General features: G+C 39.5%; 3 protein-coding genes across 4 annotated transcripts; 1 reads left to right on the top strand and 2 right to left on the bottom strand.

The window, feature by feature from the left end:
* Positions 1 to 21,931: 21,931 nt before the first annotated feature.
* Positions 21,932 to 103,301, bottom strand: LOC139689645 (pre-mRNA-splicing factor ATP-dependent RNA helicase PRP16-like). Its single transcript, XM_071586825.1, has 22 exons — positions 103,086 to 103,301; positions 102,876 to 102,999; positions 101,802 to 102,025; positions 93,808 to 94,030; positions 90,057 to 90,200; positions 77,672 to 77,790; positions 69,230 to 69,444; positions 67,083 to 67,271; positions 66,788 to 66,946; positions 64,470 to 64,628; positions 64,007 to 64,249; positions 53,495 to 53,641; positions 51,299 to 51,509; positions 50,280 to 50,498; positions 47,607 to 47,766; positions 40,988 to 41,138; positions 36,658 to 36,829; positions 34,020 to 34,161; positions 29,071 to 29,231; positions 23,085 to 23,239; positions 22,224 to 22,441; positions 21,932 to 22,132 (listed from the first exon to the last, which is right to left on the bottom strand). The coding sequence occupies exons 1-22, from the start codon at positions 103,234 to 103,236 to the stop codon at positions 22,051 to 22,053; spliced, it is 3,768 nt and encodes a 1,255-aa protein (XP_071442926.1). The 5' UTR covers positions 103,237 to 103,301; the 3' UTR covers positions 21,932 to 22,050.
* Positions 103,302 to 104,153: 852 nt separating this feature from the next.
* Positions 104,154 to 104,957, bottom strand: LOC139689644 (apoptosis inducing factor BLCAP-like). The gene has a single exon (XM_071586823.1). The coding sequence runs from the start codon at positions 104,878 to 104,880 to the stop codon at positions 104,638 to 104,640; it is 243 nt and encodes an 80-aa protein (XP_071442924.1). The 5' UTR covers positions 104,881 to 104,957; the 3' UTR covers positions 104,154 to 104,637.
* A 13,416-nt stretch (positions 104,958 to 118,373) lies between these two features.
* LOC139689641 (uncharacterized) lies at positions 118,374 to 141,811 on the top strand. 2 transcript variants are annotated; one of them, XM_071586820.1, is made up of 5 exons: positions 118,374 to 118,487; positions 118,973 to 119,746; positions 122,904 to 124,670; positions 138,162 to 138,248; positions 138,860 to 141,811. In XM_071586820.1, exons 2-5 carry the CDS (start codon positions 119,060 to 119,062, stop codon positions 140,564 to 140,566), a joined length of 4,248 nt encoding a protein of 1,415 aa, XP_071442921.1. In that variant the 5' UTR covers positions 118,374 to 118,487; positions 118,973 to 119,059; the 3' UTR covers positions 140,567 to 141,811. The 2 variants fall into 2 exon arrangements, with proteins under 2 accessions (XP_071442921.1, XP_071442922.1); XM_071586821.1 differs by lacking the exon at positions 138,162 to 138,248.
* The last annotated feature ends 979 nt before the right edge of the window (positions 141,812 to 142,790 follow it).

Here is a 142,790-nt window from a genome sequence, read left to right as displayed (position 1 = left end):
GACGTAGACTGGAGGCTTTTGAAATGTGGGTGTGGAGAAAAATGGAGAAGGTGAAATGGACAGAGAAGAAAACAAATGAGGAAGTACTTGGTATGGTGGGCGAAGAGAGGGGTTTGTTGGGAGAAATCCTATGGAGGCAGGAAAAGTGGATGAAGGGGGTATTGACCGACAGTGGGATGTTGAAGACTGTAACAGAGGGGAAAATGTTAGGCAAATGAGGAAAGGGAAGGAACAGGATAGGGATGTTGGACGGGATGAAGGGAGGAAGAAAGTACTCTGAGATGAAGAGGGGTCTAATGTAGAGTAGGATACTGGATTTTGTATTTTGTTAGGAAGCACAAAATATTTATCTAGTAGCTGTGTCCATCCAAAACCTACATTAACCGATAGATTACCTAATAATAAATAATTATATATATATATATATATATAATATATAAATGTATACCTGTGTATATATATATATATATTTATATATATATATATATATATATATTTATATATATATATATATATATATATTTATATACATATATATATATATATACGGGTACCAGATCATCCTGGGAAGCCATAACCGGCGGCACAGGGAAAGGAACTGGCACTCCTACGCTGATGTGTGAGTTTCACACGCTGTGTGAGGCTTAGTACTGGGTGAACTCTACCATCACCTACTGAACCGATATATATAAGTATATATATATATATATATATATACTTATATATATACTTATATATATACTTATATATATACATACATATATACATTCACATATGTACGTATATATATACACATACATACAGGGTCGCACCCAAAAGTGGCAGGACTGATTTTCTCTGGCAAGAACGGAGCGGTGGAGGGGGGTCTGCCTGGCAGGGTAAGGTGGTAGGAGCTCTTAGCAACAGACCGACACCAACCTCAGTCGCCTGCGGGCTGTCGTTGAGTGAGGACCACGTTTTTAGCGAAGCAAGTTTTTTGTCCGCGTCGAAAAGCAAAATGAATCTGAATTTAGAGCAACGTTATTCCGTGAAGTTTGGTGCGAAACTCGGGAAGACCGCAACTGAGACCCTCGATATGATCAAGCAGGCTTATGGGGACACTGCCTTAAGCCGTTCCACAGTATTTGAGTGGTACATGTTGTCTAAAGAGGGTAGGGAGCTCGTTGAAGACGACCATCGCTCCGGACGGCCGTCGACGGCAAGAACCGACACGAATGGGGACAGAGTGAGGACACTGCTCAACACAGACCGACGCTTAACCAGTGAAGAAATTGCAGACCAGTTGGGTCTGTCTGCATCCAACGTCCAACGCATTATTTCACAGGATTTGTCCATGCGCAAGGTGTGCGCCAAGATGGCGCCGAAAATTCTGAGTGTCGACCGACAGCTCCTGGCCAAATACGGCGTTGCCACGTTGCCGCACCCGCCCTATTCTCCCCATCTGGCACCACCGGACGTTTTCTTCTTCCCCCTGATGAAAAGACAGCTCAAGGGACGACGTTTTGACTCGATAAAGGCCGTTCAAGAGGCTTCGACGAGGGTCATCAACGGCATCCCCAAAGAAAATTTCCAGCGGGCGTACGGGGAATGGGAGCAACGTTATACTAAGTGTGTAGCAGCTCAAGGAGCATACTTTGAAGATTATTAAGTCGATGTAAGTATATCGTCAATAAAATTCCCTGTAAAAAAATCAGTCCTACCACTTTTGGGTGCGACCCTGTACATACGAGGTTGACCCGAAAAGTATCCGACCTGCTTTTTTTATTGTGAGTGTGTGGTGCACTAAAATTTGCTCCAAAAGGTGAGACGATCAACAAAGAATAATACGTTGAAGTTCTGAGAAGATTGCGTGATGCCGTGAGAAGAAAACGACCGCGTCTCTGGTCAAGCGGTGAATGGCTTCTTCATCACGATAACTCGCCAGCGTATTCATCGAACCTTGAGCAACAATTTTCGGCGAAATAAGATTGTACAGCTTCGCAAGCCCCCGTACAGTCCCGAAATAGCTCCCTGCGACTTTTGGATGAAAATGGCGCTCCAAGGAAGGCCGTTCGACGACATCGAGACGATTCAGAGTAATGCGAGGCGGGAGCTGATGGCCATTCCAAAATCTAATGATTAAAAAAATATAAACTCACAATGTTGATTGTTTGGTCACATGCTCTCCGACTCACTATTGCTTCAAATTGATCTGATAAACTAGCACAATGGGTCATCTCGCAGCTGACCACTTCCACCCCCAGCTGAAACCCTCCCCACGCTGACCTTCAACCTTTCCTTGGCATATTAGCCCGCCACTCACGCTCCCTCTTCACCATCCCGATTCTACCTTTCTCTGCTGCCCTTACCTCTCCCGTTAGCTTCGCGTTAGATTCACAGTTTAAATGGACCGCCTTTCCCTCCTGTCTATTCCTGTATTCTGCAAAATCTCCAGTAACTTTGCCAACTCTGCACAGTCGTGCGCCTTCTTTATATGCACACGAAAACATGCCCATTATATTCCAGGCTTCTTTCTAGATATGCTCTCACCGAATCGAAAGTCGAATCACAATTCCCTCTTCACTCTCTGAAGCCCTTACTGATCTTCACATATCTAGTTGTTGGCTACATTTTGTACCTTTCTAGTGATGATTCTTAGGTCTACCTTTCTTGCCTGCGAAATTGAACTTATCGCCCTACAGTCCTCGTATAGTACTCGGAATAAGAATTGACCCGAGGAAATCTTACGCCCATATTCCTTACCCATAAATATTGCGTCTGATCCTTTCTGGAAGGATTTATCCGACACGGTGGATTCAGCTAATACTCACAACTCCTTTTTTAACGAATGGTTTTGGAGCCAAGAAAATAAAGCAAAAGATATCGTTGGTCAGTGATCAGTTAAGAAACGACAGAGCACCTCATTGGGGAAACAGCACAAAACTGCTCACGGCCTGGACAAGCTCCCATTACCCCGGTAGACTCGTATTTCGTGAAACAATAAGGAAGATGAGAAAAAAACAAGTGAGTGAGACCAGGAAACACGAGGTCTCCTCAACACGTTTCTGAGCTTTGCTATGGCGCACCTCCCGTGGGTTAATTTTCAAACCGCTTGGGGGCGTTGTGCCCGCGTAAACTTTTCGAATAACCGCCTTCAACAACATTGTTGATATAATGTTTTTTTGATTAGTTACGGCCATTTATGTGAAGGGGTGCTCGTGGAGTGCGGCGAAAATTCGGATCCGCGGAAATGATATCTAAGAAGGAGGTTGCTACGAAATCCTGCAAATCCTTCATGGAAACTTTATTGAGTTGATTACCAAGGCTGATGGTGAGGGTGCTATGGAACGCACCGCGTGATATGAGGGGTTTACCCGGTTCAAAAAGGGGCGGCAATCAGTGGAAGACGACGAGTACTACGGAAGACAATCAACGTCGACTGATGACCCCCACCATCGAGGGAGTGGACAAGTGGTTGTTCGTGCAAATCGACGTTTGGCCATCAGGCAAACTTGCAGAAGAGTGTGGCATCTCGGTTGGTTCGTGCTCGGAAATCCTGACTGAAAAATTGAGGATGCATCGAGTTGCCGCCAAATTCGAGCCTCGCCTAATCCGAGTGTTCGATCTAGCTGGAGAAGATGAAACCTTTTTATCCAGGATGATAAGAGATTAGGGATGAGTCATGGGTGTATGTGACATCAAAACAAAAGTGCAATCTTCACAAATGATTGGTGAAACATCCCCACCCCTCCCCCCGCCCCAAAAAAGCTCGATCGAATGACAAGGCGGCGATGCTAACTGCCGTTTTCCACGCAAATGGGGTTGCGCATCACGAATATCTACCTAAAAGCCAGACAATCAACTCGGAGTACTACATAATGTTATGCAACGCCTAAGAGAGAGAATCAGGCGAAAACGGCCCGAACTTAAAGAGGAGCGGCGAGTGATTATTTCACCACGACAACGCGTCGGCTCATTCGTCTCTCGGAACTCGTTGAGTTTTCATCCAAGAGGATGAAAAAAACCCGCTGTCCTTCCCCACCCTACTCCTGGCCCCCCTCCACATCCGGCCCCATGCGACATTTTACTGTTCCCATAGCTAAAATCCCCGCTCAAAGGAAAAAAGATTCACTACCGTACCAAAGACAGAGAAAAATTCGACGGCGGAGCTTACGAGAATTCTAGAGAAGGCATTCCAGAACTGTATCAAAAAGGGGAAACTCCGTTGGGATAAGTGCATATGTTGGGGAGGAGACTCCTTTGAACGGGACTCTGACCAATAATGTGTTATTGAAGATTTTTGTAATTAATAAATTTAGGGAACCATTATTTACTTATTAATTTCAAAAGAACAGACCTCGTATATCGAGGGAAGTTCTTTAACTGGGCGGTACCGCAACCACTCCGTATCTACCAATTCTATTCAATGTACCTTTAAATTACGTTTTCTTGCCTAGTGATTAGAAAAAAGCGAACAGTGCGCTCATTTCTAAGAAGAGTCAAGACGATAGCTGAGAATTGAGGGTCGGTAAGCATTACAACAGTCGTTTGCAAAATAATGGGAAAAAGATCTCAGACTAGATTCGGGAATGGTGGACTTGGCGTTGTCCACTCAAAAACCAGCTTGGATTTGGAACTCGTACGAAAGAAAATGTTTAGGATCATGTCAGAACATCGGTGACGCCATAGTTGAGGGAATGGAAGCAGATGCGTTGGCCTATTGATAACTCTCCACTGATTGTTCGCGATAGATTGTTGTGCAAATCTAGATTTAAATTGTTTTAGAAAGCAGTGACCACTGGACTTGGCGTTAAGTACGACCGTTAGCAAACGTATTTGCGTCAATTGCTGCCTTCCTCTGCAAACTATCCATATTTTCGCACTGCATCTTCCACCACGTCTCTTTCACCTCGATTGCTTCCGCCTAAGTTTATTATTCAACTCTTTGTACCTCCTCCTACCTAACTCCGTGTTTACATTCCTCCATTTTTTTTCTCATCTCATTTTTTTTCTCTAGTCAATCTTCCATCATCATATTGCCCATAATCATTGTCCTTTTCCTGTTTACCATTCCTATAGTCTTGCTCGCGGCTTTCGGATTCCCTTATTCATATGTTCCATATTTACTCCGAAGTACCCAGCTCCTTTGTCTCAGACATGAATTTATCCACAGCCAGCCGATATTCCTTTCCTGTCAATCCTATTTATTCTTCCTAGTTCTATTTCCTAAATCTTCCTCCCCGATTCACCTTTTTGAATCGGACGCTACACTTCATAGCTACTAAATTATTGTCCGAGTCCGCATCCACCCCCGGGGGATCTAAGGGAATAACCGCGCTGTTTCTTAAGGTGCCTCGCCAAAAATAGTCGTACTGATATCTTTCTGAATCCCCGGGCATTTTCCATTCATACCTACGCCTGTGGCGGCAGTCTAAACAAAGTGTTCGTTGTGATTAACCCCAATTTCTTTCAGAATTATGTGTTTGATTTTGAGGGTCAACGGGCGGAAAGTGGTGATCAGGTAAAGGTGTTTTGGCACGAGGAGTATACTGGGCAGAGGGTTTGAGGATTTTATCTCAGAGTAGGATTTCCACATTTTCTGAGAGGATGATGCATGTGGTCCATGTATTTCTGCTGGGAAGGGTTGTTGGTGCAGAGTCGCAGGCCACGGACCGACCGACAGTGGAAGGGTACGGAGCGTTTGGTGCTTGACTCGGTGGCAGCTGTAGAAGGGAAGGCATTCTTGGTTGTTGGTGGGTTTAATGTGGGCTGAAGTGATAAATACAATGTTTCGGAAGTGAATGTCGACACATAAAAAGGTCATATTCGAAGTGAAAGATACCGAGGAGGAGTTGAGAGAGGAAATGAATGAGGATAAAGTCATCAATAGGACCAAAGGAGGAAGACTTCGCCAATGCATCAGCGGACCCAGAAGAGTGGTCCGAGGGTTGAGTGAAGAGGCGCTGGAATTTGCCTAAGAAAACATAAGCAGCAGCATACGAATATCCACTGCGGTGCCTTTTGTTTGTAAATAGAATTAATTGTCGAAATCAACCGAAGACATTCTCTGTGAGGAGGAGTTGAGTCAGTTCAATGAGAAAATCCGTGGATGGAGCGTGGCTCATGGGGGAGAGGTGACATTTGACGGGTTCTAGGCCTTCTTTGAGGGGGATGGAGGTGTAGAGAGAGGTGACATCTGTTGGGGCCATGAGAATTTTAGCGTCTTGAGGGATTGGGATGGAGTGTAAATGGTGGAGGAAGTGGTTGCGAACCTTTGATACAGCAAGAGGGGTGGGAAGCGACCGCGGGTTGACGGTACTGGTCTATTAATGCGGATATTCGTTGAGAGGGTAAGTTTATGCAGGAGACCGATGGGCCGTCCGGGGTTATCTGTTTTCCGTAAATTGGTTAGAGAATATAAGGGGGAAGTCCATCCATCCCGCCCGCGAACGCTGGGAGGCCTCCGCCGCGATCGTCATTTATTTTATTTTATTTTAAAACATTGTTCACATACAGCAGTAGCGCCTTTTTACAGTGAAACATATAACAAACATGAAAGAGGACAAAAGACAATAACAGCATAACAATAACAACGAGAACCAAGTATGGACCGGGGAAAATTTTAATTTACTGAAAGTTGGGCTAAAGCTTGGGTGGTGAAGTTGTTGCATGATAAGTTAAAGGGGTCGACAGTGTGAGGGAGTGAATTTAGAAGGGAGGAGAGGCGAAATAGTAAAGGTCAGCGCTTGGTGAGAAATATTCTAGGAATAGGAGCAGATATGAAGTAGGGAGTGGGTGCGGGTGGATCGGGTTGGTATCCTGAAGTTGAAGAAAGATAGCAGTTCAGGGCAATCAATAGCCGAGTTTAGGGTGTTGTAGAGGAGTTTTAAATCAGCTTTAAGTCTGCAGCTTTGGGGACTAGAAATGGATAGGGAAGACAGGACAGCATTTGAGGACATATTGCGGTAATGTGGGACTCGGTGTTTGACTATTTTGGCAAAGAAGTGAGAGATGCAATCGAGGGATTTAAGATTAGTTGGGGATGAGGTGGACCAAATGGGGGAGCAATATGATATGATGGGAAGGACAATTATTGAGAAGTATGAATGGAGTGCAATTGGATCTTTAATTTTTGTGAAGCGGTAAAGAAGGCCAAGTAGGGACAATGCTTTATTTTTTAAAGTCTGTATGTGGTCAGAGTAATTTAGTTTCTGGTCAGTTAAAACGCCAAGGTCTTTAATGGTTGTTACTCGATTTAAGGGAGTTGAATTAATTGAGTAGTTAAACATCAAGGGGTTTTTTCAGAGCAAGAGTCATGATGTTGCATTTTCCAGGGTTTAAGTTAAGCCTCCAGGTATCACACCATAGGGAAATTTTATGTAAGGCAAGTTGAAGGTGAATAAGGTCAGAAATGTTATTAATTTGCTTGTAGATCTTGCAATTATCAGCGTAGAGAATTGCATGGACCTGGGAGGAAAGGAGTTGGGAAGGAAGATCATAAACGAATAAATTTAAAGGATATGGCCCAAGGACACTGCCCTGGGGAACCCCAGACGTGACAGGAGACCAAGAGGAAGAAGCATCCGAGAGTATCACACGCTGGGTTCTGTGGGTGAGAAAGGTAGAGAGGAGGCTAAGGAACATACCATGAATGCCGAACTGTTGGCTGAGTTTATGAAGGAGGAGTTGATGATGCAGGGCGTCGAAAGCCTTGGAGAAGTCAAGGTAGATTGCATCGAGTTGACTTGATTTGTCTATTGCCATGACGGCGTGGTGCTGAAAGACAGCGAGATTTGTCAGGCATGATCTGCCTGGGAGGAAACCATGCTGCTGAGAAGATAAAAAGGGAGAGGTGAAATAATAAATCCTGTTGAGAATAATGCGTTCACAAACGGAAGACAGGATTGGAAGCGATGAGATAGGGCGATAGAGCAATGAGATATGCCGGCAGCATCGCCATCTCTTTTATGACGATGCTGCCGGAGCGAAATTCAGATATCACCGAAAAAGGCATCGCCACCCCCCCTCCCCCCCGCAACCGCCCCTCCGATGCGCCCGCCATGTCCTCAGCATTAACAACGGCCGCCCGCCATGCGACAGCGGTTTCTCCAACGCATTTCATCAGAATGATCGGTGTCCACTCAATCGAGAGGGTGAGGTGACAACGTGCCAGCGAAGGTCTCCCGAGCGCTGAATACAAGCTTTTTCTGTATTTTGCATTTTTAGTACCCTCCGAGCCACCGCTAAGGTGCGTGGCAGGGGGTGAACACGCACCAGACTACTTTTCATGTTAAGTATCTTTCCCCACTTCCGCGGTCGGACAATGTTATTCCGATCGTCCGAGGAAAAAATGACGTCTTAAATATATCCGTTCAACACTTGGTCTCTAATTTCAATTGGCAAGATGTCTCCTACAGTATTACGATTGGGTTCATCAAACATATTCAACACCAATGTTACAGAGACGTCCTTCCAATTTATGCAAGAGATTTAATCTGTACTTTAACCTTCGCTCCGTGATTCCCAGCCTAGCTGCTCTAGTATTAATAATAAGCTCGCGAAATTTCGGAGTGTAACAGAAAACTTCGGCAGCTTAACTGGCTAACACTCGGCCGGAGATCGAGAGATCCGGGTTCGAATCTCGGCCAAGGCGAATCATTTTTACACTCTGAAATTTTTGCATTGCTTAACAACGTTTTACAAATCTAGCTCCCCTATGCTGCACGCAATCCAACTTCATGAGGATCCCATATACTAGCAGCATATTCTAAATGTATTTATTTTATTTATAGACTTAATTGGGCGAGGTTGAGACTCATAGTCCCAACTTCCACACAACCCTTACATTAAAGACATTACATTGAAGACAATTACATGCAACCAAGCCCAAGATGGAGGTCAATTCCAACTTGGCGGGAATCGAACCCGCTACCTCTGGGTTGGCAGGCGAGGACGTTACCCCGCCGGGGCCGAAATGAGGCTTAGACAGCGACAACATAACTTACATATCTCGTAAACGTCCCTCGCATTTGGAGCCGATGCGAGCGATCTACTTCATTGCACCCAAATTCTCGGTCACCAATTGCCACATTTTTTCCTCGGCGCGAAGTATAGTGACGCCCTAATCAAGGACAAGGTCGTTCCCGTTTTAGCTCATGCTAATGGCCTGACTGCGCCGACGCAGCCCTCAACCCATCCAAAAACTATAATGTGCGACTATAATTAGCAGAGAAGTGAACGACGACGTTTTTAAGTGTGCCAAAGAGGAAGAACAACTGACTCGAAAAGTGTTCCCTCTCGTCACGGTAAACACTTTCACTTTCAAAGTCCATACGACCTCAATGCTGCGAACCAGAAGAACCATTCTCATAAATATTATCAGTTGAGGGCAATGAGGACGCTCGAAGAAATCACGCGTCCGATGACGCATTCCAAAGATGTCGCGCACACAACGGGAATGGACAGTCGACTGTTTCCCATCACAACATTCTCCGCATTAAAAGAAAACGAAATCCATCGATGCCAATGATATTACGACGGAAACAATAATAACGGCAAAATCTCACATGTACGAGATAAGATAACGATAAGGGGCTCGAATATGGACAAGCAACACCGATAGAACATCCAATATTTACGTGCAAAACGTTTTTGTGCATCATAGCAATATTCATATTAAAACACAGACACGGAGTATTTTGATGAACGACGCGTTCCAGAGTGCCAAGGCACCACAAATCAGTGGAAGTGTACTAAATTACATCCAAACAATACCCCGTAAGCCGCCTCCAGGACGTGTGGCGGGGGGTATTAGATCGCAAGCCATGCATGCACAATCTCAATCACGTAACCTCTAAACACACACACATTTATAGTCTGACCATGCACTCGAAAAATTATAATCACACGGAAGAAATTGCTAACATACAACAATATTAAATAAAAGGATACGTACATTCAAATCATGCGGTAGAAATGTTTAAAACGGTGAGTCTACGTAATAACTGAAAAGAACGCAGAAAGAAACGCAGGATATAAAAAATATACATGCATAAACTACCAGTTCTAATTATCTCCTACGGGATTGCTGCCATAACTATTATGATTTCTAATGGTTCGAGGGAAAAACGCTACATTTTAAATCCATCCGTTCTACATCTACCTTCGTGATTCTACGTTGGGATATGATATACGATAGTAAGTGGGGGCCTGTCATATGTCTTTAACATCCGCAGAAGTAATCTACCACGAATTTATGCATTAAAGGCAGCCTGTATTGAAGCCTATGGCCAACTAGTGGCTCCCACCTTAATTCTTCCAATAGTGTTGTGGCGATACTGCTACCTTGTTCCTAACAACTTTTCACAAACCTAGCTGCTGCTGTACGTTGCACTCGTTCTAGTTCCAAAATTAAGCCCACTACATGAGGATCCCACCGTACACTTGCAGCACACTCACGATAGAGCCCAACTAACGTGAAATGGCACCACTCCCCGACCCACTCGATGGAATTCCCAAATATCCTTTTTATGAACTCTTTATTTCCTATTCCGCAAATTTCACGAATGTGTTTTCCCCAGGACATATCCTCAGTTATCGTAACACCCAAGTGTTCTATCGATTCCAAGTGTGCAATGTTGGTTCCCTGGATTGTGTGTTTTAGGGTGAAATACACATCCTCCCAAAATTTATACAAACACATTTATTCAAATTCCAAAGAAACTGCGGGAGATGCCGCAACAGTAACTTTTAACGGAGTCATCCGCTAATGTGCATTTCAATGCAACTATTTCAGAGCGTAAAAATCATTCGCCTTGACTGGGACTCGAACCCAGATCCCTCAATATCCGGTCGAGTGCTTTAACGCCTCGGTAGCTTAAGTGGCTAAAGCACTCGACCGGATATTGAGGGATCTGGGTTCGAGTCCCAGTCAAGGCGAATGATTTTTACGCTCTGAAATAGTTGCATTGACATTTATTCAAATTTAATTCTAGCTCCCATATCTCGCACCACTTTTGAATTACATTTAGGTCATAAGATAATGATTCCCTCAAAAAGATGAAGTTCACTGGAAACCTGGGATCCAATGTCATTGGTGTATAAAAGGAACAATAGCGGACCGATAACATTTCCTTGTGGGACACTCGATGTAACATTGCTCACGGTGTCGGATGAAACTCCGCCTACTACGCCCTTTGCTCGCGGCCTGTTTAAAATTGATGAATCCAGTCTATCACACAAGTATCGATCCAGTAGCTTCCTAACTTCTCGAGCAACTTCCTACGAGGGACTTTGTCGAATGCCTTTGTAAAATATAGAAATAAAGCATCGGCCTGAATATTAATTTCACCCGAGATCAAAATATCATGAACGAAAAGTGCCAGTTGGGCCTCGCAATATCTACTCTTCCCAGAACCAAGTTGATTTTTTGCACAATCTTATGGCGAGAGGTAATGTTTTGGGAAAGATTAACCAAGGAATCAATCGAGATCTGGCTGGAAGAGAAGATTTTTAATGGAGACGCGGGTTACTCCCTAGTAGCATGTGGCAACCCACACTGAGGAAGACCAAGGCGGCAAGAAAAAGGCGGGAATCCACCGAGCAATCAGAGGGTATACCATCAGTATATAAACCGGCCATTACAGTCTCGACATCATCAGCCCTAAGGATGGAATAAGACTCGTTTTTCGAAATAATGGCGTCATCGAGGGAGGAACTGAATCCTATTTGCTCTGTCCCTTCTGTACATTCCAAAGCCTTTAGGAAAAATCTTGTCCGTAATGTCTTGCGATAACGAGCTCTCGATTCCTATAATTACTTCGGCTTCGGTACTTCTAAAGATATGGTCAAATTCGGCTATTTTGTTATTTTAAACTTCGGCAGTTGATTGTCACAACGGAGATAGCTATATTCTTGAACAATTCATTGCAATTTTCCTTTCTGATGCTACTTATTCAAGGAGTTATATTTGCTTAAACCTTAAACCAGGCCTTCTACCCTGTGCCTTCCCTGAATGGGAGTGGCGCGAAAGATATGATTTATATGTAATAACTTACTTTCCTTGCAGTTACGGACAAACAAACAGAATTATGGGTTTTCAATGGCAGATATTCGTCGCAGTTATTGACAATATAACTCTTGAGTAATACGCATACTCTCACTTCCCAGGCGGCATCCATCATGTTTCCAGCTAATATAAGATTTATGCCGGCAAATGCTACACCGGCGGCGGACATCATTTTGACCAATAAATGACATATATTGATGTAAAATGACATCGGGCAATAATTATGGCTCAACGTGGGATGAATACGAGAAGTTAAAGGCCATTTCTGAAAATATATACGAGGGTCATCCGGAAAGTAGTACCCGTTCGTGAAATAAAGACACAAAAGTAAATATTAACAAACATAAAAAATTTTATTTGAAAGAGGATACTTTAAACTACTTCTCAACATAATCTCCAAGCAAATTAAGGCATTTGTCATAACGTGTGACAAGTTTCTGTATTCCTGCTGCATAGTCCTTCGCCGCCAGCTCATTGAGATACGCGAGGGACCCATCTTGCACAAATTTTTGCATAATGCAGATGGTGTTTAACAATTTCATGAACAATTGTTCGAGAAACATTGGGAAAATGCTCACAGATGTCATCAATTGTGACGCGCCGATCGTTCCTCACGAATTCGTCAACTGAGCTCACCAGTTGGTCTGTAATGACAGACGGTCTCCCCGAACGCTCACCGTCGTGTGTGTTCCCCCTCCCCATGTTGAAGTTGCGACACCACCGCCGAACAGACGACTCGTCCATTACATTGTCTCCATACACCTCCTTTAATTGGCGATGAATATCACATGGGCGAACGTTTCTTGCATTGAGGAATTTAATCACTGCCCTCACTTCACAACTGGCGGCGTTCTCAATTTTTTTAAACATTGTAAACAATCACAGAAACAACACAGGCAATGCTAGCGTCACGCAACTTGGCTCAGAGAAGGCAGACAAGCCACTGAAGCTATCTGACCTCGTCCAGCGGCTACTCGCGTCGTCAGCACTTCATGCGGCACGAACGGGTACTACTTTCCGGATGACCCTCGTACAATAGTCGCAATCCCAGGGTATTATGTGCTATTATTAGTATTAAGCTGTCTACCATTACGGTAAGTTTTGGATGGAAAGATTAAGCACCAACATTTTTTTAGTGTCCCCAAAGAAACTAACCTGACGCCAGGTACCCAGCAATGAACCCTTCTTCAATTTCACGTAAGTCCTTTCTCATACCATTCCGTCCAACATGCTTCCTACCCCTTCTCCGCTTGCCTAAAGTGCTCCCCTATTTTAGTCTTTAACACCCCATTCTCCACCACTATGCTCAGCATCTACCCTTCCTGCCTCCTGCGTATTTTCCTCAAGAATCCTCCGTCCTTGACATCCTTCATCAAACGTGCTCTTCCAAAACGCCCTCGCACAACTTTTCCGGGATCTCGAGTGAAGTTGGATTCTGAAATTAAGTAGTTAATTCACCAGAAAATTTTGCATTAACTGATCCCATTAAGGAATGTTTTGAAAACGTTCAAATGTAAAGAATTAAGAAATTATTGGAATTAATCAAGGCATTTAGCAACAAAAGAATTTCTGGAAGTCTTCCCTTCACGTATTTGTAAATTGTGAGTCACAGCGGAAGGACACCCGATCGACTTCAGCTTCTGCTGTATATAAATACCAATATAAGATGTTTATATAGATGTGTAACGAAAGTAAATATTAACATTATAAAATCACGAATGACACACAAAGTACAGGCACGCGACAAACTGTGATACTAAATATTTACTTACGAAAGGATTAAAATAGCGAACGCCGTCATTGCAATGTTGAGATGCTATTTGCCACAGCAGGTGCCCTTGTAGAAAACAAATGTATCAGATTTTTTCACCAACAGCAGTGAGTGACCCATAGCAGTTTTATAACCTTACTCCCTCTCAATGAAAACATTTCATTATTTCATACGAAAGGAAACTTATTGATATTTCAATTTTCAAAGGGCTACCTATTAGTGGCGAGTTAGGGTATCAAGTAAGGTGATTTTATTTCACACCTTGTGTTTTATGAAGCGAAACCAACTAAATTTAGTCAGTTACCATGTAATTCAACCAAGAAAGCCTAGCACCCTAGAGCGCCTGGCACACACATGAAATCCGAAAGCGATTGTGAAGGCCGCGTCCAAAACATAAGACAGACGCTTGGCGCATAATTGGAATTCAAAATCTGATAATCAGAGACGGTGGGATAACAATATATCTCTGTGGATAAAAATTAAATAGCTAGATTTTTATCAAATTCATTTCAACTTGGTAAAATTACTAGCAATTGTGAAATATTTGCTGACACCTTAATAAAGTAAAAATCCTACTGTCGGTGTTCAAAGCAGTTACATAATAGTATTTCAAAAGCTATCTATGAAGACTATCGTTGCCCTGAGGTAAAATCAGAATTAACTTAATGCCATATTGATAATATCGAATAGCTACAGTGAAAATGAATCGTCAAATCTATCAGTCAAAACTCAAGCAACTATGGCCCACACGTTTCAAAGAATCCTCTGTATTCCTTAATAATAAAAATTCAATTTCAATCAAGTGAGGAGATAGATTCAACAGCACGGCATAAAAGCATAGGGTTCTACGCATATTTTTTTCAATTTAAACTACCTTATCACACTGAAGTCAACAGTATTACTCATAAACAAATTATAATCATAAAATGAAAATTGCATATAATGCATTAAATTGTACGATTCTCATCATACAACGGTTGGAGATTAGTTTTTACTAAATTATAACAAATTCAAATGCACGACAAATCTACAGGATGAAAAATCCACATCTCTATTGATTACATGATAGAACATTGACCTTGGTTGAATGACAGTCCTTGGTGACTCCAAGAATCCTTCGAAAGTTGACACCGAAATCGAGGCAGAGAAAAACAGGCTCGCGAGCGATATATTATCGTCAATAAGGACGGTTCATCCAGAGACATTTTTCTCCAACATACAATCAAACCAAACGTATAAAGGGTACTATTTCATGACAATTTCCATTGGCATTGAATTGAAAACTTGGATAACATGTAACTAAATAATTTTCAAAATTTGTACGGCACCTATATGGATCAAGGTAAATATGACGCATTTATTCCGCGTAGATTATAATTACTGCTGTCAGCAACTAAGAGTTGAATTTTGAAAACCGTCAACTTTCTGTTCCCTGCATTAAATCTTTAAATACAAAGTCTCAATGGAAAAATAAATTGAATTAAATACAATATGAAAATAACGTGGGGTTGCTGAATGACTGATTCTATGGTATTCTCATGCATTGCGTATCGGAATCTTATTTACCAACAAATAAGCCTAGTGCACCAGATATCATACTCATCTCATGGATTATAAAATAGACACACAACAAGCCAACGAAGAAGTATGGTTAGACTACGAAGCTGCAATTGTGGTCAATAATTAATTGTCGAACATCTATAAGTAGTCAGTACTTACCATTTAAAGACCATATGTGGGAAGGTAAGGAGTGCGCAGCATAAACACGGCCAAGACTGATACTTGCAGCAAGAGGACTGTCCAAGACATTATCTTCAGGTGAGCTACTGTCCGTTTCTGGAGACTCAGATATGTCATATGCTCCAACATCACTCGAGTTAGGTATTCCTATGGCCTCATGGCTTGAGTGGCTGTCAGGTACACTTGACAGTGATCTTGCCCGCTGACGATCACTGGAAACAGTCCCTGGAATTGCACGAAGAATACGGAAACCTTCAGTAGTACTTCCTACGACTTCGGAACTACTACTCGTAGAGAAGGTCCTAGTTCGCGGACTGGCTCCCTCACCATTCGCGGTGCTCGCCTTAGCACCCATTGCACGAAATAAATTTGAAACGAGGAAACTTCCCAGTCAATTTCTAAACCTTTCCTTTCCCTTGATATTTGTGTAAACACGCAAAAGAAAACATTATTTAACTTCACAATAAATGACTGTTCTGAGTGAAGGCGGCCATATTGCGAATGACAAGCGGAGCGACCTCTACTAAACAGCTGACAGTGGTCCCGCGGAAAAAACGCACTAAGTTTGAATAACAAAATGACGGGTCCGTGCTTTTATTTCAGTATTAACTTTTTCACTGAAAGTCAAATAGCTACAAGATTTGAAAAAAACTATCCTGTTTCTTTTTTAGTGTAATTGCGGTAAACTGCACGAAAAGTATCGTCAGAGTACTATGTGCGTTGGAGTCAGAAGAAGGGACAATATCGGCACAACATCCAGTTGTCGTTCAATGCTGCTTAGGAAGCCAGAGGAGAGTTAAACAGGGAAACGAGAGTCACCCAAATAACAAGCCTTACATAAAAAGCAAATGCATGAATGGAACAAAATTGCACCAACATTTTTCGAACTTTATTTCATTACTCTTTACGCTAACTCTGGTGATATGAGAGAGCAATTACAACTGGCAATTTTGGCATAGAGCTGAAACATTTGCATATCCCATCTGTCAAAGAAAGAGAACATTGATTGGTATTGAAATTGCATTCTGTACTATTTCTCTCCATTTCTAAGGTATACACCGCGTACGCTGACAATTGTCGACAACGGTTCAATAGGTTTTCCAACCAGAGCGGAACTGCTGTAAACAATGTCAATGTTCGCGGAAAAGACTCGATAAATGAGGAGATACTCTACTGATAACGCCTAGAAACCTAAGAACCAACATTCTGGACTCTATAAATGTGTAGTCTTTATAGTAATTTCCTAATAAATGACGTGCAACCCCATTGTACTATGTGTGCTCAAAAAGTAACAGGGATTTTGTGATTTCGCATGGTGTACAATCAGTTCTTGCCACAAAGTCAAACGATCAATTAAGAGTACTAAATACAAGTTGAACGCCGTTTGCGAAAAGCAATACGAAAAAGCGCCCGATTTTTGTAGCGAATCAATCCATGACTTTTGCACCACCACAATAATGCCTCTTCGCTTTACTTCCCTGCTTGTTCGCGAATTTTTGGCCAAAAACAGCGCCGTGGTGATTGATCATATGATAAATCTATATCCGATATACATGGCCCCATAGTGTGACTTTTTCTGTAGCCAAAAATAAAGAGAGCCTTAAATGGCCGTCGTTTTACTAATACAGATTAAATTAAAAACGCATTACTGAGAGAGCTAGAAGCTATCCCAAAGATCGAGTTACATAAGTGTTTCGAGGATTGGAAAAGTGGTGCGTTCCAAAGGTAATGTAATAATTATGAAATAATATATCGTACAGATTTGCGCAAACACTTAAAATTCTTCAAAGTACTGTCCTTGAGCCTCAACACATTTTTCCCAGCGACTCTGCCATGATGGATACGCGCCCTGGAAGACATCTTCGGGGACCTGTCACAAGATCTTCCTCACGGATGATTGAATCTCTTCTGTAGATGAAACATTTTTAAGGTGCGTAGTCATGATGGAGTTGCCAGGTAGCGGAGATGTCTTTTCTCGTCCTGATGACCCTTTTTTGGAGTCTTTCCAGCACATCCATGAAGTAGGCAGCGTTAACTCTTTGTCCTCGAGGGACAAACTCTTTATGGACCACTCATTTACTGTCGAAAAAGGCAATGAACATTGTTTTCACTATTGCTTTACTCATTTTTGCCTTTTTGGGCTTGGTGGACTGGTCGGTGTGCCATTAAAGGCTTTGGCATTTTGTTTCTGGGTCGTATTCAAAACCCAAATTTCATCGACAGTGATGACGTTGTCCAAATAATCAGGTTCATATTCAATGCGTTTCAAAAGTTCACTTGAAATTTCCGCTCAGTTTGTGTTTTGTGATACGGTCAGCGCGCAGAGGTTTACAATAACTGACGCCCTGCTCTCTTCCACAACTTGGAGATCATTTAGACCGGTTTCGCGGTAAACCTTAGCGTCCCCCCTCCGCACCTACTCCAAGTGGTTCGATTTCACTCCGACCAATAGGAGAGGCGCGGAAATTCAGTTGCATTACTTTTGGAACGCACCCTGCAAGTTTGACTTCGAAGGGAATAACATTACATGATGGATTCATTACATGGCGATTTAGAATGGAAAGTGTCCCTTTTCACCTTTAACCATAGGGCGCTCAATCCAAGCCATTAATCTGTCCAACAATGCATTCCATACAGATTTACAACTTTTTTTCCAATATTCAGATTTTTTTACCGCAGTGCACTCAATGAAGACATACCTTTTCCATAAAACATTTCACAGAGATTTACAGCCAACTTCTCTTCAATATTAAGACTAATATTTTTTAAGTATTTTCAATGTAATTATGATATCAATAATCATATGTTTGACACTATTTATCATCACCATGAATGACTAAAATACACCGGTAACATTTACACCTGCTTTTGATGGTAATTTATTAGGAATCTTAACTGCACAAGATTATATGGCTGTATCTTCGCCAATTTGTAGCTACTGCCTCAAAATTCTCATCTACTGATGCTTATCACGAGTCATTACATACATCATCAGGTGTAAATTTTATGTAATTTTTTTACCAATATTGTGATAGACGATCGAAACTATTTCAAAGCATAGCACCCAAGGCAGACTATTATTGAAGAGAATAAAGCAGGATGTTAAAGGATGGCATTATGAGTGTCATCCTTCCCGTCAGTCATGAAAGTAGCAGTAGAATTAATTTAAGGTGCTTAATAATAAGCTACATCCAAGTTCCATCATCACTCAATCCACATTATTAAAAGTAATGTATAAAAATAACTCATTCTACTACCACTGTAATCAACCTGAAAGTTGGTCTGAAATGCAAGGGTAGGGCCCAACTCATACCATATGGCATGTGACACACAGTCGGGTATGGATGATAGTTTCTCATTCCATGTGCCACCTGTGGTCTCTCAATAAAACCTGTTTCCCAAAATATCACACAGTTTGTTTAAAGCCGAAGGTATTCAGAGGCACCACTAGGAATTGGACCAGGGCCCTTCCGTCAGTAGCCTAGCACTCTAATTAAACTCATATTGCACAATAATATCTTTGAGATCTGCTTGCCATAATTTGCTCGGCACTAAAAAAGACATTCTATGCCAAAAAAATTCTGCTATAACTTATAATTTTGATAAAAACAGATTTGCTTCAAGGAATAACACAATCTTCATTTAAGTGACCACCACCGAGTACAAGGCGTATTTGCTCACTGAGCAGGTAATCATACCCTTCATCTAGGTTTTCCTCCACGGTAAATATTGTTTCCACTTTAGGAGACCAATTGACAATACAGCAAAAACTATGAAGATTCAGACTGTGCCTCTCAGAAATTCCTGGACTCAAAAGCAGAAGAGAACTGCCAAGAACCAATTTGAGATCTTCCCCAGCCAGAACAGCCATGGTTGCCCTCATACTTCTTCCCAAAAAAATCTCTCCCTCATGACCTAATTCAATTCCCTCCCATAGTCCCATATCATGGAAGAGACTGCTGATATTGCATTCCATGCCTTCTCTATTCCATTAACCCCTTGCGCTAAAATGATGAGTCTAGCTCGTCACCAACTTCCGATGCCAAATCACCCAATGACAAGTGTAGCTCGTCATCAGATATTCATGATTTTAGCATTATTTAGAGGAACAATATAATTATTTTGAAAGTTTAAATATGTTAAAACATCACTAATTTACATAAAGAACTCATATTTCATGAAATATGATGCATTGGAAGTAATAAAATGATTTTCTACGAGTAGCGATAGCTGTTTTCTTGATGTTTCTTTGGGAAGAGGGTTCGTAAGCAGATTTTAAATCGCACTTGCTCAGGATCTATTTCCTTGGTCGCCATGATATGTAGAAATGAATCAATTGAGTTCTCTTCCATACATGTTACGAATTCAAAGGATAAATTCTATTGTAACACAAAAATTTAAAAATAGTTTTTCATCAGTATACTTTTGGCAACACTATTGGTGAAACTAAGCTACAATTTGGAATCTTTGACAAACTGTTAGTTTAGCCATCCATCCGTAGTATTATTTTCTTTCATTTTCGTATTCACATAAAAGTATCAAGTTTCTACTACAGAGTTGCAAGTTTCGACTAGCAAGTTTCTACTACAGTTTGTACAGAGTTGGCCTTCTCGAAAAGGGTGTCACTATTACACGATGAGTCATCTTCTCAGCATTTCTTGTGGTGTCTACACAGTTCCTTCACAATAACCTTAGTTTGAATGCGATCATTCATGTGGTCAGACAGAGTTTGTCACAGGTTGTCGTTTCGGTTTTTGTCCACGTTTTTTTATATATATAGTGTGGTGTGAACTACCCTTCAATGAATAAAAGAATTATAAATAGTGTACGTGAAAGTGACGATGAGAGCATTGAAAAGAAGAGTTGGAGAGATGGTAGTGAAGATATTGTTTCAAAACCAGCTTGTGTGATTGATTATAATTGAGGAATGGGAGGAGTGGACAAACAAGACGATGGGCTGGCATGCTTCCCGTTGATGAGAAAGTTCATGAAAGGATATAAAAAAATGTTCTTTTATATTTTTGATAATGCACTGTTTAATTCTTACACTTTATACTCGAAAGTAAAAAAAAAAGAAGAAAAGAATAACTAGTTTTCTTTTGGATGTTGCCGAGTTGTTATTGGCAAAGGTCACTCTGCCAAATTACAATGTTCCTGGATGACCTTCACATGGTGACATACCAGTCCGATACAAGCTAAAAATTGGGCTCATTTCCCTAAACATATCCCATCAACAGCAAAGAAACAACATCCAACAAAAAGATGCCGTGCATACTTCAAAAATAATGTCGGAAGTGAGACAATTTGGAAGTGCCAGGTACCTCCACATTTGCCAGAGTGTTTTGAGAAGTATCATACTTTCTCTCATTATTAATTATATATATGCATATAATATTATGTATTCAAATCTATTATATAATTATGTTGTCTTACTTTAAATATAAATATTTCCCAATTTTTAACCTAATGTATAGATATTTCAATGACATATATGTAATTTTCTTTTTTGTTAAATTTAAGATTATTATTATTAGTTGTAGTTAAAAAAAATGTCTTCATGAAAAAAAATCATTTAACTAGATACTTTACAATATGACATAATAATAACTTTTCATTTCACTATTCTACGTTGATTATCAACTACAAAAATTTCATTTCATTACCTACCATACCTTTTTTTAAAAACCACAGAAAAAATAAATATAGGATAGGGGCATGATATTCAGAAAATAAATTGAAGTGGAAGGAGTGCACCTGCTGGACCCAGATCTTTACAAATTCGACTGCCGGAGGGGACAAAGTGCTAGTATAGAGAAACTTATTTTGCATCAAAACACCTTGCAAGGAATCCTCCTTCATATCAAATAGCAGTATCTGTCAAACTTAAAATTAGCCATAATTATTGATCAAAACCATGGATTTTAAGAGAAATAAATGATTTCAAGTGCATAAATATCATATTTTGCCATCTTATTGGGTTGGGACTTACAGCATGAAAAAAATCATACGTTATACCCTTTATGAAAGCAATTAAGTTGATAAAAATAAACATAAAGATATAATAAATATTGCATAAAAATTTCCTCTTTCATGCAGTGCCTAAGTTATATTTGAAAAAGTTAAATTATTGATTAGATATTATAATTTTGATTAATGTGTGTGCAAGAGTCAATACAACAGCCATCGGCACTTTTAGCTAGCCCTAGGAGCAAAAGCCTTATTATTGGCTGGCAGAGCTGAGAGGGCTAATTTAGCTCTTCTACCAAAATATTAATCAAGATATTGTTTACTTTCTTCTATTATATGTCAGTAAGGTTGATATTTTAACTAATGAAATTGAATTCTAACTTAATAGGCATTAATTGAAAAAAAAATTACCAATGAAATAAAAATACTTTATTTTTAAATAGTTGACGAAATATGACATGATTAATACAATTTGGTTTTGCCCAGTCAGGAAATGTACAAAAAATGCTGGATTTACACTCAAAATTCATAGTCCCAGACGGGCCGGTGTCCGCCGAGGTGTAGTCGATGCTTCAGGATCTCGCATTCCTGGAGTAACTATTTCAACCCTGAGATGAAACAAGAAAATGTTATCAACTGAATAAGACTACAGCATCATCACTTAGATTGAATTCCACACATAATATCCAGTCAACTAACCTTCGAATACTCGCTTGCCCGAGTCTTTCCTTCTCCTCTCTTCGAGATTGCAGCTCTTGCTGGGCCACCTTCATTTGACTCTCCATTTCCTGCAAATGCTCCAAGGCTTGGCGTCTTTTGTCCCTTCCAGATCTCCCAGTTTCTTTCACAGAGAAAAACATTGGCCCCAGCTCAGCCAACCAATGTCCATCGACAGCTGTCACACATTGCATGTATTCCTGTAATTGAAACAATACCATCAATAGAGAATATTCAGCATTGATTAATAAAATTAAAATCATTCACACAAACAAAGGTTACCTTTAAATACAAAAATGATTAGTTATGAATACAATAAAAGATGAAGCAGGTATACATTTATGTGTAAATATTATAGATCCAGACATTTATGATTGGAATCTACAAAATCATTGTACACACAAAATGTCATAAGAATGAATATGAGAGGAAGGGCATGAAATAACGTCAGCCCCATTTGCTAAAAAGAATTACTTTAACAGGTTACATTGATTTTAAGTCATGAATATTTCTCAAAAAACTCAATAAATAAAGGAAATTATTAATTATGGGAGTCCCAACCCATAAATTCAAGGCTTACTTCAATCATAAAAAAATAAGTTATAAATCAGTAACTGGGATGCAACATCCTAGTTACCACATGCCACATTCTAATTATACAAAATGGAACAGAAGACAAACTAAAGTCACAGCTAATACATATAATTTGTCTATTCAATGCATTGTAATTCTTCATTAATATTACACAAATTCTTGCAGCACATGCTTTCTCAAAAAAAATGCAACGACTATGCTCAAATAAATTTGTTTTTCAAATGTTCCAAAATGAAAGTGATGAATTACCTTAGCAGTCATGATGAGCTCATGGTAAACAACATAATCAGGAGTGAATCCCATTCCAAATAATGCAGACGTAGGGTGCAAATGGCAAGGCATTCCGGTTCTACAATTAACATATTCGCCAATGCCTTTTAAACGGGCTGCTTGATGGAAGTAAGCTGTGGAGATAAATTTAAGGCCATGTATTACAATGCAATCATTTGCCACACAACTCTGGTGGCCTGTTCACCCTAGGGGTCCTAAATAAACCCTGGCTGGTAATCAGGCTCCCCGAGGGATGAACCACCAATACTCATGCCCTTGCGCTGCCTTGGCTGGCTGACATATAGCATCAAACAGGAAAACAATTAATCAAAATCATATCAAAGGAAATCACTCACCCGTTAGCTGAAATTTTATTTCGATTCCATGACAGACGCTCCAATTTCACGGAGTTTTGTGATTTTACAAGGATTATTAGAAAAATAATGACAATTGGAATTACACAACCTTTGAAATTGTAAACTCATCTCAAAAGTAAGTTTACATTTCTGTTATCATCTAGGGAAAGAATTGAGCATCACAAAACAAATATAAATTACCCACCATCGACTTATTAAATTATAAACTAATAAAACTGTACTCATAATAAGAAATCTCAGTCTCCTGCCCCACATCATTCAATGTCTGCCATCAACGTCTCAAGGTAATGGCTGAAAATAAAATGTAATCCAAAAAATTCCTGACAAAGAAAATGAGCAGTCCACTAGTTCAAAGAAGTATTCATAGTGAAGGAAATGAAATTAATCAAATTGTAGATGCGATGGAAACAGAGGATTATCATTTTTATATTGTTAAAAACTAACAAGATATAATATTATGAAGACCATTAAAAATTACGGTGCACTGACAGCACTTTATCTTTTGGGTCCCTTTGCGATTTCCATGGAAATAAAAATAACCAGTGAAAAACGTACAACCCATTAAAACAAACTACATTAAATACTAATACACACTAATGCTCACATTACTATTGCAAAGAGTTTGTTGATTCTTTAAACCCAAATACTAAAAATGCTATTCAACACGAGAGCGCATCACCCCTCAGTTACAACACAGTAATTTATAACACTGGCCATATGTATGATACACCTGGATGTGAAATTATTGTTAAAATGCCATCCTGACTGACAGCTAATCCCCCAATTCAAATGCCAACATTTGCAAGAGAGGAATGAGTGGGGGTTCTAAGAACTACTTCTGCGGGCAAGTTCAGAAGAAAAAAATATGTCTAGACAACAAAACAGATTCTGCTCAATTATATGCACAGGTAGGTACGAGGGCAAGGTGAAAAGTTCTCGGCCTGGCACAGATATGGCGTTCCAATCAATTCATCATCATTCCTGCCTGGGTGCCCGTGTCATTAGTTCGTACGACAACTTCCACCTTGTTCTCTCGAGTAGTTTGTTTACACCTATTGTTGCAGTGGATGTCTTTCGTGTTTTCCGCTTAAATGGAAAAACTTGAATATGGTGCGGTCAGGAAATGCTTCGTTTTGGATGGATCAACCCCATGAGGAAATTCATCCCAAGTTGACAAAAGTGCACAGGGATTCTGCTTCTTCAATCAAATCAACTGTTAGAAGGTGGGCAGCTGACTTTGAATGTGGTTGCATTTCCCTCGACGATGACCCACGTGTCAAGGATGGCCAAAAACCACAACCACACTGGAGACCATCGAAACGGTGCACAAGAGCGCGATGGACGAGAGGCAAGTGAAGGTGATTGAAATAGCCGAGGCCGTGGGGATGTCGATCACAAGAAACATTGCAAACATCTTGCACAAATAAATAGGGAAGCTATACCCAAGGTGAGTACTGCATTTGCTGGATGCCGATCACAAGCAAATGCGCAAATGATTTTCGCCGCAATGTTAGGACGATTCAAGAGGGAACTGATCGATTTAATGCGGCGATTTTTCATCATGGATGGGACCACCACTACGCACCACAAATGAACCATCGGTCGAAGGAGTGGGTGGAAGCCGGTGGTTCGGCACCAAAGAAAGCCAATCGTAACTGCCGCAAAGGTTATGGCCAGTGTGTTTTAGGAAGCCAAAGAGATCCTGTTCATTGATTACCTTGAAACAGGGAGAAAAATTAGAGCGGAATCCAAGGGTTGCTATCTATATTTTCATCCTAATAATTAAAAGACAGTAATTTATTGTTGAATATGGCTTTATTGTTTTGCGAAGTATTCTCCATGATAATCAATACTTTTTTGCATGAGCTCGGGCCAATTTTCGTAACACTTTTTCCACTCCAATTTAGGTACCTCCAAAACGTGGTTTTTTGATTCATCAATGGCTTCTTCATGCACCAAACAAAGTTGGCAATACTATTTTTTCTTGATATACAGGAATAAAAAGAAGTCACTTGGTGCTAAATCAGGGCCGTATGGAGGATGACCCATCAATTCGGTGTTTCTGCCAGTCAAATAAGCACTTGCTTCAGCCAGCAGATCTGTGAGAGCTTGCATTGTCATGATGAAGAATGATCCTTCGTTGCCGCTTCTTTTTCTGTACTTCAAGAAGCACTTCTGGCCAACAAATGCTCGTGTACCATTCAGAATTCACGGTTCTACGTTGCTCTAACGGTACGATTTCCGCATGTCCAGTTATTCCGAAGAAACGGGCGATCATTTGCTTCGATGTGCTTTGTGCAAGAATCACTTTTGACAGATTTGGCTCGTCTTGGAAGCCCCGTACAGTGGATTTCGGCTTTGTTTTGGGCTCATACGCATATATCCAATATTCGTCACCCCTGTAGACGTTATACACAACTTTTGATGCACCCCGATTGAATTTGTTGAGCATTTCTTTGCAGCAATTGACACGAGCATTTTTTGAGCTGTCAAATTATGCGAGATCCATCGCGAATAAATATTTTTCACAGCTAAATGTTCAAGCATTATCTTATTGATGCTCGTCATACTAATCCCCAAGAATGCAATCCTCAATCTCACGATAAGTCACATGACGATCTTCCTTCACTAGTTCTGGCTCAGAGTCATTTTTGGACGACCTTCAGGACTTTCGTTGCTGAGCGAACGGCAGCCAGGATGGAATTTTTTACACCAGCGTTTCACAGTCGCATTGGATGGGGCTTCATCGCCAAAAGTGGAAGTAAGTTGATTGATGCACTCCTGTCTTGATAATCTACGTCGAAAGTCATAAAAAATCTCTGCACCAAAGTCTTCACGAGATAACTCCATTTTTTCACTGAGACAAAATTTTTGAGTAACTTTAAACAACACAAGTTATGATTAAATGACAAAATGTTCAGAAGAAAGTTAGCGTTTAAAGGGTCAAACTGTCACATGGACACTTATATGGTGCCAAGAGCACTTGGTGTTGTCAAGGCTCAGGATATGAATAGCAACCCTCCAACCTTCTTGACCAGTTGAAGGTCGAAATTCGCAGGAAGAGGCCTGGGTGGAAGGGGAAAAAAATCATCATTCACCCAGCACGCAATGCCCTGCTCACAAAGGTTTGTTGGCGATGGGAAAACCATGGGATTTTGGGTAAGATTTGCTCCGGCATTTCTCCTGTTTTATTGCCTCCTTCAGACTTCCCTCTGTTCTTGTATTTGAAGGAACGTATTTCTGGGAAGCGTTCTCCTCCAATGAAGAAGTTGAGATGGCCATAGATGGACATTTTTGAAGCCTTTCAGACTCTCACTCCTGAGAAGGACCACTGATGTTGGAGAAATGCTGGTCAAAGTGTGTTGAAGTCAAGGGAGAATTGTAGAGAAATATGATCATATTTAAACTGAAAATTGCAGTCTATCATTGTCAGGCTGAGAAATTTTCCCCTCACCCTTGTCGTAGTGACAGGCTTTGATTAATGGATACAAGCATGCATACATATTCCAAGAATTTTGCTCATTTCAATTTGTCTCATTCGATTAACAGTGCAAAATCATCAAATCGTGACAGCATAAAACAATGTTCTAATGCCTTAGAAACTATAAGTGAAGATTTCTTCGATCTTGCAAATGTGTCGAATCTGCAATGTTCAACTGAACACTGTGACTGAATTCTGTGGACATCTCCGATCCGCTCCAAACGAAATCCGGAAGCCAAGGGTGCTCGTGTGTTTTTAGATAAAGCAGGAACCCAGAGTTCGTCCCATGTGGTCATGGGGGTCCAGTAAGTATCTGATGCATTTTTTTAAAAATCCAATAACGCAAAACCCCTCCCCACAGAGAACTGAGCAAATTAAAAGGATGGCTGATTGCAAATTAATTTCTCATCTGATTCAAAGAAGTTTTGGTGGGGCAGGGGAAGTGCATTTAAGAAAATAAAGCACTCATGTTCATACACAATACCATCACATCCAACAGTTGACGGCCCCATGTCCACACATGGAAATATATTAAAGTCGAGTATTCACTAGAAATGCCACAGTATTAATCCTGACATTTTACTAAACAATAATTAATTATTTAAAGTAAATAACATATCCAAGCTACTTTTATTTTAGCCATCCATTAAATTTCCAGAGCTGCCAACTCTAAGGAAGTGGCATAGTTTAGTGGTGGCATTTAAATTGAGATTGCTTGTGAGAGTGTTTAGTAAGATATGATTGAAATTAGTTAGGAATGATTTTGGAGGCCAGGTCATGGCTATACACATTTCACATGGGAAAATTAATTGCTTTGTCAATTTATCAACTTCATTTTCTGCAAAGTTATGTTTCCACTGCATAGGAATTTATGGTACAGGTCTCTGAACTGTTGCACATTAAAACCATTCCAAAAATTATAGAAAACTAATGATTAACAGTTTAATGACTAAAACTATAGGAACGTGATTATAGCATGGCTGCATTGTAACATCCTTCCCCCTTCTTCCCCCACCCTTAAACTCTGTGGCATAACTGGGAAGCTGTGTATCTCAATCCAAGACAACACACATATTAAGCAGCAGGCCACTGAGTAAGCCCTTGACAGCTGTATCAGTTCCATCAAGATCGATTAACATGTTCAAAATTGTCGTGTGGTTAAGTATTAGAAATTAGGGGAAGGGACCGACAGCTGAGGTCATTCGCGCCGTTAGGGGTGAATGGATGGGGGAGGAGGAAGGGTGGAGGGAAATCCTGCATCAGCATTATCCCACTCTTAATGAAAGAGTCCACAGCCAGACATCCCATCCAACAGACAGCACACTCACTCAAAGTGCTCTCCACAAAGCACCTCAAGTAGAGATCAGAATAGCATTGAAACAGATCTGCCGCCTCTGGGATTCAAACCCGGACCCCCTGAGTGGGAAGTCGGGATGTTATTCACCATCCTGCTCCCCTCATGCAGCTTACAATGCATTACTGAACTCACATAAACACCTGGTCAAAGGTATTGCGCTAACATTGTATCGTGTACTATGACTATATGAGTTAAAGTTGGAATCAACTTTTTGATACGACAGTGACATAATGCACGTACATCCTAACTCTTTACACAGAAAAGCCACTTCTTTCTGCATCTTATTATTCTAAGACATCTTTTACAATAAATATAGTGATTTCATGTAGCATCATCACGGAAATGCACACCCAAATGAATATCAACCAGGAATTTTGCATGCAGTGCCTTTTTGTTTGGTTAAAACCAAGTGACATTTAAAATTTCCAATCATAATGATCTGATTTTCAGGTTTATGCATGAATTATTAGCCATCCTTATAATCCATCAGGACTACAAAGAAGGCAAATGAAAATATGGTAAATAATGCTAGAACAGAGAAAACAAACAACATTTAACTAAACACAGTGGTTCCGACCGTTCACTCTGCTGAAATTGGGCTCTGTTATCGAAGAGAAGGTGAGCACTAGGGGGTTATACTCCGTGAATTATGGAGGAATGTCATTTAAAAAAGATTTGCTACATTTAGACTGGTGCTACTTGGAAAAAATATCACAATAAAAACCTTTCTGTAAAAGAAAGCAAGCTAACCTGAACAAATACATTTTCTGATAATGTCCCAATCAGTCCCACAAGAGGACACTTCCACTTTTTGCTGAACAAGAATATCCTTCAGCTGTTGCCTTACTTCTCGAACTTTCCTCATAGCTTTGATGTGGATGAAATGCTCATTACACCATGCAGAGGAATAACTATTGAAGGGGGGAGGAAAAAATAATTATTAGCATACATACAAATAATAGTACAAGAGCAACTGCAAAAACGGTATTGCCACAATGCCAATCATCTGAAAGCTCTAAGTATTTCCTGATTTTTAAAAAGGAGCCCTGCCTAAAAAATTAGGAAATGTATACAGCGAGGTAGCACTGTTATGATGCCTATATCAGAATATTATACCCATCAAATGTACAGTTCATGCCTAGGATGACTCAAATAAACAGGTAAAAAACACATTGGAACAACGCAGGTGATAGTCATACAACTAAGATGAGCATCCGAGTGGGTTCCAACTTAACAGAGAATCGAGTAAGCGAAGATTCAAACAAAGATAATATTCTAATTTTAACTAATCATGAGTAAATGAAATATCAAAGATAGAATGGTTTATCAAAGTAATGAAAGTGAAGATGTTTGTAATAAAAAGCTGCTCTGCACTAGCCGCTAACAGCCCACACACAGGTGTCCATGGCAGTTTTCACTTTGTCTTACAATGCTTTTTATTTTTCAGTGCAATCAGTTATGATTAAACAGCCAAAGACAGTTATGGTGGTTGTCAATTTCACTGAATTTTCTAGTTTTCCAAGAAAAAATAGAATCTTTGATTCAAAGCTTTCCAGCACGGGTGACTCATCAATCCTTGAATTATCCCACACACTCCCAACACCCCACGCTGTAAATCACTAACAACACCAGTTAATACAACAATGCGGTCAAATTGAAATTGTTATGAAAGTAGCTCAGCTTATTTCATGCATGATTGCCAGCTGATTTAACTTCCATAATATCGTGAAAGTAACTATCATTTATGTAGCCAGCATATGAGGTCCGTCCATATGGATCCAGCCTTGCAATATTTTGAGAAAAATGACCTCCCTGAAACAATCAGGCCTCACACACTTATCCCAGCATCTGTCTTCCACTTTTCAAAACTATCAGCAAAGCCCTTCCTATCAGAATGGCCAGCTGCCCCATCACATCCTCCTTTATCTCGTCAAAGTCGAGAATTTCGTGGTGCAGTTGCAAGAGACTTGCTCCAAGGCGCTAACGATGACTCAGGTTTTCTGAAAAAGGTGACAACTGGAGATGAGTCATCGGTCTATAGCTATGACCCTTCAGCAAAAGCCCAGTCTTCATAACAGTCGGTTGGCGAGATAAAGGAGAAAGCGCGGACGAGGCAGCTGATGATGGCCATTCCAACAGAAAGGACTTGGCCGATTGTTATGAAGAGACGCTGGGATGAGGGTGAGTGAGGTCTCCCAAGGGCAAAGTACGTACTTTTATAGGGAAACACCAAAGCCTCCTAATTGTTTTAGTTTCGGGTATTTTTCTTAAAATAATGCAAGGCTGGATAGTTTCCTGACGGATCTCACATGAAAAAACAATTTAGAAGATTTAATGCACTTATAACGCCTCAATATTTCAACATATTACAATAGATTTCCATGATTATTTAAAGCTCCTAAAGCAAATGCTAAATTTATCTTTACAACTTTTAAAAAATTTTTACATTTTAACTCCTATTAAAATAAAGATAAAAATTATTAAATATAGGAAAACTCCATTATTCTTCCTCCATTATAATAAATTGTAGATTATAATGTGAAATACTGAAAATATAACCTGATGAAGGACTTCATTTTTATAATGCAAAGTTAGATATTATAAGCTATCTACTTAGACATATGTTCACTGTTCCATGGAAGAAAATAAACACTTTTGATGAAATGCTTTTATTTCTCACCAAAAACATGCATATCTGACATAAGCATCCTGTTGTTTCAGCTTTTCATTAGCAAAGTTAACTGAGGATGCCCTCCTCATTTTCCAAAGCCATACATGTACATTGCATTTTCACTCTGCTATTCCTCATTCCTATCTTTTCCAACAATATTCTTCATTCTTCCAGCTTCTCTTACAGTTTTCCTCTGCTCTCTTCGCAGAGAACTATCTGCCACCTTCAAACAGCAAGCCACATGGCACCCTGCTCCATATATCCTCACCAACACACCCATGGCCTGATCGAAGATGCGTGGGCTGAAAGCTGATCCCTGATGCAGCCCAAATGCTATGCAAAACCCTACAGTTTCACCGACACTACTGACTTAGTTCTCAGATCCTTGCATATTCCTCCTGCAAGTGCCAATTCCTCACCACCCTCAAAGATTTTTCTGGCACACTCGCACCTCTTGCCGGGAAACATATATATCATGCCTTCTCAACATTTATAAAATCCATGCGTAGATCTGCAAGCTACATTTTCAATCATGCCTAAGAGCACTCATTAAATCTACTCCTCCTCCCCTCTCCGGCACAGAACCGTACTTTTACTCAACCATGGCCGTCTCCGCCGTGCCGTGATCACCCTTCCCAATATCTTCACCGCACGTGACACCAGTTTCATTCCTCTATGGTGGCCCTCTTTCATCACCCCTCCATAGATTGGTGCACGCCCCTTCCACCTCACATGCTGCCCTGCTCCCACTGCGCTCCGATCAAATCCTCCCATAGCCCATCGATCCCAGCCCCACTCCAAAGTCCACCTGCTCTGCAGCCACAGCCCTTCATCTTGCCAAGTGCACATCCCACTTCTTCACCACTCATGCACATACCTTGAGCCATTCCCTCATTTGCCTGCCTCCCTCTCCATCATCAAATCTCTCTTTCCCCTCTCCCTTCAAATGATATTTCTGCCTCCATCCCTCCCGATCCATCGCTGTTTGCATCATGTCATGTCCTCTCATCCCTTGCTTGAGGCCTCATCAATCTCTCTTCCTCCCACAGCCCCTTTTGCCCTCAGTCAGTCAGCCCCACTTCACTTTCTTCTTCACTATCCCACGTGGATCTCCATCCAACCAACTTCCCCTGCAGAATCCCATGTTCCCTTCACCTCTTTTGTTCGCTTCATTTCAGCCAGCCCCTCTTCATCCCTCTCCCCTTTGCCATGCACACCATTCCCCTCCTCTCCAATTCTCCTCACCTCGTATCACCGTCCACGGCCTACAATTGCAGCACACCATTCGTTTCCCTTGGTGCATTTCCTTCTCCGCACACTCTTTCTTAGACCTTCTTTCAGCCTTTGCCACCTCCAATTTGAGGGCTTATTCCCTTCCTTCACCAAGTCCATCACTCCTGGATTAGGTTGTGCTGCTTCACTTTCTCCATCTATAGCCTCCGACAGTTTGGAAGACAGGTTTTCATGGCACTGATGCCTCATGTTGGAGGATGTTGGAGGATGTTGGCAGCTTTTGCATCATGCCTGGGGACGTTTGCATTCCTATTGATGATGCAGCAGCTCCCGTTGGGAATATTGGAGTGGTAGGCAAAAGGCGTTTTACCTAATGGACTGCAGGTCACAATGCTACTCTCTCACTGGCCTCCCCACCAAGGAGGGAGGACAAGGAGGAAATGCAAGGAGCCATTACCACATCATTCTTCTCTGTAATTTTATTCATGAGTAATATATTAACCTTACCAACACATACCTAACATCCGCACAATCCCTTATTAAAACAATGCACAATAAACTTTTGATTATCTGTTTTCTGGATTGCCCATGCTATTCTCTCTCTTTCCCTTCCCGGCTCCTCAAAATTTCAATAAAATAACAACCAAAAAGATAATTAAATGCTTTTTAACTTTGAAATGCTGCTTTTTAAAAAATACAACCTAGAAATATCTGTGTTTTCTTCAAAATTTTTAGTTTTGATGACACAATCAAAAGTATTCAATAGCAATTAATATTTTAATTTAAACATTTCTACACCATCTGCACTTTCCAATTATGGTTTCCCAGCCATTCATTAGCCCTGAGAATTCCATATTCCCCTTTAAGGCTAACAAACACATAGTTTTACTATGCAGCAAATGAATCACTGACTATCTACGCTGCATCATTTGAATGAGGGCAGATACGATGAATGTGAACATGCATTAGCAATCCTTTGTCAATAATTGTCCTTTGCCAGTCACTTGCTTAGTCCTGTCTGCGTGACTGGTTTGTCTTAGAAGAAAATGTGCTCTCCTTCTCACTTTATCATAATCCTGTCTTCTTTTAACTCGTTGCAACAAAACCATGGTCAAGAAAAATAAAAAGTCCAGTGGGAATCGCAAAGTTAGTCTTTGTTCTTTTACTATGAAATGCTTCCACTAAGTAATGCCTGAGACGGTGTCTTCATCCATCTCTTCCACACGTCCATGCTTCATCATGCATCCATTAGCACGAATTGACATTTCCCCACATCTCCCTCCCCTCCAACACTCCTTTCCAAAGTCGACCCAATGCTCGAATCGGCTCTCTCTCTCCCTGTTCCCTGCCCTCACTCGAAATCCTGCCCTTTCGGCAGTCCCACTCATCGCCCCTTCACGGTGCCCCGCTTATACCCCAACCGCCATTCCCCTCCCAAGGATCCAAACCACACTTGCTGGCACTTGGCACATTAGCTCACTAGTCACAGCACTTGAGAGAGGTCCTGATGCCTAACAAATCATATTTTTTCTCTATTGATATCCGCTGATCTCTTGCATCCATCCAAATATGTTTCCTAATATGTATTTGGAGTTTAAACCCCATTCAAACCTTACTCTTAATATGTTTTTAAGTCACCATTTGATGACACTAACATTCAAAAAACAGAAATGCTTTGAACAATTTGCTGTGATTGTGCGTGCATCTGACCTAGAGTACCGACCATCAACATAAATAATGCACTAGTTTGATTTACCCAATGGCCCACTTACGAGTTCAACAGACAAGCACTTACTTATTCGTCCTCCATTGATTATAAACATTGAGGTAAGTCAAATGATCAGACTCTGGAACTTGAAATTTTTCACGCACAGAATCAGCCTCTTCTTCCCGGCCTTTTGGGCGATAGAAAATTGATGGAACAGACAACATGGACACTGGAAAAAAACAATTTCACTCAAATTATCAGATATTAGACCTTATAAAACAAACACAACATACAATCTACAAGTAAATACAATTTACCATGGCATTCAACATATAAAACACATTCAAGGGATCTAATATGGCCCAAACATTAATTTTTCTGTACCAGGAGGAAGTATTTTAAGAGAAATGATACACAACAGAAAAAAATAGCAAATCGGCAGAGAAATACCTTACCACATTAAAGCGTGATTATCCTACAACTTATTTTGCTCCAAATGCTCCAAACTTAGTACTGATGCAATGAAGAACAACACCTCAGTCAACATCAACATTTTTTCCTGATTGATATTATATGTGCATCATTCACTACAATTATCTATGTTTCAGTTATGAAACAAAGTACATCACCATGAAGATCAACTTATTTTTATTATTTGGGTTGTATTAGAATGCATGACGCAGTGAAATGGAATACACATTCACAAACCGTATTAGCAGGCAATAAATGATTAAATAATTCAAAAAGTCACCATCAAAAGTCATCAAGGTCATCATTTGCTAAGTGTTCCATAGTGATCAAGGATAATTAGAATTCTTTCGCAATACGCAATCATGAAAACAGCGCAATAATTAAATTTCACTCCAGTCCTTGCCTGCCACACCCTCCTCAAGGAAATGTAATGAATCACCTCCTCCCCTCTCATCCACAATATCTTAACATAATTCAAGCCCTATAGTCTTATTAACAACAGTCCTATGCCTTCAGGGGAGTAAACATTTTTATCCCTGTAAATTAAGACTAACAGGGAGCAGAGCAATATTATACCAACATACACATGACTTTTGGACTATAGAGGTTTTTACCAGATGCTAATTGGGGAAAATTATTATCACAGAGTGCCTGAATTTATGAGTGACAAAATATGACACGTAAGTGCAAAATATAACCTATGTAGGTGTCCTATGATAAATATGCACATTTTTTTCTCCACACATAAAAGCTTCTCTGAATGCCTAGTTTTTTATGACTTGTCCCATACTTCTGCTGTACACCAATCCTTGGGTAAATAATACGAGGGTCATCCGGAAAGTAGTACCCGTTCGTGAAATAAAGACACAAAAGTAAATATTAACAAACATAAAAAATTTTATTTGAAAGAGGATACTTTAAACTACTTCTCAACATAATCTCCAAGCAAATTAAGGCATTTGTCATAACGTGTGACAAGTTTCTGTATTCCTGCTGCATAGTCCTTCGCCGCCAGCTCATTGAGATACAGGGTCACTCCTTCTTTAAGTTCTTCATCGCTGTCAAATCTTTTTCCTGCCAAAAAGTCTTTAAGCTTTGTAAAGAGATGAAAATCTGAAGGGGCCAAGTCCGGGCTATACGGTGGATGGTCGAAAGTTTCCCATTTGAATTGCTGCAAAAGTTTTTGTGTTATCCCAGCTGCATGAGGCCTGGCATTGTCATGAACGAGAATGACACCAGTAGACAATAGACCTCGCCGCCGATTTTGTATTGCCCGCCGTAATTTCTTTAATGTTTCACAATACGCATTGGCATTAATAGTGTCTCCACGGGCCATAAAATCAATAAGCAATACACCTCGTCGATCCCAGAAAATGGTTGCCATGAGTTTCCTGGTGGACAGAACTGTCTTGAATTTTTTTGGTTTGTTTGGTGAATGAGCATGATGCCACTCCATTGACTGTCGTTTACTCTCAGGTGATGCATAACAAACCCATGTTTCGTCACCAGTAATTATGCGAGTCAAGAAAGAGTCTCCTTCATCAGAATAACGTCCCAAAAACGTCAGTGCTGCAGCCATACGCTTGGTTTTGTGCTCATCTGTAAGCTTGCGAGGGACCCATCTTGCACAAATTTTTGCATAATGCAGATGGTGTTTAACAATTTCATGAACAATTGTTCGAGAAACATTGGGAAAATGCTCACAGATGTCATCAATTGTGACGCGCCGATCGTTCCTCACGAATTCGTCAACTGAGCTCACCAGTTGGTCTGTAATGACAGACGGTCTCCCCGAACGCTCATCGTCGTGTGTGTTCCCCCTCCCCATGTTGAAGTTGCGACACCACCGCCGAACAGACGACTCGTCCATTACATTGTCTCCATACACCTCCTTTAATTGGCGATGAATATCACATGGGCGAACGTTTCTTGCATTGAGGAATTTAATCACTGCCCTCACTTCACAACTGGCGGCGTTCTCAATTTTTTTAAACATTGTAAACAATCACAGAAACAACACAGGCAATGCTAGCGTCACGCAACTTGGCTCAGAGAAGGCAGACAAGCCACTGAAGCTATCTGACCTCGTCCAGCGGCTACTCGCGTCGTCAGCACTTCATGCGGCACGAACGGGTACTACTTTCCGGATGACCCTCGTATAATCATCATTGTTCTCATTTCTCCTCCCACAACTGGGACCGCCAGCAGAGTGAAATTGACAAATAATGCCTTCCTGGAGCTGAAATCCACTTACCAATGATAAGTATGTCCGCACTGCATCCCATTTCACAGGAGACTATGAGCATTTGGCAGAGGGGAGGGTCCAGAGGGAACTCAGCCATCTGCCTCCCCAATGGAGTCAAGTTTCCAGTGTTGTCCAAGGCACCCAAAATCCACAGCTGATACAGGGAGTTCAAGATGTTGTCCTACAATAGCATTCATTGCATTTGAACAAAATATTTACCATTAATTAAACTAAATTGGGTTCTTCTAAATAAATTATTTGAAGAGATGGATATTCAGGAGTAAATAAACGTGATTTTTTTTATAGTGTTCAATCGAATGTTAACCATGACTTTCATGTAAATAAAAGAGAGAATTATTTGAGATATGGCTTCCGTAGTATTATGTCATTTAATTAGCAATAGTTTTGAATCTATGAACCATAGAAATGAATGCACCTAATCAATAAATAATATTCTCCTCTAAATGTTGGCACTCTTGCTGTTCCACTCATTTAGAAATAATTTAAAATTCAATGAATCATGTTTGGGCATGGCTAGCAATCAGGGTCCAACTCTACGATGATTATTTACAGAGGCTTTTCAATGAGTTTTAGAGGGGATTACTGAAGATATATGACCAAAACCAATGAAGCGATCACATTTTTCATGGTAACTGAAATATGCATGCATATTAAAGCCATTTTATAGGACAAAGATAGCTACTTTTTCTGAAGCTTTAAAAAAGAAATAGCTTTGGAAAAGCAGGCCTATCAACTATCTTGCAATGCTAGCATTCTCTCTTGCATCATTTGGCAAATCTGAATATCAAATGCAACATCTTAAAACTCATTTTGACAATTCTAACAAGAGGAACTTTGTAGGCCTTTCAACAGTTAGGATCCTTTATATTTTCAGATACTCATAAACGAAAGGTTTCAATTGTTATTGGGTATAACTGATTCATAATGGGATAAAAGCGCTCCGTTTTCCATGAGTTAACCATTGATGCATAGCCATTCCTAAAATGGCTTGCATGGCAATACGTTCGTCTACAGTAATGAGTAGAACAGTTGATGATGAGCCAAAGAAGAAAAAAAATTAAAAAAGTGTGCCTTCTCAATCAGCTTCTAAATTAAAATACTTATAAATGAGTCACTCCAGAATTTGCAATGTTAGCTAAGGATTGTAATGAAGGTTAGGCAGGCAAAAAAAAAAATTTGGAAAGACCTAATAACAAAATATTTAATTTTTCACTCATGGATGGCACACCTGAGTCATAAGACGACAACTTGAGATGAAAAAGGGAAATTATTTTACAAAATTTATTTCATAATCAAGTGTGCAAAAACACAATTTCCCTTTCAGAACTTGAAATGTAGAACTGTGAACAATTATGAATGAAACAAATGCATGTAAGCATGTATATATATATATATATATATACATATATATAATTACGTATCTATAATTATAATATACGTATATATTATTATTATTATTATTATTAGGTAATCTACCGGTTAAGGTAGATTTTCGGATGAACATAATTACTAATTAAATAATTTGTGTATATATATATTTTATACCTGACTCTGAATTGTGTATATATATATTTTATACTGAACTCTGACCACAATTTAGTTGTTATGAAATGTAGCGTCCGTTTCAAAAAGATAAGGCAGGGGCGGCGAGTTAGAAAATGGAATTTAAAAGCATTAAATGGTTTGAAAAGGAAGGAATACAAACAGGCGGTAAAGGAAATTATGGAGGATGGTAAACAGCTAAGTACTATCGAAGAAAAATGGGAAAGTATCAAGAAAGGGTTGTCTAAAGCCGCAAAAGACAATGCGCTGTACAGCAAAGTTAAATCTTTTTCGGGAAATAAGAAAGGGAGATCAATACTAACAGTTATAGATAAGGCAGGTAAGGTAATAGTTGAAGCAGGAAATATCCAAGAGAGATGGATGGAGTATATAGAAGAACTGTATAGTAAAGAGCTTAGACCAACAAAGTTAGACATAGATGGCGTAGAGGAAGATAGCTTAGGTCCAGGTGTACTCAATGATAAGAAGGGCATTAAGGGAGATGAAACTAAATAAGGCCATGGGGGTGGATAACAATCCCGCGGAACTATTGAAATGTTTAGGAAAATGTGGGAGGAGGAGGCTATATGGGTTGATTTGTAGTATTTATGAGGAAGGAATCCGGCCGGAAGACTTTGTGAGATCAGTTTTAGTTCCTATTCCGAAAAAGGTAAAGGCTACATCATGTGAGGACTACAGACCAATAAGTTTGATATCTTACGCAGCTAAAGTTGTTCTCAGGATCATAAAAAAAAGTAGAGAGAGTATGGCAAATGTTTACTCACGCGTGATGCCATTGCAGTAATGAGATTATTAATCGAGAGGAATATATATATATATATATATATATATATATATATATATATATATATATATATATATATATATATATATATATATATATATATATATATATATATATATATATATATATATATATATATATATATATATATATATATATATATATATATATTTATATTTATATTCGTGCCGTCTGTTCCTGTTTGTCTGCCATCGCATCGTCGCCGTGAGTGTTCTGTTCTCTTTCCTTCACCACTGTTTCCTTCCTTTTTCCTTAACTCTTTATCATTTCCTGCCTTCCCAATGAATTATATATATATATATATATATATATATATATATATATATATAACACTTTTTGAAAGTCTCACGGATGTGAATAATAATGTATAACACTTAGCACTAGAGCACTGTTTAAGACAACAACCGTTGAACCTTTGTCTGCGGAAGTAATGATGATGTTAGGATCCTTAATTAGCCTCTTTAGTTCTGTGGATTCGGTAGGAGATAGGTTGGGTCGAGGATTTAGGGACTGGAGGAAAGGATATTCTAAGCCTGGGAAGTATGTGGTGCAAATTGAAAGTGGGTGGGGTTCCGTGGCGGAGGAAGGTTTTGGAGTGTAAAACATGCGTACACTCCCAAACTTTCCTCCGCCGCGGAACCCCACCCTCTTTCAATTTGCACCACATACTTCCCGGGCTTAGAATCTATACGATCAATCCTAAAAGACCTCTACCCTATCCTCAAAAATCATAATGCCACCGCCAACCTTTTTCCCAAATGTCCCTGTTACTTTCAAACACCCCGCCAACCTATCCGATCTCCTCAAATCTACCAATCCACTCGTTAAATCCCCACCCCGTCCCAAAACCGCTCCCATGGCATGCAATAAACTTACATGCAAAACATGCCCTATTTTCAAAACCAAAATCCCATCCCTCTCCCACCCGCTTTTTAACTCTCTCCCACCAATTCCCTCCTCTACTTGCACATCTAGCAATGTAGTGTACCTTCTGAAGTGCCAACTTTGCCCTGCCTATTATATTGGGCAGACCACCACACCCCTCAATATCAGAATCAATAACCACCGAGCCTCGTGCAAAAACTCTTCCTTAATTGATATGCTCCCTATCCCCAAACACGCCTCCGAACACAACACTCCCTTTGATAAATGCTATAGTGTATCCATCATAGCATTCCTCCCACCCTCTGATCCTCCTCTGAAACTGAAAACATTAGAGCAATCCTTCACCTGGCTCTTGGAGTCCTGGAATTGGCCAGGAATCAATATCAGGCACTAATTACCCTGCTCCGAATATATTTTCATCCCCCTTCCACCCCTATCACCCTCTACATTTTCCCCATCCATTTTGTGTGTGGTGTGTGTGTGTGTGTGTGGGTGTATGTGCGTGTGTTCTGTATATGTGTGTGGGTCGGGATAGTGCAGTGGGTAGAGCATTGGACTGCTGACCGGAGGGTCCCAGGTTCGATTCCCAGGCAAGGCACTCTGGGCACCTGCAGCTTTACCCAAGCGATGCGATTTTTCGGGTAACAGGTCTTCCTGGGAAACCATAACCGGCACACGACGGCGTGTGAATTTCACACGCCGTCGGGCTTAGTACTGGGTGAACTCTACCATCACCCACTAAACCGACCTTCAGGTTGATTACTTAGTTTATGGTTTTATATATGTATATATATATATATACATATATATAATATATATAGATGTATAATATATATATATATATATAATATAAATGTATATAATATATATATATATATATTATTTATATATATGTATATATATATAATATATATATATATATATATATATATATATATATATATATATATATATATTATATATATATATATATATATATATACACACACACACATATACACTAGTTAAATCATACTAGTATATATATACTATTAAATCAGTAATAGGAGAGCATTTTCAAATAACCTGAGGAGGAGGATCCATGAAGTGGAACTGGAGAAGATCCTGGACACCTAATGATTTGAGCAAAAGCACGGTATTGGCTAAGTTGGTCCTTTGTATTTCAGGTACAGTTGTGACAAGCAACTCATCTTTGTACTGTCGTTCAGTATACAACCTATTTAGGAATAAAGCATAAATTATTAATTGCCACATTTCATCAGATATCTAGTTTACATAGAAAAAATAAAAACGGGGGTATTTAACACTAATTTTCTTCAAATGGCCTGAATCCAAGCTACTTTACACCTCCATTCAACAAATTAATAGCTGAAATGAACAGTATCTGTGAAATAAATGCAAGTAGATTAAACTATTGACATCATCTTAGAAAAATTTGCCTTCCAGATTTTTCCATAATGATCAGTTTTTATATTAATATAAAACTAGTTCATCAAAAACATTGGGAAAAGAGAGATAAACATTTAAAAAAACCATTGTTTAATAATTTTGAAAACAATTCAAATTTCAATTTAAGAACTTGACTCAAAGTTGAGATAACCAGACGTACTAAGCTCGAAGGGCCTTCATTAGAGGCAGCCCTGGTGCACAAATAACAGGACTGACTAATGTGGGATTAATTTTATAGACGTAAATTTGCTCCACTTCATGGTAAGACTATTTTGAACCATTGATATTAAGCTATAAAATCAACTAACATCTTATAACTATCACACTGACTATGTAGTTTGTGAGCATTTTATTCTTATAACAACATTGGATTGTCTAGGTATTCTAGCATATTTCCAATCATTTCAGGTATTTAACGCCCACCCATCCACCAGTCGACCCCTCTCCTTCCCTCCTCACACCTACTTCACCCAGCCACCTTGCCAATGGCAATCCCTACCTTCCCTCGACCCTATCTGTTCTCACCCTAATGGCATCCATCCCTCTCCCACTCATTCTTTATCCACCTCTACCTACAAAACACCACCCATCATCCTACTCTACAAGTCCATCTTCAACTCCATATACTTCCTTCCTCCCTTCATCCCATCCAACATCCCTATCCTATTCCAGCCATTTCCTCATTTGCCTAATGCTCTCCTCTCTATCACACTCTTCAATATGCTTCAGATCCATTTTTCCTGCCTCCTTCTGCTTTCTTCCAACAAAACCCTCTCTTCGTCCACCATACCAAGTACTTCCTCATTTGTTTTCTTCTCGGTCCATTTCACCTTCTCCATTCTTCCCTACACCCACATTTCAAAAGCCTCCAATCTGCCCACCCGCTTCAATTACCACGTTTCCGTGCCATACATAGCTATGCTCCATATCAAAGTTTTTATGAGCCTTTTCTTAACATCACTCAATGTCCCTATCTTCAACTCCCTTCTCCTTGAGGAACATTCTTTCCTTAATGCAATTCTTCTCCTTATACCCCCGCTACATACACCAGTATAGTCAAAACCACTTCTGAGATAAGTTAACTGTTCAACCCGCTCTAGTTTTTACCCTCCTATTCCCTCCTTTGCCTTCCTCCAAATATGTGGAAATTCCTATGCTACTGTTTTATTTTTTAGCTACTATTCCAAATTTCTTACCTGCAGGGTTATGAATGCAAATAACACATTTTGAAAGACTACATCTGGCAGCAGGCCTTAGGGGTCAAAGGTTCTGCGAGTTAAATCTAATTTCTCACCTCAATTGAACCCCAACTACGTTCCAAACTTAACTCTTACAGGGTATATACCACATTTATGTTCAAAAAAGGAGTACCTAATGATAACATCAATGCATTGAAACTAGTTATCTCAAAACAACAAGTGTCACCCGGCCTTCAAAATGAATTTACACAAAATCGAGTGGCTTCCGTGACAACTTCCATGTGGAAAAGGGTGATTCCTACTGGCCACCAAGAAAGAGCCAATCCGAGTACTCCGGGCCAGCCAGCATCTCCTATATATAGCGGGCAAATTGCAAAGCAGATCACTTTGAGCCGAAGATGCCTCCAGGACTGGGGGCATACAAATTATCAAACAATCAACCTACACAACAGTAATTCCCGGAAGCAGCATCGATCCTTCAATTTTATAAATATTTGTCTCCAAACTGTTATGCGCAATGGAATTTCTCAGTCTGTCTCATCAAAATGATGCAGTAAATTGGGCAGTTAATGAACACATTGAAGAAAACAGGAGTAGATTGGTGGGATAGGAGACTTATCCACAACTTGCACAGGTCTCAGATAAAATCAGTTGGATTGCTGACGATCAAGCTTTAGTCTTTTAGTCAGCTGAGGGGTTGCAAGAGTAGCTGAGTGAAAACAATGACGATGATTCCAAACACCCAAGCCCTAGGTGGAAGAAAACCCACTCAGGTGGGAATCGAACACTTGGAATGGCTGACGAGAACATTACCCCGCCACCACCAAAGCCAGCAAATCTTGATATCATACTCAATAATGATATCATTTATTGATAAAATTAAATGGTAAGCAATCCATTACATTGAATCATGACAATGAATGACAAACACTAATGTGAACTATATGGCTGCGTACGTTTTCGCGGCGGTGGTTTGAAGTACTCTGCATTGTCGGGTTTCACCACGTCGTTGTTTGATTCAGACAACAGTTTCGCTGAAGTTGCATTCGGCATCTTCAGGTTGAAGATGAGGGACTCGGAATTTTGCCACCCTTATATAGGTGGTCCCGTCTAGTGGCTGCTCCCTGATTGGTCCGTTCCCGGAGAACTCTCTTCCACGCGTTGTAGAGATGGTAGCCTTCATCCCTGTTAATGTTCTCCGGGTTTTTTGTGATCTCAGTTGCTTCCCTAATTAAACGCGGGTAGTATCTACTCTCCTTGGCTATGATGTTTGCTTTTTGGAATGAAATCTCGTGACCGGGTTCACTCCATTGGTGTTCTGAAATGGCCAACAGGTGAAACTGCTTTTTTGTGGTTGCCCGGAGGTGTTCCTTTATCCGAACTTTCAATGAGCGGCATGTTTCCCCGATGTAGGCTTTCCCACATGAACAGGGTACTTGGTAGACCCCTTCATATAAGTCTTTCGGAATTTGGTCCTTCGGTCCAGGGAGAGCGTCGGCTATTTTCTTGGTGCAGTTAAATCTTGTCACCACGTCATGTTTTTTTAGGACTCTGGCTATCTTCTCGGATGTTCCAACTCTCTCCCTGGACCGAAGGACCAAATTCCGAAAGACTAAGAACGGGAGCACCACCACTAAATAAGGGATTTGGAATGATAGGATAGCGCTGGAGACAGTGAAGTTGGGAAATACCATTCAAGAGATGGAGGGGGGGTATACGAGATCTGTCCAAAAAGTATCGCGAAATATTAATTTCCATGGGTTACCTTTATTTGATTTTTGATTTTTTTGTGGCATTATGTTGGTACTTATGTCTCTCACTTATGCCAAAAAGTTTGGCCATTTTGAATGTTCAGTTAATTGCTGACAGCTGTTTTGCTTGGACGTGTTTTGGCTTGTCTTCAATTTTAGCCTTTTCCAAAAAATGGATCAAAGAATCTGTATCAACTTTTGTGTGAAAACCAAAGCAACATTTATCGATGGCACAAAATGTTCTCAGAGGGCCGAGGAGATGTGAATGAAAAAGAGCATACCGGATGCCCGAGCACATCAACAATAGACGGAAACATTGATTAAGTGAAGAAAATAGTATTGGCCAATCAACGAATCACCGTTAGAGTGACTGAGTGCTGAGGACCTAAACAATATGGATTGGCTCGTGCCATTCAATTTAACCAAAGATTTGGACATGAACCAGGTCACCGTGAAATTCGTACCAAAATTGCTCAATTTCGACCAAAAACCGCAACACATTAACATTGCTAATGAGGGGTCAGACCCAAATTTGCTCCAGAGGGTCATAACTGGTGACAAATCATAGGTTTATGGTTATGATGGGTAAACTTAAGCTAAATCATCCCAATGGAAGCTTCAGCACGAGCCAAGACCGAAAAAAGCACGCCAAGTTTGGTCAAATGTGAAAGTTTTGCTTACAGTTTTCTTGGATTGCAGGGGCGTGATGCATCATGAGTCCTTGCCAGAGGGTAGAGCGGTAAATAAGGAATATTACCTGCAAGTTGTGTGCAATTTTCGCCAAGCAATGCGCCACAAACGCCCGGATTTGTGGAAGAACAAAAATTAGCTTTTGCACCATGACAACGCACCTGCTCACATATAGTTGCTTTTGTGCAAATTTTTGGCCAAAAACAACACACCAATGATGCCGCAGCCACCGTATTCTCCAGGCCTGGCCCCCAGTGACTTTTCCTTGTTCCCGAAATTGAAGAGGCCCATGAGAGGACGACACAACGCTACGATTGACGAGATAAAGACTGCATTGAAGGAGTTGAACAAGATCACAAAAAATGATTTTTCGAAGTGCTTTGAAGATTGGAAAAAATGTTGGCACAAGTGTATAATATCTAATGGGGATTACTTTGAAGAGGACAAAATAGATATTCATGAATAAATAAATAATTTTTGTAAAAACAGAAAAGTCGTGATACTTTTTGAACAGGCATCACATAGGCATTAGGCTTGGGCAAAGTGAGATGAAAAGATAGAGGAGATTACTGGAGCATGAGTTATGGAATAATACAGAGCGGCAGGTGAAAGAGTAGACATGGGATAGGCATGATATTGATAGTGGAATCAAAATGAAGGGCGGTGAACAAGTAACAGGTGAATGATTGAATATTACTAATGAATATGAGAGGAGATCCAGTCAATCTAGAGGCAACCCAGGGGTACATGCCCACAAGCAGTCATAGGGAGAAACAACGATAATATACACTACCTATTGACAAAATGATTGCAAATGTACCTGGAAGAAAACACGTGATATTAATGGGGGATTGCAATGCGGTGGTGGGAGTGGGAGAAACAGGAGTGAGGTACAAGAGTACAGTTTAAGAGACAGGAATGACAAAGGGGAGAAAAATATAGTGTAGTGAGATAGGTGGCTTAATTATATCTAGACCTGGTTTAAACAACACCTTAGACACACTTGGAAAATGCTGTAAGACAGGTAGATATCGGTTAGACTATATTACAATTAGACAAAGATTTAGAAATACTTGGATTAACTTAAATGATTTCCCAGGAGCAGATGTGGACTGCAATCACAATTAACCACTCATGAGGTTAAATGTTTAATTTAAGGGAATAAGTAAGGGGAGGAGTAAAAGACAAAAGAGAGTAGATGACAAGCGAGGGGAAAAGGGAGGAGTGGCAAGAGGCAGTTGACGAAATCCTGAGTGGGGGTGAGGGATAAGGTGGAGTGGAAGAAAGATGGGGACATCTCAAACAAGGAATCATGGAGGCAACAAATTAAAAAAATAGGAATGGCAAATGAAAAAAGGGTTACAAAGCCATGGATTACTGAGGAAATGATTAGAGAGATGGATAAGAAGAGGAAGTGGAAAAAAATGAACAAGGAATTATGCAGAACAAAGATCAACACAATAAAGTGAGGCGAGAAATCAATAGGGCAGGAGAGCCATGGAGGAAAGAGAAGTGTGAGGAGAGAGAGTACAGAGTTATAATGAAGTGGGACACTACACAGAGAGAGATACAGGATTGTTAACGTAGAAGAGAGGAAAATACACTCGCATTATTAGAGATGCAAATAAAGGGTAAAAAGGTATTTATGATACCAGAAAAGGTTCTGAGGGGATAGAATGCATTGGGGATGTGCAGAGCTTTGATGTCCCTGTCATCAATTCCTAAAGGATAGGTTAAGTTGAACGTGGATGATAAAATGACACACGTCAAAACTTGGGCATGGAGCAGCATAGTTGCTAATGGCGCGGAAACATGGTCGTTGAAGCAGGATGATAGACGTAGAATGGAGGCTTTTGAAGTGTGGGGGTGAATAAGGATGGGGAAGGCGAAGTGGAGAGAAAGGAAAACAAATGACTAAGTATGGTTGGTGAGGTGAGGGGAATGTTGAAAGAAACGGTAAAGAGATGGGAAAAGTGGATGAAGGGCGTATTGATCGGCAGTGGGATGTTGAAGACTGTAATGGAGGGGAGAATGTTAGTCAAACAAGGAAGAGGCAGGTAGGCATAGAATACGGATGGAATGAAGGGAAGAGGGGAGTACACGGAGATGAAGAGGAGCTTGTTGTGGAGTAGGATGTTGGGTTTTGATTTTGCTATTAGAAGCATGGGAATGATCATCATTGTCTTTGTCAATCCAAACTCTACCTCAATCAGTAGGCTACCAGTAACAAGAATGAAATCTGCATTGGCATTTGAGAGATGGATTTGGATGAAATTAAATGGTTGGAAAGGGAGGAAGTTCCAGGAATGGAGGTGATGGCTGCCGGCTTGAAAGGAATCGACATTTTAAGTGGCATTAAGGGAGGAAGGAAGCATGAAAAGCTATACAGTGGTTTATTTTAAATTGGGGTTTGAGGATGCATTGTGCCAGGCTAGTCGGGATTTGGGAGTGCAGTGGAGTGGAGTGAGTGCCCTGATCCTCCAAATATCCACCCTGACCCAGTACACTACAACCAATTCAATATTTAGAAGAAAAACAAAAACAATACGTTCATCAACTATATGCATATCCTTCCAACTTATTTCATGGGCTCACCTATAACACAGCCCTGGGCCAGTCCTTCCAGCTCTCCCAGACCTCTGGTTAGCATTCGCTTGGCTTATTGGATAAATCTGGAGCGCATCCATGCCAATGCGAGGATTGTACACTTTGAGTTTGCAATAACCAGAGTCAACAACATACATTATTCCATCCACTGAAAAATACAAACAAAGGTCATTCATGAGTGCCTAAATATTTAATCAAAAGCATACTATAAATTGGACAGGAAACATTCCCACTATTACGATCACTTTACCATAAAGAGAAGAAAAAGTAGCAATTTTGCATAATGAATTTCTTGCATTAATTGAAAAATATAACTATTGATTCAATTGAAAGCATACATTTGCAAATGAACTGCTTACATGCATTTTACCTAACTCTTGTGTTTATATGCTTCCATTCACTTTTCCCATATATCTTCCGAATCATTTCGTCTGTAATCTATGGACACTCCCTCTTTATCATTCCTGTTAAAGTTTCCAAATTCCATCTCCTAAACCATCTGCCCTATTTTATCTTTTTGAATTGGAGAGTACATTTCATTATTACTACAATGTGATCTGAGTCCACAACCACTCCCAGAAAGGTGTGCAAATTGATTTTGCCGTTCCTATGTCTGTGTCTAACCATTATAAAGTCTCTCTGGATCCCCAGACATTTTCCATATATACCAACGCCTTTTGTGGTGTCTAAACCAAGTGTTCATTGTGATTGATCGCAGTCTCCTGAAGACCTATTGATTTCTCTCCATTTACTCCCCTAATATTAATCTATCAGTTGCTTACTCTATGTTGACTATGCTTCTTCCTGCCTTTTTATCCAATATAATGGCTACCCCTCGTTGGCCCTCATCCCCTTCGCTTTATATTATTCTATAACTATCACTCAAGTAATCACCGCTATCCTTCCATCTCACTTCGCACAGACCTAAAATATTTTTATTTCCTCTTTCCATCTCTTGCTTCATATTCTGTAATTATCCTGTCTTCAACATTGCCCTAACATTCCAAATTCCTATTCTAACTAATTCAGTCCTCTTCTGTGTCTTTTGTACTGCTTGGTACTCTTTGCTAGGATTTGATGAGATTATGACCGTGGAAGTCTTGTCTCTCCCCCTGCTGGGCACAGCACAGAGCCTATTTGGCATAGTTCCGTAGCTACCAGGATTCATTTTAATTTTAGCATCTAGCCTTTAAGTCTTGCGATAGTTGAGGTGGTTTCCCCCTTGCCTCCCTCAATAGTGTTTTTAAGGTGACACCATCACTCAATGGCCACCCCACTGGGGTCAGATACCTTCGCAGCTGCCTTACTAAGGAACAGACGCTGTGTGGAGTATCTTCCACCTGGATCCTAACCTTTGACCTATTTGGCTGGCACAGGTGGCCTTATTCAAAGCAATTATCATTGCTCCCACCAGCACAGCTTAAGCCAGTAAATTTATGGACTCTGTATAAAAAAGTTTTTATTTTCTCTAAATTTCTACAAAGAAAGCAGTGTTCTATGCTTACTTATTACCTTTGTTAACTCTTAAAATATACTTCCTACCTCTGCATTTGATTTAATATAAAAAGGTATCGAAAAAATGCAAAACAATTGAACTGAAACTCCAATATTTGTACTACACTCAATTTGTAACACACTAGAATTATTTTTAGAAAATGAAAAAGATTCTAGTTTTGATTAAGTACTTCATTAATTGATTTTCATGTATATCCCCTTAATTAATAAAGCAATGTGTATCTAGATAGCACCAGCGAACAAAAACTCAACTCTTTTCCTTCCATCCCTTCAGAAAGATGATAGCGCCACCAAAAATTTGGAATACATGCGAGTTTCACTTCTCATTTGTGTGTTTCTGTATTTTTGCTTTTGTTTGCCAGTGCTATCCTGATACACATTATTATTCAAATCCATGAGGCTTTCACATAAGTTTTATATATTATCTCTTAATTAATATAGATGTGTTTGTGAAAAGTAAATTATTTCAATATGTTTTCAACTCAAAATAATTTCAAATTCTGTTTTGATTAAAAACTTACCATATTTCTCGGCCCACAAGATGAACTACTGTTACTCCAAAATGAGCTATACTCAGCCTGTTTCTAATAGGCCAATTTGGGTATAACAGGTAAAACTTCGACCTATTATACGCAAGCCTATTTGTGGGAAAAATAGTTACTATCACGTATTTTTTCCTGCATCAGACAAAATTATTGCCATTATTACAAATGTTTGAAATATTAATGTAAGCAACAGTGTTACCATAAAAATAATTTGATCTTTTCTGCCCGACAAGTATTTTTCTTAAATCTTGACCTGAAGTATCAGGGTGCATTCTATTCACTGATGCATCTTACGGGCCAGGAAATACAGCAATTATTTCTTTTCTTTTATGTTATGTTATTGTTACATGATAGACTTGAGAAAGTCATGATAAGGTGTTCAGGAGCAGGGATTTGGGAACCTTCTAGGATACAGATTTGAGAGTTTTTGAAATTCATCCCACCTCTAAGTATTTCCTAACATTATAACAAATTTGTGATTTGTACTCTTTTGACTGCATGCTGATTACTACATGTTTTTTCAATGAAATAACGGAGGTAACTGGGCGAAAGAAAAACAGCTCCTGTAATCAAATAATGAAAACATCAGGAAAAGACAAACCTGTCAGTGAAGTCTCGGCTATATTTGTGGCAACAACACACTTTCTCAACCCATCAGCTTCACGATGAAATATTTTCGCTTGAAGATCTGACGGCAACTGAGAATATATCGGAAGTACAGACAGCTGAGGTGCATTATCTATCTCTCCCAAGCGCTCGGCCAAAACTTCACACGTTACTTCAATATCTTCTTGACCTGGCATAAAAACAAGGAGGTCACCTGAAAGAAAAAAGAACAAAATTGAAGTGTGAATCATTTATTTATAACTACACAGTTGAAACTCAGCCATAATTTCTTGAAATCATTTACAATACTTGTCCATACTACGGTTAAGATCAGGGTCAGACTGGGTCACAATGACCTACCGGTTCCTGCGAGATCACCAAATTTAAGCAAATTTGGGCCCAGGTGGAAGTGTGACTTCAATACCTTAATCGTGGCACTGTGGCCCCTTGTCTAAATGCCGCAGGCAGGCAGGGAGAGGAAAAGGATATGCATGTTGGGCTAAACGAATGGGGGTAGGAAGTATGGAGGATTGAAGAAGGGGTTATTGTATTGAGGAGTGCCATGTTTCATCTTATTGGGCAAGGCAGAGTTCAGTTTGAATAGATCCAAAACCTCTTCAAAACCATCTTCAAAAGTACACTACCAAGAAAAATAAATGTATTCACAAGCAGTCATGGTGCACAATTTGGCAACCAGTACTACAAGATTTCATAAGTATCAGCACACTGCACTGTGCACAGCATAAAACATTATTCTGACACCCCTCTCCATGCTATCACCTAAAGATTGATGCTGTGTTGGATTGGGCAATGGAATGAATTTGCCTTTGGCTAATCGCTTGAGCAATTTATTACGGCAAAATAGCATTTTATAAATGAATTAAAATGGTTAGGAGTTTAATTTTGCATTAGAGGCACCTTTAAACTAATGTAATATAACCACAGAAACAGAAAAATAAATATATTACCACATGCCCAAAGATTAAGACTATGAAATAACAGAGAAATTATCACCTGAATTGGGCTGCAGGTGGATTTGTAGGGCTTGCTTTACAGCAGAATCAACATAGTCCTCCACTGCATTTCGTGCAAACAAAACTTCGACAGGAAAAGTACGACCAGGAATTGAGAATGTCGGAACATTTCCAAAGAAGGCAGAAAATTTCCCGGCATCCATTGTGGCAGATGTTACAATAAGTTTCAAGTCATGTCTGCGAGCAACCACCTGTAAATAATTTGACATTCGCTAATTTAAATATGTGATTTTGTTTGGAAAATACTTGCATCAACATATATTTTTTTCCAAGTCCAATTTAAAACTTTTTCCATCTCACAATGAGAATCATACAATTACAAAAATTTATTCTAATTTATAATTGCTTCAAAATGTCTTTATATTATAATTATTCACAACATCTAATGTAGAAAATAATAGGATTGACATAAGTGAACCAAAATTTCTTTGGTAAACACAATGACCAAATCTTTTTTCAAATTAATAGTCAACAGCTCACATTTCTTCATTTAAAGTCTTTTTTTAGCACAGACTTCACACTTTTTTAGCACACTTCATTCATTTAGAGCATATCCACATTTCACTGAAAATAGATTTAAAGCACAGCCCTCAGAAAAAAATGCCACTTAAATTTCCACATTAGTTTAACTGCTTTTATCAAAGATTGGGCTAAAAATATCTGTAGATATGACTCATCTAATGCAATTTTACTGGAGTTTATATTGGTCTTTCAGCTTTAAGTTTTTTCTAATGATGATATGGTTACCTAATTAGAGTACAATGGATTCTTTGCGACTTGACACATCCAATAAGTAAAGTGAATGCAAGATACTCACTGTTTCTGATCCAGAGTACGACAAAGAAAAAAATTAAAAATCATGACAAGATATATTTAAAGGCAAAGCATTATGTCCAGGATATGGTAAGAAAATCATTAATATATGTGCCATAACTTCATTTATTTTACCTGAAGATCTTATAAAAAATTTTATGCATTAATAACACTAATTTGGACCCCTACTACTGTCAGTGAGAATCCATGCTTCTCTGACAAGCATCTGTCGATAGTTTACCATAAAGGCATAAACTATTTCTGAACCTAGCAACACGTGCAATTTCGATGTCTAATGGTTGCCTTTAATTCAGGGCTCGCTTCTTCACCATGCCTCACAAAGCATGTTGCGCAAAACACTGTCGCCTCCTCACAAAGGATGTTCTTTTTCATGGGGTCACCATGTATTTATACATATGAGGAGCAACCTTTCAATATCATTATGAATAAGTAACCATTGCAAAGATCTTGCCACCCCCTTTGATGCATCCATCTCCTTCATTTTGTTCTTGAGGAGAGTAGAAATCGTTGACATTGACCAATTGTAGTGCATCGTGCGCTAGATAGGCCATGCTCACACCTTCTTCCTGATTTTCAATGATTTTACTTTTCATTTCTACTGATATGTTTGTTCTCTTATGGCTGTGTTCTTGCTGATCTTTCTTCGGGGGGACATTTTTTAAAACTTTGCACAAAATAATATTTAACTTGGCACCAAATAATCACAAACAATATGTCTGGACACAAGTTTGGAAAAAATGTGAAATCATCAACGACACTTAGGATGTTTGTGGAACGAGTGCTAAACCTCAAACTGAGGTTGCTGGAGTGCAATCATTCTGGGAATTCCCCTCTCCTCCCATGTCACTCATAATGCAAAAAGTTGCTCATTAAGCCACTGATTAACATTTTTTTTTCAAGAATATATGTCGTAGTTATTTTTTTAATCCAAAACAGGTACTAATTTCTGGTCGACGCTGGTATTTTAATATAACTGTGCTATAACAAATGCTGGAACCTGGGTACTCAAAACGTTGCCTGTTGCCTGTCTTTTCATAGAAGTTTGATGAATATTCTCATGCATGGATGGCAGCCACTTCAATTGCACAACCACACTCATACAATGATCGCCTCTCTTCCTTTGGCCTGGTGGGTGACTCAATAGAGAGCCTTTACTCTACTACCCTCTTCATTTTAGTCAACAGATAAAAAGTTTATTTTTATCTGTTGGTTAGTTTGCAAGAAGCTGCATGGGTGAGTTTTTCATATATTTTAATGTTTGAATTAAAAGGTGAGAAAGTAAATACCTATGAAACATCCAGATCATTAAATAGAATAAATGAGCATCTAACAAAAGTCTTACCTCACGTAACAACCCAAAAAGGACATCAGTGCTGAGAGATCTTTCATGGGCTTCGTCCATGATTATAGCACTGTAATTGTCAAGATCTGGCTCTCGAAGAGATTCTCTCAATAAAATACCATCTGTCATGTACTTTATGATCGTTTTCTGTAATAAAAGAGAAAAAGGAGATAAAAGTCACGCTCAAGTTCCAATTTAATAAATTAGAATATGTTCACTGAAAACAGTCTCACAATCATTCACACATTCACAAACACAAGTACTGACTTTGTAAAAAAAAATTATATTTGATCTGTTTTATTTCTAAAGAACGTAATTATGAATCAGACTACTATAATAATCACAAAAGATGATTCGGAGACAAATTGAGAATCAACAAAGAAGTAAATATGAATTAAAATTTTTATCGCGATTGATCATTTGAAACAAATTTTAATGTAATAAATTTATCATAAACATGGTTCAAGCAAAAAACATGAGCGGATAAACTTTTAATTATTATTATTATTTATAATTTTTGCTGCCAAGTACAATAAATTGAATTCCTCTATTTATTTATAGGAAAAAACAAAATAATGCATCTCCTGTGGCTATTATGTTATTTAAAATTAATTATTAATTTGACATTTCTATTTAACTGTTTCATTTGTTATGCTTCAGTTATGCGAGAAAGTCATTATGGAACTGTGGAGATATTGTTTTGTGCGGCAGAGGAGTAACTATTATTTTGTTGACCCGCCATTGAATCTATGCCTCCATTGAACTGAGATAGGGGTCTTTAGAATATCAATCATTCGTTATGTCATTGCTAAGGAGTAATTCCTGGGTTCATTGAGGAGAACCTCAACCTCATTGCTTCGAAATGCCTCGGAATACTGCCATAGTTTTTTATTATTAGAATCTCCCTTGATTCACTTGCAAACATTCTATAATTCAGATTAAGCGAAGCCATAAATTAAGAAACCAATCTCATTTGATGTAAGACAGGCTTAGTGTTATTAACGTGATGAATTTGGCTTAGATGGCTATCATGTCTCAATGCATACATCTACATCATTTTAACAAGCTTCTCACATTTCTCAGGCGAGCCTCCAGCAGCCCTTGCTCCATACTCCACATACTGTCGACTCTAGCGATCATCTTTGCTCTTCAATGCATATCATATCACCCAGGGTGGCCACCTCATTTTGGAAGTATCACAGAATGCTCCCCATTCTCAAGTATAGTATACTACCTTGATCAAAAAGTTCCCGGAATAACCACCGTGTGGCGCTCCCATGGTTCCGATTTGAGTTCTGTTTTTTTTGTTAAATTGGTACATCTGTTGTTGATATTCCCTTTAAATCTTAGTGTCATAACTTGACATTTGCAAAAGTTACGTAGCCAAGAGTACATCTATCTCTGTGTGTGTTGGCGATTTTTTACAATTGCAGAAATGGATTTAAATTTGCAACAACGAACTTGTATTAAATTTTGCGTAAAAAACGGATTTAGTGGCGCACGGACGTTGGAAATGTTGGAAAAGTGTTTCGGCAACGATTCTCTAAAAAAAACGGTCGTTTACCAGTGGCACGAGCGGTTCAGAAGTGGTCGTGAGTCAATCGAAGATGATGAACGCAGTGGCAGACCATCGACATCGAAGGTCGGTGAAAAAATTGATAAAGTAAAAGAAATGTTGGTCAATAACCGCAAATTAACCATCAGAGAAATAGCGGAAGACTTGAACATTGCCTATAGATCCGCCCAAGACATTGTGGTTAATGATTTGGGTTTCCGTCGTGTAGCAGCAAAGTTGGTTCCAAAAGACCTCAATTTCATGCAAAAAAGAGACCGTGTTGACGTCGCAAAAGACATGATTTGCGAGGCTGAATCCGATCCCACATTCATCAAAAGGATCATTACTGGAGACGAGACGTGGGTTTATGAGTACGACACGCAATCCAGACATCAGGCAAGTGAATGGCGTTCACCAAATGAGCCGAGACCAAAAAAACCACGTCGTTTTCAGTCAAAAAAGAAGGCAATGCTGACGGTTTTCATGGATTACAACGGTGTAGTGCATCATGAATTTTTGCCAGAAGGCCAGACAGTAAACAAAGAGTATTATTTGGGCGTTATGAGACGTTTGCGTGAAGCAATTCGCCGAAAGAGACCAGAAATGTGGGCAGAAAACTCGTGGATTTTGCACCATGATAACGCACCGTCGCACAGTGCTATCATTATTCGTAATTTTTTGACGAAAAATGCAACAAATACCATCCAACAGCCACCGAATTCACCTGATTTGGCTCCCTGTGACTTCTTTCTGTTCAATCGAGTTAAAAAACCATTACGGGGAACGCGTTTTAGCAGCCGAGAGGAAGTAATGGAAAAATCGCAGGAAGCACTGATGGACATACCGAAAACCGACCGTAACTTTTGCAAATGTCAAGTTATGACACTAAGATTTAAAGGGAATATCAACAACAGATGTACCAATTTAACAAAAAAAACAGAACTCAAATCGGAACGATGGGAGCGCCACACGGTGGTTATTCCGGGAACTTTTTGATCAAGGTAGTATTTATGCAGCCATTATCCCAATATAATGCAAGAAAGTTTGATTTCCAAAGAATTATGCCTCTATTATTACATTGATATTATAACTATGAGTTATCATTAGTTTTTTTGTATGCATAATAGCACAGTAAAATTGATAAAACATGTTGTTCCTGCAAAGCTGAGTAAATGGTAAATATTACTATTATAAGGTAATCTACCAGTAAGGGTAGGTTTTGGATGGACACAGCTATTAATTAAAACATTTTGTGAATCCTAACAAAACACAAAATCTAGTATCCTCCTCTATATCAGGTCCCTCTTCATCTCTGAGTACTTTCTTCCTCCCTTCATCCTGTCCAACATCCCTATCCTTGTTTGCCCAACATTCTACCCTCAATTACAGCATTCAACATCCCACTGCCGGTCAGTACCCCCTTCATCCACTTTTCCTGCCTCCATAAGATTTCTCCCAACAAACCCCTCTCTTTGCCCACCATACCAAGTACTTCCTCATTGGTTTCTTCTCGGTCCATTTCACCTACTCCATTCTTCTCCATGCCCACATTTAAAAAGCCTCCAATCTCCTGCTTCAATGACCACTTTTCCGCGCCGTACATGGCTATACTCCATATCAAAGTTATTACAAGTCTTTTCTTAATATCCTTATTCAATGTCCCCGTCATCAACTCCCTCCTCCTTGTGAAATCCTCTTTACCTAGTGCGATTCTTCTCCTTACGCCCCTACAACTTTGACCGTGTTGGTCCAAAACACTTCCGAGATACGTAAACTGTTCTACCTGCTCTAGTTTTTGCCCTCCTATTTTAATGTTTACCTTAGCCTTTTTCTTTCTAGAAAACAGCATACCCTTTGTTTTATTAATATTGATCTCATCCCATACCTGTCCCACTGAGTTTCCAATTCACACAGCAATGCTTCCAACCTCTTGGCTGACTGACAAACTAAAGCTTGGTCATCAGCAAACCTAACTAATTTCACGAATTCCCTGCCCACTTTCATTCCTACTTCCAGTTCTTCCCATGCCTCTTTAATCATTTCCTCCACATACAGGTTGAAAAGCAATGGTGATAATGGGCAACCCTGCCTTACACCTCTTCCTAACACTGCCCATCAAGACTCCCCGTTCCCCACTCCCTCCTGAGCAGTGTGAGACATGTACATGTTGCGGATTAGCCTCCTTTCCCTTCAATCTATTCTTATTTTCTGCAATATACGCATTAGTTATTCCCAATTCACTCTATCAAACGCTTTTTCGAAATCTATGAAACAGGCAAATACCTCCGGGTGGTGTTCTATATATTCCTCTCGATTAATAATCTCATTACTGCAATGGCATCACACATACCTCTCCCCTTCCTAAACCCAAACATCATCAGATCATCCCCTAAGTAATCATATGCCCTTTTCTCTATCCTTTTGTTTATGATCCTTAGAATAACTTTAGCTGCGTGGGATGTCTAACTCATTGTCCTGTAGTCCTCACATGATGTAGCCTTTCCTTTATCAGAATAGGAACTAAAACTGATCTCACAAAGTCTTCTGGCCAGATTCCTTCCTCATAAATACTACGGATCAGCCCATATAGCCTCTTCCTCCCACATTTTCCTAAGCATTTCAATAGTTCCATGGGAATGCTATCTACCCCCACGGCCTTATTTAGTTTCATCTCCCTTAACGCCCTTTCTATCTCATTGTTTAGTATGCCTGGACTTAAGCTATCTTCCTTTACGTCATGTTCCTTTTCAATGTCTAACTTTGTTGGTCTAAGCTCTTTACTATACAGTTCTTCTATATACTCCTTCCTTCTCTCTTGGATCTTTCCTGTGTCAACTATTACCCTACCCGCCTTATTTCTAACTGTTAGCATAGATCTCCCTTTTTTACTTCCTGATAAAGATTTAACTTTGCTGTACAGTGCACCGATTTCACCCATCCTCTGCAGACTTTCCATATCCTTGCACTGGGTCTTCCACCATGCTTCTTTTGCTTTATTTGTTGCCCGCCTCAATTTATTGTTTAATTCTTTGTACTTCATTTTGCCTAACTCTGTATTTACATTTTTCTATTTTCTCCGCTCATCCATCTTTGTAATCATCTCATCCGATATCCATGGTTTCCTGGTCCTTTTCGCATAAACGGTTCCAATAGTGTGTTTTGCGGCTTTAGATAACCCTTTCTTGATACTTTTCCGTTTTTCTTCGATAGCACTTAGCCCTTTACCATCCTCCATAATTTCCTCTACCACCTGCTGGTACTCCTTCCTTTTAAATCCATTTAATGCTTCTACATTCATTTTCTAACTTGCCGCCCCTGCCTTATCTTTTTTAAACGGATGCTACATTTCATAACAACTAAATTGTGGTCAGAGTCCGCATCCGCTCCCGGGAAGCTGTGCGAATTTATCACACTGTTTCTAACCAGGATATAATCTAGCTGATACTTTTCTGAGTCACCTGGCATTTTCCATGTATACCTGCGTCTTTTGTGGTGTCTAAACCAAGTGTTGATGATGACTAACCCCTGTCTCCTGCAGAACTCAACTGCTTTCTCCCCGCGGTCATTCCTCGTGCCTAAACCGTAGTCCCCCACCACATCACCATCTCTTCCTTCGCCTACCGTCGCATTCCAATCCCCCATCACTATCAAATATTTTAAAGCCAATATATCAAAACATTACATTTAGGAGGTTAAATATGCAACTACATATAAATTCACGGGACTGAAATTTGGTCATTAAGATTTCGGGTACAGATGATATATATCAGCTAGTATTTAAAGACACATAGAGGCTTTCTGTCAAGCCGTTCCCTCAAGCCCTCACTTGCCCGGCCTCCTTAATTGAAATCCATCTCACGCCACCATGGAGTTAATTTCCATCCACTGTGTCATTTAAGTTACAATATTGAAAAGAGTTTGAGATTAAAAGATCAATTAAAGGTTTTCCACAGAAAATATTATTATAGTCCAATAATATAAAATAAATTTATATTTGTATTAAATGAATTATTTCTTGGTTTGCCGACAATATAAAATAAATTTGTACTTTCCACATTGGTACTGGAGCATGGTGCAATTCGTTTAACTACCCTGAAGCATAGTAACGCACAATGCAGTTGATGGAAGGAACTGTTTATGTGGAAGGGAGAGGAGAAAGGAGGGAGAATTGGTGAGGGGTCATGCCACATACATTCAATTAAAGTGTCCAGGAAACTGAGTTACATTTTATTACGGTTTTTCATAATTGTCACAAAGTCACATCTGATGCTATTATGTTAATTTTAGGAATTGTGCAGTTAATTAGAATGACCAGTAAAAGTTAAGAAGTCTCTAAAAATGGCACTGTCCGGGATAAACATTGAGTGTCTCGCCTGTAAACAAATCCCTTTCTACCTCACAAAGTCTTTTGATGAGACAATTGCGAATATTTTTCACTGGGCTATGGGAAATAAGCCTGAAAGCAATCTAAGATGCTGCTGCTCTAAGATGCTGTGTTCTGAATACGTCTAACTTGCCAATCAGCCAACGGCACCCGAGTGGGCAAAAGGGTGGCTGACATTGAATTCCTGAGAGCAAAAATTTTTGACATAAAAGCCCCAATCGAACAACTTAAACATTGAGCCAAGAAAGTAAATTTCTCTGAAAAAGTGGTCAACTCTTCATCTAAAACTGAAGGTAAAGTTAACATGGAAAGGGACACCGAACAGATGGACCAAGAACCACCTAGTCACACAATTTCATTAAAATCCGCCCAAAAGGTAAACCTAAGCAGTCCAACCAAGATACCGACGTGGGACCAAGTCTGCAAGAGAGTTCAATGAGCTCTGATGATGATGAGAACTTTACTGTTGTGCAACACAATAAATTGAAGAAACGTAACTTCTTCACCACAGGGAGAGGTGAGCCAAGCTAGAATTCAGGTAGTCTCTGAGCCTCTAAGAGAATGAACTACATGCATTCGGGCCGTTTGCCCAAAGATACTACAAAAGTTGAGATAGATTGATCATGTTACAATAATTTCAAATTTGAGAGCAAATTTTGTCAAATGATTGCAGGGAAAAGTGCCTTTAAGATTGGCATTGATTATGCTCACGATAATTAACTTGTTGATCTACTCTTTGTGGCCTAACGGAGTTATCGTAAACAAATATATCAAACCCAGAAATGAGAAAGGCTTGATTAGACTAAATTCTATGAATAGAAATAGTAATTTGGCAAGATGCGATGAGTAAAGAAACTTTCGCTTTCGTTAATAAAAATAGTTGTACCTCTAATCTTTCCAATCAGAGTTCCTTAAAAATGCTACATTTAAACATTCAGCGCATACAATCAAAAATGAATGCTCTTGAACTTTTCCTAACGATCACTAGCCTGAACCTCAATGAAATTAAAATTGCCAGCATTGATGATTTTTACTTGGTCTCATATTTTTGTTAATCACAACATAAAAATGGTGTGGTGCTGACTTTTGGGAAAAATCACCTAAAAACAAATTATTTGTTATGAAAACTCAAACAGGGAGCTTGATTTTGAGTTCTGTGGAGAGCATTTGTCATTTTATGATATTAATATTAGTATTATGTGTTTACAGGTCACCTCAAGGTGATTTTCCTGTCTCCGTGGATCCTTTCCTCCAGACACTGCAAGCTTATACAAAGAATTCAGTAGATATCTTTATCAGTGGTGACTTCAATGTTGAGTTTGGTTCTTTGCCTGCTCAGGGAAATCATTTCATGGATACTCTAATGACTTTTAAATTATCCCCTTCCTTTAACGAACCTACGAGGGTTACTAGTTCCTCCTTCTTAATCATTGGCAGCATTTCCTCCTACATTGCACCAAATGAAAGCTTAAATTTGGATATGTCAGAAAGCTCAGTTTTTAAAGTCTATTTTCAATGCTGACTTAAGCACATTTCACAGTGGGATCCAATATAGGTGTTTTAACTCATTGTCAGCTCAATCTCATTTTAACTATCACTCCAAGAGCAATCCTTGGATTGTGTCTTCATAAATGACATATTTTACACTAAATTCCACAACTTCCATGAGAATTTCTTAAATTGCTTCAACCTATGTACCTCACTGATGCCTGTAAAAATTTCAATCTCCAAGAAAACAAGTGACAAATAGGTAACTCAAGAAATAAGGGTTTCTTCTACTAATCTAAAAAAATCTTCAATATTCTTAAATAAAACGACTCAGTCCCACTGAGATAATATTTTAAGTCCATCAAAAAGGAATACAATAACTTGGTGATGCAAACTAAAAGAAACTATGGCATGCACATCATTAATTCCTCTTTAAATCAGAGTCAATCTGCTTGGAACCTCATTAATAATTAATTTTACACAGCCCTCAAAATTGCAATTGTTGAGTATAGATGTTGTATCTCATCTTGTTACCACCAAATAATATAATATTGCCAATCTACCGCATGAAAATATTCTCAATTCCATAACCAGACTGCTGAAAAGTAAAATTCACCAACTAAGGCCTCATGAACTACAACAGGAAATGCTGCTAAATGCTAAAATTATCTTTCTTCATCCTGCAGATGACGGAGAAATTGACAGTAAATCAGATCATTCTTCAATGGTCCTAGTCCATACACATTTCGTCAATGAATCTATCTACATCTACATCTACTTAATACCCCGCAAGCCGCCGCAAGGGCGTGTGGTGGGGGGATCTATATCTTGTCATTTTCCCACATAGATTAAAAGGTGGCTTAAGTATTCCCAGTCTTCAAAGGAAATGACTAACAACACATGAATAATTATAGACCTATTTCAATTCTATATGTTTCCTCCAAGATTCTGGAACAAGTAATGTACAATAGATTGTTATACTTCTCAAATACACTCAATATTATTTCTGATTCTCAATTTGGATTCATGAAAAAAATAAATCAACTGAAACTGCAACATATAAATTCATCCATGATATCCTACTTGAACTTGACCAAAGGAATATTGTAATTGGTATTTCCTATGACTTTAAAAAGGCTTTCCACTAAGTACATCATGCACTACTACTGATGCAACTTGTGGAAAATGGAATACATGGGATAGACAACCAATAGATAAAATCTTTTCCAACAGGAAGACTACAAACAGTTAAATTGTACTCAGCTGAATCAAAATCATTTGCAATCTTTAATCCCTTGATAATTGAGAGAGGTGTCCCACAAGGATATAGTCTGGGTCCCCTACTTTTCTTTCTATACATTAAAAACCTCCATTATTATTGTATTAATGGGTCATTGTATATGTATGCAGATGATACAACTCACCTAACCTGCCTTCAAGAATCCAAGCCATGAAGTAGTTCAGAGTAACATTGACAGTATGAATAAATGGTGTGAAGATAATTTGGTATTCATGAAAAATGAGAAAACTACATTTATCCAATTTCATGCCCACAAAAGAAAATTATAGTCCACCCACTTTTGAGGATTAATGGGTCCTTCCTTATGTCTTCTACTGTGACAAAATTCTTAGGGATGCATATACATGAGAAAATCCTGGGAAACTCATAAAATTAGCTCTGAAGTTGCCACGGGTTGTTACCTCCTGGGAGAAATTGTGACCCTGGCAGATGATGGTATGGCTCTCTCAGTTTATTATGCATTCATAGTAGTAGTAGTTTTGAGGGGAGGCGACCGACAGCTAAGGTCATTTGTGCCATAGGGGATGGACAGGAAAGGATGAAGGGTGGAGAGAAACCCGGCGTCGGCATTAGCCTACTCTTTACGAAAGGCGCCAAGGGGTCCGCAGCTTTACGTCCCATCCGACGGACGGCGTACCAACTGCAAGTGCCCTCCACAAAGCACCTCAAGTAGGGATCGAGATACCCCTGAAAAACATTCAACACCGCCGGGATTTGAACCCGCGCCCTCAGGGTGGGAAGCCAGAACGTTAGCCACCGCACCATCTCAATCCCCTTATGCATTCATTCAGAGTTGACTGAAATATACAACTGCCATGTCGGGACTCTCATATCATTTCATGCACCTCTTTAGGCTGCAAAAATGGGCAGTGAGAATCCTAGGTAAAGTTCCAAGGGCGAGCAGTTGTACTGCTCGCTTTATAAAATTCAAAATATAAACCATTCCCTGCATGTATATTTCCCATACTATTATCATTGCACAGCAAAACAAAGCCATATTCAATTTGATAACAAGTGCTGATGTACATAGGCACAGTACAAGGGGGTGTAATGACTTCAGGATAACTGCCCAGAACTTGGCAATGTTTACTAAGAACCTTTACTATGCTGGTGTCAAATTCCTAGAATCATTACTGAAAAACTAAGGGCCATAAAACTTTGTTTGTCATTTAAATCTAAACTTGATCAGTTCCTATGCGAACATCAATCCTCCACTGTGGATGAATTCATGTCTCTCTCTTTTGAGATATAATTTAATTCTCACGTACACAGTTACTGCCCTTGTTTATGGTTGTTCTCTTATTTTTTCTGTGACTGTATCACTTGTACTCACAACTCCAATCGCATTTCTATTGTATCTGTCTGGAATATCTACAATCAATGTGACGTGTCCCATACATGTCCCAAACATGCCTTCTTGAAACAAATAAACATCATTATCGTTACCAATAACATTCCAATCACAATCCTAGAGAAGAAAATTCATTCAAATGAAAAATATTTGATTGGATGTGTATGTAGAATATATATATATATATATACACAAATGAAAATAAACATAAGTATTAGAATGAGCAACTCCTACAGTATTTTTCATGGCATTCTTTCAACATAGACAGACAAACATCAGGTCTCACTTTTCCCATATTTCAATTAAGGAGTTAATTTTCTCTGCATTTTATAACTTGATATTAAACAGATCCCATTAACGTACGTTCCAACACATTGACAGCTTAATGTCTTTAAATGAAGTTGCTCCCAAATTAAGATAACAGCATAAGGTACCTCAGATGTGCAGTCCTCAAAACGAATAGCATATCCGACTTCCTCTCCCAGAGATGTTCCCATTTCATCGGAGACACGTTTCGCAACAGACATGGCAGCTACTCTTCTCGGCTGAGTACAGCCAATCATCCCAAACTTACTATATCCATCTTCATGAAGATACTGAGTTAGTTGAGTAGTCTTTCCTGAACCAGTCTCACCAACAATGATGACCACACTGTTCTCGCGAATAACATTCAACAACTGCCCGGAAAAATACAGACAAAGCCAAAAATTCAATTAATAATTTAATTTTTTAAAAGGAGATTTTTCTGGAGTACCTCAGAATTGAATGCAATAAAGATATGCATGCATTTAATTTTCATTCACATCAACTATGGATAATTGAATCATATATTCATATTAAGCCAGTTGACCAAGAGCAACAAACATTTAAGATATCAAATGCAATAGATAAACTCACCTCTTGTCTGACAGCAAATACAGGAAGGTACCTTCTTTGTTGAAGCATTGTCTTTTTCCTGGCAAAGTCACTTGATGCTTCTGAAGGATTTTTCATATGTTGAGCAAACTTTTGGTCAGTTTTATAGTCAGTTTCATCTTTGTCATTAACTTTTTCATCCTAGAGTACATAAAGATACGAAGATATTTCTGCAAATTATGATTTCATACAAACTCAAAATATTTACATGCTCCTTCCAATCTCCATTGTGTTAATTGATTTTTTATTATAGATGTTGTTCTTTTAAATTTTCTGATATAATTGGACAGATTATTCAACAACTAAAAAAAATTATATGGCCTCATGATGAAAAGAATAACTATTCAAACATCTCAATTTTACTTTTCAAAATGAATCGAGTTACAATTACTCTATTACTCATTAACTTAGAAAATGATCAACCTAACTACCATTTTGGGGGGAGGGGGTAGACCAGAGGAAGCATATCAGCCTGTGAAGACAAAGGTCGCTGATTTAATCCCCGTGGCCATAACGGTATTTCGAAACAAGACAACCACGCATTGACAGAAAAAACACAACAATGATATTTTGGAACGAGGCAACAACGAGAAAAATGGACTCCTGCTAAAAGAAAGCCACCCTGGTGAAAGCCCATGGTGAAAGGCAGCAGTTTCACAATCAGGCACGGTATCAGCCGCAGTATTACGATGCCGTAGGCAATGGGAAACCCCAGCATATTATATTTTCCCTAGAATATGCATGCAGCCTTGCCTTGCGTTCAGGTATAGTGGAATGTAAAAATATGGGCTGCAGTAAACCAATCCTAGGATTGAAATACTGATCCATGTAACCAACATAGCAGTATGATGAGGGTAAAAAAGAAACTTTACACTTCTACAATAAGGATTTAATATTTCACGACAGAACTCGTGGGTTTAATATGACATTATATACCACTGCCCTGATCCACACTACCTTACCCACCCACCCTACTCACCAGACATGGCACCTAGTGACTTTCTCCTATTCCCCAAACTATAGACCCCATACAAAGGAAAAAGATTTGCCACCATTCCAGAGATCAGGCAAAATTTGACGGAGGAGCATATGAGCATTCCTGAAGCTGAAGCAAACGTATGTTTGCGCCAGTAACAGTAGAAGAGTATACATAGCCTGGCCACAAGCCAATGAAAGGCCGTCAAACACTGCTATTTTGTGCCGATGCATGCTGCGATTTGAAAGTTAAACCCCTGCTTGCTTACCATTGAGAAACTTCATGAATTTCCAAGATGTGTTAAGTCCACAAGAAAAGGCTGAATTTGGCATAAAGATCACGGGAAACTGTTGCATCGCCCTAATTGCCCACACCAGAAATTTATTTAATGACAATTCTACGCCAGAAATTTATTTAATGATAATTCTGAGCCACATTTTTACAAAACTACTAAGCATCAGCAAAAACAAAGGTCTCCAGACAACTGTCTAGTAAAAAGCTATCCGTTTTGTACCATTTATAATAAACTATTAATTCTGATTCTTTTATGTTTTCACAAATCAAGTTCATATTCTCAGTTGCTTCATTCCACCATAGAAGAAAAGGTGAACATGATCCACAATTCTAACAAGTGTACATAAAATTTTCTTAAGATAAACCTTGCACATAATTTAGTTTTGTTGGCATGGAACACACTACTGTATTTTACATTAATGTGTATGAGAAAAGTCGTTTCACTAAACGAATGTTTTCCTTTACGAGAAAGGTTGCAGGTCAAATTATCCTCATTGCACAATGCTCCACTGTATGTAAGCGTGTACATACTCAGATAGAGATTTCATAGATATGTACTCATGTAGTATGATTCAAACAAGATACAAACTCTCATGGCACAAAACAATGTCCCACCTCAATTGTAAATTGACCTGTCAATTACACATTACATTTTTCACTCTGGTTCAAACTCCAAAAGCATTAGTTTTCACTCTGTAGGTAAAGATGTTCATGGATATGACGAACACAATGGGGATATAAAGAGATCCCGGTGACAGGAGGAAAAATCCACAGAGGGGAGTGTGCTCTGAAGTAAGTGCCCCGCTCAGCTACGAAGATTTGAACAATCACATTTTAACGTTGTGTTTCATCCAAGAAAAGAATAATATGACATTATATACCACTGCCCTGATCCACACAACCCCCTCCTCTTCCATTTTGCTTTGGAATATCTCATAAATTATGCAAAATTTAAGCATAAGGAATTGTCAGTTACCAATTACGTGGGATATTTGCAATCTAGGATCCCATTATTTCTGTCAGTACATACCTTTTCTTCTGTTTTCTTAACTCCCATAATATTTCCTATTGTAGTTCCAGACAGCTCCCAGTGTTTTTTCTGGGCTTTCCTCCTTTCCTTTTGTTCACGGAAAGCTCGAACAAGTGCGGAACCTTTCCTGGCAACAATGGCCATATCCGAGGTGGGATCCTGCGAAGATGATGAGAGGAGCATGCATGATGAGATGCTTTTTTATGAGATGGCAGATGTGCTTGCGGCCCGTTTTCAATGCCAGATAAATTCATGGCCTCGAGCCGAAAAGAATCGTTTAATTTGGGACTCTTACCTTAACAGGCACAACTGGTTCCGGCTGCTTTGTGAAGACAATGCGCCCATCCAAGAATGGAGGAACAATGTTGTGAACCAATAAGTGGACACGTGCTTCATTTTCTTCCTCAAAATCTTCATCGCCCACGTCAACAGACTGAACGACTCCACTGGTGAGCATTCTGTTGCGCTCCCACAGTTCATTGTCCTGCAACAGAAATGGAATGTCACTCGACAAAGGCAGCATTAGGGAGGCACCTTACTGACTCACCACAAATGCCTCAGGGGCGCTGCCTTCCAGCCCTTCACTCAACTAGGTGTTACTTGATGCGATCAATATTAACATGAATAATATCACCTTTGATATTCCTTACTTCAGGGCCTCAGAGCAAAAAAATGGCAAAGCCCAATTTATTGTGCTCAAACATCAACAGGAAATTACTTTTCAAACAATTAAAACTGAGAAAAGGATTGAAGAGAATAGTCGATTCCCTCCAATTGTGTTTAGTTTACTCTAGTGGCATTTTTAACTATGAATTATCTTCCTGCCTCTTCCATACCATCTGATAACCTAGTATTATCACTCGTATCATTTCATGCACCTCTTTACAGTACAAAAATATGCAGGGAGAATCCTAGGAAAAGTTCCAAGGATGAGCAGTTGTAGAACGTACTTTCAAAGACTCAGCATTCTAACTCTTCCCTGTTTGTATGCATTCCATACTACAATCTCTTTGCAGAAAAACAAAGCCATGCTTACTCTGAAAACCAGCGATGATGTACACAGGTAGAGCACAAGAAGTTGCGATAACTTGAGAATGACTGCTCACAACTCATCCATGTTTGCTAAGAACCCTGGATGTGCTAGTGTGACATTCTTGAAAGGACTACCAAGAAAATTAAGGGAAATAGGTTAGTTTTTGTAATTCAAGTCTTAACTATATCAATTCCTTTGTGATCATCAATGCTGAAAAGTTGATGAGTTCATCTCCCTTTCTCAAGGATGATTTATTTTCTTCATATATAACTCAATGAAAATACTCGGTCACTGCTCCCTCATCCTGTTTTGGGTATTTACTCTGTACAGTTACTTGTTTATTCATTTTGAGATACATGCTGACTCTGTAATATCCACTTTGTGATGTCTCCAAGGAATATTAACATACAATGAGATGCATTCCATACTTGCTACAAAAATGACTCAGAGGAACCAATAAACATTATTATTTATGTCACTTTTACAATTTCCACACAATTCCATTGATTGTGAGGACAAAATTAATTTTGGAAGGACTTAGCCGAAAATTCTGGATGAAACATTTTTAACCTGTATGCTGGCTGCACTGCAGGGAAGCACATTCTTAAACACACAGAATCGCATAGGCCTTATCAGAGGCTTATTAAGGCCAGGGCAAAAATTCTACCCACCACCATGCATTACCTCCATCACTGCGATAGGTCAAGAGCTTGCTTCTATTTCCAACCGCTGCCACTGATGCATAACAAGAGTCAAATCTATGAAACTTGCACCACATATACATTACATATTAAGCTAATAACATAATACAAAATTATATTTTTGCACAATAAATTATACAATTTTAAAAAATTTATGGACACACTTCATTGAACAACCCCGTTCATTTATTTATTTACTTTTCCGAACAACAAATAGCTTTGAGATCAGTACTACTTCTATAAGTAATATTGGTGTTTATAATATTCATTGCATCCACATAACAACAGGAATATTTCAAACAAACTACTCATTTATACATAATATATTAAATTCTTTTCAAATTCAATACAAGGTTGTGGAAAACAAAATCAATGCTGCCTTGGTCTGAGGAAAGAGTTAAGACAAGGGAAGCCTGAAAAAGAATCAAGACAACTAAGATTCTACCAAGTATGTATTTAAAACAAATTATCTAACACGGAGAGATTACATCCCAAGAAAATACCAAAAATTGGAAAAATATGCACTATCCCGACATTTACTACTAAGTGTTCTAATTGAATCAAAATGACCACTCTACCATAAATAAAACACAAGCATATTTGCCAGCCAAATACTTCAGTGATGAGATTGCTGTTCAAGAGAGCCTAAAATCTCAAACAAATAAATACGCTCCAAATAACAACCAAGGATAAAAATTATTTTGTAACCTTGTTGATTTGCCTCTGCTGCGCAGACATTCTTTTCTTCTTCCGTTGCTCTAGCTGCTCTTCCTTTTTCCGCGTGTAATCCTCACTGATGCCTGCAAATGGGTTGTGTGTGTCATCGTGGCCTTCATCCATGGAATACCACTCTCGATCCAAGCGCCGCTGTTCCTCCTCCCAAACTTCTCGCTCCTCACCAGTATTCCATTGAATTTTGTTTTCTACAGACATACGTAAATTTGCATTAGTAAAAAACCCCCAAAACATCAAAATAAAAAAGGTTAAAAATCCTTTCCAGGGGCATAAGAACTTCATTGAATAAGGATCACTGCATGTACATCCCTTGTTAGCTGAAGGGTTCAAAAAACAGACGGCACTTCCTATTCCAGAGTTTCCAGGGGTTCCAGCAGGGTCTTGTCCTTTCCCATTCAGAAAAATATAGGATTACCCCAGCTCAAAATTATGCCTGGCAAATTGGCTAATTCCTGGCCTGGTTAATGCAGCCTTCCGAAGCACCAAAAATGAGCAAATTTATAACGCTCATTGAATTTAATATCCCACACCCATTCCCGCTCAATCTAGATGCAAAATAGCCAATGAAATACCATTGTTGAAATTTTTCAGACAACAGACGAGTATCAATCAGAGAATATTTGATTCACACATACTTAACGGCAAATTTGTCATCATATTCTTTGTGTCAGCTTCCAGGCCTCAGTTGAATGACCTCTTTGGTGGCACACAAAACATGATTGGCTTGACAAAGTTGACACTATTTCACAGGGAAAGAAAGCTATGGAAGCAGCAAGGTCAAAGCAATCAAAACTTCAAAATGAATGCATTTTCCTTCAACAAAAATTTGCAGTTGATGGTTAAATGACATACAATAACAACTTCAGCAAGCTAAATCATTAAAAGATAATCCAGAGACAATGTCTGAGGAAACAATAAAGATGGTGAGCAATGTGCGAAGATATCATATTGAAAAAAGGAGGGATGGAAACTACTTTCTGTGAACTTTGAAAAATTAAGTATTGATGATTACAATAGTAAATGAATAAGTAATGAAAATCAAGTAATTTTTTAATGCTTTGATATATTCATTGTAATGTATACAACTTTTGAGAAGGCATGTGTAAATTGGAGTGCAAATGGTAAGGTGAAAAGTTCTCGGCCTGGCACAGATATGGCGTTCCAATCAATTCATCATCATTCCTGCCTGGGTGCCCGTGTCATTAGTTCATACGACAACTTCCACCTTGTTCTCTCGAGTAGTTTGTTTACACCTATTGTTGCAGTGGATGTCTTTCGTGTTTTCCGCTTAAATGGAAAAACTTGAATATGGTGCGGTCAGGAAATGCTTCGTTTTGGATGGATCAACCCCATGAGGAAATTCATCCCAAGTTGACAAAAGTGCACAGGGATTCTGCTTCTTCAATCAAATCAACTGTTAGAAGGTGGGCAGCTGACTTTGAATGTGGTTGCATTTCCCTCGACGATGACCCACGTGTCAAGGATGGCCAAAAACCACAACCACACTGGAGACCATCGAAACGGTGCACAAGAGCGCGATGGACGAGAGGCAAGTGAAGGTGATTGAAATAGCCGAGGCCGTGGGGATGTCGATCACAAGAAACATTGCAAACATCTTGCACAAATAAATAGGGAAGCTATACCCAAGGTGAGTACTGCATTTGCTGGATGCCGATCACAAGCAAATGCGCAAATGATTTTCGCCGCAATGTTAGGACGATTCAAGAGGGAACTGATCGATTTAATGCGGCGATTTTTCATCATGGATGGGACCACCACTACGCACCACAAATGAACCATCGGTCGAAGGAGTGGGTGGAAGCCGGTGGTTCGGCACCAAAGAAAGCCAATCGTAACTGCCGCAAAGGTTATGGCCAGTGTGTTTTAGGAAGCCAAAGAGATCCTGTTCATTGATTACCTTGAAACAGGCAAAGAAATTAGAGGTGAATATTCCTCCAACCTTCTTCACCAGCTGAATGCCAAAATTTGCAAGAAGAGGCCTGGCTTGAAGGAGAAAAAATCATCTTTCACCAGGACGCACCCGCTCACAAATGTTCATTGGTGATGGGAAAACTATTGGCTATGGGATGCGATTTGTTTGGCCATCTCACCCTATTCTTCTGATTTAGCACCCTCAAACTTGCATCTGTTCCTAAACTTGAAGAAATTTGTTTCTGAGAAGCTCCTTGCATCATATGAAGAGGTTGTGAGGGCCGTAGATGGATATTTTCACGGCCTTCAAGACTCTCACTTCTGGAAAGGAATAATGATATTGGAAAATCCTGGACCAAGTGTGTTGAAGTCAAGGTAGATTATGTCATTAATAAAATCATTTTTTAACTGAAAATTGCAGTCTTTGACTGTCAGACCGAGAATTTTTCCACTCACCCTCATAAGAGACAGAATTGGGGAAAAATAGTAGAAAAATTACCTCAAGTAATGGTTGTATTTTCTAGTTGAACCCTAAGGGGCTAAACCAAACTATTGTATAGAAGCCGAATGAGAGGTAGAGTTGACCCAGAATCTATGAGCTTTGGCATAGGAAGCATCATTAGACAAATAAATGGACACTGACTTAGGACGATAAAATAGATGAAACTCAATAAATAAGTATCTTCAGACTTCATGGAGGTGCTTACACATAGAAGTACACTAGTTAGATACTACTTCTTCACATTTATTAAACTGCACATACAGAGTTGCTACTTATTTTAGACTTCAAAATTCCCTGACATTTTCATGTTTTTAAGACAAAAATCATCTTTTCCATATCATGACCTAAAATCTGATTTAAGAGCACAATCAACAAAACAATTCCAATCACAGTAAAAGCTGTGCTATCGAGGTATCTCTGGGATTTTGCGAAGCGAGATATTAGACATTTCTGTCAAGGAGAGCATTTTGCTATTATGATAGAAAGGACTATTAGCTAAAAAAATATGAAGTTATCCATCGTCTATCCCAAAATTAAGTAGAATGTTCTTTTTCCTGCTGACGTGGAGAGTTCTTGGGAAAGCAACGTGACCCTCAACAGTTGCCTGTGGGCCGTTACAGCGTGCAGATCACTGCTTGACTGGACCCATGTGGGAGGGTTTCGTCAAGAATTCACGATGTCACGTTCCATAAAACAATGGTACACAATAAAATTTTGTGTTTATCTTGGGAAATCGGGTTTGGGAGATGAAGCAATGTCCCGAGGACTGGTTTTCTACTGGCACAGGATGTTCCAGGAAAGTAGAGAGGAGGTTAATGACAAGGAATGCCCTTGAAGTCCATCGCCGGCAGAGTGCGATGAATATATACAAAAAGGAAGAGAGATACTCAATTCCAATCGATGCCCGAGTGTCAGAATGTTAGCAGAGGAGTGCGATATTCCAAAAACCACAGTGCGTTGCATTCCTAGAGAAGGTTCAAAACCATGAGAAAGGTGCGTGCTAAGATCGTCCCCAAGGTGCTGGCGGAAGATCAGAAGGGCTGCTACTGTGACAATCTCACATGAACTCTTGGATCGCCACGAAAGTGACCTTCAGCCCTGATGTGGCACCGCCCAACTTCTTTCTGTTCCCAAGAATAATAAAAAGGAGATTGAAAGACAACCGTCTTAGAATACTGGATATTGTCAAAGAGGGCCTGATGAGGTGCCTGAACAAAGTCCCCTCCTGGAAAGCATACCGCGTCTGGCATCGACACTGGTATCAGTGTTTGATGCACCTGAATGCTGTTTTGACAAATTTTAGTGATTTGAACTTGTACCTGCAATTACATTTTCCCCCCAAAGTATTCCACTTATTTTTGGGAAAGAGTGTAAAAAGCAAAAGGAACTTTGCTAAAGTTCCTTTATTTAAACATTTGATCTTTAAGGATCAGGGTTGTTGATTTGCGGGTGCAAGGGTAGTCTGAAAGGTTCTCAGAATCACCACTAGATGTCAGCACTAGCACATCGAGTTTCCCACAAAGCAATAGGTAATCCTTTAAGAGTAAACATGTGGCACATCAGTGCTCCGGAAAGAGATCTGTGGTGCGGACACCCATCTGTTTTTCTTCCCACATAGTAATTTGTGAAGATGGAAAAAATTGAGATTGGAACAGTGATTATATACTTGGCAAAGAAAGGTATGAAAGCAAAAAGAAATTCATGCTGACTTTCAGCACACTCTGGGGGACTCAGCTCCTTCTTTTTCAACTGTTGCCAAGTGGACAAACGAATTAAAGTGTGGTTGGGGCAGCTTCGATGATAACCCGCATAGTGGTCAGCCAAAATGTGCCCTTTTCCCAAGGAATTATTACAAAAGTGCATAAAATGGTCATGAAGGATGGCCGGCTGAAAGTGCGAGAAATCGCTGAAGCTGTAGGGATGTCATCTGAACGGGCATATTACCAGGTGCGTATTTACCAGTACGCCCACTATGCCATGGCAAAGGGTGGCAGCTCCCAGGGGGCGGCACTAGTCCCGGAATTTTTATTTCATCAGTTTTTTCAATTTTTTTTAATGCGAACATGTTGATTCAAAATTCCGCGCATTTTTTTTTTAGGAAAAAGGTTCCATTTTTTTCCATTTTTCCAGTTGTATAAGTACTCGAAAAAGAATAAATGGATACATTCTTTTCATTAATGTGAAAATGTAGAAAATTAATCCTCAGGGGGGCGGCAGACATTGACTATAGCGTAGGGTGGCAAATGGGGTTAATACGCCCCTGCATATTACATTTTAATAGTGGAATCAGATACGATACAATTATCTGCTAGATAGGTGCTGTGACTCTTGAAGCAGAATCACAAATGCATAGCAATGTTTGACTCGCTTTAAGAGCAGCCAACAAGATGCAATGGTTTGTCACCACAGATGGGACTTGGGGCCACCACTATACCCCAGAGACAAAACAACAGTCAAAAAGCAGGGGATAAATTATTGATTAACCACCACCAAAGAAAGCCAAGGAAGCATGGTAGGCCGGAAAAGTGATGGCTACAGTTTTATGAGATGCGAAAGGGATTCTGCTGATAAATTATCTTCCCACTGGTCAACCAATTACTGGAAAATACCACACTAGCCTACTGGACCAACTAGAGCAAAAGATACATGAAAAAAGGCCAGATTTAGCAAGGAAGAAAGTCATCTTTCATCAAGACAATGCACACCCACCCACGAGCATTGTTGCCATGGCAAAAATACGTGAACTGAAAGACGAATTGTTGCCATACCCACCTTATTTGCCTGATTTGGCTCAATTAGATTTTCATCCCTTCAAAGCTCAAAATTTTCCTCTGTGGAGAGAAATTTTCTTCAAACAAAGAACAGTTGAAGTAGATGGGAATTTTGCAGGCCTGAAGGAATCTAATTTTCGAGAGGGGATCAAGACATTGAAACATTGCTGGACCAAGTGCATTAGTGTGCACGGAGACTACATTGAAAAATAAAAAGTTTCACTGAGATATGTCATTCATTTCTATTCCATTCTGAGAACTTTTCTAGTTACCCTTGTACTTCTTTAAGAGAAAAAGAGTGACATTCCCTTATTAACTGAACACTAGCTACTACACCATGAACTCAAATACTATGCAATCATCGACTTGAATCCAGCAGCATCATTTTGTAGAAAGGATAATACGGAAACATCTGAAAAATTACCAGTGGGAAGAAAATGCCATCATCAACAGATAATGCAGATAAGACATCAAGGAAAACTATTGATTACGAGTGTAAAGTGGAATTCAACCTGCAGCATGAAGGTGGAAAAAAGTGAATATGATAACACGTGACTTGCAGTGATCACATCCCAAAGTATCAATGATGCTTAAGGGCAAATAAAGACTTAGGGAAGTTGTGAAAGGCAGTAGACTGGAGGGATGGATATCTTATCTGACAGCTGTACTTGACTCAAGAGTCCACGGAACAATTAGCACATGCAGAGGCCAAAATATATTTGATGGACGAGAAAGTGACAGATGATTGTTAAGGGAAAAGTTTTAATTAGTGACATCTAAAGAATGGCAAATTGTGCACAATGAAAGGGCTATACAAATATTATAGTTTAATAGTAGTCTAATAAAATAAAGATTACATTTTCAATGCATTGTGTTACGAAATGCCAATAATAACATCAGAGTATCAGATAAAGTATAATCTAACGACACAGGCATCCAAGGCTGCCACTCACTGTGGAGGGCAATTTTAGGAATTCCCAGACTTAAAAAAAAGGGAGCAATTAGACACTTTTTTCACTAAGTTCAGTACAGCAAGCATAAATCTTCCACTTAACCCACCCATGCACCTACCAAAATCACAACCATGTACTATAAGTATTTTTCAACAAGATGGAACAGATATGGGTAAGCTACTTATTTTTCCCTCTTTTTAGAGAGGGAGCGAAAATCCAGAGGCCACATTAAATAAGGCAAGGGTATTTTAAGTTCCCTCTCACTCTACATGAGGAGAAAGAAAAAGTAATGAAAGATACTTTACCAAATTAAACATTTATGACCATTAGCTCACGTGGAAGAAAGTAGAAGAAAGACATGATGTTGAGATAGGCCACGTCATTTCACTCTAAAAATCCAAAGAAATTTTTAGGTTTTCGAGACCAGAGAAAAAGCCATTACGGACAAATCAATATTGGTGGTCCAAGATTTTGTTCTTTTCCTTCTCAATGTCATCCTCCATCAATATCAATCTGGACAGCTAGGTGCGTCTCAATAAAATACAATGGAGTTACAAAGTTATAGTTTTTCATTATAAACATATCGACTCCATTATGTCATGACTCTAATATCCAATTCTGTCAAAATATATCAAATGAAAATGTATTCAACTTTGTGGTCTCTTTACAAATTACATTTTATCATCAAGAAGACTTTTTTTCTGGTTTCATTTTGACAAATTATGAGGGACCGTGGAACACAAGGATTGCCAGCAGCTCCTTAGTGCCTCCAGCGGTGGAGGAAATTCAAACTGAAATCTAAGAGCGCCCTAAAGTAGCCACTATCTATTTGCGATTAGTTAACCTGAAGGAAAAACCAAAATAACTCCACTCTTGGCAAAAGCAGCACTGAATTAACTTTTTATCTAAGCCACAAACTGTTCAATGGAGAGGATTCATTCAGTTGGGGGAATACTGACAAATGCATTATTTCCAGGCTTAAAGCAGAAAATTGGATTTGGACTCAATAAATCAATAATTTAATGTTATAACATGTGCTTAACATGGATAGGTAATGCCAAAATAAATATTTTAAAAAGGTTTCCGAAAATGTTATGCACTGCATTGAGAAGAAGGCTTTGCGCGAGTGTCTAGTGCACATGCGATCAGGAAGAGGGGGAGAGAGGGAGGCAGGGGGGAAGGAGGGAGGAGGCAGCGCCAGCGAGGCGTCATCTCAGACAGAGACTGCTCATTCCCATGGTGGGCAAATGAAGCATGTTCTGTTTCCTTTGTTATGCTTCACAGAAACATTATGTTTTCATTCCAATAGCCTAGCAAATCCAAAACTTAGGGGCCTGTCCTGGGTGCAGGTGGCAATTTAAAGTGGATCATGTCAGTGTCTTTGAAGTCTGGGCTCAGAATATCTTGGGAGTCAATGGTGATGTCGTTGGAGGCACATGCAGGAATAGAGATAGCGCTCAAGAGTCATTTGGGCCCGTGTAAGCTCAAAAGAGCTTGGTGTCCACGAAGGTATTTCCATGCACAAGTAATTGATAATGCTGAGGAGACCATCTTAAGTGAGAAAAAGAGGTTTACTTCTAAGTAAATAATAATCAGAGTGCAGAGGTACAACTAGATCTATACTGTGGGAATGAGAGGAGAGGGAGGGAGAGTGGGGGGAGAGGAAAAGGAAAGAGAGAGAGGAGAAGGAGGAGGGAGAGGAGAGGGAGAGGAAGGATGGGGGAGTTGCAAAAGAGGGGAGACACCTCACAGTAGGCTTTTCAAGAGAAAAAAGAGGGAAAATATTATTCTTTTGAAGTGGTGAAAGTGTTTATGCTTGGCGTATTTTCTTTTGCATTACACTGGCATAACGAGTAAACAATAGAATACCTAAGTCATAGATTTAACAATTCAATACAGTTGAGGTTTCATCTTGTTCTGTGGGTCACTTGTTATACTCCGAGTAAAGAGGAAAATGAAACAGTGAACTGGTGGCAATTAAAGCAACAGAATACTATGAAAGATCAATTTCATACACGTTGAAGGAAAAATATTTAAAAATAAACATTTTTCCCATATTTCCTTCACTTTATGAAATCAGAGATATTAATGAATTGAGCTACCAAACTTTACTTGGGAGAAATCAAGTTTAACAAGGCTATGTCAATTTGATCATATTAACATTTCAAATTCAACCTGACTTCTGGACTAACTTAGCATGCCAAATGCTTTAGTATTGCCCTCCAAATGTTAGCAGAGAATTTTTCTTACTACGTACCTCGGCCAATAATAGGTGTCGCACCAGTGCTCTTCCTGTCTTTAACCCAGCTGTTAAACTTGTGGGCTGGAGTAGGTGCAGGACTCTCACCTGAAATCCCTCTGCGTTTCTCGCCAGACCTAGAGACCAAAAGAGAGCAAAATTGCAGTGCCCCCAAATCATTAATGACTGGTAGCCTTCAATAACCCCACGCAGCATGCATACATCATCAGTAGTGGGCCACAATTGTGGCTCCTTGCACAGCTAATGATTAAATGGTAGGACTTCAGCATCTAAATGAATAAACCAGGTTTGAGACAACTGGATTGCTCAAATTTATAAAATACTACAAATATGAATGCTCTAACATACCAAGAAAGGTGAAAAACAGCTTCAGCAGAAGACTCAGAATTGAATTTTTATGTTTAAGTGATACATGGAGCATTTAAAGTCGAGTCGAAGCTTTCATCATGCCCACTCTACGGATTGAAATTCCATTGGCTGACACCTTTCTCATTTTGATAACAATTGGCAGCAGGGATATATGCCACTGCATCACCAGAACTGTGAAGACTGAGCAGGCTGGAAGAATAATTGGGGTGGTTTCCTTTTGAATTCTTCACTATTGTTATTACTAAGACACCATTATTCAAGTGGCCACCTCATTGAGGAACCGATGCTGGGTGAACTGCCTTTAGCCTGGCACCTCACCTTTGGCCTGTGCATGGGTGACCCTATCAGGAGCAATTCCCATTGCTCCACCACGATAACTCTAGGGGTCTTCGGAACCCACAAGCCCTTCCAGCATGCCAAGGTTTTGAACAGGTAGAACAAATAAACAATAAAGGAGTAATTAAGGAAGGAAATGTGCAAAGTAGTAAGGGAAGTAAAAGAAAAATTGCCTTAAGGAAAGAAGCTTTCACAAAGTGGTGAGAGTTTGTGAGAGGGGCCTTAAACAAAGACAATAAAGAGACTATTGAAATATTTGACATGGAGTATGGAATATATAACTTGGTCATTGAGGCAGGAAGACACTTGTAGATTGGAAGCTTTTGAGAGGTGAGTATGGAGAAGAATGTAAAAAAATAAAATGGAATAAGTAGAAAAAAAACCATGAAGATTTAGTTATGGAAGGGGAAGAGGGCTATGTTAAGAGAAATTTGAAGAAGGCAGGAATATTGAAGATAGTAACAGAGGTTTGAATGCTGAGGTGGCGAGGTAAAGGATTTTTCTCCTACTGCACCTTCCTGAAATTACCACCACTGCTGCAAGTACTGCCTCAAATCGGAATGCCAATTAATACCGCTGTAATTGCTTGCTTTTACTCCTTCACTGTAACAGCCAGAAGTAGATTTTGAGGCAAGAAAGTCATAACTGTAATATTATTATTACACGGCTGTAGGCAGTAAATTTTGAATTGCAATCTTATAGAAGTTGAACTCATATACAAATAATATCTTTTTTTTAAGTTAATATAAATACCCCTCTAATATTTATATAGGTCAACCTTTGATTTTTTTCATTGAAATTCTGTATTTTAAGGTAAACCTTTACACAAGCATATTACAAGTACAGTAAATGTTTATGGCAAAAGCATTTAAATACATTTAAATCTGCAAGGAAGAAATTTAACCAGGAAGACATTCAGAGGACCTACAAAGGATTTGAAGGCTTTGAAAATTGTTTTGGATGGCTAATGAAGCTAGAGCTATGCCATTAGTTTAGAAGATCTGATGATGACAGCTTCGGAAGAGTCAAGGATTCCATGTATAAATTTCAAGGCAGGCATCAGTTGATGCAGGATGATGAAAAGGAAAAGTATTTTTCTTTAATGGCATAATTCCAATCCTAGCCAATGACTATGCTGAGAAGTTAATTTGAATTCCAGACGTACAAGGTCTGTTCAAAAGGTTCCCAAACTTATCTTTTATAGTGCACCTCAAGTTGGTTATTTATAATCCAGTTGGAGGCATTGTGCCAGCAGAAACTTCCTTAATGATAGCCTTCAGTCACTTTGTTGATATCCTGATTAGTTGATTAGTTATGGTCAAAAGGTTCCCTGAATATTTTAAATAGCGGGCCTCCAGTTGGTTATATTTTGATTTGCTTGGAGGGGTTGTGCCCACGGCAACTTCCCAAATAACTGCCTTCAACCACTTCTTTAACATCTTGTTTTGTTGATTAGTTACGGCCGTTTATGTGAATGGGTGTTTGTGGAGTGCAGTAAAAATACAGATCTGCTGATATGAGCTTTTTGAAGCAGCAGCATTGCTCAGTGAAATTCTGCCCGAAACTCTGCAAATCCCACACGAAAACTTGATTACCAATGCTTATGATGAGGATGCTACGTAAAATACTGCATGTTATGAGTGGTTTACCCAGTTCAAAAAGGGGCACCAATCAGCGGAAGACAACGAGCGTTCCAGGAGACCACCTACATTGACTGATGAGCTCCACATCTAGAAACTTCATGATCTTGTTCATACAAATTGGCATTTGACGATCAGGGAACTTGCAGAAGAGTGTGGCATCTCAATTGGTTTGTACTATGGAATCCTGACTGAAAAATTGAGGACACTTTGAATCGCCACCAAATTCGTGCCTCGTCTGATGACAGCAGACCAAAATCAACATGGAGTTCAAGTCTGTCAGGAACTGTTTGATCGAATGTCGAGGCGATGTTCACCGTTGTTTTCATTGCAAATGTGGTTGTGCATCACAAATATCTACCTAAAGGCCAGACAGTCAATTCGGGAGCACTACCTGGGGGTTATGAAACACCTAAGATGGGAATCACGTGGAAACGGGCCAAACTCTGGAAGAGTGGCGAGTGGTTTTTTCACCACGACAATGCGCCGGGTCATTCAACTCCCAGAACTCATGAGTTTTCAGCCAAAAACAAGACCGCTTACCGCTTCCTTACCCACCCTCCTCACCAGACCTGGCCCCATGTGGCTCTTTCCTGTTCCCCCAACTAAAAACCCCGCTCAAAGGAAAAAGATTTGCAACCATTCCAGAGACTGAGAAAAATTCAACAGAGGAGCTAATTAGCATTCCAAGAGAAGTGTTCCAGGACTGTTTCAAAAAGGGGAAACACAGTTGGGATAAGTGCATACGTTGGGGAGGAGACTAATTTTAAGACTACCCTGACCAATAATTTGTTAGGTTAGTATTTTATTTGTAATAAATAAAGTTCCGGAACATTTTGAATAGACCTCATATAAACATGCATTCAAAGCACAGCTGCCTACTAGGGCCGATGAAAAATGCCGATCAAACTCAAGTTTGTTTTGATACCCTATCTAGCACCACTTAAAATACTAAAGGTTGTAAACCAAATTAGAACTAAAACTTCCACAATGTTCGCAATCACAACCAAAGGAAAGAAACTAACTCCTTATGTAGTTTCAAAGCTTAAAGCAATGTCAAAGGATAGGCTACCATCAGGGTTGATCGTTTATGTGCAGAAGAAAGGGCAGATAAAAAAGAGCTTGTGCTAGATTGTCAGAAAGTAGATCAAGGGAGGTGCCTGGGTGCATGACTGTGTCAAAAGGGAATTTTAGACCAATGGAACCTCGCTTAACATGCACATCACTTAATGAGCACCATGCATTATTCCCATTATGAGCAAAAATATTATTTAAACTGGCTCATTTAATGAGCAATATTTGGTGCAATGAGTGATGAGGAAAGGGGAAGTCCTGGATTGATTTCGCACTGGCAGCTTCAGTCTGCGTTTGGAACTGTTTCCAATAGCATCTTAGTGTCGCTAGTGACCAGACATTTTTAAGAACTTGCATTCAGACATATTATTTATGGGTTTGCTGAGCCCAGTTAATAGCCCCAATAGACAGAAAATCTCCAAAGAAAAAGTCATAAGAGGACAACCATAAGAAAATAAAAATAATCGTAGAAATGAAAAGTAAAATCTTTGAAAAAAGAGAATGATGTGTGAGCGTGGCTGGTCCAGCATGCACGTCAACGATTTACACTATCCTCACAAACAACAAGATTAAGGAGATCACCTTTGTATCTCCTCAGTCTTGCTGCCCGAGACATTCTCGGCCAGGTGATGAAACTGACAATTTATGTTCTCAAAAACATTTTATTTTTCACCATAATGGCATTCAATATTAATATATTTCATCCAGCGGTGATCCAGTGCCATTATACCAACTCTGTGATGTTCTTCCAGAAGTGCTTCAAAGTACTTGTCAGCAATCGCTTCTTGATTGGACAATATAAAAGTTGACCAGCTAGGAAACGTTTAAGTCTTTGGAAGAGGTGAAAGTCAGAGTGAACCGCACTTTGGGAATAGTGTGGATGTTCCAGTGTGTCACAGTGCAAATCCCTCAATTTTCCCATTGCCAAGACACTTCTGTGGGCAGGGGTGTTGTCCAGTGTCATCTACTCACAGTTGGGTCAACACGAGAGAACAAAAATCATGCGAGTAATTAAGCCATCTATGGGCAAGACCAAGAACTTTAGGCCACTTTTATACATGCTCCAAGGGGAGCGACAAGAATATCTAGGCAATGGTTATTTATCCTACCCAATGTTGAATGGTTGCTACTCATATGGATAAATGAAAAGCGATTGCATTGCAATTGCAAAATTACTAAGAACTTGAGGCCAAAAGCACCAGCCCTGCCGAGATTATACGGATTACCCAAGATGCACAAAATCGGAGCACAACTGAGACAAATTGTGAGTGCCATCAGCTCCCCCACCTACAACCTAGCGAAGCACCTCACCAGCGTTTTGTTGCCACATGTAGGCTGCTGTGAGCATCATCTGAGAAACTCTGCAGACTTTGTAAAAATCCTGGATGAAATCCATCTAGCAGAAGGGGATATCCTGGTTAGTTTGGACGTGGTATCCCTTTTCACATGGGTCCCCCTGACCGATACTTCCTACTGACTGCCTCCTGGACGCCAAGTTCTACGCTGCCATGGTGATGCTATTTCGCCACGTCTAGACCTCCACATACTTCCTGTATGATGGGCAATACTTCTAGCAAGCAGATGGAGTGGCAATGGGATCTCCTCTCTCCACCGCCATAGCAAACTTCTTCATGGAAGACTTTGCAGAAAAGGCACTAAAGTCAGCCCTGCTCCGCCCAAAACATTTTCTCCGGTATGCAGACGACACCTTTGTGATTTGGCCACATGGGAAGGTTGCACTTAATGAATTCCTGGGGCACATGAATCGCCAGCACCCCAATACATCCTTCACCATGGAATTGGATATCGACGGCAAACTCCCTTTCCTCGACATCCTGGTTCAACGTAAGAGCTAAGGCACACTCGGACATGGTGTGTATCGGAAGCCGACGCACACTGGGCTGTACCTCAATGGAAACAGCCACCACCACCCATCCCAAAGACGAGCAGTGCTGAACACACTCTTCCAACGAACCGGGACCATTGCCGACAAAAATAACTTGCCAGAGGAGATGAACTACCTGAAAACCTCCTTCCTCCAGAATGGGTTGAGTGGACGCGAAATCTCCTTGGCCCTAAAAAGGTCCTTCGACCCGCAACCACGCACGGTTGAGGAAAAAGAAAAACCATTAGCCAGGGCCTGCTCGCCGTACGTCACCTCGATCTCCGGGAAAATATCCAGGATACTGGCGAGGCATAAAATCGAGGCAATCCATAAATCACCGGGGAAAATTAGAAACTTGCTGGCCAGAGCAAAGGACCCAATTGGCCTAAAGACCCCGGGAATATACCAAGTCCCGTGTACCTGCGGGGATGTCTACATTGGAGAGAAAGGACGGACCATCGAGACGAGGTTGAAGGAACATAAAAGACATTTACGACTAGGGCAGGTGGAAAAATGAGCCATCACCGAGCACTGCATCGGGATGGATCACTCAATGGATTTCAACGGGACCAAGCTACTTGCCCGCGCCGGTGGTTACTGGGACCGCATTATCAAGGAATCTCTCGAAATTAGAATGGCAGGACGGAATTTCAACAGGGTTTCCGGCTATTTCCTCAGCCACACATGGAAACCTGGGCTAATGCAGGTGAGAAGAGAAAGGAGCCGGCCAGGAGCTGAGGGCCAGAAATTCCTGCTACCTGTAACGTTGGGCCGCATTCCCTGCCTTTTAGAGTCTCTTCGTGGGGTAGAGTGTTTTGTGGTGCATGTTCATGTGGTAGTGGTGTTTCACATTCTTGCGTGTTGTTGGATGGCTTTCGTGCTGCATTCTGGGGTGCAGTTGCTTGTTGATTTATGGCATATGTGTTCGCATGAGTGTTGGATGAAGGGATTGTTGCGTGATTGTGTGCGCTGCTTTTGGTGTAATTTTCCATGTTGCTGTTTTGCATATAGTATTGTTCCTTTTTACGGGTGGTCACCTAACACCCCCGCCACATGCCCTCACGGCGGCTTGCGGGGTATTATGTAGATGTAGAGAGGAGCAAAGCACAACGACCCGGCGACCAATCAGGAAGCTCCCCCGTCAGACCAATCAGAAGTCACCTGAACCCGAGCGCGCATGTATATAAAATGGCCAAAAACCGAGTGGCTATCATCATCCCTGAAAAGAGAATTACATTGTAAATGTAATTCTCTTTTCTTCCCAGCTACACTGTAACCTTTTTTACCCCTCCAACCTCCCTCTCTGACCAACCCCCCCCTCCTATGATCAGAAGGTATATAGAGCCAGCGTGCTTCTATGAGGACCACCTGATGACGACGTTCAACGTCAAAACCGGGGTCGCATTTTTTAAAAATAAAGTGGGTGGAATTACAAAGTCAATTATTTCATTACATTTCAATATGTTATGCAAATTCCATAAAGTTATGCCTGAGACAACAAATTTTACAAAAGAAGTTGTGGGTGGTTCAAAGTTTAAGAGAAGAACTGGCATCCACAGCATCGTGAGGCACAGAGAAGCAGCAAGGTCCAGGGCAAAGGCAGCACGAGAATTCACCAACAACTTCAAGAAACTTATAGATTCTAAGGGTTACCTATCATTAACAGGTTTTTATTGTGACGACACAGGTCTCAAACAAGATAATGAAAGGTTCCAACGCAAGCAGCAACTTGAAAACTAAACCACAGCTTTTCACCATTCAGAAAGAGCATGAGCCTTCAATGGAGTGTTAAGTCAGAAGAACAGACTGAATGTCATTTGTTTCATGCAAATTAAATTTGGATTCCAGTTTGGTTCATTCCATGAGGGAAAAAAAGATGAAACGATTCACAATCCTTAACAATGCGTGCATAATTTTCTTTGCATAAACTAAACAAAAATATAATATGTACTTTTTTATGCATGGAATGCATAATTGTATTTAACATTAATTTATACCGGAAAAACTGTTTCTCTTAGGAGCAGTACATATTATGAGTACAATTGTGGAATGAATTATGTTCATTAAGCATGGTTCCACTGCATTTGAGAAGATCAAGGGATAACTGACAATGAAAATGTGAAGAAGGGAATGATGGATGGAATGCAACAATTCAAATGAGATTTTGTCTCTAGTTTTGCCTCCTACCCAGCCGCAGTCAGCATTTATAGTGCACATCACGTACAAAAGAGAAAATTCTTGAGCCATACTATTGGAATCCATAGAGGTACATAAAAAACAACTTCAATGTGAGTTGAAATTTGTTCAAGATACTGAGTGCATTAATCCCACAATGAGAAATAATGAAAGGAGAGCACCTCCTGAGGAGGCGATGCCTTACCACCTTTTTGAATGTGAGGACTGTCCCTTTCCAGGATAAAGAATCAGGATGGTGGAGACAGATGGAGATATTTATATCACTGGTGGTAGCTCATCACTCTTTATACGCATTATGAAGTCATAGCAGTAGCGATAAGCAAAGTTATATCACCAGCAGTGGCTCATCTCGAGTAATACTAGTCACAGAATACAACACCTGATGTGAAACAAGTATTGAAAACTGAAGCCAAGTACATGAAATCAATGGAGGCAGAGGGTGATAACATATAAATTGTAAGGGTGCAGAGGTCAGTGTTGATTCAAGGTCAAGATTTTATGTCGAGCACCAAAAAATGTGTTCCGTCACCCTACCAGAAGTCTATGATTTTATGTTGCAGACCAAGTGCACGCACAAGGGTTTTTGGAATGTGCAGTTTGGATGCTGGCAGATTTCAAACGAGCCTCGGCAGGATGGAGTTGCGAGGGAGTGTGGGCCCTGAAATTTGTACTTGGGATGGAACAAGGATGTTTATGAATTAATGGATGGCCCAGAATGAAGGTCATATTTGTAATAAGTTTTCTTCTTTCTATTTCTGAATGGGAAAAACACTAATGGGAGTCCAAGAGAAAGATAGCCGCCGGGAGAAAATGGTGGGCGGGCATGGGGTCCTACATGAGGAGTGCATATGGATAATATGGGAGAGATCTGAATTTAACATTTTCCTGAGTTTACCAAGCAAAATTGTTCATATTTCCATGGAAATATTTCACGCAAATGAAGTTGATTTTTGAGCGATATACAAAAGGGAAATGGAATAATCGCAAATTCACCATTTTACTTCTCACCACATGGTGACACACAATTAGTAGAAAGGAACTTAGAAAGGGCGGGAAGGATTCTTTCCATTCAAGGATGGACGAGTGTCAACAAGTGAGGGAAGTGGGGCCCATACTGATGGGCATGTAGGCAGCAGCAAGCAAACCACCACCGCCCCTCCTCCCCCTCAAATGTGCAGTGGCGCACGATGCATGGCCTGCAGTGCTGTCCAGGAGGGGAAGGGAAAGGGGGATATGCGCAATGCTGCAGCCTCATTCAATCAGCCAGAGTACGGCCAGTGGAGTCCTAAAACATGCAGGAATGCCACCCAACCCAAACAAATAAGCCCAAGTTTCATCCTTCAAGACTTTTACCCAAAAATACTTCAATGCCCTGATTTCTCCAGCCTGAAAAAATTATCTGAGTTTTTTACATTGCTGGACTCCCTGATTGAAGGATGAAGCTGGATGGATTCCATTGGTTAGAGAGAGCAACATTACTGTAATAATCTAAAGCCACGCTATTATATGTAGATCCTTCATTAATGTCTTACCAAAACAAAGAGATGGCACTTGTAGTAATGGAAATGTTTTGCTTTAAGTAAGCCTCATCTCACACTAAAATACCGTCTAAGCTTCAGCTGCCTCCATCACACGGCTTCATTTTCATGGTTCATTGAGACAATTCATTTTAAAAGGTTTAACTCTGAAAGATCACAGCAGAGTTGGATGAAGTTCATGGAACATCTGCTCCTGAGTTAGCGAATGTTTAAAATTAAGTAAATGAGTTTAAACGTAGATCCACAAATGATGAACCCTGTTTGGGACATCCTGTGGAAGTGACTCCCTCTGAAATGTTTTGAATAATACACAATATGGTTTTTAGTTATCCACGATGCACGGTTTGCAAAATAGTTGAGGCCACAGGCATATCACAAGGTATCGTGTTTTTGAACAAATATTGGGCATGAAAATCTTGACGAGATGGATCCTGCAATTGCTCTCAATGGAGAATAAACACAATTGAACAGCCGATTCGGTTTGCTACTCTTCTGTGGAAATCCTGATGAGTTTAAACATCAACTGCGGATGAAACATGGATACACCACTGCACTCCAGGGACAAAGGATCACTTGAAACAATGGGTTTCTAAAGGCGATCTGGCTTCGAAGAAGGTGAAGGCAGTGAAATCGGCCAACAAGGTCATGACCATGGTTTTTTAGGATGCACGTGGAATTATACACCATGATTTCTTGTAAAAAGGACAAAAAATAAATGAAGAGTATTATGAGTCAAGTTATTAAACTGGTTGATAGAAGAAAACAAGAAAAAAGTCTTCATTTAGCAAATACAAAAATTCTTTACCATAAAGACGATGCATGGGTGCACACCTGCACAGTTTTGATGGTGCATATTATGGAATCAAAGTTTTAATCATTACAATATCCACCACATTCACTAAGTAGGGTCCCCAGTGACCTTTTTCTATTTTCAAACCTGAAAAAATGACTCTGAGGAAAACAATTAACACTGAATGAGGTTGTAATCACCAACAAATGCCTTTTATGAGGACCTTCTAGAATACTACTCTTAGGATGGCTTAAAAAAGTTAGAGAAATGCTGGAAAAAGGCATCTCCCGCAGTTTCTTGGCAGATACAAGGAAATTATGCTGAAAGATAAAAAAAATCCACTCAAATAATTTGTTTTTCCATTTTTCCTCATGAATTATTTAACAACATATGAAGTGAGCCTAAACTAACAGGCAATGGAACAGAGGATGCATGCAAATCTAGAAGGTATATTAGGGCAGTCAAGGAAACGGCAATTCTAACTTCACGCCAACAATAATGGGAATGGAAGAAGAACCCAAATAATGGAAGAGTTCAACCATTTCAAAAGGGGCCACATATCTGTGGAATAATGTAAACTGCTACATCTGGATGCTAAGTATAAGAACAAAAAATCTCAAAAATCAAAAGGATAAATTTGGCTTTAATTATACCAGGGGTTGGGCTTTAGTTTTATCCCCGAGTCAAGGGTGGTAACAAGTAGGCATAGAATTTTGACAGAAATACAGATGAAATCACAACAGTTTTATTACAGTTTGGGGATCGGGATGGCGTGGTGGCTAACGTGCTGGCATCCTACCCAGAGTTCCGGGTTCGAATCCCAGAGGTGGCAGATATATTTTACAGTGGCATCCCGGTCCCTACTCGAGGTACTTTGTGGAGAGCACTCTGAGTGAGTACGATGTCCCTCAAATGGGATGTTAAAATACGGACCCCTTGGCGCCTCTCGTTAAGAGAAGACTGATGCAGAAGCGGGGTTTCTCTCCACCTTTCACATCCGTCCATATTGGAGCAAATGATCTCAGCCGTTGGTCGCCTCCCCTAAATCCATTACTACTAATATAACAGTTCTCCAGATTTGCTTACTTATTAGACGCATATGCAAAGAAAAATCTAAATTATATACAACCTGAATTGGTTGATTAGCCAAAAATTTCATTCCCTATTTTTTATAACAAAAATTATGGGAGCAGTGGAGCCATGGCAGTGCCATACATATGAATATAGTATTTTGGTATATTTTGGCAGTTAGAACTAACAATATAATTTTGAAAACAATCAATATGAAACCCATCTATATAGAATGCAACCTTAAATTTTCTTGTCCTAATGGTGACATGTTCCACATCAAATCAGTCACTGTTTTCTAGTCATTGCGTGAGCCCCGGTAGAATAGGTGAGTTGGATTTTTAGTTTGTTTAATGTAGCAGAGATTTTCAAGTTATGTCAAGAGCTTTGCGACTCTCAAGTGGAAAGAATTCATATTCAGCTGGTTGCTTGGAGACATAAACATGAGTGGTTCAACCATTGCAAAGACAGCTGCACAACCAGAGAATGAGAGACCACAAAACTCGCTCGCAATGTAGTTCTAGTCTAAGAGGTTGACAGCGGCAGATTGTCTACATAAGATCACCTACGAGGTTGGAATGAGCAAAGATTCTACCCATGAAATTTCACGGGAGGCCTCAGATATGTGCTGAGCGGTGGTGAAATTGGCACCTAAGCTGCCAAAAGCCAGGAGCAGAAACAACTCCATCTAGACGTAGCGAAAGGCTTGTTGGACGCTACCAACACCAATTTTTAGTTCCTGAACACTCAAGAGAAGTCAGGAGTGCATGAGAATTGCCCAGAAACAAAAGCAGTGTCATCATAATGGAAGCATTCCACATCCACAAGACCCAAAAAAGGTATAGAGAAAAGTCAAGGTGATGCCGGCTGCCTTTTTTGGCAACTGTGCCATTGGCATCAAAAATACACGCCAGAAAAGCAAACAATAATGCATAGGATTTCTTCGCAGTCTCCATGAGGCAGTTTGACACAAAAGACCAGACCTCTGTAAGTCGAAACACAGGCAGTTTCATCACCACAAATCTCCAGCTCATTCCGTCTTTCTGGGCAAAAAAAAGGAACCCTGGACCTTTGTGAAGATTTGAGAGTGGAGAGAGGATATATAATTTAAAATGTGAGGGCAGAGCTGCAAGTCATTCCAAAAGAAGCCTTTTGGTAGTATTTCAAGCGGTAGAAAAATCAGTGGGCTGAAGTGTGTGGAGGTGCAGAGGAGGGGGATTTGAGGGGGATCAGGCTCGCAACCACATCAGATCGCAACATTTTATCCCGGCTATAGGTCCAATACTTCAAGCTGGACTCGTATATTTTATGCTCTTTAACTATGCCATTATAACTATAATTCAATTTATAAAATAATGCAAAGCAATTTCAAGCATAGTGATTAATCAAAGTGGAACAATATACCCTACTTACCTAATAAAAAACATAAATGAAAGACCCAAGTTTGGAATTTTGACAATTTAGTCCATGACGGGCTAAAACTTACCTCTCCGAGTGATATCCTCTTTCACACCTCTGCGACCGCTCAGACCACAGTTCTCTTTCCGTTGAATTTCTCGTGGGTCCTGGTGTTGGGAGGTCCCAACTTGATTTGCGGGATGGTGTTGGATCATCATCATCCCAGCTAGTCCTTGGTGGAAAAAAAAGATTTCTCAGGTCAAATACTATCCAATTTATTGCGTTTCTGATCACCAAGGAGCTAAATAAAATAAATTTGGTAATCTTCGATACATTTTTGCAAGTAAAAACTTTCAAAATATTGAGTAATAGATAATGAAATGTATGCTGCATTGGTTTTCAGAGTGATAGCATATTTTATATAAATACATATTGCCATTTACAATTTAAAAAGGAGCATCAACCAAAGGGATGGATTGATGGGCAGAGGTAGAGCTCACCTAATAATGCATAGCTTAGGTAGTGGAGTAAATTTAAATATAAATTTCCCTGATAACGATATTATAAAGTGTAGGTCAATTAGTGGGTCTAACAATACTAGGTTGCCTAAAGAGATTTCTCAAAGTACGTACAGTGCTAATGAAACAAAAGAAAGAATTATTTATCAGAATATAGACCGATCGTGTATTAAGACAACAAAAAGACTAAATAGCATCACCAGAAAGCAGACCCCAACGAACACAAAGAAGGTTCTAGACGAAGAAATAATTTCCATAGTAGTAGTTAACTGCCGAAGTTTAAAAAATAAGATACCGGAATTTCACCACCTCATTCATAGCACAGAGTCATATATCATAATAGGAACTGAAAGTTGGGAAACAGATAATATCGCAGACAGCGAAATATTTCCCAAGTCCTTCAAAGTTCATACAAATGACAGACAAAATAAAGCCGGAGGAGTGTTTATCGCAGTCTAAAACTCTAGCGTCAGTAAAGCTGAGTTATTTCCAGATAACTGTATAGAAAATAACTGCTGCTCAGTAAAAATACCCAGTGCGAAAAGAATATATGTCTGTGCGTATTATAGACCACCTCATGCTGGCGTTAACTCAATACTAGATCTAGAAAGGCAGATAAAAAGCTTTACATCCCACAACAATGAGCATAGACTAATTATCAGTGGCAATTTTAATGTTCCCACAGTAGATTGGGATTCGTACGGTTTTATAAATGGAGGTAAAGACAAGGATTTATGCGAAATTCCTCAAATTCCCTACATCAATTAGTCACTTCACCAAAAAGGGGAAAGAACATTCTTGATCTATTACCTACTAATATACCCGAAAGGGTCTTAAATGTAGGAGTTATTGATGAAATCAGTGATCACAGGGCTGTAAACGCTAAATTTTCCTTAAGCATAGAAAAAATTAACAAACCTTAGAGAAAAATTTATTTATTCAATAAAGCTGACTATGATGGCTTAAAATGTGAATTCAACTCTTCCTTTCTTAGATTTGACGAATTAAGCAAAACCAGGAGTGTCGAGGATACCTGGAATAATTTTCTTGCGATAACACGTTCAGCAATACCGAGATTCATACCGGGTAAATCTATAAGAGAGAATAAGGAACCCCGTTGGTACAACTCTGAAGTACAGAAATCATTAAGACGGCAAAGGGCATGCCATGCCAGAATGAAAAATTCGGTTGAAGATTCCTCCCCTGATAAAATCAATGAAACCATATAGAATTACAAAGCATCTAGGTCCACTGCCAAGAAGGCCTTCCAGAAGGCGTTAGCGGAATTCTGGAAGTGAGGGTAGATCCTGCAAAACTCAACTCACACTCTTTGTTCATGATATAATGCCTTCCGGTGAAAGCAATATTCCAGTTGATGCGATATTCCTAGATTTTAAAAAAGCTTTTCATAAAGTCCCTCATTGCAAGTTACTCGCGAAGTTGGAAACTTATGGAATACGCAGGTGTATTATATGCTGGATTACACAATTTAAAAAAAAACCATGTTCAAACAGTCGTCCTGGTCGGTGTATCATTCATTACTGTCAAGGTCACGTCGGGTGTACCACAAGGAAGTGTCATAGGCCCACTCTTATTTCTTATTTACATACGTGACCCCAGTACCGTGGTTATTAGCAGGCTCCGTCTTTTTGCTGACGGTGCGGTAATTTATGGGGACATTCGAAGTCGCGATGACAGAGTCACGTTAGCTAACGACCTAGATGCAATCCAGACTTGGTGCGATACATGGCGATTGGAATTAAACGTCAAAAAATGCGTAGTAATACTTTTTTAGGAAAAGAGTAACTCCCCCCCATTTAGTTACAAATTGAAACAAACAGAAATTGCGAGGGTAGATTCCTTTAAATACTTGGGCGTAACAATTACTCAAGATCTGTCCTGGGGAAAGCACATACGAGAAATATGCGGTCGTGCTAATAAAAAATTGGGATTTGTAAAAAGAGTGCTGGGTAAACGTGACGAAAAAGTGAAGGAACGATGTTTTCTTGCTCTAGTCAGGCCCCACCTAGAGTATGCTGCAGGTATACGGGATCCTCAAGAGATAAATTTGATTTCCGAATTGGATCGAGTGCAGCGGAGGGGGGCTAGATTTGTCAAAAATTGCTATGACCAACGCAGTAGCGTAACTACTTTGCTAGAAAATTTAGGCTGGGATTCCCTTACACAGCGGCGTTTACAATATACTATAGATTAAACTTATTAAAAACATTTAAAGATGGGTCCTTTTCCGATGACATCAAGAACAATACGAACCCCAACGTATTACAGGCGGAGGGATCACGAATATAAGATTAGAGAGATTGACTGCAAGACTGACAGGTTTAAATGGTCATTCTTTCCAAGAACAATAAGAGACCAGAATGCTTGTAATCGAAATCCCCCACTAGTCATCTCGACATAATAAGCATTAACCTACATGGTAGCGACTTCGCATGGTTATACTAGTATATTTACATATTTTTTGCAGGTTCCCCCCACCTTTCCCCATCCATTTGAAAAACCCTAACCCCCTCATCCCTTACCCTTTCCTTCTGGTGCTGCACCCCCTGCCACACACCTTTTTGGTGGCTCGCAGGGTATTGATGTAGAATACCAAGCCCAGTGGTGTATGAAATTCACTCATTAACAAGGTACAGGTAAATTCCTTCATGACTGCCAGTTCCTGTGGGCCACATGTGGTTTTCCAGGAAGATGTTTCCTGAAAAGTCACACAGCTTAGAAGAAGCTGAGGTTACCCATAGGCATCACCTGGAATAGTTCCCGGGTCCCACTGCTAGCAGCCCAGCACTCCACCCATTGGACTACTATGACCCCAGTTACAATTTACATAATTTTTAACCAGCTAATACTTAGGTGTTTTTAAGTAGTACAGTATTTAAATACTCTACATAAAGGGTCGAAATAATACACCGTCAGTTTATAAAATCTTTAATACTTTAACCCGTATTTAAATTGTCAGCATTTTAAATAATGCTACAGCTAAAAAGAATGGCAATAATAGCATTTTAAAATTTAATGAAAAGCAGAGTAGATAGTTGGGATGAGGCACTTTTGGGAGCCAGTTACTAAGGCTTCATGATCCATTGCACAAACTTACCTTTCACTTGCCTGCTACATGCAGACAGGAGAAGAGCACTGCAGTTTAAGGTCTGGAGGCAACGCATCCAACCTTGGCCCAGACGCAAAATTTCTTACCCTTGCTTATCCAATGGGAAGTCATGCTCAAGTGAGGCTAGGCCTTGTTTAAAAGTGAGTACACATCCAGAAATAGAATGGGTGAAGCTTAGATGTAATGCATACTTGGAGGTAGGATCCTTGATTTTATAGGATGGCGTCAGAGGTTCATCACGGAAGCAAGGCGTTGAATCCGTCCAATCTCGGAGGCTGCGGCTGGACCCAGCATTTGAGGGACTACTGGGGGCATGTCTTCGGTCTAGCCCTCGTTCACTCCGACTTGATGAGGACCCACCAGATGCATCCCGCTCCCTAGCTCGGTGTTCATCTCTCCTCTCACGTTTTCTTGCTTCAGATGCAAAAAACATCATCATCTTACTTTCCATCGCCAATTAAAAGAGCACAACATTATTATGAAATTATATTTCACTACTCCAAAATTATAATCCAAATCTGAAGACCAACACTAGATGCTGTGGGAGTTGTTTCCAAATATATGTCCAGCCGTGAGTAATCTGACTGCTGACTACTGTTTCTCCCTGCATTTCCACGTGTACCTCCTCCTCTGCTAATGTTTGAACCATGTGTTAGTTAGTATGAAACCCTGCTGGAATCTTGCCCTACAGATCCTGATTGCTTTCCCTCCACAATTACAAATTATCCCTAAATTATACGCCAGTTTCTACATCCTCCCATTTCTTTCTTTTCATACAAATGCATTCCAATCCTCCTCACTATTAGCTCTTCCCTTCCAGACACATCTCCAATGAATTCTTGTTTGACTTGATGGGGACCCACCGGATGAGTCCCTTGTTTGGCGTTCATCTCTTCTCTCACATTTTCTTACTTACGATGCAAATCTCCCTTTCCATCCCCAGTTAAAAGATCATAACAAGAATGCTCTGGGGAAATTACTCGAGGGGCAGTGTTGATCAGCAAGGAGGAACTGGCTGATGGGCCCCACATCCCTTTTAGGATCCCTACTGCCATTGATCAAATGAATGATGAATTTATTTTACCTTGAGAGAAAACTACAATCAAGTTGTTTCCAAAATATACAAAAACTTAATTAATTTACACACTGACAACTTGAGGCACAGAAACCATAGACATCAGTTAATGGTTTCCGGCGTGACTTTATGGGATCGATTCATCTTGGAAATGAAAAATGATAACTTTGTGATTCCACAGAATTTTTATTGTGATACGACCCGGGTTTCGACGCTCAACGTCATCTTCAGGTAACAACTCTACAAACATCCATCTATATATACAACATTTGGGTGGGGGGCGGGGAGGTGAGAAGGTGGGGGAGGGAAGTGGGGAATGATGGTTGGAGGGAAGGTTAGGAAGCGGGAGGAGACCCCCTATGGGGAGCACTCCTCTTAATGGCGGAGGAATGTGGGTGGGTTTTAAACGGTTCATAACAAAATGCAACGCCTTTTACATATCTTTGAGGTCAAGGGAGAGTGTTGGGGGGGAAATGAAGGGGTTTTTTACCCTCATTAGCCCAGGTATCGAGCAGACGTAGGTTTAAGAGAGGCGAGTGGGAGGTGTACAAAAGGTCGTTAACAATGTTCTCTTTTGAGCGTACGCTTTTTAAAATTTTGAGCTGCTCCAAAGCATCCAGTCTAGGTCTCTTCCCTTCCACATGCAAAATTTCAAACTTGAAGTCACTACTATGGTCATTTTCCAATAAATGTTTTGCAAAAAGTGACGTTGACTTTTTGTTCTTCATGCAGGCTTGGTGCTCCTTCATCCGTTCTTGAAATTTTCGGCCTGTTTGTCCAACATACACTGCGTCACACTCACAGCTTAACTTATACACTCCACTTTTTTCACTTTTGGGAATTTTGTCTTTCGTGTGAGAGAGTAGGTTCCTGAGGTTTGATTTATTGTAGTGGGCTATTTTAAATTTATCTTTTGGTAGTTTTTTGCAAACTCTCCTTTTTCAGAAATCTGTACCTGCTCCCATCATCTTTGAGCTATGTGGACTCTTGAAGACAGGTATTTCGCAAAATTATTTTAAGTTCAACGGTCAATATTTTGAACAACCCAATGGCCTAGCCATGGGTTCGCCTTTGTCCCCCCTACTGGCAGATACTTATATGGACCATTTTGGAAAGAATCTGTTCTCCTCTGGTAATTATCTGATTAAAAATGTATTGTGTTGGCACCGATACGTGGACGATATCTTTTGCGTGTGGGTAGGTTCCAAAAGGCAACTTGAAATTTTCCATTCTTTTCCAAATTCATTAAATCACAATTTGGTATTTACGTGCGAAATAGAAGATAACAACTCCCTCAATTTCCTTGATTTAAATGTTTCAAAAATGAACAACCACCTAGAGTTCTCCATCTTTCGGAAAGATTCTTATTCGGACCAAGTGATTCACTTTGACTCAAGGCACTGTTTTTCTCAAAAGTTAGCCGCCTTTCACTCCATGATTCACAGGTTAGTGCACGTTCCCATGTCTCAAAAGAATTAGCTACAATGAAAACAATAGCTAGAAACAATGGTTATAAGGAGAAGCTCATTGATAATTTGTATTTTAATAAACTTAATCAACTGGCAGTCAGAGCCATTTACAAATCCCAACCGCGACAAGATTCTACTGCCAAATGGCGTATAATCCTATATCTAGATCGCATTACTAGGAGAATTTGCAAAAAATTACCGAAAGATAAATTTAAAATAGCCCACTACAATAAATCAAACCTCAGGAACCTACTCTCTCACACGAAAGACAAAATTCCCAAAAGTGAAAAAAGTGGAGTGTATAAGTTAAGCTGTGAGTGTGACGCAGTGTATGTTGGACAAACAGGCCGAAAATTTCAAGAACGGATGAAGGAGCACCAAGCCTGCATGAAGAACAAAAAGTCAACGTCACTTTTTGCAAAACATTTATTGGAAAATGACCATAGTAGTGACTTCAAGTTTGAAATTTTGCATGTGGAAGGGAAGAGACCTAGACTGGATGCTTTGGAGCAGCTCAAAATTTTAAAAAGCGTACGCTCAAAAGAGAACATTGTTAACGACCTTTTGTACACCTCCCACTCGCCTCTCTTAAACCTACGTCTGCTCGATACCTGGGCTAATGAGGGTAAAAAACCCCTTCATTTCCCCCCCAACACTCTCCCTTGACCTCAAAGATATGTAAAAGGCGTTGCATTTTGTTATGAACCGTTTAAAACCCACCCACATTCCTCCGCCATTAAGAGGAGTGCTCCCCATAGGGGGTCTCCTCCCGCTTCCTAACCTTCCCTCCAACCATCATTCCCCACTTCCCTCCCCCACCTTCTCACCTCCCCGCCCCCCACCCAAATGTTGTATATATAGATGGATGTTTGTAGAGTTGTTACCTGAAGATGACGTTGAGCGTCGAAACCCGGGTCGTATCACAATAAAAATTCTGTGGAATCACAAAGTTATTATTTTTCATTTCCATAGACATCAGGTTCATATTACGGTCTCTTCAAAGGCCACCTGTCAGCCAGCCAGTTTTTGATAAATTTCATTCCAAGATGCAACGTCAAGCCCTTCTCAATGGGCAAGGCAATGGCTAATGGGTCGTTGCACGTGGGCAATGAACGTGCGATCTCATCCCTGAAGGAACAAATCCTTCACCCTTGTAGATTAGATATCAAATACAAGCGGTGACTTTGACTGCCAACTCCCAATCAATGAAAAGGAAATATTAAGTGCTTGGAATGATGAAGATGTGTGCCGCACTTTCAATAGCTGCACGTCACAAATGACCTGCAGGAGGGTATACCAAGTGATAGGATTGCTAATGGTAAATATGTAAATTAGAGATGTAGCATGGATAAATCAAAAGAGGTCCACCAAGAAATTTACACACATGACCTCATTCTGTGACATGCAAAAATATTGTTTATTTCTGAATTCTCCCAAATATTCAACCCAAAAGTTGCTTTGCTGAGCAATAGAAGAGCACCATAGATGTAGAATTCACACAATCAGAGAACGGGTTCAGTTTACTTTCCCTGAGTCCCAGGATTATCTATTTTCCAAATAGCCACTGCTTGAGAGAAGCCAAGGATATTCACTCCCGGCCATGACCCAGAATTAAATCCAGGTTCTCCAATCAACAGTCAAGCATAGTAAATAATTATTACAGAATGAACTTAGTTGATTCAATGAATTTCAATTAGAATAACCCCACAGTGGCATTCCCGGAAATATTGTAAAACAATGGTTCTTTGCACTCAAATATTTTGACCAAAACCCAATCAGCGTTCTTTCTTTTGATTGATTGAGACTTGTTCCTTCAGGGATGAGAACCAAGAGACCACAAACTCCTCGCCCACGTGCAACAACCAATTATCCATCGCCTTGCCCACCGCGGGAGGCTTGGCGGGCACATACGGCAGTCGGGTCTTCCTTTGACTAGGTCATCTGACGCCACCAAGCTCAGCATCCCGTTGACTGGGCGGTATGGTTTCCTCATCACTGGAATAGAAAACTACGGCAAAAAATAGCCTAATCTGTCATGCATCAAACTCATTACTGGTATGCAACACCCAAATTGACGTTATGATAAATGCCAAACTAAATGAAGATCAATTTGCTTTCCAAAAGACGACAGGAACTCGCAAAGCACTTCCGACACTATGAGTGTTGATTGAGATGAGATTCATTGATAATTGAAGTTCAGTACCGCACATGACCACGGACGATAGATCACCACCAAGTCATATGCGAAGATTTTGGTGTAGATACTTCAACCTTTTCCAATTGAAAAGATTTCCACAGAGCTCCACACAAGACTTTTTCTTACAACCTGAATTCATATAAAACTTTTATTGATATTGAAATAGGAAACATTCATTTAAACACGAAAAGTGAAGAGTCAGGCGTGATGTTGTGGAATCAAGACATAATAAGAACTTCATTGCAATTTTCCACAGTTAAAACTTTATATTTATTATTTAAGTTCTTATACATTTAAACAATTCAACACAGTGGAAATAACATTTAGAAATAGGTTTACTTGAAACCTGCATATAAATGAAATGTATTCACATGCTCTGAGGGCAGGGGAGAAGAAGTCGAGGACCAAAGATGAGTAGCACAATGTGCTCATTGCCTACCCTTCTCAACCTGTATACCCAAGGTGCAACTCTAAGAAATGCCAAAGGAGGTGTGTGTAAGCATGCAAAGAGCATTCACAGCAGAAAGTGTAGACAAATTAGAGAATATATTCTATTGTTTCAGGCTTCACTTCGTGGAAGTATTTAATATCCATACTAAAAAGAAAGACTCGTACTTTTCCACAGATTTTATTATACGGTACAAATAATAAAATCAATCAAATCAAATAATGAAACAATAAAATGTACCGTATAATAAAATCTGTGGAAAAGTACAAGTCTTTCTTTTTAGTATGGATATACAAATTAGAGAGTATATTGGAAGCTATGAATGGAGGGGAATGCAAGACGTGAATAAACAACGAAAAATCAAAGCAAGGCAGTAACAGTAAAGATACAAGAGAAAAAACACAGATGATAAAATATATCAAATACTTGGGGTCAACAATAACCAATTATTCTAGATGCAAAAAATACAAACATTGAATATCAATACAAATATTGCCATGGAATTAAGGGAGAAATTACAATTTAAAGTTGCACGGAGCACAACTTCAAAAGGATGTGAAACAAAAATGAGAGAGAAGGATGGAAGAAAGACAAAGAATGGATGCCTTTTAAATTGGAGTCATCAGTGAATATTATTAATAACTTGCATAGAGGTGAAAATGAACATGTGCTTGAAAGAAAGAAGGAGGAGGGGGGATATTATGAAAAATTCTCTTCATTATAAGAGAGCTAAGAATGTTAATACCTTTTAAGCATCTGATATCTGTGTGCTGTGCTCTCTTCAATAACCACCCTGATTATGGCCAGGAAATCCAGGTTTCAAGCCCCTTGATATGATATAGATTTTTATACTACACAAAAAAGGCTCTCAGGATATTAAAGCCCTCATCACGTCAGCTTAATAGAGCAAACATTTTTAATGATACAATATAAATGTATCTTTATTGAACACTTTTTATGTGAAAGATAATCTCCAATTATTCCCTACAAGTAATGAATTGCATGACTACAACTCAAAGCAAATATTGTCTATCTATTACCCTGCCTACAGCAGGTATGCATGGTGGATGGCGAGTCTAGTTGGACAGTGCTAGGTAGGAGAGTGCAATGGGCATGCCCACCATCACCTGATCTTTTCAATGCTGTTTTGGAGGTTAAAGTAAAGGAGGCATGGGGAGGGCTGGAGGCAGGAGTGAAATAGTTGGGGAATTCATTAAATTAATTAGAATTGTGGATGGCCAAGCAGTCAAGGGGTTACAATAACCGCTGAGCACATTACAAAGCCAGTACCAAAGGTATGGGATGAAGATCAATGCACATGTCAACAAAACAAAGCTCTTTGAGAAGCAGAAAGGATAAGTTAAATGTTGAACTAGGAGGGCATAAAATAGAGCAGGTACACCAGTTCACCTATCTTGGAAGTGTTTTGGACCAAAAGGGTCAAAGTAGTCGGGGCATCAGAAAAGTAATTGCAGGAGGCAAAGAAGCTTTCACAAGCAGGAGGGAATGGAGAAAATTGATGCTGAATTAGAGTGTTTAGAAATGATTAACAAAACTTAGATGCAGAGAATGGCTTGCTTGGCAAATAAACATTATCTCTGATCACTGAAGCAAGATAGGCATAGCTTAGAGGTTTTTGAAATGCGTGAGCAGAGAAGGATGGAGACAGTGCACGGGAGGGGAAAAAGCAAAGGAGTGTCGTGCACATTGATAAAAGAGGAGAGGCTGTTGCTAGGAGAATTCCAAAGAAGGCAGGAAAGCAGCAGACACAGAGCATTCTAATTTGGGATGGAATGCTAAGAACTGTGACAAGGGGAAGAAAGAGCATTTCGCAGGTGAGGTAGGGAGAAAAAAGGATGTCCAAAAAAAGGGAGGTAGAATGTACATGGAGATGAAGGTGGGTTTATGCTGACCGGGAGTAAGACTGTGTTTTGTTAAGTGAGGCTACGAAATATAAGGGTTTGAAGTTTGTGTCAATCCAAAACCTACCTTAAGAGGTTAACAACCATTTAATAATAATCTGTTAATCAATGTAGACTGACAGAATCCCAACATTCCATGACTAATATAGGTATCTAAGTATTTATTCACTTTCCAGTGTCTGCAAGACTTTATAATTTTGCCAAATTCAAGTTGACTATTCACACAAATATCTAGCATATTGTACTTAGTTGATATTTTTCTCATACTGATACTGGATTCGTCTCCTGATGAGCAATATACCTTCATGTTTGTATTTTTCTCCTGGATGACTTCAATTGTATGGATACGTAGTAACCAATAAAATAGTCATTATTACTGTAATGATAGAAGACCAGAGTGAAAAGAAGAGCATACCACATTGAGGCATGATAATCTCATATGGAATGCATTCAAGGCAATACTCAACAGAACATAGGACTGGCACAAGTGAGGAAGGAGGCACAAACAGCATTTTACATGGAAACAAAAAGGAAATTTGAGAAAAGGGATGGGTGTAGATTTACATTAACACCCAATTAATGAATGCCAACTCAAAGAGAAGATTCACAGTTACTCTGAGATACCTACTAATAACTAAATTTCATATGTCAATTAATGGTGATTATTGACGAGTATTTTTGAACTACGGACATGCTATCAATTCTAGCTAGTAGCAGCAATCTACAACTTTTGCAGAAACTGTTCACAGTTATGGGTAAGCATTTGGAATGACAGCAGGAGTGATGTGCAATATAATGCCATCAGGTTCATCTTTGTAGAAGGGCATCTTGAGGAATTAGAAAACTTTATAAGTCACCAAACTTGAATTTTCTAACTTTCATCTAAAGACATCACGTATACACTCATGATGAAACTGGTCATGCCAAAATAAAGCTTGGTGATCACCCAAGTTTTTTCAATACCTCAGTTGTAATTTGGCCTTTGATCATGATATACAAAATACATCACATTACTCCCAAATTTAAGGTTAGCCATGATACAATAAAATCAACATATAAAGGGGAAAAGTTTACCTCTATCATCTGAATATCCAACTCGACGATGAGACCTGCTGTGATATCTTTCACTGCGGTCATCTCTTCCATTTTTATCCCTCTTCCTTCCATCCTTTTTCGAAGACGATGCCATAATCCCCCTCTCCCTGTTTCTCTTCATGTGTTCCACCAACCTTTGTCTGGCTTCATCTGATATACCACCAGTGTGGGTCGGTGTCTCAATATGTGACTCTCGGTAATGTCTCCCATAGGATTAAACGAGAAAATGGCATTATATTTACAGGCATTACTACAAGATTTAACAATAACAATTATCAATACATTTCCCAGTCCGTAAATATGGTGCACATTCATACATAAAAACACAAAAATGAGACACATCGATCATACAAATCAAAATTATGAAATTACAATATTTACTTATAAAAGCACACACACATGGAGGTAATGTAAACATGGAAATACGCTTAACATTCGGTTAGGTAGAAATTACTGTGGAGCTGTACTTCCAGAATTTCGTTTACAAAATAGAACATTATTTTTGAATAGGTTTGAAAGCTTTTTCTTGTAATCAGTAAAGTTTGCTTTATATCTGACACCATGGTGAAGTTTATCAAATAACTTTAATCCCAAGGCTTTGGTCCCATGAGCATGTCCTGACAAATGGGTGGGGTGCGTCATTGTGGTTCCTTACAAGATTCAAGTTATCCAAAATTCAGTCCAAACCACTACCTTCATTTATCTACCAATAGCCATTACATTGAGATAAAGATCAGAGGATCAACCAGGATAAGGTTGGATATCAGTCAGAAAAGATGAAATTCAAATTATCTACTTTCTTACAATTGTGAAATTTGGATAGCAATGATGGGATAAAAGGTGAAATTTGGCTTTGCAGTGCGCATAATTTACCCCACGTGTATATAAATCGGTTAACTTTTGGCATAAGGGTAACTCAGGAAATAAATTTGAGCATAATTCCTTTCAAAAGGCATAGCGATGATTCTAAAAGATTGAGCCTTCAAGTCATATGAGCACGCAAGTGCTTGAATATAATTTATACAGTAAAACAATTTTTCGGTCAATATTCACCGGTCATTGTGTCGCTTTTTCTTTTGTAATTCTTCGCTGCCGTCGGCGGATGATTCATCAATTCTATACACATGTTTTGATTTTTCTAATTCCATTTCTCCCTCCTTCTCTTTTTTCCTCAAAGCTAATATAAAAAATGCATTAATCATCTCAAATACATTACGAAAAAGTCAAATAATCAATCTAATATTAGTCAAATAATCAACATACCTGCTAATTTATCCAATCCTAACAAAGACTGACGAGGCATTGGTGTTTTAAATGTAGGATCACTCACATTCTGTTTTTTCTTGATTATTAGCCCACCTACTTCATTCATGCTTCCCTCTAATCTATAAACTTCTGTATCGTCTTCTTCCATTTCTTAATCAATTGAATATTCCTACAATTCTAGCCTCCTAGAGCTGTTGATTATTTACATTCAATTCCCAGACATGCGAGAATAACAAATGAAGCGCAAGTGGGCGAAAGTGCTCATTCTGACTAAACTGACGTCGGTTGCCTAGATGCGTGATCAGCTGGCCACTACGGGGGCTATTTTGAACCGTGATAAACACCTAATGATGGAGTGAGCAATAAGGATGTTACTGGAATTTATAGAAACATAAATTTGCTATTATATATCATAAAAATATTTACTCAATAATTCGTCAATATATCGGAACATATGCATTATTTATTCAGTGACCAAACAAATGTAATTGAAATGGGACAGCAGCGAACTACTATGTAGAACGCCATCAAAATTACAAAGCATTTCCAAATGGCCTTAATTCCTTCAGTATAAAAATCAACTGAGAATTATATTAATATAATGTAGCACACATTTTAGCCTACATAACCATACATGGTGGCATACGAAGCGTTAAAATAAAACTTCAATAATCACCACTAAAAGATGTTATTGAAAATCTTTGTCTTGGCGAACGTATATTGAAAAAGAAACAAAGTCTGTTGCTTCCAAACTTCATCGACCCTGGAACACGCTAATCATTCTTACCTCTGAATTCTCCAATATATGTTTTTAAGGCATCCTTCGGAGTTTGAAATATACATTAAAGAAGCCATTCTTGGCCACAACATTGCTTTGAACTTGACTGGAACGAAGCGCTAAAAATATTCATCGTAAATACTCTTAAAACCACCAAAGAAATTAAATCTAAATCCAAGCACTGGATGGCTTGCTTCCATGAGTCACATTCACCAAATAACCTTTTATTTGCAATAGGATTAACTAGAAAGCAATTATTCAATTGAATCAGTAATATCCCCACAATGTTAAAAATTAACTAACATTCAAATCTTTATTAGGCAACAGACAACGAAAGGAAAAAAATCTAGCAATAGCACATGAGTTTGCAAAAGTAAGTTCATCAAAACATTTTAAAATACCACTTCCAAGATAAATAATGAAACATCTAGTTACGAATAACAAAAATTTATTACCAACCAGTCAATATAACTTAAATCAGCCAATTAAGAGTAATTTAAACAGTTCACGGCATATTTATCACTTTTCTGGTGATACAATAATTTCATACCCTTTCAGGATGTTGGTGTTCAGAACAACTTGGATCACAACAAATAATTCAAATGTAACGCCACACTGCCATCGTTAGCAGCTTCATGGAATACATTGTGAAGTAATGTAACGGGAATATCCAAATCACTTCAAAATAAATTATCATTAATGATTTCGCTTCACGGGCGATTAATGCACTTTCTAGACGAATCAGTTAACTGTCAGGGTTTCTTTCATTTATCAACCATTTTCACACTGTACAGAATCACAACTGTTGCTCCAAAATATACAATTTCCAACTCCACTGTAACAAATTAATGAAACAGAAGCCAAAAATAGGAGACTGCAAATTGTACATGGTTTTCTTTCTAGAAAAAAACCAGTGAGGTACAGCAACATGAACATAACATGAGTTTGCATCAAAGCGGGGTTCACTGGTTTGGGTATTAATAGCACTGGAATTAACCACTGCAGACAATACATTCTGACTTGTTGCACCAAGCCACGGATAAATTGTTGCAGAGGAAACAAATCCTCAACCACAACGCAGCTCACTCCAAATATACCTATAGAAGAGAATGACGTAATTCTAAAATGAATAAAGTAATTTGGTACAGTATGGCCAACATAAAAATTACACTCATCGAAATTGTATAGACAGTCTATGCTCGCTGACACCTTTTAAACGCCTAGTAGTATATATACCGTTAGCTATGGTAAAATTTATATTTATTTGGCTAGAGTAGTGTAGCGTAGGGTAATAGGAGAGGAAAAACAGTAAAAATTAATACTGAAGCACAAACAGTATGCGCCGAGGTGTTTGGAAGGACTAATACAACACTTTTTGAGTAGTGTTGTAACGACAGAATGAGTTTGAATTAATTTTAGACGTAGAAAGAAATTTACGGACTAAAATCAAAACTCTTTTCATTGTCATTTTTATATTTTTGGGCTACAATGAAGGAGGAAGTGGCAGACGACTTTCTCTGGCACCAAATGCTTCATGTATTCATTGAAATATTGAGCGTCACAGTGAATGTATATTTTCATCTGACAGCATTATTTTGTTCAATTTATTTGCGCAATTAGTTTATATTGCAATAACTGTATTCCTAATTTTGCTTATTTTATTTAAGAATTATTCATTTTTCTCAAGTTTTCCACATAGTAACATGGAAATTTATTTTACAAATATGCAATATATTTGATGACCAATACAGGAATTGATCAAGTACATTAAAGAAACGTATATAAGGATTTTAATAAATGCGAACTTTAATTTAAATGAACCAACAAGAACACAATATATCTGTCAAAGCAAATATGCCTGGGTCGCATCATTATTAGAACGTTACGGCAATTATTTGAACTTACACATGGAATTAAGTATATTAACACATTCGAAGTCTAAAGGTAGGAACTATAAATTAATTTGCACAAGGAGGAATGCACTGCTGTCATTAATGATGTGAAGTGACTAATTTTCATCAATAAGTTCATATATGTCCCAGTAAATATTTACTTCTGAAAAAAAATTTAAATTATATTGGAAAAAAGCAACACCTGGAGTTATTGTGTGAGCGCTGAGGCTGATGTAGTAATGATAATTTTTATTCTTCTAAGAACAGCACTTCCAAATGTAGGTGTCGTCAAAAGAAAAAAAATACACATGTTTACTACCGTCGTGAAGAGATACACGTGTTATGGTATTACTCTTGGGAAATCGAGTTCAAAATATTCACTCAAAGAATACATGAGGTTTGAAATCAACCAATGTTGTTACATTATATATGTATATATATATATATATATATATATATATATATATATAATATATATTATTATTAGGTAATCTACCAGTTAAGGTAGGTTTTTGGATGGAGGTAAATACTAATAATTTGTGGCCCCTAGCAAAACACAACATCCTTCTCTATATCAGGTCCCTCTTCAGCTCCGAATACTTCTTTCCTCCCTTCATCCTGTCCAACATCCCTATCCTGTTCCTTCCCTTTCCTCATTTACCTAACATTCTCCCCTCAATTACAGTCTTCAACATCCCGCTGCCGGTCAATACCCCCTTCATCCACTTTTCCTGCCTCTGTTGGTTTGCTCCCAACAAACCCCTCTCTTCGCCCACCATACCAAGTACTTCCTCGTTTGTTTTCTTCTCTGTACGTTTCACCTTCTCCATTCTTCTCCACTCCCACATTTCAAAAGCCTCCAGTCTACGTCTATCCTCCTGCTTCAATGACCATGTTTCCGCGCCGTACATAGCTACACTCCATATCAAAGTTTTTACGAGTCTTTTCTTAACATCCTTACTCAAAGTCCCGGTCATCAACTCCCTCCTTGTGAAAGCCTCTTTGCCTAGTGCGATTCTTCTCCTTACGCCCCTACAACTTTGACCGTGTTGGTCCAAAACACTTCCGAGATACGTAAACTGCTCTACCTGCTCTAGTTTTTGCCCTCCTATTTTAATGTTTAGCTTAGCCTTTTTCTTTCTAGAAAATCGCATAACCTTTGTTTTATTAATATTGATTTTCATCCCATACCTGTCCCACTGAATTTCCAATGCACTCAGCAATGCTTGCAACCCCTTGGCTGACTGACAAACTAAAGCTTGGTCATCAGCAAACCTAACTGATTTTACGAATTCCCCGCCCACTTTCATTCCTACCTCCAGTTCTTCCCATGCCTCTTTAATCATTTCCTTTGCATACAGGTTGAACAGCAACGGTGATAATGGGCAACCCTGCCTTACATCTCTTCCTAACACTGCCCAACCGGACTCCCCGTTCCCCACTCGTACCTGAGCAGTCTGAGACATGTACAGGTTGCGGATTAGCCTCCTTTCCCTCCAATCTATTCCTATTTTCTGCAGGATACTCATTAGTTATTCCCAATTCACTCTATCAAACGCTATTTCGAAATCCACGAAACAGGCAAATACCTCCGGGTTGTGTTCTATATTCCTCTCGATTAATAATCTCATTACTGCAATGGCATCACACGTACCTCTCCCCTTCCTAAACCCAAACATCATCAGATCATCGCCTAAGTAATCATATGCCCTTTTCTCTATCCTTTTGTTTATGATCCTTAGAATAACTTTAGCTGCGTGGGATGTCTAACTCATTGTCCTGTAGTCCTCACATGATGTAGCCTTTCCTTTATCAGAATAGGAACTAAAACTGATCTCACAAAGTCTTCTGGCCAGATTCCTTCCTCATAAATACTACGGATCAGCCCATATAGCCTCTTCCTCCCACATTTTCCTAAGCATTTCAATAGTTCCTCGGGAATGCTATGCACCCCCACGGCCTTATTTAGTTTCATCTCCCTTAACGCCCTTTCTATCTCATTGTTTAGTATGCCTGGACCTAAGCTATCTTCCTCTACGTCATGTTCCTTTTCAATGTCTAACTTTGTTTGTCTAAGCTCTTTACTATACAGTTCTTCTATATACTCCATCCATCTCTCTTGGATATTTCCTGCGTCAACTATTACCTTACCCGCCTTTTCCATCTATACGTTGCTCTATGTTTGTGGATGGTAATCTAACCCTGGACGTTCGTGTACCATCTCGGAATTCTCCAAAGAGATTGTGTACTAGTTTCCAAACAAATTTCACATGCGAGATCGGTTTTTCATTTTTTCTTTGTTGGCATTCTTTATACTATATAAATGAATTTACAACACTTACCTGAAGCCCCCAGAAAAACAATTTACGCCACCATTTTAGAGTTTTCCTCATGAAACAGCTGCTTTCAAATTCTTTGGAATACTTATCCATCATGAGGAGGGAAAATCATTCAGATTGAGCAACTACTAGCTGGCAAAGCATTCGTCCAAAGGGAAAGCATCTGTTGTAAGAGAACCTTCTGTCATTAGGGAAAACACCTGCGTTATGCTTCTAGAAATGTAAATAAGCCTCGGAGACTAAGATAAGGAAGGTTTTTTCACCACAGGAGGATGATGCAGCCTCAAAAAAGCACGACTCTAGGAAAAGGCCTAAGGTTCGTGTTTTACTATGAATATAATAGATCATATCTTGGACCCTCCTACTCAAGATTCCTGACTATGCAATGGATAGGAAAAGAGCAGGCAGAATGTTTGATGAGACAGCGGACACTAGGAAGAAAAGGAAATGAAAGAGTCAAAACTAGAAAGCAATGAACTAAGGATCAGCTGACTGAGGTAACTTTACATTCTGGCGATCTTTTTTCAGGCACCGATAATCTCTAAAAGCCATTGCTTTACATTTAGCTGACTTCCAAATAACAAAAAGCAAACAATACAAATGAAAAAGAACTTACAACACAGTAAATAGATAACAAAAAACATCTGCATTGGTGGTGGCATCCTTTAGGAGATGGCATTTATGTTGACGACGACATCATGGGTCGATACTATTCATTTATAAAACAAGACATGCTATTAATTAAGCTTTAACTTTCCTTTTCCATTCATGCAGATGATTACAAGAAAAGTTATTGGAAAAATAGACAAAAATCCCAATTCCCCTCGTGGTGAAACTCCGTGTCGAGTGTGGCTCGACATACGAGCTGCTGCCGTTGCTCACCGTGTCGAGTCACACTCGACATCCGAGTGCAAAAGGTTAATATTAGCAACCACTTCCAATATTTCAGATGGAGTGACCCACTTCCAATGTAAAGTTTCAGTAGGAGCAGATCTATTGAGGCAATCTTTAATATCCAGAGTGGAGTTACGGATTTTACAGAGAGCAGTGTCTAAGGAACTTGTGAAGAAGTTATTAAATTCAGAGGGATGTATTGGCGTATATTTTGTTACATTAGTTGAGGGACCTATTTTCCTTGTGATTGATCGGGTAGCTTTACATTTATTTTGGGAGCTGTCAATAAATGCCCCATTGGCATTGCGTTTGGCCCATGTTAGCTTCTTATGATATTCCCCTTTGAGCTCACTGTACATTTTAAGGTTAGCATCAGTTGACTTCCTTTTAATATCATAATAGTTCCCTAGCAGATTTTCTCTTAACTGTACAATTTCAGGTGAAAACCAGTTGTTTTGTTAATTAATTAGCTTAAGCTAAATTAATGTTGGTGGGAATGATAGAATATTGAAATGAATATTACAAAGAACAGGTTAAGTTCTGTAGACCATTATCTGAAGTGAGTAAGGACACCCAATCTAATTTGGTGAGATGTTTGAAATTCACCCTTCGACTTGGAGTAATTAGTCATGCAATTGTAGTTTCTTTACTCTTCAGAACTGAAGAAGCATCCAAGGTACTTAAGGCAAAGCACTAAGAAAGGACATTGGCCTGAAAATGAACTGTGATATTGATGATGTATTGATGATGAAATGTAAGTAACAAGGACGTACCAAGTAATATTGGGATATAATTTTGTGTAAAATGCTAAAAAATTTAACAAATCGATCAACCGTCTAACTAAGCATCAATTGGGACTCATTGCTCATGTACACCCACTGAAGTTGTACCTCATAACTTTTATAATATCCTTTATTGTGCTATTGATATTTGTACCAAGTTTTAAACCTATCACTCCAAACTATCTTCTATTGCTTAGTAATCAGGTAAAAACCATGGATAATAACAAAAAAACTTACCATGATCAATTTAAGAGAACAGGCTTTATGGAAATCTACATTAACTCTGCAACTTAAACAGCAGGGTCGACAGATTTATTTACTCAAAGTTACAATAATTGTGTTTTAGATGTAGTAACTTCCTAGCTTGAAATTATGAATTCTTTCTAGAAACTCATTCATACCTTACAAAACTATCTAAAACTCATAAATGATGACTTCTGGTGATTCTATTTCGAACAATCTTAATGATTATGTAATTTTGTTCACCATGTTTTTCTCTAGTATTTTCAATGGTCCCAAAATAAAAGAGATTTTTAGTATAATTAAGACAAATGTCATAACATTGTAATTTGTCCCAACCATGTTTTTATAAACTAAGAAATCTGAGTATTCATAAGCACATCAATCCCAATTGTATTCCATCTGTCCTATTAAAATCATGCCATCAATATATTTTTTATCCTTCATCGATCTTTATTAATTTTAATTATTATTTTATTGGTCATTAGGCAGGCCTCATTAAACAGAACACATTGGCAGACATATGACACACATTGGCGCACATATAATACATGGCAGAACATCGGGCATAAGCATGTCGGGAAATCATATCAGTTTTTCTAAGCATAAAAAATTTATTCACTTAGTACAGAGCTTTAGAGGCTAGCTGTGAATACAAGGTTTATTGATATTTTGCAGAACTAGTTCTTCTAGCAGTTGCATAAATAATTTTATACTTAGGGGCAGTGCTGCAAAAGAACATGTAACTGTCTATATGACATTTTTTTATAATAAGGGCAGAATAGCAGAGCCCCAGATTTCCAGGCCATAATTGAGATGACTGTTAAAGAAAGCAAAGTAAATGGACCCTAGGTGCTCTGCAGGCAGTAATAGACAGAGTTGTCTTCATGGAAATAGCTCTTTTGATGATCTCCTGCTGATAGCATTGATATAATGTATCTACAATATGTGAACTATTTATAATATCGGACATGTAAAAAAATTTTAAAAATCCAACAGTACTGTCTAATACCCTAATCAAGGGCATTAATGTGTTCATAGTGGAACCATTAGCAATGTTACTCAACTTATGTTTTCCAGAATCACAGTATGGCTTTCCATCTGGGAAATCTATATTAAATGAAAAACACCATGTATCTTTCCACTGTTCTTTATTTTTTTATTACTAGTTTCAACGCTTAGGCATCATCAACAGGTACAAATTAGTCAAGTGGTATTCCATTTACCTGTATATACCATTCTTGTGGGGGAAGGGGTGGGTGAGATAGGGGGGAAAGATGAGGGGTTGTGATCGGTGCTGATGCGAGGGAGGAGAGGGGTGCTAAGCATCTGGGAAGGCAACTTGTGGGGTTCACAGCAGGGGAAGGGGAGAAGGGTAGTAAGGTCTTTACATGAAGGATTGGGATGCTTCCAGGATTGGGGAGAAGTATTCAAACAATAAATCAGATCAAATGACCCTTTTTCAAATTCTTTCCGATTCCCAGCTCTTTCTATTTGTCCATCCTCCTTCCTTTGTCCATTTTGTGAATCAGTTCCGGGTTGAAATCACTCCCATGATTTTCTCCCCACCGATGCTTGGCGAAGTGAGATTGCGCGAGGTCATATTTCCTAAAATAGCATTCATGTTCCTTCACTCATGTTTTCAATGATCTCCCTGTTTGGCCTGTGTAGATAGCACTAAAGTCCTTACAAGTTGACTTATAAATGCCACTTTTATCTTGTTTTTACACTTTGTATTTCGTAGTATTCATGAATGATTTCAAGTTGTTCGCATTGTAAAAATTTATCCAAAATTGTTTCCTAGGGAAGAGGTTGGCTACCTTTTGTGAAATCAACTAATAATAAGGGAGTCTACTTCGTTTGTAATCTTTTGCATTCATATTAACTGGTTTAAGCAAAAGATTGTTTCTTCGAAGGGAACATTTTCTGAGTAGTATTTTTTCTATTACATTTTCTCTGTACCTCGTTTTCTTTGCAATATCTTTTATCATCTTCAGCTGAAGAACAAAATTACTTTGAGAGAGAGGTATGCCTAGCAGTCTATTTATCAGGAAATGAAAAGTGGATAACTTTTGAGATGTGTGATGGAGGGTGTTGAAGGGGATGATGTGGTTTGTGGTGGTGCTTTTACAAAAAATCATAAATACAAAATCCCGTCCCTTTTTCGATACTGTTTTTTCTAGAAAATTGAGTTTCCCATCATGTTCTTTCTCACATGTGAAATTGATTTCTTCGCATCGGGAATTTAAAGTGTTCCCAAAATTGTCTAATTGTCTTTCAGTGCCTGTCCATATTTCAAAGATATCATTTACGTAAAGAAACCAACAGTGAATGTTCTTTGTAAAAAATGGGTGACTGCTGAATATTTTTTCCTTCAAAGTTGTTCATGTAAAGGCCAACAAGGAGTGGTGATAAAGAGGGCCCAATCGCTAATCCTTCCACTTGTCTGCAGTATTCATTGTTGAACTGGAAATAATTTTGTTCAACACACAATCTCAATAGTGACATGAACTCATTGAGGAAGGTTGGTTTGGCCCCAGCACTTTTTCCGCCACTACCAATGCTTCAAAAACTGGGATACTTGTAAAAAGGTTTGTGACATCAAATGGTACTAGGATATATTTGAAGGGCGGGAGACCTTTTTTGGAGAGCTGTGTAAAGAATTAACTGGAATTTTTTGCTCCTAACTTTGGTTGGAAATTTCTGAACTCTGAAGAGGGTGTTCAAAAGGGAGGCTAGCTTCCTCATGGGGGCAGATAAACTGGAAATCACTGGCCAAATTGGAATATTTTCTTTATGAATTTTCAAAAGTCCAAAATCCTGAGAGCCCTCAGATTCATCACTTTGCTTTGTAAATTTCACTTTGTTTAAGGACATTGGGGGTGGTTTTTACACACCTTATAACTATTTTTTGTAATTTTGTGGCGGCGTCATTTAGGAGTTTCATAATTTTTTCACTGCTGATGAAGTCATAACACTTGTTTATTTAGTCACTTCTATTCATCACTACTGCTGTGTTGTCTATAGAAAATCTACATCTGCTTTAAATATTGATGACACCAATTCTGTGCAAAAATGTGAACATCTAGATGATGCAAAGGTATGATCTAGCACTACCCAAAGACAGGCTAAGAAATGTTTTGATGTAAATAATTTACATTTAAATACTAAAAAAACCCTACTAAATACTAAAAATAATACAATGTAACTGCTAAAACACTAGGAATTTACATTGATACAAAACTTAACTGGAAGACCCACATCAGTCAGATCTGTAACAAACTGAGTAAAGCTGTTAATATGCTAAGAACGCTCAACTTTCTCATTTCAAGTGAGTATCGTTCAACACTCTACCATGCCTTCTCTCTATGTTAATTGAATTATGGTATTTAGTTTTAGGGTCATTCCCCACATGTTTAACAAATTTTGCTACTACAAAATAGAGTTGTCATCCCTGCAAACCTTTTTTTATTAGGGATGGAATAATGGTTGTATTTAGTTTATCCCTGATTATCTTTAAGGCTCTGATTCTTGTGAAAGTTAATCTATAAACTTACCATTAAGATCTCAAATCCATAACTACGCCACAAGAGGTAAAGCGAATCAAAATACTACTTATTGTAGATTGTCATCAACTTAAAACACATGCCATAATTCGAACATACAACTGTTTAACTATCTGCCAACTCAGTTGAAAATGGCCTGCATCCAGAACTTCAAGAATAGCATACATACCAGGTTACTTGCTCAGCCATTTTACTCATTCGACGAATCCTTTTACGACACTCTTCATCACATTTAAGAACTGATGTTTAAAGTAATATTCATATTGATGACATTTAATATGATTGTGCCATCTTTCAAAATGAATACAGTGTCATTATTATTATTGTACAAACACTTTTCTAGTTTGACAAATTCCAAAGAAACTGCGGGAGATGCCGCAACAGTAACTTTTAACGGAGTCATCCGCTAATGTGCATTTTAATGCAACAATTTCAGAGCGTAAAAATCATTCGCCTTGACTGGGACTCGAACCTAGTTGTTCATTATCCCTAATTTTTGATGAGTTGGAATTATAACAATATATCATCAAAATTGGCAAGAATAACTATTCCTATTATTATTACTTTTTATTTGCCCAGAGATCACAATACAAAAATACCAGGTGGGTGCCTTACATGATGTAAGGCACGTCAAAAAGGAGTAAAGTCACAGGCTGAATTGAGATACATAAAAGAAATGAAGCTCACAGTTACATAATGTTTGGCACAAACCCAAGAACATTGGCTGTAACATGCACATGCAATATCAAATTCAGAAAAATCATTGATCACCAACATGAATCGGACCATGACCAGAGCTAGAAACTTAAAATATGAACTTACTCGTCGGGAATATTGTTGAGATATTCATCAACCAAGTAGAACAAATTGTGTTGCAGATATCTTTTTCATTTATGCCTGAATGCAGCAGTTCCCTTTGTATTCTTGATACTTTCGGGTAGTTTGTTAATTATCTGATGGCCATTTCATTGGGGTTTAATTTCAATGCTTTAGTTCTTATATTCCCATAATGGATGTAATTCCTTCCTCTGGTGTAATCATGATGATAGGCAGAGTTAAGAGAATAGTTGCCAATGTTATTTTTTATATATACAATTAAAAACATAATGTAGATACATGGGATTGGTAGCAAATTTAATTCATGGAAAATAGGCCTTGATGGAGTATTTTGAGGTTTCCTGGTGATGCTTCTAATAGCTTTCTTTTGCATTTTAAAGATGGTTTGAGAATTAGCAGCTGATCCCCATAATATTATCATTTTTTTTTGTATGATGGTCTCTGGACAAATAAACATTATTATTATTATTATACTGTAGGTTATATTTTAATATATATATATATATATATATATATTTGAATAACTGATGTCATAGACTTAATACCAGGAAAAATTCTACCAAAAGTTGGGCAAGCCAACATTGAGCCTCTTTCATATTTCATTAATAATTATTTAGTGGAGGGAGTATTCCTCGAGGCATTAAAACCCTCAAAATTGGAGACTAGTTTTTTTATAATTAAGGGGTTAAAATAACAATAATTATACATTTATGTCTCAATTGATTAAATTTAAAGCATGTTTTGCTGAGGTAGACCGGTAAATTTTCCAGATAAAAATAATATCTTGTCTGACTGCCAATTTGTTTTCAGAAATGGCATGCATAATATTATCTCTTCTGACAACTTTTCTACTCACTTTAATGAAAATAAGAAAGGCAATAAAACATGGGGTGATTTGTCATCATTCTTCAAACTTGATATAATACAAGTAGGAACATTGGAATAAAAAGTGTTGCCCATTAAAAACTAGTTTTTTAATCTCAGAAACAGAAACATTGTTGCAATATCCTAGGATGGAATATTAGCAAACTCAGATAGTATAGTATAAGTGGCATTTCTCAAGGTCCAATTGTAGTGCTAGCAGTGGTAATGGAGGCAACCAACAGTCAAGGTCATTAACAAGATTAATACTATGTAAATTGATAGAAGTAAGATGTTCAGGAAATGTGCACACATTACCTGAAGTTGTTTGTTTGAGCACAATCTCTCTATTTAATAAATGACAGTCACTATTACTGTACAAGAACCTCTAAGCCCTATACGGCATGTGAAATTCACACATCAGGGTAGGGCAGCCAGTTCCTTTCCCTGTGCCGGTTATGGTTTCCCAGGAAGACCTGGTACCCGAAAATTCACATAGCTTGGGTGGAGCTGCAGGTGCCCAGAGTGCCTTGCCCGGGAATCGAGCCCGGGACCCTCCGGTCAGCAGTCCAATGCTCTACCCACTGGACTACCGCGACCCACATAAAATAGTCTCTTATGGGGCAATACATTTTTTACCTTCAGCCATCAAAATGTGCAGTAAAAGCAATGAATCAGGTCAAGTAGCACCAACCTGGAATAGATCTATTCTAATTTGTGGATGTCCCATCTTTCTCCCCCTCAGTATTTCCTAACGTCTTGATGCTCACCATTTGTCAGGGAAAATCCACACAAATTCCCTCCCACCTAAAGTTATCACTACCACAATCCCATAAAGACAGGTCATGAACACATACATAACTACAACAATGCATCCTGTTAAAAAGGTCCTTATCATCTGTCATTCATAATAAGACCCCACAAAATATCAAAATTATAGCACCATTTCATTTAAAACAACTTGTTATTTGTCTGCCTAATTGAGTGAACAAATTAAATAATATTATTCAAATGAAATTGGAATGACATTAATAACATTTTGAAATATGAATGTAATATTGCAGTTAACACCATAGGTGCCGCAAATAGGCTCACCTGATCTAGCCCATGAGACTAGGTAGCGAAAATACTTTTAGAAATACTCCTGAGCATATTGAAGAAAAAGCAAGTTTTTGTCAGCCTAAAATTGGCTACATCACATTTATTCTTTCTGCGATACATAATAATGTAATATATCAGATTTGTAATTTCAAATCTTAACCTTATCATTCAAAATATGTAATAAGAGTTTAACAAAGCACACAACACAATATTCGAGCAGGAGACCATAGCAAATGTTTTTAATTATTTAAATAATATTTATAGCTACATTTTTTTAAGTTTGAAGCCTATGTTATCTATCTGAAGCATTAATACACTAGCAGTTGGAAAATATGACAACCTTAATTCGATATTTTCAAGCATGTGAATGTTCATTAAATTTTAAAAGTACATAAAAATTTTACTAAAATGAAGAAGTCAAGTCATCGATAACCCAGCCATACTCCTCTATATCTCAAATTCATTTGGAAGAACTGATAGGTTGTTAATGATATAACGTCAAGTGATGGGCAGTAGTTGGGAGTGACCTCGAGCATTCAAGATGATGATACAAAGTATTCCATGATCAATTATTGTCGATAATTTAAACTGAACATTTTTCACCGCATATAATCATATTCAAACGTTGGTTATCAGCGTCTACAATCAAAACATATCTCAAGGCTTAACCAGTTTGTGACTGTAAAAATATAGCTAAATGGCATGATAGAAACTAATATCAAAAAATATTTAATTAGGATGAGAATCATTCATCCTCGCCGACAGTACGCCAACCTTGTATGATCACCATTAACATAGTGACGGTCACTAGGACTCTTACAACAGATATCACGAATAATTATTTTCAGGAATAATATCATCAGAAAGCGTCTCGTACACCACATATCTAAGACGACTGCTACTGTATAATTTAAAAGCTTAAAAAGAATCTATATAAGTTCAGTGAACTTTCGTTCCATGCAGGACAACTACCTATTAGCAATATTTTAAAGTTCAAAAATTTATCACGGCCTAAGATTGTAGCATCGTGTACTTTGTCAAACAATTTAATTGAAATATAACTGTAGCCAAGGACAACCAGCATCCCCGGGAAAAATATTTTATGAACATGAGAATGTAAGATTTCCGTATCAATGGGTTAAGGTTCTACGTTTACGATGTAATACGTACCTATAATTTGATATAAACCACAATACTACAAAAGATCTGTGAATGTAAATATCATAACGATTACTGTGGCAAAAAAACATTAATGTCGAACCTTAACAATCCACGTCCAATTAACATTGGCGCCGTTACACGGATGAAACACCATTAAATCCCCATTTCAAAAGAGAAATACTGCGTTAAAACAAAAGGACAAAGTAACGTTACTCAACTCATGTGAGAATACAATTTCGCGACAATAAATACTTACACTACGTACTTCTTACAGAAAGTGTGGTATATCGCGCAAAAAACTATACCACTCGATACACATTCCTTCTACATTACAATAGTTGCATTATATTGACAAGAATGAATGATTATGCCCATAAAATCATATAATTTACATCTCAACATGGTCTGGATATGGATTAACTTCACATATTTGGGTTGATTATATTGACGTAAACCAATAAACTTCATAATCGATAGTTCTTTCACTTCAAATATAAATAAAATATAAGAAAATCAAATACGCAAGTCTCTTGATATTATAAACAGGTCTCAACATTACATTGGGGTAATCGTAATATACAAATCCAACGTAAAAATCAACATAAAATATCACAACAAGCAAAACCCTCTTCTGAGTCAACTTCCTTCAACTTTTTTTTCGGGACGCATTCCATCGTTTAATTGCTTATAATTTCGAGAATAATAAAATACTGCTGGATTTCAAGCATCAATAAAATAAATATATGATTTTGCTATATTTTAATAACTTTAGAAAAGCAGATTCACATAGTGAATCCTTGCTCAAGGATTAAATTTCTCGTAAGTGAGCAACATGGCGGGTGGCGAGTAGGAAACACCAACTAGGGAAATGACTCTCTGTAGAAATCCATTAAATATCTATAAAATCATTACTTCTACGATCTTTTGACGCAAAGATGGTCCTCTAAGGTTTGTAATTGGTTAATCACACATTCTTGTATCGTCAAAACGCACTGGTCTGTGTATAACGTATATAAGATGGTTCCTCTCGTCACCCCTTTATTGACCTGCTAGCCTGTTTTGGTCATTTCGTGTTTTCATGTTCTGGCTGAAAGGGATTTTGTGTGTTCAGATTTGTGGTAGCGATATTAATATGTATTTCTTTGTAGTATTTATCAAGTATTTCACCTCCAATATGTAATGAATTGAGAAAAGTACTAAAACGCTGTCATTGTGAGCATTGTTGCTAGTGCTAGCCATGATGCAAAAAATCAATCATTATATTGCAAGAGATTAACCAAATTCTTATGCCCCATAGCATTTCCATTTTTCGTGACTTTTGTTTCCTTATCCAACCAAGTCTTTGGAAGAGCATAATACTTGAGTGTCATCTTTCTGATGAAAGTGTTTTGACCTTTGGTGTGACCAGTATGTTCATTTATCTTTCCGTGCAGTAATGATTACCTGATGGGTCTGGCTGATTGGACTGGGCAGCTTAATTGGTAATAACTTAAGTAACACCTGCACCACCGCACCAAACTATGGATCCAAATGTGTGTCCAGTCTGCACGCTCTATCTTCGGGAGGGTATCACGCTACACAATCATCTTAATACTCACCCGAAGGACCAGGTTATTGAAGCTTTGGTGAGGTGTGCATCTCTTGGCGTGCCCGGTTCAGTCAGGAATGAAGCAAATGAAAGTGTTCAAGATCCCATAACTGCCGCCGCTCAGCCCAGTATCGAGACTTCTACAACACCTGTTCATCACTTTTCAAACCCTGTACAGACTCTAACATCTGTACCGCCTTCAGGATCTGTGGCTGTCTCTAGTCCTTATGGAATCGCAAGCTCAATTACCTTACCTAATACCATTCCTTCGCCAAATGCCATCAGTAATCCAAGCCATAACTCCAATCCCATGGCACCACTACAGCCATTTACCATAGGTTTGGGTAGTTCTGGCAATCAATATGCCAGTACTTTTGCGTACCAACAGTTCTGTGGTGGCGGAGATGGCACTTTTGGAGGAGGCCCTCTGTTGCTGACAATGAGCCCACAACAGCAATATGCAGCCTACAGTAGCAGCAGTAGTAGCAGCAGCAATTCAGTTCTACAAATGGTCTTTAATCCATATTCTGTGGACCAAGTAATTGGAAGTCAACCTTACCCCACCTCCGGTCTTATAGCGGGCATTGGTATTGGACCTACTTTGCAAACCTGTCAGCAGGTAATGTGAACAAACCATATTTCCACACATTTCTATTCCAATAAAATCTTGTTTTAATATATGCACAACGTTTGCTTGGCCTGTCAGTATTCATGAAAGAAAATCAGTTATATTTATGTTATGTTTAATTGTACCATGTAAAATATCACAACTCACGTGCTTCTGAAAATTTTGATGACCTTTCCGAATTTTATTAAGCATTTATATTAGTGTCAGTTTTATATTACCATGATAGAAGATCAAATAGGCGGGTTGTGAATGGTATTTAATGGTAAAGTGGGGCGAGGCAATGTGTCACAGGGGAACAGTAGGGGGATAAGAAGGGGAGTGATGACTCATTGGGGCTCAGTTGCTCGCTGGAGATTTCAGTAACAAAGGGCACCTTAAGGAACTTGATGCTGAAAGTTCTTTCATTCGTGAGTGTCGTGAGATAAGAGGTGGTCACTGGGGCAGGGATACAGTGTGAGGAAGGGGTTTGGGGTACGATGGATAAAGGGTGTCCCAAGGGAAAGGGGAGAGGAAGTTGAAATGTTGTCATCATGCAAGATATGATTGCTAAGGGGCATCATAACTGATTTTGGAGAAGTGCTGCTTTGGACCCCTGCTTTTCCCACAACCTCTCCCCACTTACTTCACAATCAATGGCCACTGAAAACCTGCTTGTTAATCTCGTTGCCCCTTGTCCTCCTCATTCAGGCAAAATTATGGAATTATGTGTTTATTAGAATGGGGCTCATTGAGGGCCTAACGTTACCAAAAAAACTTCTATATCACTCACTTGCAAGGTTAGTGTGTATGTTTACAAGACTAAATGGCCGAGAAAAATCAGGAAGTTCATCACCTCATTGGGGATGCAATGAAAATTCAATTGAATTCAAAGTGGAATATCATGGAAGATTAAATTCATTATGTGCCAAGAAAGCCCATTACCATGTTCACAGTTCTTGTAAACACAACCATCACATGAGTTTATATGCTGTGTCTTAATTCAAAAATCCTCAAAACTGAGTCCACATTGACATCATGGGGCGAGTACAAGGGTGGAGCTTGTCCTCTGCTTCCGGGAGTTGAAAATATAACTAAAACAGCTAAAATCAATACAATAGGTAGGTAGCGAGAGGAATGGTCATCATCGGCTAGAGCTGTCATTTGGTCTCGTTAGGGTACCTTAGGAATCGGCTTGCCACTGATGCTTACAGGAATCCTTGCATCATAATTGAAGATGATGTTCCTGGGAAAATTTGTAAAAATGAGAAGGACCAATAAAATCTTAATATTCTGTTCTGTTCAAAAACTAAGAAAGAATCAGAGAAAGCAGCCATTATAAGTCAGGGAACTATAAGGTAGCCACGGTCCATATCACAAACAGCGGCGACTATAATCATGCCTTTTCCGTTTAGTTTAGCACTTTAAGTTCCAGCAAGGTTTACATCCGGTGCTAAACTAAAAGGAAAAGCCATGGTAGCATACCATAGCAGACAATGTCTGCTATTGTATGCTACCATGGCTTAAAGAGTATGCCTCAGGCCGTTGCTACTCTCATCCAATGCCTCCAACCATGGACACTGGAGCCTGATTGGCTCCAGGAAGAGAAGAAGAGAATGGTCATTGCTAGTTACGTCTTCGTGAAGTCTTCACATCAGTCAATCCCCACAGTAATTGACATGTTACTCACTTGAAAGCGGCAACAAGGGAGAACTTATGTATGCACGTCCAAGTAGATATTAATACAGTTACATTATGAATCATTATCGAGGATTTACAGTAACATTAATAACAAGGTTTACATAAATGTCAGAGATTCCAACTGCAAATTAAGCAACTTTCTGGCAATGTCGTAATGGCCAACTACCTGCTGAGTCATTCTAATGAGTAAAATGACGGCAACTTGAGTAAAGGTGAGCAATTTCATTTGAAGGGCAACGAATAGCAATAAATGAGCCAACATGTGGTATAAAGCACGGACCAATAGAATTGTATTGATATTACAACCATATCAGAAACATCTGCAACGATCTGCGAGGCAAGTAGTATCTGTTTTTCATTGGCATCTCTGTGCATATAACGTGGTTGAGACTACTCATAATAATTTATGTTTATGAAGCCGAAAGTAGAGTTGAGTTCTTAATGAGAGTTAATAATTCATTGAGAGGCAATGAGTTCATTTGGTATGACAAAGTATCATCAAAGCCCATGCTGCATATTACAACATCTCATTCTTTAAATGACTTCCTCTATTGTCCTCCCTTCACCTCGCTCTCCCAGCATTCTCCCCTCTGTTGCCATCCTCAGCATCCCGTTGCCTCCTCCTCTCTCCATCTCCCACATCCACTTGCCCTGCCTCATTCAGATTTCTCCCAACCACCATCTCTCACACCTACAACTGTTCAACCATCCACCACCAACCAAAATGCTCCTCATCTAACTCTCCTTTGGATTTCTCTCAACAACCATCTCTCCTCCCTTACCACGTCTAGTTCTTGTTCATTTGTTTTCCTTTCCTTCCATTTTATTTTCTCCATGTTTATCCACACCTCAAGGGCCTCCAACCTATGCTTAGCCTCTTGCATCAATACCAAAGTTTCCCAGCCATTCAGAACTGAGCTCTATATTTGAGTTCTCTCACATCTTTTCTTACAAGTCTGGGGGCCTACCGTCAACTCCTGCCTCTTTGTAAATGATTCCTTACCCAATGCAATCCTTTTTTCCATGTCCGCAATACTCTGCCCACTCAACTCCATGTTTTGCTGGTAACTTTTAATATTTTTTTCCTAACTTTTAATTGTTGGGTTTGTACTTGACATGATATCTGCCATTAATATTATGCAGTGCCAGTTTTGTTTCTGGCAATGCTCTTGTGGTTTGATGGAGATCGTAATTTGATTTCTTATATCTTTAAAACTAAAAGCAAGAAATTATAAGCAAGACTTATTGATAATGGTGAAGATCAAACCTTGAAAAAATGAAAGTAGTTTCTCAAAAACTTAAGTCAGCTTCACATTGTCATCGTATTTATTCTGTTGTGATGTTTCCAAACTTACCATTTATGTTCATGATTTCAGTCTTATAAATATTACATATTAATAATATTACATATTAATTAAGAGTAAATAAGACGTTTTTCTGCTAATGTGCTTCTTTTTTCCCTCTGGAATAGGTCCAAACAAATGTTCTTCAGCAGGTAGTGACAGCTTCACCTATTGTAGCCGCAACAATTCCCCCAGTCCCAACTGGAGAGAAAGCCGAGAGGGGGATAAGCGACAGTGGCAGTCAAATTCATGGACCGCCAGAAGAAATAATTACAGATGAAATACAGGAGCAAATAGAGTATACCCCCAGAGACAGGACGGGAAGCTTGGACCTGCCTCATCCCGCTCATGATTTAGGAGCTCTTCAAAGTACATCTCCCTCTTCCAGTGGTCAGGTGGCAATTAAAAATGGCTCTGTTCCTCTGGAAGTTGGATCGCCACACCAACGAGTCAACCGGCGTGGGAGACCCAGAACAAAATCCATCACCATGGGTCCCCATGCTACACGCCAGCACAGTCACAGCAGTACAAATAGAAATATTATTTCCTCTCCGCCAGAAACGGCACACATATCTCAAGGAAATGGTAACCTCGGGCCAAAAAGGCTCTCAAATAAATTGCACCGCCCAAAGCAGTTCAATATGTTGGGGCATGTTAATACAGTTTTTGAAGAGAGCAGTGGGGTTATTGATGGAATTTTCAGTGGTAGTTCAAACCATCCTGATAAATCGATGTTAGAGAAACCAAAAATACAGTACTCACCAAAACTCCATGAAAATCTAGAGGCAGTTGAAAATGGTGTGGAACTCGAACACAATGGAGACTCCCAGAAGGTTGTGCACTGTCCCATGCATGAAGCTGCGGAAGAAGTGAAGGATGGCTGGGCTGATTTCTCTTTGCTCCCTCAAAGCGGGAGCCCAGCCACGGATAACCACAGAGCCACCGCGCCTGCAGCCCAGGAAGGAGACCACGACGACCCAGACGATAATCACTTCCAGTCCGATGCGTGTTTTGAGAGCGATGGTGTCGAGAACCCTCAGTATGACCCTTTGAAGAGTGTTGACAGTAAAAATGATGAAGAGATGGAAATAATTGTCCTCAACCAGTGGGACACTGTTGGGGAGAGGAGCAACGGTGAGGATGCCCCCGCCGAAGAAAACGTGCAAGATGCTATTCTGGAAGGCAGTGGTTCTGATGAGAACAAGGGGGATGCCAGGGAAAGTGAATCGGGGGGTTTTTCGGCAGGGCAGAAGGAGTATGGGAGCAATGAGGCACACAACACGGAGTGCTGGGATCCAATGATGCCAGAGGCCAAAGAGGTCCAAGTCAAGGAGCAGAGGTTTGAGCGGCAGTCATCGGTGGCCGATGAGAACGTTCTGGTGGTGGGCCACGGGGAGGGTGGGGCCTCGGTGAAGCCGAGCCACGAGGGGAGGCACTCACCCGAAGGCAGGCCTTTGGTGCCGGGGGATGGGTGCATGGGGGGGGGTTCAAGTGTGCACCCGGCCGGTGTCGGCATCCACCCTGCCCCAGGGGACACGGAGGATGCTCTGCCCGCTCCGCCGAGCCCCGTGAATATCTTTCAGATTGATGGCATGAACATCATTCTCTCCTCGCGACTGATTGAGCAGACGGACAAGATGAGGGAGAGGTTGGGCATCTTTGAGGGCCTGGGTCCGATGGCAGGCAGCTACGGAGACATCTCCATCCCGGAGGGGATACTGGAGGAGGAGGGCCTGGTGGTGTCGGACATCATAGCCGATGAGGCCATGCCCCCCAGGGGTGAACTCTCTGGCCAGGAGGGCATGGGTAGTGGGAGCAACTGCAGTGATGCCGGCCCCATTGCCCAATTGCCCAAAACTGAGGGAACCACTGTTTGGACATCAGGAGGATTTTCTGTATGTATTCAAATTTTTTTAAATATATGTGATTAAAATGTTTCTGCATGTGTATGACAATTTTAATGAATCTGATTCAGTAAATGTAATGTTATTGTGCAGGGATTTTGATGCATTGCTATGTAGTGGCTATGAGTTTTCATTCAATCCATGTCGAGAAATCATGGTGAAAGTACAATTTGTGCATCTGAATTTCCATATGTTTTTGGGGAAAACAGATAGCAAGTGTTTCCTTGATTTTATGGGTGAAGTTCTTTATAGTTTCAAAATGTTTTCATTTGTGTAATGCCCAAGTTATTTTGCCAGTTCAACGTGGCTCATTATTATGCCTTGGTCCCTTCAAATTGGACTTAAGTCTTTTATTAATGCTGCACTACTTATACTTGTAAATGTATATTTGAAACCATCGAAAGTATTCTTAGATATGAATTTCTCCGAAGCCAAGAATGCACCATCGTGTGCAATCGTGTTTTAATTTTTGACAGTTTTGATCAACCTTGAGAACTACCATTAATAAAACCACAGGGACCATGGTAAGCAATTTTCCTTGGCTTTCGAGTGCTTCAGATTTGTAATCCATAATTCCATAATTGCACTCTTGACAAGGCCTGTAGAATTTGAAGCTGTGAAGGGCATGCCATGCCAGGTGCCCATGTTTGCACATTCTAAAGGGAATAAGTCCTCCATTTGGGCATCATTTGTATCAAACGGTCACCTCATTTAGGTGTGATGCATATCTCATGTTATGTTTAACATGCCTGTCGACATCACCAGCTATCCGTGCAGTTATTTGTTTGTACTAAAAAGTGCACTTCCTCAAAAGTAAACTGTCCTTTAGTTTTGGTGGTATTAAAATACATAAAGAGAAATGAGAAGAGTGAAAACTTCATCAGATGAGAAAGGCTTAAAAATAATTTTAGTTTCACCAGTGAGCTTATGCACAAAGTGTTCTTTGGTGATCAAGGATAATTAAAATTCTCTCCTCATAAACCATCACTGAAATGCTTCATTAATAAACCTCAAGTGAGATTCCTTCTGAGCCTCTCCCCTCCATCCCCTCACAAGGAAAATTATGGAATGGCTTCACCTCCTGCCCCCCCAAAAGCCTCACGTGATTGGACTGCCCCCGATAGAACCCTGCATCCTCCGTGATTTCACATAGACTATTTAGGCCAGCGAAGCACCTCGTGGGGTCCCGATTTAGAGGGTTTAAATTGTAATTTAAAAGTATTGTATGCCTGGTACTCATATGAGCAGTGACTAACCATAAGTGTTGATTTGTTGTACTCATTCATTCTTGTCAGAAGTTCAGGCCGAGGATGAAAATTGCACCAAAACATGATCAGTTATTGATTGCATTGAGGATATATTTGTGCCCCTGTTACATTGCTTATTCTGGTTTGGGAGATTCATGCTCAATGCCACATGAATTTGTCAAAATTTTTTACTAACTCTTGTGTTAAAAAAAATGAAACTAATTTCATTGCTCATGAAACTCTTTTATATCTATGGTATGGTGGATCCGATTAAAATTATTAGATTAAAATCCTTTGTCTCAGAGAAATGCGATGGTCTCACAGCAAAAAATATAAAATATTTTCGCATTTGGCTTGCCTTCCTTTGAAGTAATGCAGTGGGAAGTTTCCCTTGAAATGAAGAGCAGAGGGATGGATTAAATGTGTATTGTGAAAATTTTAGGCACTAGGAGCATTGGCGAAATGGACACATGAGACCAAGAACTTTCAACTACTGATAATGTTGCTCTGCTATTGAGTCTTCTCACCACTTCTTTAATTGTAAGGAACCAGAGGGAAAGTAGTTGCTATAGCTTGCTGCTCAACGATGAGTGGAGGAGGTTATTGAAATGGCTTCAATATAGCCTCCACAAAATCAAGCCCTTAACTTCACAATTGCATGTCTACTATATTTAAAATCATTGTTCTATTTACTGTGAAACTAGTTTCCTAGAAATATGGCCTAGACATGCGAAGTTTGGACAGGATATGTATTGTACAGAAAAATATTGGACATTCTGGGACTATAAAGGTTACTGTTTTTTGGAAGGTGGTATTTTTATGAAAATTTGTGCATAATTTTTCCAAAAAATTTGCAAACTATATTGCTGTCTAGGGTTTCCAAGGAGGGATGGGCATCTGAAAAATCACACTGCTTGGGTGAAGATGAAGGTGTCTAGAGACATGTAGAAACAAGCATGGTCCTTCTCGTCTGTAGCCCAGCATTAACCACTGAACTGCCTCTACCAAAAAAATATGTAATGCTTGCCTATTTCATTCTTGTGCATCAGTAAGCAACGGGAAGGCACTGGCTTCCCTACTCTGTTAATGTGTGAATTTCACCTGCTTCTTGGAACATGGCATTAAGGGAGCTCCACCTTCCTCTATCAAAGCAACCTTTTGGGTCGATGAGTTTATCTGCTCTGTATTTCTGTCATAGACAGTGCCGCTTCCTCTGAGTGTCAGTGAGGTCGCAATAAGAACCATTTCTAAGAAACTGTCTTTTCATGCTTAGTTTCCCTTTTTTACCAATGCATTTTCACCATTCCTTCCAACTTCCCAACCCTTGAGTCCCACCCTGTATTAAATGTGGAGCAAGCTTCAAAGAACCTGACGTACTGAATACTACGCATGCAAGTAATATGCAAAACATGTCAGCAAACACACGTGCAAGGTCATCATGTCTCCCAGGGGTGTGCCATCTGGCATGCTCTTGGTGTCCTTCATAGTCTTCCGAAGCCATCTCACTTTTGCTCCCCTCCTCTTCCCCTCTCAACCGGCCACCCTTCCCTCCACCACACCGTCCGACTCGCCCAGCATGCTGCCCCCATCTACTTTTCATCATCTCCTGCAGTCCAATCTCCTACCTGCTGCAAAATGTCTTTGGTTCTCACTCCATCCATTTTGTTCCCTCCATTCCTCTCCAGGTCCTCATTTTGTTCGCCTTGACCCTTCCTCATCCACTGCCCTCAGTGTCTTATTATTCTGCTGTGTGAATGACCACATGCCAGACGAAACACTTCATCAATCCCTTCTGCAGGAACCTAGGAAGGACTCATTGGAAAGTGGAGACACTTGTGAGGATCATTGGCAGTCCTCTCTCATGTGTATTCATTCATTCAAGGTGTTTGCCCTGATTAACCACTTGCCTGGCATGCCCGTGTCAGACACGGCCCACTGCTTCCTCCCAAAATTAACTTGCCTGTCTGTGGCATGGGCATCGCAATTTTTTTGCTCCCGTCCTCATTTACTCATGTTTTTAAGATTGCTTTCTCCAGGAAGCTCCCCTTTTACTCATTAGGTTCCTCTAGCATTCTACACAATTGAGACAGTGGGTGGAAACTCTTGGGACTTGATTCTTTTATTTACATCATTGTGGTTAGGACGCCAATGTTTGTGATGGTAAATGGTGCTCTTTCATAAACTGGATATTTGGCAGGCTTGGTGCTGTTAGTTATTTGAACTCTTTATTTCTTAGCACAAGATAAGCTATGCTATTTGACAGTTCATAAATTGATATCAAATATTTTTGTAAAATCTCATCCTAAAGAGAAATCTCTGTGTTGAAGTGTCATTATTATTATATATAGTTTCCTGTTATCATGTCTGATATGGAATCAAGTAATTCTGAGAGTATTTCCATTTACGATGGGGAAGATTTAGGTATCGACAAATTTTTTGATTATAATTAAACGCCAAACTGCTTGATGCAAGAGTGTGATGTCCGATGGATTCCAATCAAGATCCCAAATCACCATCTCCAAGATTTCCTTTTACTGCTTCTCCTGCTGTTCATTTAGAAATTAATGAAACTGCTGGAATTCTTCATTGCTTCGGGGCATTTATTAATTATTGCCTAATTGAATTGATAACTGTAGAAACCAACATATATGTTCACCAGTGCATAGAATCCTCTGTTTTGAAAAAATTTTCTTAGTGTAAAGATTTACAGCCAGTAAATACTAATGAAATTAGTGTTTTTTGCTTTGATCATTCTTCATGGAATTATAAGCAAACCAAATTCCAAAGAAACTGCGGGAGATGCCGCAACAGTAACTTTTAACGGAGTCATCCGCTAATGTGCATTTCAATGCAACAATTTCAGAGTGTAAAAATCATTCGCCTTGACTGGGATTCGAACCCAGATCCCTCAATATACGGTCGAGTGCTTTAGCCACTTAAGCTACCGAGGCGTCCTCTTAAACTCTGAAATTTTGGGGCTTTTAAAGGAACTAGATGTTGTGACGAAATACCGTACATACAATGTCACAGGCATTCGTAGTCGTGCACGAGTCGCCACTGTCCACGAGGTTAAAGCCAACTTTAAACACTTATGGTGTTTTCACTTTGACAAATTCCAAAGAAACTGCGGGAGATGCCGCAACAGTATTGTTGTATTGAAATGCACATTAGCGGATGACTCCGTTAAAAGTTACTGTTGTGGCATTTCTCGCAGTTTCTTTGGAATTTGTCAAAGTGAAAACACCATAAGTGTTTAAAGTTGGCTTTAACCTCGTGGACTGTGGCGCCTTGCGCACGACTACGAATGCCTGTGACATTGTATGTACGGTATTTCGTCACAACATCTTGTTCCTTTAAAAGCCCCAAAATTTCAGAGTTTAAGAGGACGCCTCGGTAGCTTAAGTGGCTAAAGCACTCGACCGGATATTGAGGGATCTGGGTTCGAATCCCAGTCAAGGCGAATGATTTTTACACTCTGAAATTGTTGCGTTGATAAGCAAACCAGTTGAAGAATGGTATTGGTCAAAGAGGCAGACTGTTCTTACTCAATTCTTTCCAAATGTTATGGCATACCGTAGATTTGTACTCGTAAAACGCTAACCGCATTTTGCGGACAATGGTATCTTTGTTAGGGATACACATCTGTGTGTCAACCTAAATAGAATTTGGCCTGTACTAATTCATCTGAGCAAAAAGTTCTCAAATCTGCTGACACCTGAGAAAGATATTTCTATTGATGAAAGTCTAATGGTGATATCATGGATTTAGTATCCTCCCCTGAGAAGAGCCAGATTTGGGGTGAAAACGTTTATGCTTTGTGAGCCCGTCTGGATATATATTATTATTAGGTAATCTACCGTTTAAGATAGGTTTTTGATGGACACAGCTACCAAATAAATATTTTGTGACTCCAACAAAACACATTCCAGCAACCTACGTTACATCAGATCTATCTTCATCTCTGTGTACTTCCTCCCTTCATTCCATCCAACATCCCTATCCTGTTCCTACCCTATCCTCGTTTACCTAACATTCTCCCCTCTATTACAGTCTTCAACATCCCACTGCCGGTCAGTACCCCCTTCGTCCACTTTTCCTGCCTCCATAGGATTTCTGCCAACCAACCCCTCTCTTCGCCCACCATACCAAGTATCTCTCATTTGTTTTCTTCTCTTTCCATTTCACCTTCCCATTCCTCTCCACACCCACATTTCAAAAGCCTCCAGTCTACGTCTATCCTCCTGCTTCAGTGACCATATTTCCGTGCCGTACGTAGCTATGCTCCATATCAAAGTTTTTACAAGTCTTTTCTTAATATCCTTACTAAAGTCCCTGTCATCAATTCTCTCCCATTTGTGAAAGATTCCTTGCCTAACACAATTCTTCTCCTTACGTCCTGACAACTTTGACCGTGTTTATCCAAAACACTGCCAAGGTACGTAAACTACAAACTGTATCCCATCTGCTCTAGCAATTGCCCAGCTATTAGCTTTTTACTTCCTAGAATACTGTGTATACCTGTCGCACTGAATTTCCAATTCACTAAGCAATGCTTGCAACCCCTTGGCTGACCAACAAATTAAAGCTTGGTCATCAACAAACCTAACTGATTTTACAAATTCCCCTCAGACTTTCATTCCTACCGCCAGTTCTTCCCATGCCTCTTTGATCACTTCCTCTTCAACAGCAATGGTGATAATGGGCAACCCTGCCTTACATCTCTTCCTAATACTGATGGTCCTTAATATTTACACAGGAAAAGGGTCAGTATTGAATGAGGAATATACTCATCTTCCAATAGCATCCCAGATTGTGCTAACACTAATTAAACCTCTAATAGGTGATGGTTAATGCCTGGCAACAGGCAACTATTACACCTCCCCAGAGCTGGCAGATTTATTGATTGTTAAAGGAACTGATACCTATGGGACATTGAAAAATACAAGGAAGGTAGTACCAGGTGACATAAAGAAAAATAAGTTGAAAAAGGGGAAATGTACTGCCGCCCAGAGGTAAAGTGATGGTGATGAAATGCCAAGGCAAGAAGGGGTTTACCTTACTCTTTAAAGTACATAATAATTAATTTGTTGAATTAAGAAAAGGAAATGGTGCTAAGGAAGCCTAAAGTCACTGTTGAGTGCAATAATATAATGGGTGGAGTAGATAAGGCAGATCAGCACCAGATCTACATCTACATCAATACCCTGCAAGCCACCAAAAAGGTGTGTGGCAGGGGGTGGAGCACCAGGAGGAAAGGGTAAGGGATGAGGGGGTTTGGGTTTTCCAAATGGATGGGGAAAGGTAAGGGGAACCTGCAAAATAATTAAAAAAATACATATATGTATAAAATATAATCGTATAACCCTGCGCAGTCGCTACCTTGTAGGTTAATACTTATTATGTCGAGCCGGTTCCTGGGGGATTTTGATTACAAGCATTCTGGTCTCTTATTGTTCTTGGAAAGAATGACCATTTAAACCTGTCAGTCTTGCAGTCAATCTCTCTAATCTTATATTCGTGATCCCTCCGCCTGTAATACGTTGGGGTTCGTATTGTTCTTGATGTCATCGGAAAAGGACCCATCTTTAAATGTTTTTAATAAGTTTAATCTATAGTATATTGTAAACGCCGCTGTGTAAGGGAATCCCAGCCTAAATTTTCTAGCAAAGTAGTTACGCTACTGCGTTGGTCATAGCAATTTTTGACAAATCTAGCCCCCCTCCGCTGCACTCGATCCAATTCGGAAATCAAATTTATCTCTTGAGGATCCCGTATACCTGCAGCATACTCTAGGTGGGGCCTGACTAGAGCAAGAAAACATCGTTCCTTCACTTTTTCGTCACGTTTACCTAGCACTCTTTTTACAAATCCCAATTTTTTATTAGCACGACCGCATATTTCCCGTATGTGCTTTCCCCAGGACAGATCTTGAGTAATTGTTACACCCAAGTATTTAAAGGAATCTACCCTCGCGATTTCTGTTTGTTTCAATTTGTAACTAAATGGGAGGGAGTTACTCTTTTCCTAAAAAAGTATTACTACGCATTTTTTGACATTTAATTCCAATCGCCATGTATCGCACCAAGTCTGGATTGCATCTAGGTCGTTAGCTAACGTGACTCTGTCATCGCGACTTCGAATGTCCCCATAAATCACCGCATCATCAGCAAAAAGACGGAGCCTGCTAATAACCACGGTACTGGGGTCACGTATGTAAATAAGAAACAAGAGGGGGCCTATGACACTTCCCTGTGGTACACCCGACGTGACCTTGACAGTAATGAATGATACACCGACCAGGACGACTGTTTGAACATGGTTTTTTTTTAAATTGTGTAATCCAGCATATAATACACCCGCGTATTCCATAAGTTTCCAACTTCGCGAGTAACTTGCAATGAGGGACTTTATCAAAAGCCTTTTTAAAATCTAGGAATATCGCATCAACTGAAATATTATTTTCACAGGAATGCATTATACCATGAACAAAGAGTGCGAGTTGAGTTTCGCAGGATCTACCGTTACGGAACCCGTGTTGGTTATTAATCAATAAATCTTGGCTATCGAGGTACCTCATTATTGAACTAACAATTATGTGCTCAAGAATCTTACAGGCGATGGATGTGAGCGATATTGGCCTATAATTACTGGGGTCCTCCCGGTCTCCATTTTTAAATATGGGTGTCACAGAAGCTATCTTCCAGCCGCTTGGCACGCTTTCTTCTGCTAATGTTTCTTCAATATTATATTAAGATAAGGAGCAATTTCAGACGATAGTTCTTTATACATGCGAGCCGGTATCTCATCAGGTCCCAGAGATTTTTTGGGGTCGATATTTTTAAGGAGTAACTCTATTCCGCGGGTGGAAAAGTCGATTGCATGCATTGGCTGTAGAAATGTTTTCGTAAGGTTCTCTGGTATATTTGGGGAGCATTTGTTGAAAACAGTGGAAGAATTGAGTTTAATATGTTGGCTTTATCTAAACTACTTGTTACTTTATCCCCTTTTTAGTTGTTCATTGAGTTAACGATGGACTTTTTTCCCTGCACATCCCTGACGTAGGACCAAAACATCTTTGGGTTATCGTTTAAATGTTCACCTAATTTTTTGCTTTTGAATTCCGCTAGCACCTTCTTGGGAGTGGACCTAGATGCTTTGTAATTCTGTATGGTTTCGTTGATTTTATCAGGGGAGGGATCTTTAACCGCGTTTTTCATTCTGGCATGGCACGCCCTTTGCCGTCTTTGTGATTTCCGAACTTCAGAGTTGCACCAACGGGGTTCCTTATTCCCTCTTATAGATTTACTAGGCATGAATCTCTGTATTGCTGAACGTGTTATCGCAAGAAAATTATTCCAGGTATCCTCGACACTCCTAGTTTTGCTTAATTCGTCAAATCTAAGAAAGGAACAGTTTAACTCACGTTTTAGGCCATCATGGTCAGCTTTATTGAATAAATAAATTTTTCTCTTAGGTTTGTTAACTTTTTCTTCGCTTAGGGAAAATTTAGCGTTTACAGCCCTCTGATCACTGATTCCATCAATAACTCCTACATTTAAGACCCTTTCGGGTATATTAGTAGCTAATAGATCAAGAATGTTGGGATGGGAATGGAATGAAAAAATAGAAAAACACGAGTTTTTGTGCAGAAAAAAATTTAAGGTGGGGTTTTGAATGGTCCCCCACAATCAATCATTTCCTGCATCAAGGCATCGCAAGGACTTGCTTTTGTTTTCACCACAATATTTCTTTCTTTATCACTTTGAAACTTCTGCCTGCCTTCTTGCTGTCTGGAAAGCCCCCTCCCTCTCCTCCAACCTGCTTGTGCTACATTATCCCTGCTATTAGAACCTTTAACATACCACCACATTTCAGTTTTCCACTGGCTTTCACTCCCTTGTTCTAATTTTCCCCAGCAACTTCCTCCTCTCTTCACCCACCCTCTTAAAAACATAAGCGTTTGCATTCCTCTCCGCCATGCTCATTTTCTGCTACAAGTGGATTATGAAGATCACCACACGTGATGAGCAGTGAAATAAAATGTAAACATTATTAGACAAGATGTCTAGTACAGCTCTGAAGACCTAATCTCGGCTTTTATCGATAAAAATTGACATAACATCCTATTTCTTCCCAAATGCTTTGTTTTCAATGGGGGCACAATTTGGAGTTTCACCAAAATATATTGTTTTGAGAAGTGCAATGGTTGGTTATGCCATCATGTATTAAGGCGAAAGGCAGTTGAAAATTTTGAGTTAACCTGGGAACTGCAGCATTCCATAGAAAGTTTATGGAATACTAGGCTTACAATGATATTTATTGGAATTTTATGTTTTATAATAAAAACTAATCTACCATAATAAGTTCATTGATCATTCCAATGCAACAATTTTAGAGTGTAAAAATCATTCGCCTTGTCCGGGATTCGAACCCGGATCCCTCGATGTCTGGTCTGAGTGCTTTAGCCAGTTAAGCTATCGAGGCGTCCTCTTAAACCCTGAAATTTTGGGGCTTTTTAAGGAACAAGATGTTCTGACAAAATGCCGTACATACAATGTCACAGGCATTCGTAGTCATGCATGACGTGCGACAGTCCGCAAGGTTAATTTCTTTGAAATTCATTGATCATTTAAAAACTTTGCTAATTAAACCTGACATAGTTAGCTTGCGTGGTTATTTTTGAATTTTTACAGAATAGGGGTGAAGGGGTCATTCTGCCAAGGGGTTTAGCAGTCATGCTTTCACAATATATTCATGACCTGCATTGCTGGCCGACAATTTACCTGGTATCCATTTAGTTTGGATTTAATTTTCTCTTTCAAAGTGCAGCATTTGAGGAAACAGGAGTATCAAAAAAACTACAAACCTTGACTAAATAGCACCAAATGTTCAGAAAATTAATTTAAAATTCCTAATTAATTGACAATGCTATGATAAAATTGCGTTTACAGTTTACTAGACCTGTTTTTCAGGTTAATAAACATGTTTATTTGATGTTATTAATAAATTACAAATGAATATACAGCTGAAATGCTATTAGTTATTTGTGAAATACTTCATATTTTCTAATTGAGACAGGGTCATAAAGGATACCATAGAGGATAGGAACCTTTTTCACGAGTAATTCCTTTGTATCGTTGCTTGCACACCCTGCAGTGCGAAGTTTGCCCATTTCCTGGGTGCCTATGCATATAGATGGGAGAAAAGTACAGGAAGAGAAGCCAACTACAGGATCGCCAAACTTACATGTGCACTTTAATATCTGATTTCACAGCTTTAGGAGGAATGAATTTCTGCATGTTGCATCTTTGTTCATTTCATCGTTCCACCTCTCTGTTCATCTTTTCTTTGTAAATCACAGTTAAAGTTACCATAGCCCTTGCTTATAAGAAACCATAAACACAGTAATCAACCCAAAGGTCGGTTTAGTAGGTGATGGTAGAGATCACCCAGTACTAAGCCCTATACGGCGTGTGAAATTCACACATCAGGGTAGGGGGGCCAGTTCCTTTCCCTGTGCCAGTTATGGTTTCCTAGGAAGATCTGAAACCCGAAAAATCATTAAGCTTGGGTGGAGCTGCAGGTGCCCAGAGTGCCTTGCCCAGGAATTGAAGCCGGGACCCTCCGGTCGGTAGTCCAACGCTCTACCCACTGGACTACCACGACCCACCCCTTGCTTATATGCACCTGATAATTTGAGCTCCAGATTAAGCAACCAAGGGGATGCCATTTCTCCATTTTGAAATGCCATTTTTCCTGAGACTGGTACGGTTTCTTCCATTTTCACTGTGAGACTACATCTCATGAGGCTTGTGATCAGAATTCTTCTTCCTCACTATCCCTAGCATGTTCTTTATTCTTTCCCCGGGCTAGAGGTTGCCTGGATTCTTGACAATAGGCGGACTCTTTTCCCCTTGCACACACACTCTCCCGTATTTCTTCCCCTTTTTTCGCATTTTTCATGGGCAGATAGTTGAGGCTCCCTTCCCTCTGTGCATGCAGACAGGATTCCATGGTTTTGTTATGACTGAAGAAGATACATAGATGGCCCACACTTGAGTCACTTTCCCTTTCGAATTCATTGCTTGGGAGTCTCTCTCCTCTTATATTTATGATTATTTGTGTCATAATTTCCCTGGAATCCTTCCCTTTCCAAGTCAATCATGTGTCTAGCTACGCACGCATTCTTGCGTGTATAACAAACATTTTGAAAATATCACCGACTCCTCTTCACATACCTCCTATTCAGAAGAAATTTTGTGACAAGTAGTTCAACAACTTTTTGGCAACTGTGATGTAAATAATTAAGCAACCTTCTGACATTTAAGTAACATGCATACATTTAAGTATGTTTACATACTTCTATGCCTGCCGATAATTAGTGGGTGCTGAAAACATTAGGTTGGTTATATGATCAATAAAATGTTTCATTCTAAATGATGTAACTGTGTTGCTGTGCACCCACCCTAAATAAATTACTTTTGATACCTCTTCACTCCCTGCAAAACCTGGAATGAATTTCGGTTTATACTACCTTGATCAAAAATTTCCCGGAATTTATTCAGAAAATTAAAAATACAAGTTTATTCATCTAAATCTATATTGTCCCCTTCAAAGTAATCCCCATCGACTGCAACACACTTATGCCAGCGCTTGATCCAATCCTCGAAACATTTTTTATATTCGGTTTTCGGTATGTCCATCAGTGCTTCCTGCGATTTTTCCATTACTTCCTCTCGGCTGCTAAAACGCGTTCCCCGCAATGGTTTTTTAACTCGATTGAACAGAAAGAAGTCACAGGGAGCCAAATCAGGTGAATTTGGTGGCTGTTGGATGGTATTTGTTGCATTTTTCGTCAAAAAATTACGAATAATGATAGCACTGTGCGACGGTGCGTTATCATGGTGCAAAATCCACGAGTTTTCTGCCCACATGTCTGGTCTCTTTCGGCGAATTGCTTCACGCAAACGTCTCATAACGCCCAAATAATACTCTTTGTTTACTGTCTGGCCTTCTGGCAAAAATTCATGATGCACTACACCGTTGTAATCCATGAAAACCGTCAGCATTGCCTTCTTTTTTGACTGAAAACGACGTGGTTTTTTTGGTCTCGGCTCATTTGGTGAACGCCATTCACTTGCCTGATGTCTGGATTGCGTGTCGTACTCATAAACCCACGTCTCGTCTCCAGTAATGATCCTTTTGATGAATGTGGGATCGGATTCAGCCTCGCAAATCATGTCTTTTGCGACGTCAACACGGTCTCTTTTTTGCATGAAATTGAGGTCTTTTGGCACCAACTTTGCTGCTTCTCGACGGAAACCCAAATCATTAACCACAATGTCTTGGGCGGATCCATAGGCAATGTTCAAGTCCTCCGCTATTTCTCTGATGGTTAATTTGCGGTTATTGACCAACATTTCTTTTACTTTATCAATTTTTTCACCGACTTTCGATGTCGATGGTCTGCCACTGCGTTCATCATCTTCGATTGACTCACGACCACTTCTGAACCGCTCGTGCCACTGGTAAACGACCGTTTTTTTAGAGAATCGTTGCGGAAACACTTTTCCAACATTTCCAACGGCCGTGCGCCACTAAATCCGTTTTTTACGCAAAATTTAATACAAGTTCGTTGTTGCAAATTTAAATCCATTTCTGCAATTGTAAAAAATCGCCAACACACACAGAGATAGATGTACTCTTGGCTACGTAACTTTTGCAAATGTCAAGTTATGACACTAAGATTTAAAGGGAATATCAACAACAGATGTACCAATTTAACAAAAAAACAGAACTCAAATCGGAACGATGGGAGCGCCACACGGTGGTTATTCCGGGAACTTTTTGATCAAGGTAGTATGTCACACTCATCTTGTGGTCACTACCCAACATTGTGTACGCATCCCACGAATACCTACTCATTACTTACTCTTCTTATCTTTCACAATGATCCTTTAAAAACCCTTCCAAAGTCACTTTTTTGCCATAGTGTTTCTGCAATGCACTAATTGCATTGTTATCAATCATTACTCGGTTATCTGCATGTTTGAACTTATGCATCCCATTAAACTGTTCATTATTCCATTAACTTCAATTATTGAGTGGAAAAGAAATCATTGAAAGATTTTGTAAACGATTTAATTGTCATCCCCGGTGGCCCATTAGTTGTATTGGAGCTTACCTTTGTAAGTTATTCTTGAATGACTAAATGGAGATATTCTTCACTTGTCAGAACTGCGGCACAAAAGACCTGTTTTGTGGTTCTTATGGTTCTTCCCATCATGGCTTATCTCCCCGCAGACAGCAATCTTATAGTCAGGTAAGGACTTGCATAGAAGCAGCCCTCACTCATTATTAACAGCCACCGTTCATAACATAAACAGCTGTCAATGGTCATTTCATGTAGACATCTGGAAATCAATGCATTTGCATAAGAGTGGGTAATATCACACCTTCAGTGGATGTGATATGATGTCAATTTGAGGAGCAGTTCATATTGCTATTTTTGATAAAAAATTCACAATGGAAGTCATTATCATTTTTTATCTCATGGCAAGTATAATCCCTGAAGGCCTGGTGGCAAAACAACAAAGCTTGCATTATTATACACATTGATAGATGGTGGGATAAAAACTCTACACAGGTATTTATTCTTTATTTTATACTGTAGCATATATCTTATCTAACATATGTCATACTGTACTTGTGTAATTTTGCTACCTCATAGGTTTAACTTTTACTAGTTATATTCTAAAAAAATTGCCTAATACTAGTTTAATCATTGTTATCATATTTTAATCCGAGTAGCCATCATAGATGAGTGCTACCAGCACTTGCTTCATTTAGCCTTGGCTGCGGAAGCAGGTTGCAACTAATGATGATTTGATCAGTTCATCTCAATTCTCACCGATTTATTTCCTCTCTGCACAGCTTTTCCCGGCTTCTGCCCGCCAAGGTGGGGCGCAGTGTGACCTGCTGCCTGGGGGTGAATCGTGGTCACCAGTGGAGGGGTTCAAGGGCAGACAAGAACCCACTCTGCTTTCCGTGACTCCAGAAACAGTGCCGAGGAAGAAGCCACGTGCCAAGAAAAGCACCACTGTAGGGGGTGCTTCAAAGACTGCCACGGACTCTGCAACCAAGACAAAGACCAAGCGGCTGTACCACTGCTGGACTTGTTTGGAAGTGTTCAACTGTCCGAAGGAGAGGAGGGTCCACCAGCGGGAGAAGCATGGGGGGGAGAAGGGCCTGGGCACGGCAACCCCTACCGACGGCTCACTCATCCCTCCCTCTCAGGTCGAAGAGCAGCAGCAAAGCTTGGCATCGACAGCCGTAGTGGCCGGTCAAGTCGGTGGTCCAGTGGTCAAGTCGGAAGTGAAGGAGACCAAAGTGGAGCCCAGGGATCCGTTGGAAATCGACATCAAGGAAGCCAAGGTACCCACCGAAATCGAGGAGGATACCAAGGAACTGGGAAATGTCAGTGCTGCCAAATTGACTCACCCCTGCGCCGACTGTGAGCGCTCATTTCCCTCCGTACGATCTCTCACCGCTCACCGCAGAGCTGCTCACAGAGACTCCAGGTTCAAGTGTCCCACGTGCTCGGAGAAGTTCCTCACGTCTGCAGATTTCAGCAACCACGTCAGAACGGTGCACCCCCTGGAGTGCTCAATGTGTGGCAAGCAGTTCTGCAGGCAGCAGAACCTCCGCCTCCACCTCAAGAGGCACCTGAGCGTGCGTCCCTACAAGTGCACCCAGTGCGACAAGGCCTTTGTGACCAACCAGAAGATGGAGGAGCATCTCAATTCACACACGGGGCGCACTCCCTTCCAGTGCCCCCTCTGCCCCAGGGCCTTCCGCCGCCACAGCAACCTCATACAGCACCGCAAGCACCACCACTTGAAAGTCAAGCGTAAGGTGAGAGACTTCTTCTGCCACTGCGGGGCCGTGTTCCATTCCGTCAAGAAGCTCGAGTGGCACAAGGAGACGCACGAGGACAAGCCCAAGGCGTGCCCTCACTGCAGCGACCGATTCGTGCACCGTGCGGGCCTCACGCGGCACATCAGGCAGGCCCATGACCGGCGCTACGTGCCGTCGGGGGCGCGGGAGGACGTCAACGTGGAGTGCCCCGTTTGCTCGGCCGTCTACCTCAAGTCCTCCCTCCACATTCACATGAGGGTGCACTCGGGAGAGCGCCCGTTCTCCTGTGGGATCTGCGGGAAGGGCTTTGCCACCAAGTGGAACCTCCAGCTGCACCGCTGGGTGCACGCCAGCCCCCACTCCAAGCCCTTCAAGTGCGCCACCTGCAAGGCAGCCTACCACCGGAGGGTCGACTTCATTGCTCATGTCCGCTCGCACAGGAAGGTGCGGCCATATGTGTGCAACACATGTGGCCGCAGATTCATGCGCAAGTACAACTGCGTGCGACACTCGCGTGAGCACGAGGCGGGGAAGGCGTTTGAGTGCACCATCTGCCAGAAGCGTTTCCACCGGCGATATTACTTGAAAGAGCATCTTAGGATCCACACTGGCCTCAGACCGTATGTGTGCCACGTTTGTGGGAAGGCGTCTGGCACTAAATCAAACATGAACAAGCATGTTCGCATTCACCATGCGAGGGAACCAGTCAACACTGAAGGTTAATTGTGCCACTCTGCTTGATGCATGGTCAAAGTGAATTAATCGCGAAAGACAAGAAGACTTCGTGTAATCCAATTATGGAAGTTGCAGGGAAGCCAGTTTAAACAGGGTTTTTTAGTGGAGACCTTGGAAATATGTTACATTGGGACCGATTATTAATGTCTTGAATGCTTATGGAATTTCATTTATATGCATCATATTTAGCAAAAATCTTTTTGTACATACGTAGAAAATTTTTTTCCCTTAGAAGAGATTTTTTTATGAGGAAAGAAAGAAGAAAACTTGTTTTGTCTGGAAATGTTAAAAATTGTTTGACTAAATTGGATGATATATTTTAGACAAAATTTCACATTTTAAATTCCTGGAATTCAATATTTTGTGTAATAGTGTATTTCCAAATTTTTAAGTGTTGACCCCATAGCTATTGCTATATTGTTTTGTTTATAAATTTATGTCAAGGTCCCTATGTTTGGATAATCTGTGGTTTTATATTTATTTACGGTGCAATTTATTCTGTCCAAAAATGAACTCTTCAGATTGTGTGCGAAATAAGCAACCTCCAAGAGATGTGCTCATTGTACACAAGTAAATAAAAAAACTGTTCCCAGTGGTTTGAATGGCTGAGTAGATGCCGCTGAATGTTCATGTCCCTTGATTGGTGGGATTTAGTTCTAGAGAATCCTCAAGCTGCTATGTACAAGAACTGGAGATCACAGGAAGACCCAACTGGAGACAATGTTCAAGTTCATTCTTTCAAGTATATGTGATCAAGTTCTTTTAATTCCTGTTTGGTTTTAACTATTTATGTGATCCAATTTTATTCTCACTTGGTTTTTATGTGTCTATTGTGATCAGTGTTTTATTTCCGTTTGGTATTCACATGTTCCCCTTCCCTATCCATGCCACCTCTTGTTCAGCCAAAAAAGTTATTGGGCATGTGTGTGTGAGTGCGTATATGCTGAAATCTTTTAAATGTATGGCATGGTTACAAACCATGGGAGTTCAGAAAGAAAGTGTATGTATTGAACTGTTTACAAATATTTGTCTGCAAATGTATTGTAAAAGAATTGGCAAGGGACTTCTCATTGCAATGATTTTATATTTTCCCTTTCCCTATGATTTTTAGATGTTATGAAAATTTTTTCCCTGTACATTTTCATAATTCTTTCTGTGTCTTTAAAATATAGCCAGAGTTGCCAGGTAATAATCCAGTTTAAGGCATTGCTAAATTTTACAAAAAATAAATGAAACATGCAAATTAAGTTTTTGTTGTTTGATTTGTTGATGTTGCAAGATTGGACGTGGTTACCTTTGGCGGCAGAGGCTGAAGGTTCTTTGTGCAAATGATAGTAGAGTTTCCTCTTCTTGCTTTTCAGCTCTAATTTCTATGTCATTGGATATATTGTTACAAGATTTGTGCTTGCACTTGTACGTTGGTTGATGTGCATTTGCATGCACATGCAGATTTGCATGAATATGTTGGTTTTGCATGTAGTTTTATTCCCTTTTACGAGTGGTGACCTAACCCCACCACGCGCCCCTGTGCTGGCTTGCGGTGTATGTTGTAGATGTTTTTTAACTTGCCTAATATCATAACAATATAGACCCTCTTTATCACTGAAGGATAAAAACCAATTTATCTTTCCTCTAAATTTTCTATTAGGTACATCCAGTTTTGATGCATTGGTCTCATCCTAGGGTATGATCTGGGAATCATGCTGATGCATCGAAACTAGTTTTATCGAATAAAAAATTTAGTGGAAAGATATGCTGGTTTTTTTACTTCAGTGATAATGCATTTCCACAAAGTCAAGCCCGAAAACATCAAATAGACCCTCTTTATATTATAGTATTTCTCATGAATCCTTCTTGGCATTGTAACTGTTTTGCTATTTCTTTCCTAGAGAGCTGGGATTTTTCCTTCTTAATTCCTGATTATATCTTCACCTTTCTGTACAGCACACCCATTTCATCCTTCCTCTGTAAACTCTCTATATCCTTGCACTACTTCTCCTATCATGCTTATTTTGCCCTTTTAGTTCAGTACGCTATCTAATTCTGTCATATTCTTCCACTTCCTTTTCTCATTATTTCCTAATCATCCTATCTGCAATCTATGATACCCTAGTTCATTTCGTAGTCACTTTTTCTATAGTTTCAATTTGTTCTTGCAATATCCTTTTTTGACCAATTTACATTTCTCTTCTATTGCACCCATCTGCCTATC

Source organism: Hetaerina americana, unplaced genomic scaffold, assembly GCF_022747635.1.
Source record: "Hetaerina americana unplaced genomic scaffold, ioHetAmer1.1.p SCAF_263, whole genome shotgun sequence".
Taxonomy (NCBI): Eukaryota; Metazoa; Arthropoda; class Insecta; order Odonata; family Calopterygidae; genus Hetaerina; species Hetaerina americana.
This window is presented reverse-complemented; position numbering and strand designations above follow the sequence as displayed.

Coding starts and splice junctions, on each gene's coding strand:
- LOC139689645 (XM_071586825.1), bottom strand. CDS start 103,236: ATGGAAGAAGACGATACAGAAGTTTATAGATTAGAGGGAAGCATGAAT. Junction 66,947..67,082: donor AACCAGTTGTGCCTGTTAAG/GTAAGAGTCCCA, acceptor TCATCTTCGCAG/GATCCCACCTCGGATATGGC. Junction 47,767..50,279: donor AGCCGAGACTTCACTGACAG/GTTTGTCTTTTC, acceptor TGTATTTTTCAG/TGGATGGAATAATGTATGTT.
- LOC139689644 (XM_071586823.1), bottom strand. CDS start 104,880: ATGTATTGTCTGCAGTGGTTAATTCCAGTGCTATTAATACCCAAACCA.
- LOC139689641 (XM_071586820.1), top strand. CDS start 119,060: ATGGATCCAAATGTGTGTCCAGTCTGCACGCTCTATCTTCGGGAGGGT. Junction 119,747..122,903: donor CTTTGCAAACCTGTCAGCAG/GTAATGTGAACA, acceptor CCTCTGGAATAG/GTCCAAACAAATGTTCTTCA. Junction 124,671..138,161: donor GGACATCAGGAGGATTTTCT/GTATGTATTCAA, acceptor TTCACTTGTCAG/AACTGCGGCACAAAAGACCT.